Here is a 114,703-nt window from a genome sequence, read left to right on the forward strand (position 1 = left end):
CCTCTGAGAGCCATGACTTGTTCATCTTGGTTCTTTTAGAAACACAGCGAGGGGACTCCAACCACAGTCTCCCTCGTTGCCACTCACTGGGCCACACACACCCCACTTGACTGGCATCGGTTGAGCCCCCTTTTGAAAAAGAAAAAGATGCTTTGCATGAAGCACTCTCAAAAATACGCGTGCCTTTCCCGTCCCCTGGCTGACCCCGGGGAAGAAAAGTCCTCTGAGAGCCATGACTTGTTCATCTTGGTTCTTTTAGAAACACAGCGAGGGGACTCCAACCACAGTCTCCCTCGTTGCCACTCACTGGGCCACACACACCCCACTTGACTGGCATCGGTTGAGCCCCCTTTTGAAAAAGAAAAAGATGCTTTGCATGAAGCACTCTCAAAAATACGCGTGCCTTTCCCGTCCCCTGGCTGACCCCGGGGAAGAAAAGTCCTCTGAGAGCCATGACTTGTTCATCTTGGTTCTTTTAGAAACACAGCGAGGGGACTCCAACCACAGTCTCCCTCGTTGCCACTCACTGGGCCACACACACCCCACTTGACTGGCATCGGTTGAGCCCCCTTTTGAAAAAGAAAAAGATGCTTTGCATGAAGCACTCTCAAAAATACGCGTGCCTTTCCCGTCCCCTGGCTGACCCCGGGGAAGAAAAGTCCTCTGAGAGCCATGACTTGTTCATCTTGGTTCTTTTAGAAACACAGCGAGGGGACTCCAACCACAGTCTCCCTCGTTGCCACTCACTGGGCCACACACACCCCACTTGACTGGCATCGGTTGAGCCCCCTTTTGAAAAAGAAAAAGATGCTTTGCATGAAGCACTCTCAAAAATACGCGTGCCTTTCCCGTCCCCTGGCTGACCCCGGGGAAGAAAAGTCCTCTGAGAGCCATGACTTGTTCATCTTGGTTCTTTTAGAAACACAGCGAGGGGACTCCAACCACAGTCTCCCTCGTTGCCACTCACTGGGCCACACACACCCCACTTGACTGGCATCGGTTGAGCCCCCTTTTGAAAAAGAAAAAGATGCTTTGCATGAAGCACTCTCAAAAATACGCGTGCCTTTCCCGTCCCCTGGCTGACCCCGGGGAAGAAAAGTCCTCTGAGAGCCATGACTTGTTCATCTTGGTTCTTTTAGAAACACAGCGAGGGGACTCCAACCACAGTCTCCCTCGTTGCCACTCACTGGGCCACACACACCCCACTTGACTGGCATCGGTTGAGCCCCCTTTTGAAAAAGAAAAAGATGCTTTGCATGAAGCACTCTCAAAAATACGCGTGCCTTTCCCGTCCCCTGGCTGACCCCGGGGAAGAAAAGTCCTCTGAGAGCCATGACTTGTTCATCTTGGTTCTTTTAGAAACACAGCGAGGGGACTCCAACCACAGTCTCCCTCGTTGCCACTCACTGGGCCACACACACCCCACTTGACTGGCATCGGTTGAGCCCCCTTTTGAAAAAGAAAAAGATGCTTTGCATGAAGCACTCTCAAAAATACGCGTGCCTTTCCCGTCCCCTGGCTGACCCCGGGGAAGAAAAGTCCTCTGAGAGCCATGACTTGTTCATCTTGGTTCTTTTAGAAACACAGCGAGGGGACTCCAACCACAGTCTCCCTCGTTGCCACTCACTGGGCCACACACACCCCACTTGACTGGCATCGGTTGAGCCCCCTTTTGAAAAAGAAAAAGATGCTTTGCATGAAGCACTCTCAAAAATACGCGTGCCTTTCCCGTCCCCTGGCTGACCCCGGGGAAGAAAAGTCCTCTGAGAGCCATGACTTGTTCATCTTGGTTCTTTTAGAAACACAGCGAGGGGACTCCAACCACAGTCTCCCTCGTTGCCACTCACTGGGCCACACACACCCCACTTGACTGGCATCGGTTGAGCCCCCTTTTGAAAAAGAAAAAGATGCTTTGCATGAAGCACTCTCAAAAATACGCGTGCCTTTCCCGTCCCCTGGCTGACCCCGGGGAAGAAAAGTCCTCTGAGAGCCATGACTTGTTCATCTTGGTTCTTTTAGAAACACAGCGAGGGGACTCCAACCACAGTCTCCCTCGTTGCCACTCACTGGGCCACACACACCCCACTTGACTGGCATCGGTTGAGCCCCCTTTTGAAAAAGAAAAAGATGCTTTGCATGAAGCACTCTCAAAAATACGCGTGCCTTTCCCGTCCCCTGGCTGACCCCGGGGAAGAAAAGTCCTCTGAGAGCCATGACTTGTTCATCTTGGTTCTTTTAGAAACACAGCGAGGGGACTCCAACCACAGTCTCCCTCGTTGCCACTCACTGGGCCACACACACCCCACTTGACTGGCATCGGTTGAGCCCCCTTTTGAAAAAGAAAAAGATGCTTTGCATGAAGCACTCTCAAAAATACGCGTGCCTTTCCTGTCCCCTGGCTGACCCCGGGGAAGAAAAGTCCTCTGAGAGCCATGACTTGTTCATCTTGGTTCTTTTAGAAACACAGCGAGGGGACTCCAACCACAGTCTCCCTCGTTGCCACTCACTGGGCCACACACACCCCACTTGACTGGCATCGGTTGAGCCCCCTTTTGAAAAAGAAAAAGATGCTTTGCATGAAGCACTCTCAAAAATACGCGTGCCTTTCCCGTCCCCTGGCTGACCCCGGGGAAGAAAAGTCCTCTGAGAGCCATGACTTGTTCATCTTGGTTCTTTTAGAAACACAGCGAGGGGACTCCAACCACAGTCTCCCTCGTTGCCACTCACTGGGCCACACACACCCCACTTGACTGGCATCGGTTGAGCCCCCTTTTGAAAAAGAAAAAGATGCTTTGCATGAAGCACTCTCAAAAATACGCGTGCCTTTCCCGTCCCCTGGCTGACCCCGGGGAAGAAAAGTCCTCTGAGAGCCATGACTTGTTCATCTTGGTTCTTTTAGAAACACAGCGAGGGGACTCCAACCACAGTCTCCCTCGTTGCCACTCACTGGGCCACACACACCCCACTTGACTGGCATCGGTTGAGCCCCCTTTTGAAAAAGAAAAAGATGCTTTGCATGAAGCACTCTCAAAAATACGCGTGCCTTTCCCGTCCCCTGGCTGACCCCGGGGAAGAAAAGTCCTCTGAGAGCCATGACTTGTTCATCTTGGTTCTTTTAGAAACACAGCGAGGGGACTCCAACCACAGTCTCCCTCGTTGCCACTCACTGGGCCACACACACCCCACTTGACTGGCATCGGTTGAGCCCCCTTTTGAAAAAGAAAAAGATGCTTTGCATGAAGCACTCTCAAAAATACGCGTGCCTTTCCCGTCCCCTGGCTGACCTCGGGGAAGAAAAGTCCTCTGAGAGCCATGACTTGTTCATCTTGGTTCTTTTAGAAACACAGCGAGGGGACTCCAACCACAGTCTCCCTCGTTGCCACTCACTGGGCCACACACACCCCCCTTGACTGGCATCGGTTGAGCCCCCTTTTGAAAAAGAAAAAGATGCTTTGCATGAAGCACTCTCAAAAATACGCGTGCCTTTCCCGTCCCCTGGCTGACCCCGGGGAAGAAAAGTCCTCTGAGAGCCATGACTTGTTCATCTTGGTTCTTTTAGAAACACAGCGAGGGGACTCCAACCACAGTCTCCCTCGTTGCCACTCACTGGGCCACACACACCCCACTTGACTGGCATCGGTTGAGCCCCCTTTTGAAAAAGAAAAAGATGCTTTGCATGAAGCACTCTCAAAAATACGCGTGCCTTTCCCGTCCCCTGGCTGACCCCGGGGAAGAAAAGTCCTCTGAGAGCCATGACTTGTTCATCTTGGTTCTTTTAGAAACACAGCGAGGGGACTCCAACCACAGTCTCCCTCGTTGCCACTCACTGGGCCACACACACCCCACTTGACTGGCATCGGTTGAGCCCCCTTTTGAAAAAGAAAAAGATGCTTTGCATGAAGCACTCTCAAAAATACGCGTGCCTTTCCCGTCCCCTGGCTGACCCCGGGGAAGAAAAGTCCTCTGAGAGCCATGACTTGTTCATCTTGGTTCTTTTAGAAACACAGCGAGGGGACTCCAACCACAGTCTCCCTCGTTGCCACTCACTGGGCCACACACACCCCACTTGACTGGCATCGGTTGAGCCCCCTTTTGAAAAAGAAAAAGATGCTTTGCATGAAGCACTCTCAAAAATACGCGTGCCTTTCCCGTCCCCTGGCTGACCCCGGGGAAGAAAAGTCCTCTGAGAGCCATGACTTGTTCATCTTGGTTCTTTTAGAAACACAGCGAGGGGACTCCAACCACAGTCTCCCTCGTTGCCACTCACTGGGCCACACACACCCCACTTGACTGGCATCGGTTGAGCCCCCTTTTGAAAAAGAAAAAGATGCTTTGCATGAAGCACTCTCAAAAATACGCGTGCCTTTCCCGTCCCCTGGCTGACCCCGGGGAAGAAAAGTCCTCTGAGAGCCATGACCATTGAGGAAGGATTCTCCAGTCGTGCTGTATGTGTGTTACCCACCAATACCATCTGTAAATAATACACGAACTGCATGTGACTTGGTTTAAAATTGGCCACAGCAGCCTTTATTACCTATTATTTACATACTAACACAAGGGGGCGCCGTCCAACGGGCGACCCCAACAAATAACAATAGGTAACACAGTAACCAATACAGTAAATATACAACCCTGAGTAGGCCCAGTCCAGGAACCACTTCTCACCCCAGTATCCCTGGCCGCAACACACCGACCCAGAGATGAGGTATTAATCACCTACGGATTAACCCTCCAACTTTGCAGAACCCCGTGCCTGCAACATCCCGGAACCTGGAGCCACCATACCAAGATGGTGTCTCTCTGTCCAGTTACCATTGCCTTCAACCGCCTCTGGACCAGACCTACCCCCCGCTGCTGTGACAAAGAAACAACCCAGACAAAATTCCCCTCGGTATTAAACACAAGGGAGGGTGGGCGGGGATCGTTCCATATCCGGAAGTCAAGAGAGAGGGGGTAAGTCAAAGTCCTTTACTTACACCCCTCAACTGTCCCACCTCTTCCTCCAGGGAACTCCTCCTACCCACCAATCCCTTTTATTCTGCCTTATAAACAAACCATTCCTGTTTCCATTAACCCCATCACTCCTTCCCTTCCCTCTAGTCATGTCGCCCCTCCACCCTATGGGTTCCATGGCTTTCTTGACCATTGAGGAAGGATTCTCCAGTCGTGCTGTATGTGTGTTACCCACCAATACCATCTGTAAATAATACACGAACTGCATGTGACTTGGTTTAAAATTGGCCACAGCAGCCTTTATTACCTATTATTTACATACTAACACAAGGGGGCGCCGTCCAACGGGCGACCCCAACAAATAACAATAGGTAACACAGTAACCAATACAGTAAATATACAACCCTGAGTAGGCCCAGTCCAGGAACCACTTCTCACCCCAGTATCCCTGGCCGCAACACACCGACCCAGAGATGAGGTATTAATCACCTACGGATTAACCCTCCAACTTTGCAGAACCCCGTGCCTGCAACATCCCGGAACCTGGAGCCACCATACCAAGATGGTGTCTCTCTGTCCAGTTACCATTGCCTTCAACCGCCTCTGGACCAGACCTACCCCCCGCCACAGGACAGGGCACGTGACTCCTTACGTGGCCTGGACCCGCCACACACCAAAAGCTTGTACCACACCTCCACGCAATCCCAGCGTCCACAAACAGCACCAAGAACGTTAAGATGCACCCCCATCGCATCACCAAAACCACCAGTTCAGCGCCACCAACTTTAGGCGCCGCCCCCCAATAAAGGCTCGATTGATACTGCCTACCGCACAAGCCACACGCCATTCCAAACCGGTCACACTATCAAAAACTACCCCACGATTAAGCCCGGGTATGTCTTCCACAATGCAACAAACAAACAATTTTTTTTTTTAAAACATTCATAAATAACTTCTCGAGATACCTAATCGCTGCCTCCCACTCACTGGACCAGTACCATCGACCCGTCCAGACCCCACTGGCAAAATTTGGGCGAGCCTCAGACCGTCGAGGCCCCGAGAACCAACGAATGCCCAAATATCCAAATGAGGCACACCCTCACCACAAAACCCAGAGGTTATAAACCCACAGATAACACCAACCTGTTACGCCAACCCATTCCACTCCCAAAAGACTCAAACGCCCCCATTGGCCTTAACCCGATAACAACTGAGGCCAACGTAACACCGAAACAAGAGGACTCCCACCTCCCAATACTTCTCACCACCCCTTTTTTGAGCCCACCGAGGGGCCTCCGTGGAAGCCCAATCCAGAAGGAAGACGACCCGTAGTATTCCGGGCGCCCACCCCCGCCACCTGCAATCCAGTCTGCAGCGCTGCCACAAAATGGTACCTTAACAAACGCGACACAATAATGATCCTGGGCGTCCTCACAACATAAATTCCGCACCCGGGACCGCGTATAACAACACCAACCTTCACCACCCGCCTAATCTGATTCGGTGAGCGACAAAGCCGGCGCTCAACCCACTGCACCACCTCGGACACATCCTCCAACATCCAACCTCCGCTCCTAACCGTAGATGGGCTGACCAACCCCACAATCTCAAAGCCTCCCAAAAGGCTAACACAAACCGTTTTGGACAAGGGAAACAAAACCTGCTCGTGCTCAGATGAACATAGCCACCACAAACCACTCACCAAACGCTGCCACAAAACAACGGAGACGGACCCTTGTATCCCGCTGCCTCACACCCTTACGACCAAACCCTTCAAGGCCTGCCGCGCACTAAGATCCTGCGAAAACATCTCTCCACATCTAATCCTCAACAAGACAGCCACAGCCGCCACCCTCTGCTCCACTGCTGACGCCGGCCTAGCAGCCTGAAAACCGTTAATCACCACTGCCAACGCCCCCACCAAATACTCCACCGGGCCTTCCTCACACATTGTCCCAAACAACGTTATCCGCGCCACCCACACTTCTGGATATCAGCCCCAAATAACCTCAGTCACTGGGCACCGAGCCGCTCCCCAACACAGCCACACCAGACTCCACAAGCCCTCAGGACACACCGTGCCCACCTTGTCTGTTACGCGGCCTCAACTCCCGAGACCTGCAGAACTGGAAGGAAACAAAGCAGCTGCTATTCCCTTGGCGAACCCCAGTACTGGTTGCGCCACGCATACCAAATTTTTTTTTTTTTTTTTTTTTAAACGCATACAATTGCGAAACCAACTGTCGCAAGTACGCCACCCTTGGCCCCAGGATTAGCAAACCAACTATTAATCGAATTCTCCACCAACTGATAGTCAGAATGACAGCACACCTTCCTCTTGGAAAAACTGCCAACCTCCCCAACCCGACTACTACCACCGATTGGAAGCGCTACCCCACAATGCCCAACCAGAAAACCAACTGGACCCGCTGCATCCGAGTACCGCAGCTACGTTCCATCAGGCACCACCTTACCCAGCCACAATCCGCGGCCACTAAATCGCCGTAAGAAAAAACCTCCTACACCATCAGATCGTCATTGATCTCCTTCGTGACCACACACAAATGATCCGATGGCTGCACCCTTGGCGCAGCCATCGCCAGCCGTCCAGCAGACACGCCCCCCAGCGGCGTAACTCTGCACCTGTGGTTCGACCGCCCCTGCAAAGACTGCACCGCCTGAAACCGCACCGTCTTAGCTGACCTAACTGCCTCTATCGCAGCCCATAGGACCACACCATTACCCACGAATCCTACCTCTCTGACCATAACATCAAACTTTATCCCCCACAAACTGTATCACTGGCGTTGGACCCTCAGTCTTCGCCTGCGCCAACAGGCCCAAAAGAGTATCCACCACCATCTGCAATGAAACAAACAACCTCAACGAATCATCAACCCGCCAACCCGATGTAAAGAGAATCAACCTATAATGAATAAGAGGTGTAAGCTGGGACACACCACGCACAAACCACTCCACAAAGAAATAACCGCCCCCAACGGAACATAAAATGGGACAAAACCCATTAGCCCCCACCGATCAGCATAATAATAACTCCCCTCCCCACCGCAGCACCAGAACTGCTAGCTAGCAGGGTGGACCAGTAACAACCTAAATGCCACCTCCAAATCCACCTTTGCCATCAATGCTCCACGGCTCACCGCCTTTACCAAATCCCACCCTCTGTCCAACGACACATAATAAACCGCCGACAATTCTGGAGCCAAGCAGGCATACACCGATGACTCCTCCAGATAAGATACGTTTTGAACAAGCCGAAATATATACATCTATATACAGCTCATTTCCGGCACTACCCACCAACAGAGAAACCCAATCATGACAAGGAGGGCCCCGAATGGCCCACCCATCCTGCCCAAAGCCACGTCCTGACCCCTCTTTCCACTGACAACCACCAGGTGTCCCCTAGCCCAGCACAAACTTCCAATAAGGAGGCAAAGATCCACCAATATAAATAGAAAGACGCAGAATTACTATGTTCCTTACCACAACCCAACACGTATGCTTAAGACAACCGTCCGCGCCAAATCTGCACCACCCATCATTCTATTCCCCCCAAAAAACCCTCATCGACCGTGTCGCCGGGGTTCCACGCCCCGAACAGCCAACTACCCCCCAAAAGGGGGGGGCTGACTAGGAGCCGCCATCCACTGCAGCCATAAGGATGTGCCCGTATGCTCCTACCGCATACTGGCACGCAACACCTTCCCTTGCTGAAATTACACGGCGTACTGAAGCCAGACTAAACCGCCATATGACCTAAACAAGCCACCCCAAATGGATCCATATAACCGAACCATGCCGAACCAATTACCCAATTCCTTCCCCCGATACCCTTGCCAAAAACGCAAATGCCCGCAGCCACATTGCAAATGTACGAGGGGTGAGCCTCCACCGGCGCTCCCCTCCCTCTACTTATCCTTCCTGGAATCACTTGGCTTAACCTAATCCAGGTGAAACTGTTCCAGGGGGAGCAGCGAAACTATTGCTACACGTTCCCCCATTCAAATCTTATCCCTCACATCCTCCAGCAAGTGAGCCCCCCCCAGCGGGCCTTTGAAGCACCCATAACTCTCACACTTGACCACTGTCAGCCCAATGCACCACCTCATCCCCCTCTTCGCTCCTCACCACTCACTCTGTCACAGCCCTTGCCGCCTCTGCCCGAAAATGCTCCCCTGCCGCCTCATGCGCCCTCACTCTGCCTGCCGCACCTGCGCCTACTAACCACCGATCCCGTCCATGCCGCCGGCGGTGCATGCGCACTCTCCACAACCGTATACACCACTGCAGTAAACCCCATACCTTGTCAAAACACAAACCCACTCGGCGCTGCCGTGTCCGCAGCCGCCCCCCCCCACCAACTGCGCCCCAACCCTGCCGAATCCACGGCCGTCTCACCCGACCGCGACCCGGCGTATCCTGGAATAAAAGTCACGCCATCCAGACGTCTGATTCTTCCGTCGCTGCTTCCTCCTCCTCCTCGCTGGAGCCGACTGCCTCTGGCTCATGTAATGCAGACGCCGCTGAAGCGCTGCCACCACCACGGCCGTCCTCCTGGTACGCCGCGTGGGCACCATCCTCCAAGCTCCATCTTCTGTCCCGCGGCGACAACCCCGGAAACCGTCCCGACCCACGGGCTGCCACCGCGGGCCTCGTCTTCTGGCCCGACCCCCCCCTGCTGCCTGCAAGGACAGGGGGTACCTGTGGCCCGACCCGCTGCCAGCAGACTCCCATCCAGAGCCGCCAGCCTCCTGCCCACCTGGGCCCAGAAGGCATCCGTCCGCCGGGTCCTCGCCCCCCTGGGGGAGACCGCCGCTGCCGGGAGCTGCACGCCTGCTCTGGGTGACCAGGCGGGGACCGCAGGGTCCCCGCCGTCACCCCCACGTACCGACGCCTCCCGGGCATCCGTCGCACCAGGCTCGCCTGCCCTGGTGCCGGACCCCTTGCTGGCTGCAGCCCCCCGGCCACCCCCCCTCCACCCACGGGGGAAGGGGGGGTAACGCTGGCCTCCGTCCTCGCCGGGCGCTCTCCTGGCCAGGAGCCGCCGCATCCAGCCCTCCTGGGCCCCATGAAAGCCTCTGTCCGCTGGGCCCTCCCCCTCCTGGGGGAGACCGCCGCGGCCGGGAGCTGCAACCTGATCTGGGTGACCAAACAGAAACCGCAGGGCCCCTGCCGTCACCCCCACTCACCGACGCCTCCTGGGCACCCGTCGCCCCAGGCCCGCCTGCCCTGGTGCCGGACCCACCACTGGCTGCAGCTCCGCGGCCCCCCCCACCGTCCGCGAGGGGTAAAGCTGGCCTCTGTCACCGCCGGGCGCTCTCCCCGTCCGGGAGCCGCCGCATCCAGCAATCCAGGCCGCGGCTCGGACCGGAAATAGGCCGCAGACAAGCCACGCCCCCCTCCCGGCTGCCGCGGCCCGGACGGAGATTCCTCCCGCGGCCGGAGCAGCAGCTGAGTACTGCCCTGCCCACGTCCTACCGCGGAGGGTCCCCGAAGGGGCTCTCACATCTCCTCCTCGCTCCCCCCGCACACGGCAAGTACCTGAGATATGAGGGAGGGGGGACGCCGCCCGCAGCTGACAGGGGAGCGAGGGGAAAGTGCCAACGGGTTAACCCCCAGCAGCCAAGGCGTGGGACCGCGCTGCCAGGGGCCCGTGCACTGCCATGATGAATCCGCTGGTCCCGGGTAGCAGCCATCCTGTCGCACGTCCGGATCGTTCCATATCCGGAAGTCTGGTGATGTGAGGGGCTGGGGAACCTCCATTATGACGTCCTTGTACAGATCTTTGTGTCCTTCTAAATACTCCCACTCCTCCATGGAGAAATAGAAGGTGACGTCCTGACACCTTATAGGAACCTCTCCAGTCAGATCGTTCCATATCCGGAAGTCAAGAGAGAGGGGGTAAGTCAAAGTCCTTTACTTACACCCCTCAACTGTCCCACCTCTTCCTCCAGGGAACTCCTCCTACCCACCAATCCCTTTTATTCTGCCTTATAAACAAACCATTCCTGTTTCCATTAACCCCATCACTCCTTCCCTTCCCTCTAGTCATGTCGCCCCTCCACCCTATGGGTTCCATGGCTTTCTTGACTTGTTCATCTTGGTTCTTTTAGAAACACAGCGAGGGGACTCCAACCACAGTCTCCCTCGTTGCCACTCACTGGGCCACACACACCCCACTTGACTGGCATCGGTTGAGCCCCCTTTTGAAAAAGAAAAAGATGCTTTGCATGAAGCACTCTCAAAAATACGCGTGCCTTTCCCGTCCCCTGGCTGACCCCGGGGAAGAAAAGTCCTCTGAGAGCCATGACTTGTTCATCTTGGTTCTTTTAGAAACACAGCGAGGGGACTCCAACCACAGTCTCCCTCGTTGCCACTCACTGGGCCACACACACCCCACTTGACTGGCATCGGTTGAGCCCCCTTTTGAAAAAGAAAAAGATGCTTTGCATGAAGCACTCTCAAAAATACGCGTGCCTTTCCCGTCCCCTGGCTGACCCCGGGGAAGAAAAGTCCTCTGAGAGCCATGACTTGTTCATCTTGGTTCTTTTAGAAACACAGCGAGGGGACTCCAACCACAGTCTCCCTCGTTGCCACTCACTGGGCCACACACACCCCACTTGACTGGCATCGGTTGAGCCCCCTTTTGAAAAAGAAAAAGATGCTTTGCATGAAGCACTCTCAAAAATACGCGTGCCTTTCCCGTCCCCTGGCTGACCCCGGGGAAGAAAAGTCCTCTGAGAGCCATGACTTGTTCATCTTGGTTCTTTTAGAAACACAGCGAGGGGACTCCAACCACAGTCTCCCTCGTTGCCACTCACTGGGCCACACACACCCCACTTGACTGGCATCGGTTGAGCCCCCTTTTGAAAAAGAAAAAGATGCTTTGCATGAAGCACTCTCAAAAATACGCGTGCCTTTCCCGTCCCCTGGCTGACCCCGGGGAAGAAAAGTCCTCTGAGAGCCATGACTTGTTCATCTTGGTTCTTTTAGAAACACAGCGAGGGGACTCCAACCACAGTCTCCCTCGTTGCCACTCACTGGGCCACACACACCCCACTTGACTGGCATTGGTTGAGCCCCCTTTTGAAAAAGAAAAAGATGCTTTGCATAAAGCACTCTCAAAAATACGCGTGCCTTTCCCGTCCCCTGGCTGACCCCGGGGAAGAAAAGTCCTCTGAGAGCCATGACTTGTTCATCTTGGTTCTTTTAGAAACACAGCGAGGGGACTCCAACCACAGTCTCCCTCGTTGCCACTCACTGGGCCACACACACCCCACTTGACTGGCATCGGTTGAGCCCCCTTTTGAAAAAGAAAAAGATGCTTTGCATGAAGCACTCTCAAAAATACGCGTGCCTTTCCCGTCCCCTGGCTGACCCCGGGGAAGAAAAGTCCTCTGAGAGCCATGACTTGTTCATCTTGGTTCTTTTAGAAACACAGCGAGGGGACTCCAACCACAGTCTCCCTCGTTGCCACTCACTGGGCCACACACACCCCACTTGACTGGCATCGGTTGAGCCCCCTTTTGAAAAAGAAAAAGATGCTTTGCATGAAGCACTCTCAAAAATACGCGTGCCTTTCCCGTCCCCTGGCTGACCCCGGGGAAGAAAAGTCCTCTGAGAGCCATGACTTGTTCATCTTGGTTCTTTTAGAAACACAGCGAGGGGACTCCAACCACAGTCTCCCTCGTTGCCACTCACTGGGCCACACACACCCCACTTGACTGGCATCGGTTGAGCCCCCTTTTGAAAAAGAAAAAGATGCTTTGCATGAAGCACTCTCAAAAATACGCGTGCCTTTCCCGTCCCCTGGCTGACCCCGGGGAAGAAAAGTCCTCTGAGAGCCATGACTTGTTCATCTTGGTTCTTTTAGAAACACAGCGAGGGGACTCCAACCACAGTCTCCCTCGTTGCCACTCACTGGGCCACACACACCCCACTTGACTGGCATCGGTTGAGCCCCCTTTTGAAAAAGAAAAAGATGCTTTGCATGAAGCACTCTCAAAAATACGCGTGCCTTTCCCGTCCCCTGGCTGACCCCGGGGAAGAAAAGTCCTCTGAGAGCCATGACTTGTTCATCTTGGTTCTTTTAGAAACACAGCGAGGGGACTCCAACCACAGTCTCCCTCGTTGCCACTCACTGGGCCACACACACCCCACTTGACTGGCATCGGTTGAGCCCCCTTTTGAAAAAGAAAAAGATGCTTTGCATGAAGCACTCTCAAAAATACGCGTGCCTTTCCCGTCCCCTGGCTGACCCCGGGGAAGAAAAGTCCTCTGAGAGCCATGACTTGTTCATCTTGGTTCTTTTAGAAACACAGCGAGGGGACTCCAACCACAGTCTCCCTCGTTGCCACTCACTGGGCCACACACACCCCACTTGACTGGCATCGGTTGAGCCCCCTTTTGAAAAAGAAAAAGATGCTTTGCATGAAGCACTCTCAAAAATACGCGTGCCTTTCCTGTCCCCTGGCTGACCCCGGGGAAGAAAAGTCCTCTGAGAGCCATGACTTGTTCATCTTGGTTCTTTTAGAAACACAGCGAGGGGACTCCAACCACAGTCTCCCTCGTTGCCACTCACTGAGCCACACACACCCCACTTGACTGGCATCGGTTGAGCCCCCTTTTGAAAAAGAAAAAGATGCTTTGCATGAAGCACTCTCAAAAATACGCGTGCCTTTCCCGTCCCCTGGCTGACCCCGGGGAAGAAAAGTCCTCTGAGAGCCATGACTTGTTCATCTTGGTTCTTTTAGAAACACAGCGAGGGGACTCCAACCACAGTCTCCCTCGTTGCCACTCACTGGGCCACACACACCCCACTTGACTGGCATCGGTTGAGCCCCCTTTTGAAAAAGAAAAAGATGCTTTGCATGAAGCACTCTCAAAAATACGCGTGCCTTTCCCGTCCCCTGGCTGACCCCGGGGAAGAAAAGTCCTCTGAGAGCCATGACTTGTTCATCTTGGTTCTTTTAGAAACACAGCGAGGGGACTCCAACCACAGTCTCCCTCGTTGCCACTCACTGGGCCACACACACCCCACTTGACTGGCATCGGTTGAGCCCCCTTTTGAAAAAGAAAAAGATGCTTTGCATGAAGCACTCTCAAAAATACGCGTGCCTTTCCCGTCCCCTGGCTGACCCCGGGGAAGAAAAGTCCTCTGAGAGCCATGACTTGTTCATCTTGGTTCTTTTAGAAACACAGCGAGGGGACTCCAACCACAGTCTCCCTCGTTGCCACTCACTGGGCCACACACACCCCACTTGACTGGCATCGGTTGAGCCCCCTTTTGAAAAAGAAAAAGATGCTTTGCATGAAGCACTCTCAAAAATACGCGTGCCTTTCCCGTCCCCTGGCTGACCCCGGGGAAGAAAAGTCCTCTGAGAGCCATGACTTGTTCATCTTGGTTCTTTTAGAAACACAGCGAGGGGACTCCAACCACAGTCTCCCTCGTTGCCACTCACTGGGCCACACACACCCCACTTGACTGGCATCGGTTGAGCCCCCTTTTGAAAAAGAAAAAGATGCTTTGCATGAAGCACTCTCAAAAATACGCGTGCCTTTCCCGTCCCCTGGCTGACCCCGGGGAAGAAAAGTCCTCTGAGAGCCATGACTTGTTCATCTTGGTTCTTTTAGAAACACAGCGAGGGGACTCCAACCACAGTCTCCCTCGTTGCCACTCACTGGGCCACACACACCCCACTTGACTGGCATCGGTTGAGCCCCCTTTTGAAAAAGAAAAAGATGCTTTGCATGAAGCACTCTCAAAAATACGCGTGCCTTTCCCGTCCCCTGGCTGACCCCGGGGAAGAAAAGTCCTCTGAGAGCCATGACTTGTTCATCTTGGTTCTTTTAGAAACACAGCGAGGGGACTCCAACCACAGTCTCCCTCGTTGCCACTCACTGGGCCACACACACCCCACTTGACTGGCATCGGTTGAGCCCCCTTTTGAAAAAGAAAAAGATGCTTTGCATGAAGCACTCTCAAAAATACGCGTGCCTTTCCCGTCCCCTGGCTGACCTCGGGGAAGAAAAGTCCTCTGAGAGCCATGACTTGTTCATCTTGGTTCTTTTAGAAACACAGCGAGGGGACTCCAACCACAGTCTCCCTCGTTGCCACTCACTGGGCCACACACACCCCACTTGACTGGCATCGGTTGAGCCCCCTTTTGAAAAAGAAAAAGATGCTTTGCATGAAGCACTCTCAAAAATACGCGTGCCTTTCCCGTCCCCTGGCTGACCCCGGGGAAGAAAAGTCCTCTGAGAGCCATGACTTGTTCATCTTGGTTCTTTTAGAAACACAGCGAGGGGACTCCAACCACAGTCTCCCTCGTTGCCACTCACTGGGCCACACACACCCCACTTGACTGGCATCGGTTGAGCCCCCTTTTGAAAAAGAAAAAGATGCTTTGCATGAAGCACTCTCAAAAATACGCGTGCCTTTCCCGTCCCCTGGCTGACCCCGGGGAAGAAAAGTCCTCTGAGAGCCATGACTTGTTCATCTTGGTTCTTTTAGAAACACAGCGAGGGGACTCCAACCACAGTCTCCCTCGTTGCCACTCACTGGGCCACACACACCCCACTTGACTGGCATCGGTTGAGCCCCCTTTTGAAAAAGAAAAAGATGCTTTGCATGAAGCACTCTCAAAAATACGCGTGCCTTTCCCGTCCCCTGGCTGACCCCGGGGAAGAAAAGTCCTCTGAGAGCCATGACTTGTTCATCTTGGTTCTTTTAGAAACACAGCGAGGGGACTCCAACCACAGTCTCCCTCGTTGCCACTCACTGGGCCACACACACCCCACTTGACTGGCATCGGTTGAGCCCCCTTTTGAAAAAGAAAAAGATGCTTTGCATGAAGCACTCTCAAAAATACGCGTGCCTTTCCCGTCCCCTGGCTGACCCCGGGGAAGAAAAGTCCTCTGAGAGCCATGACTTGTTCATCTTGGTTCTTTTAGAAACACAGCGAGGGGACTCCAACCACAGTCTCCCTCGTTGCCACTCACTGGGCCACACACACCCCACTTGACTGGCATCGGTTGAGCCCCCTTTTGAAAAAGAAAAAGATGCTTTGCATGAAGCACTCTCAAAAATACGCGTGCCTTTCCCGTCCCCTGGCTGACCCCGGGGAAGAAAAGTCCTCTGAGAGCCATGACTTGTTCATCTTGGTTCTTTTAGAAACACAGCGAGGGGACTCCAACCACAGTCTCCCTCGTTGCCACTCACTGGGCCACACACACCCCACTTGACTGGCATCGGTTGAGCCCCCTTTTGAAAAAGAAAAAGATGCTTTGCATGAAGCACTCTCAAAAATACGCGTGCCTTTCCCGTCCCCTGGCTGACCCCGGGGAAGAAAAGTCCTCTGAGAGCCATGACTTGTTCATCTTGGTTCTTTTAGAAACACAGCGAGGGGACTCCAACCACAGTCTCCCTCGTTGCCACTCACTGGGCCACACACACCCCACTTGACTGGCATCGGTTGAGCCCCCTTTTGAAAAAGAAAAAGATGCTTTGCATGAAGCACTCTCAAAAATACGCGTGCCTTTCCCGTCCCCTGGCTGACCCCGGGGAAGAAAAGTCCTCTGAGAGCCATGACTTGTTCATCTTGGTTCTTTTAGAAACACAGCGAGGGGACTCCAACCACAGTCTCCCTCGTTGCCACTCACTGGGCCACACACACCCCACTTGACTGGCATCGGTTGAGCCCCCTTTTGAAAAAGAAAAAGATGCTTTGCATGAAGCACTCTCAAAAATACGCGTGCCTTTCCCGTCCCCTGGCTGACCCCGGGGAAGAAAAGTCCTCTGAGAGCCATGACTTGTTCATCTTGGTTCTTTTAGAAACACAGCGAGGGGACTCCAACCACAGTCTCCCTCGTTGCCACTCACTGGGCCACACACACCCCACTTGACTGGCATCGGTTGAGCCCCCTTTTGAAAAAGAAAAAGATGCTTTGCATGAAGCACTCTCAAAAATACGCGTGCCTTTCCCGTCCCCTGGCTGACCCCGGGGAAGAAAAGTCCTCTGAGAGCCATGACTTGTTCATCTTGGTTCTTTTAGAAACACAGCGAGGGGACTCCAACCACAGTCTCCCTCGTTGCCACTCACTGGGCCACACACACCCCACTTGACTGGCATCGGTTGAGCCCCCTTTTGAAAAAGAAAAAGATGCTTTGCATGAAGCACTCTCAAAAATACGCGTGCCTTTCCCGTCCCCTGGCTGACCCCGGGGAAGAAAAGTCCTCTGAGAGCCATGACTTGTTCATCTTGGTTCTTTTAGAAACACAGCGAGGGGACTCCAACCACAGTCTCCCTCGTTGCCACTCACTGGGCCACACACACCCCACTTGACTGGCATCGGTTGAGCCCCCTTTTGAAAAAGAAAAAGATGCTTTGCATGAAGCACTCTCAAAAATACGCGTGCCTTTCCCGTCCCCTGGCTGACCCCGGGGAAGAAAAGTCCTCTGAGAGCCATGACTTGTTCATCTTGGTTCTTTTAGAAACACAGCGAGGGGACTCCAACCACAGTCTCCCTCGTTGCCACTCACTGGGCCACACACACCCCACTTGACTGGCATCGGTTGAGCCCCCTTTTGAAAAAGAAAAAGATGCTTTGCATGAAGCACTCTCAAAAATACGCGTGCCTTTCCCGTCCCCTGGCTGACCCCGGGGAAGAAAAGTCCTCTGAGAGCCATGACTTGTTCATCTTGGTTCTTTTAGAAACACAGCGAGGGGACTCCAACCACAGTCTCCCTCGTTGCCACTCACTGGGCCACACACACCCCACTTGACTGGCATCGGTTGAGCCCCCTTTTGAAAAAGAAAAAGATGCTTTGCATGAAGCACTCTCAAAAATACGCGTGCCTTTCCCGTCCCCTGGCTGACCCCGGGAAGAAAAGTCCTCTGAGAGCCATGACTTGTTCATCTTGGTTCTTTTAGAAACACAGCGAGGGGACTCCAACCACAGTCTCCCTCGTTGCCACTCACTGGGCCACACACACCCCACTTGACTGGCATCGGTTGAGCCCCCTTTTGAAAAAGAAAAAGATGCTTTGCATGAAGCACTCTCAAAAATACGCGTGCCTTTCCCGTCCCCTGGCTGACCCCGGGGAAGAAAAGTCCTCTGAGAGCCATGACTTGTTCATCTTGGTTCTTTTAGAAACACAGCGAGGGGACTCCAACCACAGTCTCCCTCGTTGCCACTCACTGGGCCACACACACCCCACTTGACTGGCATCGGTTGAGCCCCCTTTTGAAAAAGAAAAAGATGCTTTGCATGAAGCACTCTCAAAAATACGCGTGCCTTTCCCGTCCCCTGGCTGACCCCGGGGAAGAAAAGTCCTCTGAGAGCCATGACTTGTTCATCTTGGTTCTTTTAGAAACACAGCGAGGGGACTCCAACCACAGTCTCCCTCGTTGCCACTCACTGGGCCACACACACCCCACTTGACTGGCATCGGTTGAGCCCCCTTTTGAAAAAGAAAAAGATGCTTTGCATGAAGCACTCTCAAAAATACGCGTGCCTTTCCCGTCCCCTGGCTGACCCCGGGGAAGAAAAGTCCTCTGAGAGCCATGACTTGTTCATCTTGGTTCTTTTAGAAACACAGCGAGGGGACTCCAACCACAGTCTCCCTCGTTGCCACTCACTGGGCCACACACACCCCACTTGACTGGCATCGGTTGAGCCCCCTTTTGAAAAAGAAAAAGATGCTTTGCATGAAGCACTCTCAAAAATACGCGTGCCTTTCCCGTCCCCTGGCTGACCCCGGGGAAGAAAAGTCCTCTGAGAGCCATGACTTGTTCATCTTGGTTCTTTTAGAAACACAGCGAGGGGACTCCAACCACAGTCTCCCTCGTTGCCACTCACTGGGCCACACACACCCCACTTGACTGGCATCGGTTGAGCCCCCTTTTGAAAAAGAAAAAGATGCTTTGCATGAAGCACTCTCAAAAATACGCGTGCCTTTCCCGTCCCCTGGCTGACCCCGGGGAAGAAAAGTCCTCTGAGAGCCATGACTTGTTCATCTTGGTTCTTTTAGAAACACAGCGAGGGGACTCCAACCACAGTCTCCCTCGTTGCCACTCACTGGGCCACACACACCCCACTTGACTGGCATCGGTTGAGCCCCCTTTTGAAAAAATAAAAGATGCTTTGCATGAAGCACTCTCAAAAATACGCGTGCCTTTCCCGTCCCCTGGCTGACCCCGGGGAAGAAAAGTCCTCTGAGAGCCATGACTTGTTCATCTTGGTTCTTTTAGAAACACAGCGAGGGGACTCCAACCACAGTCTCCCTCGTTGCCACTCACTGGGCCACACACACCCCACTTGACTGGCATCGGTTGAGCCCCCTTTTGAAAAAGAAAAAGATGCTTTGCATGAAGCACTCTCAAAAATACGCGTGCCTTTCCCGTCCCCTGGCTGACCCCGGGGAAGAAAAGTCCTCTGAGAGCCATGACTTGTTCATCTTGGTTCTTTTAGAAACACAGCGAGGGGACTCCAACCACAGTCTCCCTCGTTGCCACTCACTGGGCCACACACACCCCACTTGACTGGCATCGGTTGAGCCCCCTTTTGAAAAAGAAAAAGATGCTTTGCATGAAGCACTCTCAAAAATACGCGTGCCTTTCCCGTCCCCTGGCTGACCCCGGGGAAGAAAAGTCCTCTGAGAGCCATGACTTGTTCATCTTGGTTCTTTTAGAAACACAGCGAGGGGACTCCAACCACAGTCTCCCTCGTTGCCACTCACTGGGCCACACACACCCCACTTGACTGGCATCGGTTGAGCCCCCTTTTGAAAAAGAAAAAGATGCTTTGCATGAAGCACTCTCAAAAATACGCGTGCCTTTCCTGTCCCCTGGCTGACCCCGGGGAAGAAAAGTCCTCTGAGAGCCATGACTTGTTCATCTTGGTTCTTTTAGAAACACAGCGAGGGGACTCCAACCACAGTCTCCCTCGTTGCCACTCACTGGGCCACACACACCCCACTTGACTGGCATCGGTTGAGCCCCCTTTTGAAAAAGAAAAAGATGCTTTGCATGAAGCACTCTCAAAAATACGCGTGCCTTTCCCGTCCCCTGGCTGACCCCGGGGAAGAAAAGTCCTCTGAGAGCCATGACTTGTTCATCTTGGTTCTTTTAGAAACACAGCGAGGGGACTCCAACCACAGTCTCCCTCGTTGCCACTCACTGGGCCACACACACCCCACTTGACTGGCATCGGTTGAGCCCCCTTTTGAAAAAGAAAAAGATGCTTTGCATGAAGCACTCTCAAAAATACGCGTGCCTTTCCCGTCCCCTGGCTGACCCCGGGGAAGAAAAGTCCTCTGAGAGCCATGACTTGTTCATCTTGGTTCTTTTAGAAACACAGCGAGGGGACTCCAACCACAGTCTCCCTCGTTGCCACTCACTGGGCCACACACACCCCACTTGACTGGCATCGGTTGAGCCCCCTTTTGAAAAAGAAAAAGATGCTTTGCATGAAGCACTCTCAAAAATACGCGTGCCTTTCCCGTCCCCTGGCTGACCCCGGGGAAGAAAAGTCCTCTGAGAGCCATGACTTGTTCATCTTGGTTCTTTTAGAAACACAGCGAGGGGACTCCAACCACAGTCTCCCTCGTTGCCACTCACTGGGCCACACACACCCCACTTGACTGGCATCGGTTGAGCCCCCTTTTGAAAAAGAAAAAGATGCTTTGCATGAAGCACTCTCAAAAATACGCGTGCCTTTCCCGTCCCCTGGCTGACCCCGGGGAAGAAAAGTCCTCTGAGAGCCATGACTTGTTCATCTTGGTTCTTTTAGAAACACAGCGAGGGGACTCCAACCACAGTCTCCCTCGTTGCCACTCACTGGGCCACACACACCCCACTTGACTGGCATCGGTTGAGCCCCCTTTTGAAAAAGAAAAAGATGCTTTGCATGAAGCACTCTCAAAAATACGCGTGCCTTTCCCGTCCCCTGGCTGACCCCGGGGAAGAAAAGTCCTCTGAGAGCCATGACTTGTTCATCTTGGTTCTTTTAGAAACACAGCGAGGGGACTCCAACCACAGTCTCCCTCGTTGCCACTCACTGGGCCACACACACCCCACTTGACTGGCATCGGTTGAGCCCCCTTTTGAAAAAGAAAAAGATGCTTTGCATGAAGCACTCTCAAAAATACGCGTGCCTTTCCCGTCCCCTGGCTGACCCCGGGGAAGAAAAGTCCTCTGAGAGCCATGACTTGTTCATCTTGGTTCTTTTAGAAACACAGCGAGGGGACTCCAACCACAGTCTCCCTCGTTGCCACTCACTGGGCCACACACACCCCACTTGACTGGCATCGGTTGAGCCCCCTTTTGAAAAAGAAAAAGATGCTTTGCATGAAGCACTCTCAAAAATACGCGTGCCTTTCCCGTCCCCTGGCTGACCCCGGGGAAGAAAAGTCCTCTGAGAGCCATGACTTGTTCATCTTGGTTCTTTTAGAAACACAGCGAGGGGACTCCAACCACAGTCTCCCTCGTTGCCACTCACTGGGCCACACACACCCCACTTGACTGGCATCGGTTGAGCCCCCTTTTGAAAAAGAAAAAGATGCTTTGCATGAAGCACTCTCAAAAATACGCGTGCCTTTCCCGTCCCCTGGCTGACCCCGGGGAAGAAAAGTCCTCTGAGAGCCATGACTTGTTCATCTTGGTTCTTTTAGAAACACAGCGAGGGGACTCCAACCACAGTCTCCCTCGTTGCCACTCACTGGGCCACACACACCCCACTTGACTGGCATCGGTTGAGCCCCCTTTTGAAAAAGAAAAAGATGCTTTGCATGAAGCACTCTCAAAAATACGCGTGCCTTTCCCGTCCCCTGGCTGACCCCGGGGAAGAAAAGTCCTCTGAGAGCCATGACTTGTTCATCTTGGTTCTTTTAGAAACACAGCGAGGGGACTCCAACCACAGTCTCCCTCGTTGCCACTCACTGGGCCACACACACCCCACTTGACTGGCCTCGGTTGAGCCCCCTTTTGAAAAAGAAAAAGATGCTTTGCATGAAGCACTCTCAAAAATACGCGTGCCTTTCCCGTCCCCTGGCTGACCCCGGGGAAGAAAAGTCCTCTGAGAGCCATGACTTGTTCATCTTGGTTCTTTTAGAAACACAGCGAGGGGACTCCAACCACAGTCTCCCTCGTTGCCACTCACTGGGCCACACACACCCCACTTGACTGGCATCGGTTGAGCCCCCTTTTGAAAAAGAAAAAGATGCTTTGCATGAAGCACTCTCAAAAATACGCGTGCCTTTCCCGTCCCCTGGCTGACCCCGGGGAAGAAAAGTCCTCTGAGAGCCATGACTTGTTCATCTTGGTTCTTTTAGAAACACAGCGAGGGGACTCCAACCACAGTCTCCCTCGTTGCCACTCACTGGGCCACACACACCCCACTTGACTGGCATCGGTTGAGCCCCCTTTTGAAAAAGAAAAAGATGCTTTGCATGAAGCACTCTCAAAAATACGCGTGCCTTTCCCGTCCCCTGGCTGACCCCGGGGAAGAAAAGTCCTCTGAGAGCCATGACTTGTTCATCTTGGTTCTTTTAGAAACACAGCGAGGGGACTCCAACCACAGTCTCCCTCGTTGCCACTCACTGGGCCACACACACCCCACTTGACTGGCATCGGTTGAGCCCCCTTTTGAAAAAGAAAAAGATGCTTTGCATGAAGCACTCTCAAAAATACGCGTGCCTTTCCCGTCCCCTGGCTGACCCCGGGGAAGAAAAGTCCTCTGAGAGCCATGACTTGTTCATCTTGGTTCTTTTAGAAACACAGCGAGGGGACTCCAACCACAGTCTCCCTCGTTGCCACTCACTGGGCCACACACACCCCACTTGACTGGCATCGGTTGAGCCCCCTTTTGAAAAAGAAAAAGATGCTTTGCATGAAGCACTCTCAAAAATACGCGTGCCTTTCCCGTCCCCTGGCTGACCTCGGGGAAGAAAAGTCCTCTGAGAGCCATGACTTGTTCATCTTGGTTCTTTTAGAAACACAGCGAGGGGACTCCAACCACAGTCTCCCTCGTTGCCACTCACTGGGCCACACACACCCCACTTGACTGGCATCGGTTGAGCCCCCTTTTGAAAAAGAAAAAGATGCTTTGCATGAAGCACTCTCAAAAATACGCGTGCCTTTCCCGTCCCCTGGCTGACCCCGGGGAAGAAAAGTCCTCTGAGAGCCATGACTTGTTCATCTTGGTTCTTTTAGAAACACAGCGAGGGGACTCCAACCACAGTCTCCCTCGTTGCCACTCACTGGGCCACACACACCCCACTTGACTGGCATCGGTTGAGCCCCCTTTTGAAAAAGAAAAAGATGCTTTGCATGAAGCACTCTCAAAAATACGCGTGCCTTTCCCGTCCCCTGGCTGACCCCGGGGAAGAAAAGTCCTCTGAGAGCCATGACTTGTTCATCTTGTTCTTTTAGAAACACAGCGAGGGGACTCCAACCACAGTCTCCCTCGTTGCCACTCACTGGGCCACACACACCCCACTTGACTGGCATCGGTTGAGCCCCCTTTTGAAAAAGAAAAAGATGCTTTGCATGAAGCACTCTCAAAAATACGCGTGCCTTTCCCGTCCCCTGGCTGACCCCGGGGAAGAAAAGTCCTCTGAGAGCCATGACTTGTTCATCTTGGTTCTTTTAGAAACACAGCGAGGGGACTCCAACCACAGTCTCCCTCGTTGCCACTCACTGGGCCACACACACCCCACTTGACTGGCATCGGTTGAGCCCCCTTTTGAAAAAGAAAAAGATGCTTTGCATGAAGCACTCTCAAAAATACGCGTGCCTTTCCCGTCCCCTGGCTGACCCCGGGGAAGAAAAGTCCTCTGAGAGCCATGACTTGTTCATCTTGGTTCTTTTAGAAACACAGCGAGGGGACTCCAACCACAGTCTCCCTCGTTGCCACTCACTGGGCCACACACACCCCACTTGACTGGCATCGGTTGAGCCCCCTTTTGAAAAAGAAAAAGATGCTTTGCATGAAGCACTCTCAAAAATACGCGTGCCTTTCCCGTCCCCTGGCTGACCCCGGGGAAGAAAAGTCCTCTGAGAGCCATGACTTGTTCATCTTGGTTCTTTTAGAAACACAGCGAGGGGACTCCAACCACAGTCTCCCTCGTTGCCACTCACTGGGCCACACACACCCCACTTGACTGGCATCGGTTGAGCCCCCTTTTGAAAAAGAAAAAGATGCTTTGCATGAAGCACTCTCAAAAATGCGCGTGCCTTTCCCGTCCCCTGGCTGACCCCGGGGAAGAAAAGTCCTCTGAGAGCCATGACTTGTTCATCTTGGTTCTTTTAGAAACACAGCGAGGGGACTCCAACCACAGTCTCCCTCGTTGCCACTCACTGGGCCACACACACCCCACTTGACTGGCATCGGTTGAGCCCCCTTTTGAAAAAGAAAAAGATGCTTTGCATGAAGCACTCTCAAAAATACGCGTGCCTTTCCCGTCCCCTGGCTGACCCCGGGGAAGAAAAGTCCTCTGAGAGCCATGACTTGTTCATCTTGGTTCTTTTAGAAACACAGCGAGGGGACTCCAACCACAGTCTCCCTTCGTTGCCACTCACTGGGCCACACACACCCCACTTGACTGGCATCGGTTGAGCCCCCTTTTGAAAAAGAAAAAGATGCTTTGCATGAAGCACTCTCAAAAATACGCGTGCCTTTCCCGTCCCCTGGCTGACCCCGGGGAAGAAAAGTCCTCTGAGAGCCATGACTTGTTCATCTTGGTTCTTTTAGAAACACAGCGAGGGGACTCCAACCACAGTCTCCCTCGTTGCCACTCACTGGGCCACACACACCCCACTTGACTGGCATCGGTTGAGCCCCCTTTTGAAAAAGAAAAAGATGCTTTGCATGAAGCACTCTCAAAAATACGCGTGCCTTTCCCGTCCCCTGGCTGACCCCGGGGAAGAAAAGTCCTCTGAGAGCCATGACTTGTTCATCTTGGTTCTTTTAGAAACACAGCGAGGGGACTCCAACCACAGTCTCCCTCGTTGCCACTCACTGGGCCACACACACCCCACTTGACTGGCATCGGTTGAGCCCCCTTTTGAAAAAGAAAAAGATGCTTTGCATGAAGCACTCTCAAAAATACGCGTGCCTTTCCCGTCCCCTGGCTGACCCCGGGGAAGAAAAGTCCTCTGAGAGCCATGACTTGTTCATCTTGGTTCTTTTAGAAACACAGCGAGGGGACTCCAACCACAGTCTCCCTCATTGCCACTCACTGGGCCACACACACCCCACTTGACTGGCATCGGTTGAGCCCCCTTTTGAAAAAGAAAAAGATGCTTTGCATGAAGCACTCTCAAAAATACGCGTGCCTTTCCCGTCCCCTGGCTGACCCCGGGGAAGAAAAGTCCTCTGAGAGCCATGACTTGTTCATCTTGGTTCTTTTAGAAACACAGCGAGGGGACTCCAACCACAGTCTCCCTCGTTGCCACTCACTGGGCCACACACACCCCACTTGACTGGCATCGGTTGAGCCCCCTTTTGAAAAAGAAAAAGATGCTTTGCATGAAGCACTCTCAAAAATACGCGTGCCTTTCCCGTCCCCTGGCTGACCCCGGGGAAGAAAAGTCCTCTGAGAGCCATGACTTGTTCATCTTGGTTCTTTTAGAAACACAGCGAGGGGACTCCAACCACAGTCTCCCTCGTTGCCACTCACTGGGCCACACACACCCCACTTGACTGGCATCGGTTGAGCCCCCTTTTGAAAAAGAAAAAGATGCTTTGCATGAAGCACTCTCAAAAATACGCGTGCCTTTCCCGTCCCCTGGCTGACCTCGGGGAAGAAAAGTCCTCTGAGAGCCATGACTTGTTCATCTTGGTTCTTTTAGAAACACAGCGAGGGGACTCCAACCACAGTCTCCCTCGTTGCCACTCACTGGGCCACACACACCCCACTTGACTGGCATCGGTTGAGCCCCCTTTTGAAAAAGAAAAAGATGCTTTGCATGAAGCACTCTCAAAAATACGCGTGCCTTTCCCGTCCCCTGGCTGACCCCGGGGAAGAAAAGTCCTCTGAGAGCCATGACTTGTTCATCTTGGTTCTTTTAGAAACACAGCGAGGGGACTCCAACCACAGTCTCCCTCGTTGCCACTCACTGGGCCACACACACCCCACTTGACTGGCATCGGTTGAGCCCCCTTTTGAAAAAGAAAAAGATGCTTTGCATGAAGCACTCTCAAAAATACGCGTGCCTTTCCCGTCCCCTGGCTGACCCCGGGGAAGAAAAGTCCTCTGAGAGCCATGACTTGTTCATCTTGGTTCTTTTAGAAACACAGCGAGGGGACTCCAACCACAGTCTCCCTCGTTGCCACTCACTGGGCCACACACACCCCACTTGACTGGCATCGGTTGAGCCCCCTTTTGAAAAAGAAAAAGATGCTTTGCATGAAGCACTCTCAAAAATACGCGTGCCTTTCCCGTCCCCTGGCTGACCCCGGGGAAGAAAAGTCCTCTGAGAGCCATGACTTGTTCATCTTGGTTCTTTTAGAAACACAGCGAGGGGACTCCAACCACAGTCTCCCTCGTTGCCACTCACTGGGCCACACACACCCCACTTGACTGGCATCGGTTGAGCCCCCTTTTGAAAAAGAAAAAGATGCTTTGCATGAAGCACTCTCAAAAATACGCGTGCCTTTCCCGTCCCCTGGCTGACCCCGGGGAAGAAAAGTCCTCTGAGAGCCATGACTTGTTCATCTTGGTTCTTTTAGAAACACAGCGAGGGGACTCCAACCACAGTCTCCCTCGTTGCCACTCACTGGGCCACACACACCCCACTTGACTGGCATCGGTTGAGCCCCCTTTTGAAAAAGAAAAAGATGCTTTGCATGAAGCACTCTCAAAAATACGCGTGCCTTTCCCGTCCCCTGGCTGACCCCGGGGAAGAAAAGTCCTCTGAGAGCCATGACTTGTTCATCTTGGTTCTTTTAGAAACACAGCGAGGGGACTCCAACCACAGTCTCCCTCGTTGCCACTCACTGGGCCACACACACCCCACTTGACTGGCATCGGTTGAGCCCCCTTTTGAAAAAGAAAAAGATGCTTTGCATGAAGCACTCTCAAAAATACGCGTGCCTTTCCCGTCCCCTGGCTGACCCCGGGGAAGAAAAGTCCTCTGAGAGCCATGACTTGTTCATCTTGGTTCTTTTAGAAACACAGCGAGGGGACTCCAACCACAGTCTCCCTCGTTGCCACTCACTGGGCCACACACACCCCACTTGACTGGCATCGGTTGAGCCCCCTTTTGAAAAAGAAAAAGATGCTTTGCATGAAGCACTCTCAAAAATACGCGTGCCTTTCCCGTCCCCTGGCTGACCCCGGGGAAGAAAAGTCCTCTGAGAGCCATGACTTGTTCATCTTGGTTCTTTTAGAAACACAGCGAGGGGACTCCAACCACAGTCTCCCTCGTTGCCACTCACTGGGCCACACACACCCCACTTGACTGGCATCGGTTGAGCCCCCTTTTGAAAAAGAAAAAGATGCTTTGCATGAAGCACTCTCAAAAATACGCGTGCCTTTCCCGTCCCCTGGCTGACCCCGGGGAAGAAAAGTCCTCTGAGAGCCATGACTTGTTCATCTTGGTTCTTTTAGAAACACAGCGAGGGGACTCCAACCACAGTCTCCCTCGTTGCCACTCACTGGGCCACACACACCCCACTTGACTGGCATCGGTTGAGCCCCCTTTTGAAAAAGAAAAAGATGCTTTGCATGAAGCACTCTCAAAAATACGCGTGCCTTTCCCGTCCCCTGGCTGACCCCGGGGAAGAAAAGTCCTCTGAGAGCCATGACTTGTTCATCTTGGTTCTTTTAGAAACACAGCGAGGGGACTCCAACCACAGTCTCCCTCGTTGCCACTCACTGGGCCACACACACCCCACTTGACTGGCATCGGTTGAGCCCCCTTTTGAAAAAGAAAAAGATGCTTTGCATGAAGCACTCTCAAAAATACGCGTGCCTTTCCTGTCCCCTGGCTGACCCCGGGGAAGAAAAGTCCTCTGAGAGCCATGACTTGTTCATCTTGGTTCTTTTAGAAACACAGCGAGGGGACTCCAACCACAGTCTCCCTCGTTGCCACTCACTGAGCCACACACACCCCACTTGACTGGCATCGGTTGAGCCCCCTTTTGAAAAAGAAAAAGATGCTTTGCATGAAGCACTCTCAAAAATACGCGTGCCTTTTCCGTCCCCTGGCTGACCCCGGGGAAGAAAAGTCCTCTGAGAGCCATGTCCACATTGTCAGTGGACAGACACGTGTGCTTATCTGCCAGCAGACCCACAGCAGCACTGAAGACAGGTTCCGAGAGAACGCTGGCTGCAGGACACGACAAGATCCCCAAGACATACGTGGCAAGCTCAGGCAATTTATCAAGATTGGAAGCCAAGAATGAGCAGGGCTCAAGTTGCACAATAATGGCATGTTTCCTTGCATATACTCATATATCTGTGTGTCCTCCTCTTTTTCCTTGTCCAGCTCTTTTGTTTTCGCATGAGTATATGTCCTTGTCACTTTCCCATGTGTTGTGAGTTGTTTGTGACCTTTTGGACACCTTTGAGGGTGTTTTCTAGGTGTTTTTCTGTGTTTGTGATTGCCTGCCATTGTTTCCTATGCAGTTCGAGTTCGGTTCGTCGAACGTTCGACGAACCGAACTCGAACGGGAGGTCCGTTCGGCGAACCAACCTCGAGCCGAACCGCGACCGGTTCGCTCATCTCTACTGGAGAGGCTGCTTTATACATGGAGGCCTGTAGAGGCTGCTTTATACATGGAGGTCTGGGGAGGCTGCATTATATATGGAATAGCCAATTTTCTATAACAACCCAAGGGTATGGAAATAAATATAGCAGCAAGGTTGAAAGTACAAAAATCTCCTAGGAGACACTAATACAAACTAAAACTTAACATTTATTAAAGACCTCAATAAAAAGTGAACAGGGTCACCAATAATCGTGATTTGTATTTAAAAGAACAAAATACACATGGCGTATGATCACAGCCTTATGTGAGTCAATAACGGTGTGCGTGATCTATGCACAACACATAGTATCCGACTCAAGCCACTCAAGGATCAATGCCAGTGTATACGGCACAGATTAAATCCATGCAAATAGTAGTCACAACGGACCTACTCCACTCCAAAACATTTAGGAGAAGCCCACTATAAAATGGACCTTGGAGTGTACATGGAACATGAGATCCAAACCTAATACTCATAAGAAACCACCCTTCTCCAACCAGGGGGTCTTACTGTAACAAAGAAGGAAAGGTCTCACCGAATCCAGGCGGGCTTCATTCGTGTAGAAAACCTGCATAAAATATGCTTGTTACATCGGCTTACTCAAAAGAAGAGCAGACAACTTCCGACGCGTTTCATTAAATCTTCAGGGAAGTTATTAATAATCAGGGTTTCCATATTCATAAAGGCAAGTAGTCTCAATGGACACTTATTGCCGGACTGAAAACGAAACCAAAAACACCATAAGTCCACCATTCAAACATATCTTAACACAGAGTACTAAATCCCAGATGGGACACTCACCAAATAATTCTTTTGGATCCTGGTCCTAGATCACACTGAACGTCCATTACCGGACGCAAACTAGAACAATCAGATCCCTGTAAATCCACCGCTCCCCAGATCATCATAGAAGGAAAGTTTGTCCCAAGTGGGAACACTCACCATACACATCCTCCATGTGAATTTCAATTCAAATGTGCCGCGCTCCAAAATCTCGGGCAGCGCCATTATATATCACGCGCACCTGCGCAGTACACCCCATTCAGGCGAGTTACCCACAAACCGGAAACCCCTGATGCTGGAAGCTAGTACGTCATCTCCAAAGGCCGACACATCATCAGACAGTGCTGGTAAACACATCCGGTGATGCTCCTTCCGGAGTTTGGAACGCAAACCGGAACAGCCCATCATATTGATCGTATCCGCGTCCTACTAAAGCTTGCGTTCCATCTATTAAAGTAGCACTAATAAATAGGTACAAGGCCCATTTATAAACATATTGTAGTCCATCCGTAACGGTGTCAAACCTCTTCATATTATAAAAACACCCAAGGAATGCAGTGTTATTATGGCAAACAAGACCCCTCCTCCTAACAGAAACAATATATGCTCAAAAACAATACCAGGAAGAAGGAAACCCCCCTTCCGTCATGTTACACAAACCGAGTATCAAAAAACTGGGCTGAAGGGAGAAAGAATCATAATGGTAGAAAACAATATATATGGAGATGTATTAATGTTAATACCGTATGCTCAAAAAACTCAGGAAGAAAGAAACCCCCTTCCGTCATATTAAACACACAGAGTACCAAAAAACTTGGCTGAATGGAGAAAAAACATATATATACTGGCCGAAAGAGACATGCATCTGAAGATGCATCTCTGTTACTATCATCCCATTTGTACATATTTAATGGGTAAGCATCAAAAAACCACCTGTCAGGAGGACAGACCACCATTCCTCACAAGCATGCAAAAATTATTCTAGATCGTAGGAGTTATAAATAACCTTTTTCCCAAAAGGGGGATAGGAAAGAAAGGAAGGAAGGTCAGCTAAGTGCACACTACAACTAGCCCTCACTCACAAAGCTGTCCCTACCTCTCTGCAGAGGTCGGCACCTTAAAAAACCTCCGCCGGCGGCGCCCCCGCTCATCGTTGGCTGACCCTCCTGGCTACTCCTACCAACTAAAGTGTACCTAAAAGGGGGGTAAAGGAAAGCTGCTCGTTGAGGCCAGCCAGAACCATAGTGCCCAGTGTATAAATCCAAAAGCACTCCTTGCGAAGGATCATCTTATCCCAATTGCCCCCTCTCAAAGGTGGCCTCACTTGATCGATACCCATTACTCTAATACAATTCTCATCTCCTTCATGATAGGCATTAATGTGTCTAGCCAACAGGGTATCATTCCTATTTCTGATATCATTCTTATGTTCTCCAACCCTCTTCCTTAACTCCCTGATGGTCTTTCCTACATATTGCTTGTTACATGGACATGTCACTCTATATATAACCCCTTTGGTTCTGCATGTAATCAGTGACCTGATCTCAAAGGTCCTACTGTTAGATCCACTCTGAAAGGCCTTACCCTCCTCGATGAGGAAACAATTCACACAATTATGACATTTGAAACATCCCTTCACCTTACACATCAGCCATGGTGGCCTGTCCTCCTTGAAAAAACTGTGGACCAATCTGTCCTTTAAAGACCTGGCCTTACGGTACGTTATGGAGGGATGGTCAGGAATGTATTTTCCAACGATCGGATCCATCTTCAGAATTGGCCAGTACTTACAAAGGATATTACGTAAACCCATTGCCCCATTATCATAAGTAGTGACATATCTCAGAGGTTCACCTGGGTTCTCCTTTTTGGGTCTAGGATTCAGGATACTCGTGCAGTCCATCTGACACACTGATTTAAAGGCTCTCCTGACCTCCTTAGCAGGGTAACCTCTCTCCTCCAGCCGCCTCGATAGATCCACTGCCTGTACTCCAAAAGCCTCATCATTGGAGCAAATCCGCCTCATCCTGATAAACTGGCCCTTTGGGATGCCCTTCTTGTGAGACCTGGGGTGCGCACTTTCCCATCTTAACAATGAGTTAGATGACGTCTCTTTTCTATATGTGCTTGTCATAAGCTTCCCCTCAGGTCCCCTCTCGACAAGGACATCCAGAAAGGCCAGCCTACTCTGGTGGATTTCAAAAGTGAACCTAAGGCCCAGATTATTGACATTGAGTGAACCCACAAATTCCTTGAATCCATCCTCACAGCCCTTCCAAATTACAAAAATATCGTCGATAAACCTGACCCACATTACTACATCCTCCGTGTCAAGTTTACCTCCAAATACTACGGTTTCCTCCCACCAGCCCAGGAATAAGTTGGCATACGATGGGGCACAACAACTCCCCATCGCCGTACCCCTGAGCTGGTGGAAGTACTTCCACCCAAAGACGAACACGTTTCTTGTCAAACAAAAGCGAAGGGCTTGAATCACAAAGTCATTGTGTGCAGTGAGATGGCTACCTCTGGTGTTTAAGTAGTACCTTACTGCTTCGATCCCCATATCATGTGGGATCAAGGAGTAGAGTGTCTCAACATCTATACTACACAAGGCCATACCATTCTCGAGGAAGACATCATCAATCTTCCTCAGGAATTCAGTGGTGTCCCCCAAATAGGAATTAAGAGACAGTACAAATGGGCGCAGTATCTTATCAACATAGATACTTAATTTCTCAGTGAGACCCCCAATGCCCGAGACAATGGAGCGTCCCCTCAGAGGGTCGAGACCCTTGTGTATTTTCGGTAAAATATAGAAGGTAGATTGTATAGGAAACAGAGGAAGCAAAAGTCAAACTCGTTTTTATCTATAATCTTACTATTAAATGCCGTTTCGAGAAGGATCTTAAGCTCGGTCCTAAAAGCCGGAACCGGATTGAACATCAGTTTTTCATAACATTGTTCATCGTTCAGGATCTCCAGACAGATATTTTTATATTTCATGGAGTCCATTATTACAATGTTGCCCCCTTTATCAGAGGGCTTGATCGTAACACTAGAATCCTCTTCAAGACTACGTAAACTCTGCATCTCAGTTTTAGTTAGATTATGGTTTCCTGAGTATGATTGAACACCACCACTTATATCCTCTGTCACCATGTTAACGAAAACATCCACTACATCCACCTCTGCACCCTCCGGGGGCATCCTACTGCTGCTGTTCTTTAAAGACGTAAATGGACCCTCCCCTCTGTCATTCGGGTTCTCATCACTGAGGTGGAATAAAAAGCGCACATCCTGCAACAAATCCTCAGGTATGCCTAGTTCACCACAGGTTCTGTCTGACTGCTTCCCAAAAAACTTTTTCCATTTCAACTGTCTGGCAAACAAATGTAAATCTTTTATGGCCATAAATTCATTAAAATCCGTAGTGGGTACAAATGAAAGTCCCTTATTCAATACCGAGAGGTCAACATCACTCAAGACCCTAGAGGACAAATTGATGACCTGCGGCGCCCTGACATTTGTTAAGGATTTACCGGGTTTTTGCTGCGGAGGTAATATTGGTTTTCTAAAAAACCACCTCTCCCTTGGTTCTGTATGGCACCTCTATATCCTGATCTTCCTCTCTCCCTTGATTTTTTATACTGATGTGGGGGTCTATAAACACCACCTCTACCTTCATTATCGGACAATTCAGCATCCGTGGAGGACAACTCAGTCTCACTTTGTTTATGATAATTCCTACCTCCGACATATACATAAGCTTTATTATCCTTGAAGTCCTGTAGATCTCTAATATAGAAGCGATGTTTTTTCTCCTTTAATGTGTACTGGAATTTTTCTATTACCCCTTGCAGTACTAGCTCCTTATTGGGGAAGTCAACTTCACCCGAGAACTTTCTTGCAGTCTCAATATGCTCTTTAAGTGAATCTTCCAATGTATTTAGATTCCTCTTTTCCTCCTCTAGCATCAACCTCATGAGTCTGAGTGAACTGTCGGTGGCTTCCCTCTCCCATTTTGTAGTAAAATCAGTATTCTTGTATCTATGGCCTGGTTGCAAAGTAATCCTAAGATTCCTAGGCACAATTTTATCTTTTAAGTAGCTCTCCAGGGACTGTACCTCCCACCAAGAAATTATCCTCTCTTTATAAACCCTAGTTAGATCCTTAAATGCTCCGTTCATAGTTGGTGTATATTTCTTTAGAACCAAGTTCCTGTCAGAAAAGACGTCTCTCGCCTCACTCGCCCACTGCCTGGTGTCCAGGTCAGAAGAAAGAAAGCCCGCCATTGGATGGACTGGACAGTATTTGCAATAGCCAATTTTCTATAACAACCCAAGGGTATGGAAATAAATATAGCAGCAAGGTTGAAAGTACAAAAATCTCCTAGGAGACACTAATACAAACTAAAACTTAACATTTATTAAAGAACTCAATAAAAAGTGAACAGGGTCACCAATAATCGTGATTTGTATTTAAAAGAACAAAATACACATGGCGTATGATCACAGCCTTATGTGAGTCAATAACGGTGTGCGTGAGCTATGCACAACACATAGTATCCGACTCAAGCCACTCAAGGATCAATGCCAGTGTATACCGCACAGATTAAATCCATGCAAATAGTAGTCACAACGGACCTACTCCACTCCAAAACATTTAGGAGAAGCCCACTATAAAATGGACCTTGGAGTGTACATGGAACATGAGATACAAATCTAATCCTCATAAGAAACCACCCTTCTCCAACCAAGGGGTCTTACTGTAACAAAGAAGGAAAGGTCTCACCGAATCCGAGCGGGCTTCATTCGTGTAGAAAACCTGCATAAAATATGCTTGTTACATCGGCTTACTCAAAAGAAGAGCAGACAACTTCCGACGCGTTTCATTTTCATGCATAATTTTTGCATGCTTGTGAGGAATGGTGGTCTGTCCTCCTGACAGGTGGTTTTTTGATGCTTACCCATTAAATATGTACAAATGGGATGATAGTAACAGAGATGCATCTTCAGATGCATGTCTCTTTCGGCCAGTATATATATGTTTTTTCTCCATTCAGCCAAGTTTTTTGGTACTCTGTGTGTTTAATATGACGGAAGGGGGTTTCTTTCTTCCTGAGTTTTTTGAGCATACGGTATTAACATTAATACATCTCCATATATATTGTTTTCTACCATTATGATTCTTTCTCCCTTCAGCCCAGTTTTTTGATACTCGGTTTGTGTAACATGACGGAAGGGGGGTTTCCTTCTTCCTGGTATTGTTTTTGAGCATATATTGTTTCTGTTAGGAGGAGGGGTCTTGTTCGCCATAATAACACTGCATTCCTTGGGTGTTTTTATAATATGAAGAGGTTTGACACCGTTACGGATGGACTACAATATGTTTATAAATGGGCCTTGTACCTATTTATTAGTGCTACTTTAATAGATGGAACGCAAGCTTTAGTAGGACGCGGATGCGATCAATATGATGGGCTGTTCCGGTTTGCGTTCCAAACTCCGGAAGGAGCATCACCGGATGTGTTTACCAGCACTGTCTGATGATGTGTCGGCCTTTGGAGATGACGTACTAGCTTCCAGCATCAGGGGTTTCCGGTTTGTGGGTAACTCGCCTGAATGGGGTGTACTGCGCAGGTGCGCGTGATATATAATGGCGCTGCCCGAGATTTTGGAGCGCGGCACATTTGAATTGAAATTCACATGGAGGATGTGTATGGTGAGTGTTCCCACTTGGGACAAACTTTCCTTCTATGATGATCTGGGGAGCGGTGGATTTACAGGGATCTGATTGTTCTAGTTTGCGTCCGGTAATGGACGTTCAGTGTGATCTAGGACCAGGATCCAAAAGAATTATTTGGTGAGTGTCCCATCTGGGATTTAGTACTCTGTGTTAAGATATGTTTGAATGGTGGACTTATGGTGTTTTTGGTTTCGTTTTCAGTCCGGCAATAAGTGTCTATTGAGACTACTTGCCTTTATGAATATGGAAACCCTGATTATTAATAACTTCCCTGAAGATTTAATGAAACGCGTCGGAAGTTGTCTGCTCTTCTTTTGAGTAAGCCGATGTAACAAGCATATTTTATGCAGGTTTTCTACACGAATGAAGCCCGCCTGGATTCGGTGAGACCTTTCCTTCTTTGTTACAGTAAGACCCCCTGTTTGGAGAAGGGTGGTTTCTTATGAGTATTAGGTTTGGATCTCATGTTCCATGTACACTCCAAGGTCCATTTTATAGTGGGCTTCTCCTAAATGTTTTGGAGTGGATTAGGTCCGTTGTGACTACTATTTGCATGGATTTAATCTGTGCCGTATACACTGGCATTGATCCTTGAGTGGCTTGAGTCGGATACTATGTGTTGTGCATAGATCACGCACACCGTTATTGACTCACATAAGGCTGTGATCATACGCCATGTGTATTTTGTTCTTTTAAATACAAATCACGATTATTGGTGACCCTGTTCACTTTTTATTGAGGTCTTTAATAAATGTTAAGTTTTAGTTTGTATTAGTGTCTCCTAGGAGATTTTTGTACTTTCAACCTTGCTGCTATATGCATTATATATGGAGGTCTGGGGTGGCTGCATTATTATACATGGAGGCCTGGAGATACTGCATTATACATGGAGGCCTGGAGATACTGCATTATACATGGAGGCCTGAGGAGGCTGGGTGCATTGTTATACATGGAGGCCTGGAGAGGCTGGCTGCTATATTATACATGGAGGCCTGAGGAGGCTGGGTGCATTGTTATACATGGAGATGGTCTGGAGAGACTGGGTGCTATATTATACATGGAGGCCTGAGGAGGCTGGGTGCATTTTTATACATGGAGGCCTGGAGAAGCTGGCTGCTACATTATACATGGAGGCCTGAGGAGGCTGGCTGCATTATTATACATGGAGGCCTGGAGAGGCTGGCTGCATTATTATATATGGAGGTCTGGGAGGGCTGCATAATACAAAATGAAGGACACCTTATACATGGAATATAGGGGTGCCTTATGCATGGAGGAGTATGGGGCTGCATAATGCAATATGAAGTTTTATGGGGTTGCGTTATAATACATATAGGACTATGGGGGCTACATCATAATATATGGAGGAATATGGAGGCTACCTTATACATGGACTATGGGGGTGCATTATAAAACATTGGGGACAATGTGGTGCAGTGTAATATATGGAGAACTATGGGGTGAATTATAATATATGGAAAACTATGAGAAATTCATTATAATAATTGGAGGTCTACTTTATACAAGGAGGACTATAGGGCTGCATTATAATATATGGAGGCCTATGTGGTGCAGTATAATACATGGAGAACTATGGGGTGAAATATAATACATAGAGAACTATGAGAAATTGAAGATAATAATTGAAGGGCTACTTTATACATGGAAGATTATGGGGGTGCATTATAATATATGGAGGACTATGTGGTGCAGTATTATATATTGAGTACTATGGGGTGAATTATAATGCATGGAGAACTATGGGAAATGCATTATAATACATGGAGGACTATGGAAGTGTATTCTAATATATGAAGGGTCATGTGGGACCCTTTATACTATTTGGAAGGCTATGTGGGTGCCATTATTGTATTTGGAGAACTATATACAAGGGGGGACAAAGATACAAGCAGGGGATAGGAACGTTTTGTACTGAGGGAAAAAGGCTCTTTTCCCTCAGCACCCAGCTTTCCCATGCTCTGCTATACATCTTCTCTCAGCACCCAGCTTTCCCATGCTCTGCTATACATCATGTCTCAGCACCCAGCTTTCCCATGCTCTGATATGGGAAAGCTGGGTGCTGAGGGAAAGATGTATAGCAGAGCATGGGGAAGCAGTGTGCCGAGGACAAGATGGATATCAGAAAATAGGAAAGCTGGGTGCTGATAGAGGGATTTCAGATCATGGGAAATCTGGGTGCTGTGGGTAAGAGCCAAGTGTCAGCATCATTATCCTGTACCCCGAGTGTCAGTGTCATTATCCTGTACCCTAAATGTCGATGTACGTGGAGGGGGGGGCCCAGGTCTGAACTTTGCACTGGGGCCCATCAAACTCTAGTTACGCCCCTGACTGATAGGTACCTTGGCCGAGCTCCCGCTCCAGGCCCCGGGCCTATTAAAAGTTCCAAGAATTTCTGCAATGTCTTGTCAGAACTATGGTCCAGACGGATCTCCCTGATGAGAATGTTTTCCCTGTGGGAAGGCTCCTGGACTGTATGTAGTGCATGGATGTGGAACACCGGTGATTACTACCCCCTTACCTGAGATGGATACTGCACCTTAATTGAGATGCAATGCCCTGTGTCGACCAGAGCCTCAGGGACGCCACACATGTACCTGCTAACAACTGTATATATTGTTAATCAGTGTCTTCAGGAAACCTCAGATTATTGTGTATAGCAGAGTGAGTCTTGGAAATTTTGTAGAGAAACGGAAGACTATTCTTCTCAAATGTGGGCAGACTGTGAATGTTATCTTTATAGGGTTTCTCATTTAATGCACCACTTCAGAGGTTTGTGTTTTTTCAGCGCTGGAGTGGTGCTTTAAATATAAGTCTCCTGACCCCTTTAATCTACTTTCCCCCTGGAGTTTTTAATCTTTTTCAGTGCCGATCAGATCCCACTACACCATCTTGATGTCCAGGGCTGGAGAGGAGACAGCAGCTGCAGAACTACAAGGCTCAGCATCCTCCATCCAGGACTGTATGCTGGAGCGAGAGGCAGGGGGAGCAGAACTGCAAGGCTCAGCATACTTCATCCACTAGTGTATGCAGGAGAGCAGACAGCAGCTGTAGAACTACAAGGCTCAGCATACTCCATCCAGGACTGTATGCAGGAGTTTTTTGCCCATCAAAAAAATGACGTGGGCTTCGCCATATTTTTGTATGCTAGCCAGGTACAGCAGGCAGGTACGGCTGCCCCCAACCCCCAGCTACCTATTTGTACCCGGCTAGGAACTAAAAATATAGGGAAGCCATTTTTTAAATTATTTCATGAATTTCATGAAATAATTAAAAAAAAAAATGACATGGGCTTCGCCCCACTTTTGTGTCCAGCCAGGTACAACTAAGCAGCTGGGGATTGGAATCTTCAGCACAGGTTGGCCCGAGCTATCTGGGCCCCTCTGCTGTGAATTGCAGTCTGCAGCCACCCCCGAAAATGGCACTTTCAGAGAAGCGCCGTCATATGGCGCTGTATCCAACTCTTCCAGCTGCCCTGGTGACTGGTGGCTCGCTGGGTAATAATGGGTTAATACTAGCTTTGTTTTACTATCTATTATTAAGCCAGAGATTCTTAATGTCAGGCAAGTTTGACCTGGTCATTAAGAATCTCATATAAAGGGTTAAAAAAAAGACACCACACAGAGAAAAAATACTTTAATAGAAATAAATACACAGACACATTAGAGACTCCATGTTTATTACCCCCTCTCACCCCTTCACGATCCTGGTCTTCTGTCTTCTTTCTCCTTCAACCCATGCAGCTCTGCTACATCAGACAGCACTGCATGGGAGGAAGACGCTGCTGCTCCCGTGCAGTCTAATCACTCAATGAGTGAGCAGAGGCTGCGGGTTGTAAGCGGTGACGTCACCGCTGCCACCGTTGCAATAGCAACCTGACAGGCGGGTTACAAAGGTGATCTCCGATCACGTTATTCCCGGCGCCGCATCTCGTTGGTACACGGAGATGCTCAAATGAGCACCACGTACTGGAGAGATGCACTGACAAGACCTAGCATGATGTCTAGCCATGTGACCAGTCTGTAGCCAATGAGATAATAGACACGTGACTGGTCACATGCTATGACGACGTCACGGAAGGTCCTATAATCAGTGCTGGTTACCGGGAGGGCGCAGCAATGATCGGAAGGAAAAGCGTCAGGAGACAGAGTGCAGGACGCATCGCGGGGACCTGTAAGTGTAATGGCAATGTTTATTAACTGTATTTGTATATGTATAATGTGTTTTTATGTGTTTGTGTTTGCCTCCCATTGTTTTCAAAGGGGTTCGAAGGTGTTCATCGAACGTTCGTCGAACGTTCACCGAACTTACCGGCCGTTCGACGAACCGAACTCGAACACTAGGGGGATGTCTCAACACTAGTGCTAATACTTCATCATTACTGCAGTTGCCCTGCAATAAATAGACCTCTTGGTAAAGTTCAATCACAGATTATGAATGATAGGTGAGGGAGCAGTATAGTTAACACCGGATAAGCATAGTGCAACTGTGTTGCTCAGGGCTACGGGGTACTCAGTCCTGGGTGGTGTATTGCTGGGGAAATGTCACTGGGTGGCCGTTGCTCGTTTCCGTGACCCTGGGTTGCTTTTTAAAAAGGGGTATATCTACAAGGGAGATGAATAAAAGTTTTTGTCGTGACACCACTTCCGGGTTGCGACTAGTTATTGGAGCCGCCTCTGCACAGTTCTCCCTACTGGGGCTGATATTGATGGCAGCCTGTATGTTAGGCCCTCCGCAAGTAGGGCCAGGTTCCAGGGGATGGATGATGTTGTTAGGCAGCTACTCAAGGGGCTGCAGTGTAACTGGTTCCTTTACTCACAGTCTGGTAATAACTGGAATCCCAACTATGGCTGGTTTCAACTGCTGGTCCCCTTCTTCCCAGTGCCAGTTTAGTAACTTGGTGACTTCTTTCCCCTCCACCTTCCTTCAGTTGGTGGGTCCCCGTGGCTTGGAGCATCTGGGGGTCCCGTCTGTAGTCTCTCGATCTCAGTTCATATAAAAGGTAGTGTGAACCCTGTGGAGATGGATTCTCTGGTCCTGTTCCCCGGTTCTCCCATTGCTACAGTGTCCTGAACTTTACGGTCAGTGAAGTCCTGGATGATCCCTTCACTATGCAGATTTTCTCAGGTCTGCCTGGAATGTTTACCTGACATAGGATTCTGTACCCCGTCGGTGCTATGGATCCGTCAGTACTCCACCGTACTCCACTGGCAACCACACGCCTCGTTCCTCAGGTCACCGTTACACTCTCCTGCCAGTGCAGTCACGTCCATCTCCTCTTACTTCACTGACTGACTCTCGACTGTCTGTCCCCTCCCACCTGATTGTGATCTAGTGGACTGGATCGGTGGCCATCCATTGGGTCCTACCCTAGCCTGTCACCGGTGTTTGGAAATGGGGAAAAAAAAAGGGATTGGTTTGAATGTTTTGCTGGTACCAGCACTGGTCTTCCAGGTCCCTGAGGGTAGGCCCTGTATCTTGGTGAGGATGCAGTACCTTGTAGCTCCTGATGGCTTCATGGTCGCTACACAACCACACCACCTGGAATCAGGACCAGTTTTATGAGTATAATTATTGTGTATACCTCTGCTAAGACTATAACTTTCCAATAATATACAGTATTTGTTAACTTCCATGCAGAATAGTAGGGAAACACCTATCATTTATTATTTTTATTTCATATGGAAAACATTTTATCCTTCTATAAGATCCTGAATTAGTGAAATGTTCCCTCTTTAGGACACGCATCTATTAGCCTGTGCAAAGAAAAGCTTCGAAGAGCAACTGATACACTGAGTGATCAAACATATACATTCCATTCACTGTCGGTGTATTGATTTCAAATAACAATATGTAATCCTTAAACGGGATGTCCACTACTAGGAACACTTCTTCAAATTTCACTTGTTTCCCTCAGTTAGATTAAAAGACGTTGTACTCACCTCCCATTATGGCACTGTTCCAGAGCTGTCAGTAATCATGGTTTGGGGCTCACAAGATATCACGCGAGCCACACGTCCTATCACCTCTGGATTCTCTTTCCTCTCCTTTGGAACAAATGAGAAATCATCAGGAAGTGAGTCTCATACGCATCATCACTTCCTGCTAATTAACTCATTTGGTCCGAAGGCGGGAAAGAGAAGTCGATGTTGATTGGACATGGAGCTCCTATGATGTCATGTGAGCCCCAAGCCGCAATTACTGACAGTGCTGAAACTGTGTCAGAACGGGAGGTGAGTACAAGGTCTTTTATTTTAACGGTGGGAATATAGTTTAATCAGAAGGCATTGTCCTAGTAATGGACAACCCCTTTAATTTCCTCAGTAAAGGCACAATTTCACATTGAAAAAAATCACAGTTCCACATGGTAGTAGAGCTCTATTTTGCTAAGAGAAATGTACAGTACAAATGGCGAAGGGGGAATAATGTCTCTTTTTCTTCATTAAGTCCAGTCCATTCCCACTATGTAGATTACTTTCAAATCGTATTAAATCTCTGGAACATAGAAATGTGTTTTGCACATAAAAAATATTAATAATCGTTATTTCAGGACCAGATTTGTAATGTGACAGATTTCATACCATCATATAAGTGATATATTACACTTCACAGGGCCAGGCCTCTACTTTGAAAGGCCAATTGTCTCTTGCAAAGGCTTTTGTCCTCAAATCCGGGACACACAGCAGATTTTCTGAGCTATAGGGGGAATCGATAATCCCGTTGCACGTTTCACTTGAAATTCCTTCATCTCTGGGCAAGGCTGAAAGGTAAATTTTTGCATAAGGCTGGTAAAGAACAGGAACAGCTCCATCTTTGCGAGAGTTTCCCCGACACACACTCTTCTTCCTAGAGTGGGTTATAAGAATATAAGGTAAGTCATCAATATTGGCCAAACCTGGTAATATGAGCCTATTAAATATCTGAAAACATGTTCTGCAATCAGGCTAATGGTAAGTCACATGAGCGTATGACTCGGACAAGTGTAATACGAGAAAGTCTCACATTGCGCTCGGACCAAGGTTATTCAATGAAAAAGTGCAGATGGTCAGCTTTTTTCTTATCCAGATTCTGGATGAGTAAAAAGTCGCAGCATGTTATGATTGTCAGCGAGAGACGTATCATTTGCACCCATGCAAGTCTATGGGTGCGAGTGAAACATTGGACTGTACTCTGATGTCATCCGAGTGGAGTGTGTTAATCGCATCAGCTGACAATGGAGGATATAGGGAGATTAACGCATTCCTCTCCTCTGCAGCCTCCGCCCTCTCCACCGTAGCTGTGATCCGATTGCAGGATCGGATCACAGTTGCATGACACTCAGCTCACGCTGGCAACACAGCGGGGGCAGAGGGTCATCACTATATAACAATCGATGCACACACATCGGATGCCATATGATCGGTTGAATCCATCCTAAGAATGTTATAAGCTTAAAGCCCACAATGAATTCCTTGCCTAAAAGCCTGAATACACGTAATGCTGCCTTTTAAAAGTAGGTTGGAGATTCTTTACAAAAGTTCATTGAAGATTGTCTGGTTTGGAAAATCAATTTTAATACGCTTCTATTAAATTCTGTAAATGAGTTTCCTCATTAAACCAGTGATCTCTGGGCTTAGGTGACTGATCGTTTTATCGTCATCACTTCTAGTCCCAGAAGAATCCATTGAAGCAACAGACTTGGAGCATCAGTGACGTTAGTAGCAGGAATTTCTTTTATATAAATTCTGTCAACTTTTCCACAGATTGGACAACCCCCTTAAGGTATGTGCTCACTAGAGAATAGCGGACCAGGCAAAAATCAAATTTGTGATAATAAAATATTAATTTTTATTCAAATATTTTTTTTAATAATTTTAGAATAACTCCACAGTATAATACCCAGGGACATGGAAGTAAGTCACATTAACATGATAATAATATAAGTATCAAAAATGTGTGATCTCCTAGTTCAATAAATATTTAATATCATACCACAGAAAAACCAATAAATAAATAATTATACCCATCATAAAAGGTGCATAGTAGCATAAAGTACTAGTATAAAGTACAGTAGTATAAAGTACTTTTGTGCTGTGCAAAATTGCTTGTTGGTAAAATCTATTTCAAAGATATAATAATGACACCAATATTGCCAAGTATCCAAGTATCTTTTCGTCCCAAAGCAGAAATGGTGAAACGTATGTTGGGGTGGGGGGACATGGACGTTACGGTCTCTGGTAAGTATCATACTTCTCTGTCATCTCTATATTGTAGTGAATCTGTGGACTAATCAGTATCAGTATCAGCAGCATTTTATATGCGCAGGAGATGAATCAGAGGAACTATAAGTCCCAGAATTGTTATATAGCACTTAGCACTTTAACCCTTTCCAATCATGTTTGCAGTATAATGATAGAATGTGATTCCCATGACATTTAAAATTGCAATAGCCACTGTGAAGGTCCAGGCTATGAATCAATTGTCCATATAATAAGATCATCTGTTTAGTATGATTATTGCTCAGATGCTGATGTGCATACCAGGATGCGCCTTTGGAATGTGTTATTGAAACAAATTATGCAATCTGAACAATGCAAGTATTCATAACACACTGATTTTATTCATAACATGTTGGTTCTCACCGGCTGGGATGGGAAGCTCGAGCTTTATCTCTTTATCTCTTAACCAAGATGAATAAGCCAAAATGTACAATGAACAAAGATGTATTCAGTAGCTGGTTCAAACTAGTTTTAGAAAGCCAGTAGCAGGCTGATGACATACTATATTGACTTTGTCTCTTTGTCGTTTATCTCTAACCAATGAAGGACAATGTTGAACTGAATAACTGTGTGTATTTTATAAAATACGGGTTAGAAGAGCATTGAGCTTCTCCCGGATAGAGACATATCTCTGTGTGGTCATTTTTCCTCATACATACATCTGCGCAGATTTGATTTGGAATCCATCTCTGTGACCCTGAAGACCCCTTAGCGGTCTCCCGCAACACCACCATTATACTCAATTACTGCAGAAGCAAATTCCGAATAATCCACATTTTAGCCAATACAGATTGTTATGAAATTTGAGTAAAATTCTTTTACACTTGAATTTAGTTGCTCATCTCCACTGCACATGACATCTTTTTCAGATGAGTTTGTGCCAGAACACTGCTAATATTATATTATGAGAGAGTACATTACCTACGGAGAAGGGCATAAAGGCAGACTTCTTGATGAACTGTCCGTCTGAATCAAGGAAATGTTCGGGGAAAAAGGATCTAGGCTTCTCAAACTGTGTTCCATCATGTAAAACAGATTCCAAAAGGGGGATGATGTGTGTGCCCTAAGGACCGATATAGTAAAATGGATCATTATTTGAGCTGTTTTCTATTTGCGTTATAGCATGTGTGATGAATGTATCTTGCAAATAAATCCATTATTCAGAGTATTTTTCCAACTCCAAGTAGAATAATTAGTAACGTTTAATGCCCATGATATCAAAACAGTAGAGTTTTTAACATATGGACTAGCAATGTAAAGTAGAGAATTTAATAATACTTGGAGAGTTCCATTTGCAACAATACACCTGCTATGTTCATTTCGAGCAGTTAGACCACTTAATTAGGGTACATCACTAGCATCCACTGATGCTTGAGACATGGTCATCTGTTAGAAACCTTGCTTACAAAAATACCCTCTAGGTATTTGAGAAATGAAGGGGCGAGGAAAAGAAATGTAAGAAGAATTCAGCCTTGAATTGCACAACTTTTGTTTGTTTATTATTACAACCCTTGGGATTGGTACAAAGGGGAGATATCCTCTGAGATATTTATGGAATCTCATTACTGAGCAGTATGCAATAAACATAGGTTGTGGTTCAGCTTTGGAGACCCCTAACCCCATTGACACTCTAGGGTAGGGGGTCAGGAACCTTTTTGGCTGAGAGAGCCATGAACGACAAATATTTTAAAATGTAATTCCGTGAGAGCCATACTCACCAGGGGGGAGCGACGGTGGTGGAGCGGCTCAGAAGGTCCAAAGAGGCAGGGTAGGCAATGCTGCTGGCACAGAAGAGGGGGGTGTTGCAGCTCAAGAGGGTCAGTGTATGGAGGGTCGGCGATACTGCTGTGGGCTCATCGGGTGTCTCCGCGGTGGGAGCCATTGATCTGCCAGTGGGCTGCTTTGAATCTCCCACAGTTGAAGAGATCAACTTCAAGAAAATGGCAGTGGAGGGTGCACAGATCCACGCGATGGACTTCAGTAAAATGACCGCAGAGTCCTACCTGCACATGCCGCATCCGTGGCCGTTTTCTTGAAGTCAATCTTCTCCACTACGGGAGATTCAATGCAGCCCACAGTCCGCCAGCCGATCAATGCTGCTCGCTGCCACAACACCCCATGAGACCGCAGTATTGCCGACCCTGCGCCACCACTGCTGCCCAGGTAAGCCATATGCAGTTTGTAAGACGCACCCCCATTTCCCCCCCAGTTTTGGGAAATAAAGTGGGTCTTACAAACCAGAAAATACGTTGTTTTTTTTAATTAAAGATTTGTCTGCAAGCTAGACACAGCCTTCAAAAAATCCACATCTGGCTCGCGAGCCATAGGTTCCTGACCCCTGCCCTAAGGTAAAAGCTCTATTCTGTATCTTGTACCAAATGGCAGTTACAGAAATGCATAATTCATATGAACTATGATGTACGGTGTAGGAAGACACCATTCTACACACACCTCTTATTCTTAAATTTCCTCTGGAGAGTCGAAGTGATGGTACTCTCAGTCTGTCTATGGAGGTCTCATAATTAGAACATCTAAGACACTTTTTTGCAAATTCTGCAGCTATCGTCCTTTAGAAGATAAACCATAAAAAAATAACTGAAGTCCTAGCAACTAGATGTCTACTTTTTGCCAATATTTCTGTTTCTGCCTGTTGTCAGGTGTAATCTATTTCTAGTAGCAGAGACACTAAGACAGATCACAGGAAAGCCAGGCCTTTGTCTCATTATATGAAGTGGAAGTGCAGCATAGAATCTGTCTTGCATAACACATAGCCTGGCTTTTAGATCAGACAAGCTATTGGAAAAAGAAAAGCATAATGTATGCTGGTAACCCCTTAAAGGAAATCTGTCAGCAGAATTTTGATACAGTACAGACCAAATGTTTGGACACACCTTCTCATTCAAAGAGTTTTCTTTATTTTCTTGACTCTGAAAATTGTAGATTCACATTGAAGGCATCAAAACTATGAATTAACACATGTGGAATGAAATACTTAACAAAAAATAAGGATTGTGAACACAGCCTGGTTTATAGGGTGGAGTGCTCAGTCAGAAAAAAACTCACTGCAACTAAAAATCTCATTTTTTCATATAGCAGTAATGCAGTACCAGAGTTCCCCTATACATTGATGGCATTTAGTGTGCGGCTGTATCCATTTTGTATTTGCTAGGTTTTTTCAGCTGGCACCGATACACACTTGTAGGATGTGCAGGTCAGTCTTTTGAAATAATTGCAGTGAGTTTTTTTCTGACTGAGCACTCCGCCCTATAAACCAGGCTGTGTTCACAATCCTTATACCAGGAGTCCTAGCTGCCCAGACTTGGAGGTTAGTCCAGATAGTGGCATTTCAAGTTAGATTTTTAGTCTAGCTGCCCAGACAAGGATGTTTTTAACCTAGATAGTGGCATTTTAGTTAGGGACCCGGAATATTGAGATTTACCTTGCCGTTTGGTGTCCGGGCTTACATGCATTGGCCAATTCATAAACTAAAAATCTCATTTTTTCATATAGCAGTAATGCAGTACCAGAGTTCCCTTATACATTGATGGCATTTAGTGTGCGGCTGTATCCATTTTGTATTTGCTAGGTTTTTTCAGCTGGCACCTATACACACTTGTAGGATGTGCAAGACTCTATCCAGTGACTCTTGCTGATCCTGGCTTCCGTGCATCTTGGCCCTCTGCAGTTATGCCAGACAGTCCCTGTGTAGGGGTTTGCTCGAGGCGGCATCGCAGGTGAGTCCGGTGAAAGGTGAAGTAGGTCCACTTCCAGGACTATCGTTACAGCTGGTAGACCTCTGTGTAGTATTGACCTGGTCTCTAATCTGAGCTGCTTTTAACCTGCGATTTCTGAGGCTGGTGACTCAGATAAACTTATCCTCTGCAGCAGAGGTGACTCTTGGTCTTCTTTTCCTGGGGCAGTCCTCCTGTGAGCCAGTTTCTTTGTAGCATTTGATGGTTTTTGCCACTGCACTTGTTGACACTATCAAAGTTTTCCCAATTTTTCGGAATGACTGACCTTCATTTCTTAAAGTAATGATGGCCACTCGTTTTTCTTTACTTAGCTGCTTTTTTCTTGCCATAATACAAATTCTAACAGTAAATTCAGTAGGACTATAAGCTGTGTATCCACCAGACTTCTGCACAACACAACTGATGGTCCCAACCCCATTTATAAGGCAAGAAATCCCACTTATTAAACCTGACAAGGCACACCTGTGAAATGAAGACCATTTCCGGTGACTACCTCTTGAAGCTCATCAAGAGAATGCCAAGAGTGTGCAAAGCAGTAATCAAAGCAAAAGGTGGCTTCTTTGAAGAACCTAGATTATAAGACATATTTTCAGTTGTTTCACACTTTTTTGTTAAGTATTTCATTCCACATGTGTTAATTCATAGGTTTGATGCCTTCAATGTGAATCTACAATTTTCAGAGTCATGAAAATAAAGAAAACTCTTTGAATGAGAAGGTGTGTCCAAACTTTTGGTCTGTACAGTATGTAATCTGACAGAAGAATCAGACAGAGAGCCTGATTCTAGTGATGTGTCACTTAGTTTACTGGGTGCAGCAGTTATGTTGGAGTCACAGTTTTCTCTGCTCCAGATCTCAGTTGTTCATCTGAGTATAACCCCACTCATTTCATGCTTTCTTTGTACAATGTACAGTGTCAGAAAGCTGCTGATCAGTGCTTGAGATGTGGTTGGAATAGGTGGCTCGAGTGTTACATGGAGTTTTGCACAAACTTTGCCAACTGTTATGGCAACATTGTGTTCTTTTCAGATTTCAGATTCTGACACTCCGCATGATGTTTTCTCTTGTGTCTGGGATCAACACATAGATTAAAAAGAGCCTGTGGAAGATAGGGCGCAATAGGGTCTTACCAGGTAGGCAGGAGGAGAGGAGGTGAAGAATGTACTCACCTATAGGGTTTGTGAAAGGTCACAACACCAAGAAGATCATTTAATGGTGGAAAAAGCTGCAGCAGGCACATAGGAGCATCAAAGGAGACCAGTTGTCATCGCCGCGCTTTTCACCACTCCACAGACGAAAATTAAATTATCCAAGTCTTTATTGGAGGAGCTAATACAAGTCAATGTGTTTCTGGGGTCACAACCCCCTTCTTCAGGACAAAATAGCACTTACAAGGATAGTGACCCCAGAAACACGTTAACTTGTATTAGCTCCTCCAATAAAGACTTGGATGATTTAATTTTCATCTTTAGAGTGGTGAAAAGTGCGGAGATGATAACTGTTCTCCTTTGATGTTTTTATCTGGGATCAACACAGGCAGACTCGGGCGTCGACCTGGTTTGTGCTGATTCATAGGCAGGCTAGCAAGAGGTAATCTCTTCTGGTCTGCTTGCTCCTTTGATCACATGTTGTGGGGAGACCTATCACAACTGCTCCCTTCCTATTTATGATGGTTGAATCCTTCCACCCATGCCAGTTAGTTTGTCTTTGTTGATCTGTGAGGTGTGGTGTCCCAGACATTCTGGATAAAATTGTGCTTATTGCTTGGTGCAGTTGTGGAGTTTACCCCTGTTGTTTTGTAGCTTCCTTCCTGCTCTTGTTTTTCCTCTTGAATCTCTTATTGTTTTAACCTTTATGTGTGCGTACTACGTGACAACGATTTGGTATTCCCTTGTCTGTCTTCTTCTGTGGTCTTCATCACACTCCTGTTCCGTAATATTTATTACATTTAAATGAAATATTTATTTTCATGATTCAATAGTTATAACCCGCGTAAAAGGGCACAATTTGCACAATCTGGTCCAATATCAAAGCAACAAAATCAACATTACCTACCTTTGGTATATTGTATCCCTGAAAAAAAACATCTGTTGTAGTTTCTCGAGGCAGATTCACTGGTAAAATATTGGCAAGTCTCTGAGTCTCATGGATGACAGCGTTGGTGTAAGGCATATCTTTACGATGGTCAATTCGTGGCACGGCTGATCCAATCACTTTATCAATTTCAGCATGGACGCGCTCTGGTTTTGAAAAGAAATATGATTTTAGCTATATTCACTTGTTTTATTTAATTTCATGAATCACCAAATATTTTGGCAAAAATTTAGTAAGATGACATGGAACTTGACATTCCATTAGTCCAAAAATAAGACACTGTCTTCTACTTTCTTTTGCTCCCCAAAACTCATTAGGGCTTATTTTTGGAGTAGGTCTTATTTTTGGATAAATATGGTTGTGGGGTAAGTTTATCCCTAAAAAAACAGCAAATATCCCCTTCCTAGGAGATTTATACTTACCAGACCTTGAACATCTGCATGGCTCCCAGGTCCTCCCTGTGATCTCCATTGAGCGTTCCTAGCAGGTATGCTGCACGCCGTCCTCCCCTTATTCTGGCCGACACATTCCCATACATCAGATCACACACTCATACACACAGACACTCATACACACATATCAGATATCACACACACCTGATATCACTCACTTATTCACCACATCCAGCGATACAGAATGCCTCTGGCCATAGGGAAAGATATGAGGAAGTCACATATCGCACATCGTGTCAGCAAGCATTCCATCCGTAAGTCCTTCTGCTCCACCACTTTGTGTCTGAGGATCGGTATTGCTGGATGTGGTGAGTGTGTTTGTGATCTGATGTGTGCATGTCTGTGATCATTGCAGGTCCTTGATCATTGCAGGTCCTTCCACTTGGTGTCTGGTGAATGTGATTGCGGGGTGTCTGCTATCTATAATGAAGTGTCCTGCTGTATTCTTTAACTTTTTAGCTGCATGGACACTTCATTATTGAACCGCGACTTGAGCTTATTTTTGGAGTAGGGCTTATATTTAAGCTTTGCTCTGAAAATGCTGAAAATCCCTGTTAAGGCTAAATTTGTGGGGAGGTCTTATTTTTTGAAAACCATGGTATGTATCAATACATTAGGTTATGAAATGATTCACAACACTTTGCTGCAACATGAATAGATCTAAAATTGCCTTCAGAAGATTTTAGGTCTCTTAAAGTGACACTTTCTGGGGATTCTTTTTATTTTCATATTCGGCACATTAGGCCTAAGCCACACGGCGATAAAATCGGTGCGAGTGGAGTGCGATAAAACATCGCATCCCACTCAGACCAATATTAGCCTGTGTGTCAGCGCACATGAGCGATTATTTTCTCACCCTTAATCGGACCGAGAAAACAATCGTGGCATGCTGCGATTGTATCATAGTATCATAGTATCATAGTTTTTAAGGTTGAAGGGAGACTCTAAGGGCGGCTTTGCACGTTGCGATATTGCACGTGCGATGTCGGTGGGGTCAAATCGAAAGTGACGCACATCCGGCGTCGCAGTCGATATCGCAACGTGTAAAACCTTTTTGATACGATGAACGAGCGCAAAAGCGTCGTTATCGTATCATCGCTGCAGCCTCCGACATTTCCATAATGCCGGTGCAGCGACACGTACGATGTTGTTCCTCGCTCCTGCGGCAGCACACATCGCTGTGTATGAAGCTGCAGGAGCGAGGAACTTCAACTTACCTTCCGCCGGCTGCAATGAGAAGGACGGAGGTGGGCGGGATGTTTACATCCTGCTCATCTCCGCCCCTCCGCTCCAATTGGCCGCCTGCCGTGTGACGTCACTGTGACGCCGCACGGCCCGCCCCCTAAGGAAGGAGGCGGGTCGCCGGCCAGAGGGACGTCGCACGGCAGGTATGTGCGTGTAAAGCTGCCCTAGCGATAATAATCGCTACGGCAGCTTTCACTAGATATCAAACGTGCGACGGGGGCGGGACTATCGCTGCAGCATCGGTAACACATTGTTACCGATGTTGCAACGTGCAAAGCCCGCCTAAGTCCATCTAGTTCAACCCGTAGCCTAACATGTTGATCCAGAGGAAGGCAAAAAAAACCCAATGTGGCAAACAAGTTCCAATGGGGAAAAAATTTCCTTCCTGACTCCACATCCGGCAATCAGACTAGTTCCCTGGATCAATACCCTGTCATAAAATCTAATATACATAACTGGTAATATTACATTTTTCAAGAAAGACATCCAGGCTCTGCTTAAATGTTAGTAGTGAATCACTCATTACAACATCATGCGGCAGAGAGTTCCATAGTCTCACTGCTCGTACAGTAAAGAATCCTCGTCTGTGATTATGATTAAACCTTCTTTCCTCAAGACGTAGCGGATGCCCCCGTGTTCCAGTCGCAGGCCTAGGTGTAAAAAGATCTTTGGAAAGGTATCTGTACTGTCCCCTCATATATTTATACATTGTGATTAGATCCCCCCTAAGCCTTCGTTTTTCCAGACTAAATAACCCCAAGTTTAATAACCTGTCTTGGTATTGCAGCCCACCCATTCCTCTAATAATCTTGGTGGCTCTTCTCTGCACCCTCTCCATTTCAGCTATGTCCTTCTTATATATCGGTGACCAGAATTGTACACAGTATTCTAAGTGCGGTCGCACTAGTGACTTGTACAGAGGTAGAACTATATTTTTTTCATGAACACTTATACCTCTTTTAATACATCCCATTATTTTATTAGCCCTGGCAGCAGCTGCCTGACACTGTCCACTAAAGTGAAGTTTACCATCCACCCATACACCCAAGTCTTTTTCTGTGTCTGTTTTACCCAGTGTTCTACAATTAAGTACATAATCATAAATGTTATTTCCTCTACCCAAGTGCATGACCTTACATTTATCTACATTAAACTTCAATTGCCACTTCTCAGCCCAATCCTCCAATTTACATAAATCTCCCTGTAATATAAAATTATCCTCCTCTGTATTGATTACCCTGCAGAGTTTAGTATCATCTGCAAATATTGAAATTCTACTCCGCATGCCCCCAACAAGGTCATTTATAAATATGTTGAAAAGAAGCGGGCCCAATACTGACCCCTGTGGTACCCCACTATGAACTGAGACCCAGTCCGAGTACGTACCATTAATAACCACCCTTTGTTTCCTATCACTGAGACAGTTTTTAACCCAGTTACACATATTTTCCCCTATCCCCATTATTCTCATTTTATGTACCAACCTTTTGTGTGGCACGGTATCAAAAGCTTTTGAAAAGTCCATATACACAACATCCACTGCATTTCCCTGGTCCAGGCTTGAACTTACCTCTTCATAGAAGCTGATCAAATTAGTTTGACAGGATCGATCCCTCATAAACCCATGTTGATACTCTGTCATAAGGTTATTTTTCTTGAGATACTCCAGTATAGCATCTCTCAAGAAACCCTCAAGGATTTTACCAACCGTAGAGGTTAAACTTACCGGCCTATAATTTCCCGGCTCAGTTTTTGTCCCCTTTTTGAATATTGGCACCACATTTGCTATGCGCCAGTCCTGCGGTACTGACCCTGTTATTAAGGAATCTGAGAAGATTAAAAATAATGGTCTATCTATCACAGAACTCAATTCCTGTAGTACTCTGGGGTGTATGCCATCCGGGCCCGGAGATTTGTCAACCTTAGTGATTTCGAGGCGGCGGCGTACTTCCTGCTGGGTTAAGCAGGTAATATTCAAGGGTGAATTTATGGTATCACTGGTCATGTCATCTGCCATGGCATTTTCTTGTATAAAAACCGTAGAAAAAAAGTCTTTCAGCAGGTTGGCTTTACCTTCATCCCCTTCCACCATTTCACCAAGACTATTTTTAAGGGGGCCAACACTATCGCTTTTCAGTTTTTTACTGTTTATGTAGTTAAAGAATATTTTAGGATTATTTTTACTTTCTCTCGCAATGAGTCTCTCTGTCTCAAACTTAGCTAACTTAATTTGCTTTTTACATATTTTATTTAATTTTCTATAATTATATAATGCCTCATCACTACCTACCCTCTTTAATTCTTTTAAGGCTTTCTGTTTTTCTTTTATTGCTTCCCTTACAGCTCTATTTAGCCATAGGGGTTTCCTCCTATTTCTAGCATGTTTGTTCCCATAGGGTATATTTTCTGCACAAGCCCTATTCAGGATGCTCATAAATGTCTCCCATTTGCGTTGTGTACTTTTATTACTTAGTACATCATCCCAGTTTATTGCACTAAGATCATCTCTCAACCGTTCAAAATTTGCTTTCCTGAAGTTTAGTGTCCTTGTAGCCCTACTACTTGTATGTCTACTATACATCTTACTAAAAAATACATGAAAACTTATTATTTTGTGATCACTATACCCCCAACTTGTATATTTGATATGAGGTCTGGCCTATTGGTTAGTACAAGGTCTAGTAGTGCTCCCCCTCTTGTGGGGTCCTGTACCATTTGTGAAAGGTAATTATCTTTCATTGTTATCAAAAATCTATTTCCTTTGCTGGAACTGCAAGTTTCTGTTCCCCAATTTATATCAGGATAGTTAAAGTCCCCCATAATAATTACCTCTCCGAGACTCGCTGCTTTATCAATTTGCTTTATGAGGAGATTCTCTACCTCTTCCATAATATTCGGCGACTTATAACACACGCCTATCAGTATTTTATTATTCATTCTCCCCCCCCTTTATCTCCACCCATAGGGACTCTACATTCTCAGTACCCTCACATATGTTGTCACGCAGGATGGGTTTTAAGGATGATTTTACATATAGACATACACCTCCCCCTCGCTTATTTGTACGGTCATTCCTGAATAGGCTATAACCCTGTAAATTAACAGCCCAGTCATAGCTCTCATCCAGCCATGTCTCTGATATCCCCACTATATCATAATTTTCTTCCAACAATATTAATTCTAATTCCTCCACCTTATTTGTGAGGCTTCGGGCATTAGTGTACATGCACGTTACGTATGACTCTGTACCTGTATTCCTGCTTACTGTATTGACTGTCCTAACCCTTCCCCCCGTACCACCCCCAATTTCATTACTTGTGCCCTGGTCACTATCTGCACTACATTCGCCTTCTATAAAGTGAATACCCTCGCCCCCCATTCCTAGTTTAAACACTCCTCCAACCTTCTAGCCATTTTTTGCCCCAGCAGAGCTGCACCCTCCCCATTAAGATGCAGCCCATCCCTAGCATAGAATCTGTAGCCAACTGAAAAGTCGGCCCAATTCTCCAGGAACCCAAAACCCTCTTTCCTACACCAATTCCTGAGCCACCTGTTAACCTCCCTGATCTCTCTTTGCCTCTCTGGTGTGGCTCGTGGCACAGGTAGTATTTCCGAAAATACCACCTTTGAGGTCCACGCTTTAAGCTTACAACCTAATTCCCTGAAATCATCTTTAAGGACCTTCCACCTACCTCTAACTTTGTAATTTGTGCCAATGTGTACAATGACCGCTGGGTCCTCCCCAGCCCCTCCCAGTAATCTGTCAACCCGATCAGCGATGTGCTGAACTCGAGCGCCAGGAAGACAACACACTGTTCGGTGATCCCTGTCTTTGTGACAGATTGCCCTATCTGTCCCCCTAATAATTGAGTCCCCCACTACCAGTACCTGTCTTGCCTGCCCTGCACTCCTATTCCCCCCCTTACTGGAGCAGACACTCCTCTGGCATTCAGAGGTCATGCCTTGCTGCAGCAATGCTACCCTTGTAATGACATCCCCCTCATCTGCCAAGTTTGCAAACCTATTGGGGTGTGTCAGTTCAGGACTAGCCTTCCTAGCACTTTTCCCTTTACCCCCCTTTCTAACTGTCACCCAGCTACCTACCTCACCGTCCTGCCGCTCACTAGTACGATCCTCCCCCACATCTGACCCAGCAAGCTGCTGCTCAGTGAGCAGCAAACTCCTTTCCATATTGCTAACACATCTCAGAGTTGCCAGCTGTTCATTTAGATCCAGTATCTGGGCTTCCAAACGTGCAACTTGCGCACATCTCGAACAACAGTATGCACCCTCTTGTAATGCGAGATTGTAATGCGAGACTCTTTTCTCTTGCACCTGTGGCGCCCTGGACAAGCCAGGTCGTCACAGAACAACACCAACACACCCCACACTCCCAGTCAGGCACACCTAAGTCAGACAAAAACCCTTGTTGCCTTCCTCCATGGGCTGATGTTCACACCAGGATGTGGGCCAGGCAGTTGGTCCCGCCCACCGAGGAGTTCACAGTCCTGGAGGCGGGAGAAAGAGGGAGTTTAGAGTTGGAGTTTGGAAGTAGCAGTTGAGCAGATAGAAAGTGGTCCGGGTGTGTGGCCCAGACGGAACAGCAAGGTTGGCAGACGGTGGTGACCGTCTGCAGGAGAGGCCTATTGGAGCTAGCCGTAAGGACCGTGGACGGGCGGTGGCCCGGCGGTACCGGACCGGTACGCAAAGAGAAGCCAGCACCATACGGCAGGGGCTTACGGACCCTGTCAAGGCTAGGAGTCGCCGTGAATTTGCCAAATCCATTAGCAAAGGGAACCTCCTGGGTTTCCCAGCAGCCAAGTCCCGACAGAAGGCAACAGTCCAACCGAGAGAGGAAAACACAGTCACCGCCAAGGCTAACGGTCCCAGGGCCAGAGCCTGCGGGCAAAAAGGGCTCCCTCAGCAACCTTCAAGCTGGGGAGCGGGTTACCGGTGGGAACCCATTGGAACCGTCACGTTACACAGGTGCAGGGAAAGGCAGTCACCATCAACCTGTCGGGAGGAGAAACACCGCAGCCGTCTGTGGGACCCGTCCATCCAGCCGTTTGTTTTACCGGAGACTCTGTGTACATCATTGGCTGAGTGAGTACCACCGTGCCGTGCGGCACAACGCTGCCCCCGTGACCCTGCACCTCGCCAGGCCCCGTAAGCCGCCTGCAATCCATCCCTACCCCATCACCGGGCCCCGGGACAACCAACCCCCTACCCATGGAGGGGAGAACTAACACCCAGGCTGCTCCCTGTCATCGCTCCCGGGATCCCCGTCCAGAGCAGCGGTGGTGTCACAACCTCACCACAACCGTGGGTGGCGTCACGGACAATCTGAAATCCCCACAATTAATCCCCACCCTTTTCACTCACGGGCGAGGAACGCCGCTCGAGTCCCCGGGATCCGGCCCACCGCTCGAGCCACCGCCAAGCAGCAGCCGCAGCAGCAGTGGCCGGACCCGAGCAGTGGAAGAGCGCAGCGTCCCCTCCTCTGCCCACGACACACCCATTCAAGTGAATGGGGCAAGAGAAAAATCGCACTGCACTCGCAGTACACCGGTGTTCCGTAAGTGTCGGGCGAGAATCGCAATAGCCGGCTACGGAGGAGAGAGGGAGAGAAATCCCTCCCTCCCCTCCTCAGTGCCGGCCTATCGCACGCAGCTGAGGTCTGCTTGCACAGTCGGACTGCAGTCGCAGGGATACTAGCATGACACTCGGCTCCTGCTGTGCTGCCAGCGTGAGCCGAGTGTCTTGCAAGCATCACACAAGTGCCTCGTGTGGCCTCGGCCTTATTGTGTGACTCTATGGGATATTAGCTACGTAAGTCTACCTAGATCACATGAAGCAATCAACACCATATGAAGTGACATTGTAGGGAAATCCCATCATAACTTAGGTCTCAATTGCTTCCTGTTATTACAGTGTTCACTTTCCAAGCACAACTCTTTTAGCTCCATCCTATCTTTAGATAACTACACATTGGGATGCCAATGCATCTACAAAATCATATATCCAAGGCACCACAGCAATCTCATAATCAAAATCTTAATTACTCAAAAAATATAATTATGGCAATCAATATTTCATTCAAAATAGTGGCCTTTTTGTATTTCGATTTGATAAAGACCATTTTTTGCATTTTATGCTTCATTATGTATTTTGGCTAAAATTTAATGATGCGGTTGCTCTACTCCCTTGGATACTTCTTTTTGTGGCTGCTATTTTTAGGTGGTCCATGTCTTTTAAATCATTCTACATAACCAATCGCTATATTCACAAATGGACTTTAATTGAAAATGCATAGAATCCAGTTGAGCTGCAAAATCTACCAATTGGCATCTTTGGTTTTTTTCTGTTTTTTTAATCTGAGAACCTAAAAGCAGTTGAAATGGACTAGTAAAGTCTATAAAACCCATTCATCACTCCTGTAGGGAAATTCTGAGATATTATGGATGCCTTATTCGACGGTGATTATAGAAAGTGTCTCTCACTCTGGAGGACTTATCCTGTCTCGCATTATACAGATAACCCATGGATATGAATGGTCACTGTGTAATGCTTCAGACGTGACTGGATAGTCCAACCGCCAACTACCTTTTACCGTATTTTTCGGACTATAAGACGCACCGGACCATAAGACGCACCCTGGTTTTAGAGAAGGAAAATAGGAAGATAAAATTTTAAGCAAAAAATGTGGTCATGACACACTGTTATGGGGCGAGGATCTGCTGCTGACACTATTATGGGGGTAATGTTCCCAAATTCTCTACTAAGGTACCCCATCCTGGTAATGATCCTCCTGCCTTGTGTATATATATGTTCCTCATCCTGGTATAGCCCCATCTTGCTATATACTGCCATCCTGGTATGTGCTCCCATCCTGCTATATACACCATCATCCTGCTCATATACACCATCATCCTGCTCATATACCCCCATCATCGTGCTCATATACCCCCATTATCCTGCTCATACTCCCATCATCCTGCTCATATACCCCCATTATCCTGCTCATTTACCCCCATCATCCTGCTCATATACCCTCATCATCCTGCTCATATACCCCCATCATCCTGCTATGTCCTGCATCCTGTGGCACACAAAAAAAAAAAATAAACGTTTACACTCACCTTTCCTCGCTCCACACAGCGTTGCTCCTCCTCCTGTCTGTGCCGGCAGCACTGTGTGGAGCCGGCCATGATCCCTGCAGCATTGCGATGTCTTCCTGTCTGCCGGTGCGACTGTGTGGACACGTGCGCACATCAATGACGTCATCGTTGTGAGCACCGCTAGTTTCCACCCAGCGCGGTCAACAGACAGGAGGACATCGTGGTGCTGCAGGGGAATGGTGAGTACATTGATTCACTGCACCCCGCGCTGATGATGATGTGCTGGGAGCAGTGAATATAGCCGCACATGATCACTCCAGGCTGTAGTTGCCAGGGGTGATCATGCGGGCTGGCTGTTTACTATGTGCGCGTCCCCGCCCATTACTCAGCCCACCTGTAGCGCCGGCTTCAGTGCTGAGAGATGGGCGGGAGGATAGGCGTGCATATGGAATGAGCGGGCCCACGTGGTCACGGCAGGCGCTGCTGCAGCCTGCTCATGCCGCCAATGACCCACTCCACCGCAGCACCCTCATTCCCTGCAGCCCTACATTCAGACCATAAGACGCACCCCCCTCTTTTCCTCAATATTTGGGGAAAAAAAAGTGTTTCTTACGGTCCGAAAAATATGGTAATACCCTTGAACATGAAACAATTGAATGCGTGTGAAATACAAGTCGCTTGCGGTACAGCACAACAGTTTACAAACTTAAGATAAATTTACTCTAACCCCCAACTGGCTATTCCCTTGCCCCAATATAAATACTGTACACATTGGTGGAGGATCCTTACCAAAATTCATCTTGAATGACCAAACAACTTACTAAATGCAAGAACTGCTTAGCGATGAGAATACAAACTTAAATAAATAACACATATATTGTTCAACACAAGCCTCCTCCTGGATGAGCTCAATTATGGCCTAAACTCCGTGATAGACCTTAGCAACACCTAGGCGTAAGTGAGGTCATTGTAGTCCACACAGAATCCTCAATGGTGAAGAATTAGATGATATAGTCATGGAAACGATGATCCCAAACGGTGATTATGCAGTAACTGTGGCCTGACAGGATTACTATGCTTACGTAAATTAGCTACAGACGCTGACTCAATCTTAAATATTTTGGCGTCAAACTGTTATGAGGTGCGAGCACGGTTAACCACTGCGATGGCACAGTGGGCCTTAATTATCTTACCGACCCGGATCTGCTCTGGACAATATGTCTGAAGTACACAGACGGACGAGAGGCCTCTGCAACAGCTGAGCAGTACTGCTGGTAACTATCTCTTGTCTCCTCGACAGCGTCCTATCAATTTCACAACAGCGTCCTTTCAGCAATCTTCTCCCATCTGGTAAGGATTCGGATACGTATAGGGTCAGCTCTGCTGTTACAGCTCTGGTCAAGATGATAAATTTCTACTTGCAAATATTATTGACTCTCTCTCCTGCACGTCATCTGTCTCTCCGTTCAGTAACTGACAACTGGTCCCAAGATGGCTGCCACGGTACTTCCTGTGATGTACATTTCATTTCAGCTTGTAGCTCCGCTCCCATCTCGAGCTATTGCAGTCTTTCATCTGTGCTGAGGAATAGCGGCCTCTTATGGTTGAATAATGACATTTCCGTCTCTTATAAAGCATTATCACATCATTACTGACAACAAGCAGGTGGTAAACTTACATACAATAACTACAATGTTCACATTTACGCAACACAAATATATACGTCTAAACCATACTTGTGAGGTGATATAGGGGTTGCCATGCACATCTTTAACCAGGTACATATTTCTGGCCATGAACAATAGGGGTTGTTTCACCATCTCACAAATATGAGAACCTTCTAACAAATAGTCAGAAAGCCCATTATAAATCACAGAACTTACTCTGAATTTCAGGCTTCTGCACCATAAATGTAATAGCCCATCTTATAGTGGATGATGTGGTATCTGTTCCAGCCATAAACAGTGATGTTAAAACACTCAAAAGATTATTTTCATGGAAATAAGGGGCACTTTGCACACTGCGACATCGCAGGTGCGATGTCGGTGGGGTCAAATTGAAAATGACGCACTTCCGGCATCGCATGCGACATCGCAGTGTGTAAAGGCTGGATGATACGATTAACGAGCGCAAAAGCGTCGTAATCGTATCATCGGTGCAGCGTCGGCGTAATCCATGATTACGCTGACGCGACGGTCCGATGTTGTTCCTCGCTCCTGCGGCAGCACACATCGCTGTGTGTGAAGTCGCAGGAGCGAGGAACGTCTCCTACCGGCCTCACTGCGGCTTCCGTAGGATGTGCGGAAGGAAGGAGGTGGGCAGGATGTTTACATCCTGCTCATCTCCGCCCCTCCGCTCTGATTGGCTGCCTGCCGTGTGACGTCGCAGTGACGCCGCACGACCCGCCCCCTTAACAAGGAGGCGGGTCGCCGGCCACAGGGACGTCGCACGGCAGGTGAGTGTGTGTGTGAAGCTGGCGTAGCGATAACTTTCGCTACGCCAGCTATCACCACATATCGCTGCTGCGACGGGGGCGGGCACTATCGCACTCGGCATCGCAGCATCGGGCTGCGATGTCGTAGTGTGCAAAGCCCGCCTTAGTGCTGGGATCCAATTTTTCCTAAATAGACAAAGAAATGCATGATGTTCACAATATATAAAATATAATGGAGTTCATTTTGGTAACATTACTCAAATTATAGATAAAAACACACATACATACATACATATACATACATACATCTACATTATATATATAAAACACAATGAAGCCTCTCCTGGCTTAAAGGAAAATATAACATCCACATACCGTGGGCTTCCAGTCCAATTAAGTGTCCATAGTGGATTCTCCACACTCTGGCTCCAGCCAGCGAACACAAGTCACTGTGGTTGCTTCCTGCAGCCTCCAGCCCTCTTCAGCCAGGCTGCAGTATTTTTCCCCAGTCATCACCGGGACTGATTTCCAGGAGTCTCTCTTCAGTCTTCACACAGACTGAGATCTCCAGCACACATCCTCCATGTGCAGCACTCTCAGGCTTCCCCCTGTTTCTAAAACTAACAGTCTCTTAAAACCCAACCGGATACACCCACAGGTGGAGGTATGTGATTCTCCAGCTCTGTCCATCACACTGGTCACAGTTTAAAGGGAACCTAACCCTTAATTACAACCCAAGTTCTGTGGAACTACAAGTCCCACAGTCACACCTTCAGTTCAATATCACAGGGGGATCCTTCTCCACTGCGACCATCCACAACATTGGTGGTCGCTACCTCACATATCTCCCCCCTCTGTTCAAACTTGTAGGGTTGAACATTTGATAACCCACAGGGGCCCTGAGACAGGGCATTAGTGTTACCTTGCCCTACAAGTTGAGAGGGCCCTCTCTGAGAAATTTGAGCTTTAGCTCCTGACAGAAAGTCGGTCATTGTCACCAGACTCGTCTCAGTCAACCTCCTTGTCAGGTACGCCCCCCGGTCAGACCTATCTCTCCATGACTGTCTCCAACGGCTAGTGTAGTAGCGAAAGTCTCTTCCAGTCGAAACTACTGTCTGGTCTGACTCTGAGCTATCTAATCCACTAGAAGGGCTACTGTCTGGGCACCTCAGCACTGAGCGGATAGACGATCTGCTATATCTAGACCATCTGCATTCTCTTTTTGCAGATATACTATGGCTTGTTCTGCCATGGCGTCTTCGGTTGTCATCGCTCTGTTGGTGTGTTCTTTCAAGACCATCCTTCGCTGTAGATACATCACTCCCTTCATCCATTCCTTTGGAGTTTAGAGTAGAGGACTTGGACCATTCAGAGTCTATGCTATAGCCCAAAGTGTAGTTAGGTCTTCCATGACCTTGGTTCCTTTCATTAGAGGACCTACTTTCTGTGCCAACTGAAGCAACACCTTTATCAGGTGGGCAACCCTTCTCCTGGCCCCAGCCTGAAAGCGGTCTCCACCTCATACCCACTTGATGGAGTTGTTCTGCAATATTCTGCCTTTTTAGGGTCAACTGCCTTAGTTCTTCCAGGTAACCCAGGCGGTACTCTAGGAGGACTCGTACATTTTCAACACACTCCTTTGTTCCCACAATGACACATGGAACCATACCGACTTCACAGAGTATCTTGGCTTCATTATGAATATTAATTCTTACTCTCGTCACACCGGACTTGTCAACCATTCTCCTGCATGACTCTTCCATTTCTTCCAATCAGCTTCTTAACCAGTTCTCTGGGCACTTGTGTGACCTCCTCCACAAACTCCAACAACTTCCGAGCTGTCTTGACTGCTCCTGCAGTTTTCCCATAGATTCGGAATGTTCCACTGTTTTTTTCCAATTCAATAGCTGTAATACCTGGAACCTTCCTGGCTTGCTGAATGTTACTTCTCAGCGCTCTTATTGCAAGCCCAATTAATGGTTTCTTCACAACCACCACTTCCTGAAACGCTGCGGTGAGCCGCTTCATATGCTCCAATCGTCTGGTGTCTTCTGCCATCCTTCTAGAGATGAGCCACTTCGTGCAAAGACACTGTAGGTGCATGTCACTCAGAACATCCACCCGCTTCTTTGTGACATCACTTACAGAGTACACCACCAACCGACAAGACTCTGGGGCAAAGTACACTTTACAGGCTCCTACTGCCTGCTGAAATCTCTCATGCACCTTCTCACTGGCACAGGCTTCTCTTAAGTCTTTTGGCACATCTATCAGATAATTGAAGACTGGTCTGCTTCCTTTACTTTCAAGGACACTAGACTGTTCCTGAGGTCTCTTGCCTCCTTCTATATTCTTCACCAAAGGCTTCACCTTTTGAGTTACACCCTCCTCGGGCTCAGCCCCAGCCTCAGAGCCTTTGGGTTTCAGGCTCTTAGCTGAGTCAATCTTCTTGTCTGCGGTCTTGGTCTTACCCACTGAGTCAGTCAGGCTCTCAGCTTCTGATGAGACCTCACGTCCAGACCTCACCTCTTCCTCAGAAGCTCTTTCCACTTTTACAGCACCAGCCGTGTCTTGGGACTTCACTGCATTCCCTCCAACTTCCTCTTGGGTCTCTGCAGTGTCACCCTCTGCCCTCGCTTGGGAGTTCACAAGATCGCCTTCTACCAGGGTGTCACACCCTTCACCACAGTACTCTCCTCCTCTTAGAGCTTTGGGGCTGTATTCACTGTTATCCACCCTAGCACTAGATAGTTCACCGGTCTGCTCACTATGACCTTTGTGGATTTTTCTTCCACCAACACTCTCTAGGAGGTCATCTGTTACAGTACTTTCCAGGATTTGATATCCTATAGTGCTTACACTCAACAGACCATCAGCATCACACTGGGAAGTCATAGGGGACACCACCAGTACTTCCTTGGTCGGCTCCTTTTCTGCGTTTTCACCCTGCTGATTTCTGTTGTTACAATGTGTCAGTTCCAGCTCAGACTCATCTTTCTTTGGAATGATTTTGCTGTCCGACTCTACATTAGCGGTTGCTATTGGCAACGTGCCTTTCTCAACCTTCTGTGCACACTCAGATTCTGGAAGGGAATCCACACTTTGGGCAGAAATACACGACACTGTCTCTATCTGGACCATATTGTCAGAGGTTGTAGCTTGCTCCGCCCCTCTGCGCCTCTTGCGCCTTCGGCGACGGGAGGTTTTCCCCTCTTTGCTCATCAGTACGTCACTGTACTCATTTGTCACTTTAGTAAAGTCAGTGTCTTTACTGGAGTCATCGTCAGTCCCCCTGGTGCCCTGGACTAACAAGCCCCCACTTAACCAAGTGTTGAACCCCCTGTCTGGAGCTCTCCCGTTTTTAAAGGTCACACTATCCTTTGTTACTGTAAACGTCATATCCCTAAGGGGGGCACGTCCATTGGTGCCACTATACCTTCGGATTTGCAATGCTCCACCCCTTTTTGTGCCACCATCGTTCTCTGGGATCCCGCCCCCTTTTGGGTAACCACCCCTTTCTGGGACTCCACTACCTTTTGGGGTTTCTGTGGCTTCCTTGCAGTGTCTTTAGACCCCAGTTCACACAGTTCCCCTTTATCTCGCTGGGCACCCTGTGTTCGTACTGGCCCCAGAAGGGAGTTCATCAACTGGTCCACTGCTGCCACATCGGTGCGCACTGACGGCTCCTGCTGTCCACGCACAAGGAACTGGTACAGCTCCTCCATAGCATCCATTTGTGCACCCTCCATGCTGAAACAAGAAAACAAACAGGAGGGGCGCTCCAATGGGTAATACCCGGTGGTTTAAAGAGGGGGGAGGGGGTTAGAGAACCACTAACCTTTCCAGGTTGTACCGCCCGTACAACCAGGATCTCCAGCCTGTGGTGTATCACTGCTCACCAAACAGGGCCCCGCAATTCCGGGTTGGCCTGGAACCTCCAGTCACTGGTCTCTCACCACTGCAGCACAGAACCCCGCAGACCCGCAGATTCACCGCCAGCAGCTGGAGTACGCTGTCCCTGTTCGTGGACCCACCGATCAACCGCCAGCTGCTTGAGTGCGCCAACACGATTTTCGTGGACCCGCCGATCCACTGCAGACAGCTTCGAAGATTGTTTTCGTGGACCCACCAATCCACAGGCAACACTTCCTTGCAGTGTGTAGACAGCAGAAAAAAAAAAAACCTTCGTGGACCCGGCTGATCCACAGGAACAACACCTCTGCAGTTGCTAGACGTGCTGCTTGGATTGCTGCCCGCTATCTAGCACCATATGTGAACATTGCTTACCGCAACCCGGGGGTTTTACTCGCTTGCAGCGGTGCAGGGTAGCTTAGGCATACACAGGCAACACAGTCTCTCTAAAAAATGCAGCAGTTTATTAGTAACCAACATAAACTGCCCTTCCAAAACACAATGAAGCCTCTCCTGGCTTAAAGGAAAATATAACATCCACATACCGTGGGCTTCCTGTCCAATTAAGTGTCCATAGTGGATTCTCCACACTCTGGCTCCAGCCAGCGAACACAAGTCACTGTGGTTGCTTCCTGCAGCCTCCAGCCCTCTCCAGCCAGGCTGCAGTATTTTTCCCCAGTCATCACCGGGACTGTTTTCCAGGAGTCGCTCTTCAGTCTTCACACAGACTGAGATCTCCAGCACACATCCTCCATGTGCAGCACTCTCAGGCTTCCCCCTGTTTCTAAAACTAACAGTCTCTTAAAACCCAACCGGATACACCCACAGGTAGAGGTATGTGATTCTCCAGCTCTGTCAATCACACTGGTCACAGTTTAAAGGGAACCTAACCCTTAATTACAACCCAAGTTCTGTGGAACTACAAGTCCCACAGTCACACCTTCAGTTCAATATCACAGGGGGATCCTTCTCCACTGCGACCATCCACAACATTGGTGGTCGCTACCTCACAATATATATATATATATATATATATAGTATAAAGTATTGGCACCCCTGCAATTCTGTCAGATAATGCTCAGTTTCTTCTTGAAAATGCTTGCAATCAAAAATTCTTTGGTATTATTATCTTCATTTTATTTGTCTTCAAATTTTTGAAAAAAAATAAAAAAAAATGTCATAAACACAAATTGGATATAATTCCCCACCAAACATAAAAAAGGCGGTGGACAAAAGTATTGGCGCTGTTTGAAAAATCATGTGATGCTTCTCTAATTTGTGTAATTAACAGCGCCTGTAACTTACCTGTGGCACCTAACAGGTGCTGGCAATAATAAATCACACTTGCAGCCAGTTCACATGGATTAAAGTTGACTCAACCTCTGTCCTGTGTCCTTGTGTGTACCACATTGAGCATGGAGAAAAGAAAGAAGACCAAAGAACTGTCTGAGGACTTGAGAATCCAAATTGTGAGGAAGCATGAGCAATCTCAAGGCTACAAGTCCATCTCCAAAGACCTGAAACTTCCTGTGACTACGGTGCGCAGTGTCATCAAGAAGTTTACAGCCCATGGCACTGTGGCTAACCTCCCTAGATGTGGAAGGAAAAGAAAAATTGACGAGAGATTTCAACGCAAGATTGTGCGGATGGTGGATAAAGAACCTCGACTAACATCCAAACAAGTTCAAGCTGCCCTGCAGTCCGAGGGTACAACAGTGTCAACCCGTACTATCCGTCAGTGTCTGAATGAAAAGGGACTGTGTGGTAGGATACCCAGGAAGACCCCACTTCTTACCCCAAGCCATAAAAAAGCCAGGCTGGAGTTCGCCAAAACTTACCTGAGAAAGCCTAAAACGTTTTTGAAGAATGTTCTCTGGTCAGATGAGACAAAAGTAGAGCTTTTTGGGAAAAGCCATCAACATAGAGTTTACAGGAAAAAAAAAAAAGAGGAATTCAAAGAAAAGAACACGGTCCCTACAGTCAAACATGGCAGAGGTTCCCTGATGTTTTGGGGTTGCTTTGCTGTCTCTGGCACTGGACTGCTTGACCATGTGCATAACATTATGAAGTCTGAAGACTACCAACAAATTTTGCAGCATAATGTAGTGCCCAGTGGGAGAAAGCTGGGTCTCCCTCAATGGTCATGGGTCTTCCAGCAGGACAATGACCCAAAACACACTTCAAAAAGCACTAAAAAATGGTTTGAGAGAAAGCACTGGAGACTACTAAAGTGGCCAGCAATGAGTCCAGACCTGAACCCCATAGAACACCTGTGGAGAGATCTGAAAATGGCAGTTTGGAGAAGGCCCCCTTCAAATCTCAGGGACCTGGAGCAATTTGCCAAAGAAGAATGGTCTAAAATTCCAAAAGAGCATTGTAAGAAACTCATTGATGGTGACCGGAAGCAGTTGTTTGCAGTATTTTGGCTAAAGGTTGTGCAACCAAGTATTAGGCTAAGGCGGGCTTTGCACACTACGACATCGCAGGTGCGATGTCGGTGGGGTCAAATTGAAAGTGACGCACTTCCGGCATCGCATGCGACATCGTAGTGTGTAAAGGCTCGATGATACGATTAACGAGCGCAAAAGCGTCGTAATCGTATCATCGGTGCAGCGTCGGCGTAATCCATAATTACGCTGACGCGACGGTCCGATGTTGTTCCTCGCTCCTGCGGCAGCACACGTCGCTGTGTGTGAAGTCGCAGGAGCGAGGAACATCTCCTACCGGCGTCACCGCGGCTTCCGTAGGATATACGGAAGGAAGGAGGTGGGCGGGATGTTTACATCCCGCTCATCTCCGCCCCTCCGCTCCTATTGGCCGCCTGCCATGTGACGTCGCAGTGACGCCGCACGACCCGCCCAATTAATAAGGAGGTGGGTCGCCGGCCAGAACGACGGTCGCAGGACAGGTGAGTCCATGTGAAGCTGCCGTAGCGATAATGTTCGCTACGGCAGCTATCACAAGGATATCGCTGCTGCGACGGGGGCGGGGACTATCGCGTGTGACATCGCAGCATCGGCTTGCGATGTTGCAACGTGCAAAGCCCGCCTAAGGGTGCCAATACTTTTGTCTGGCCCATTTTTGGAGTTGTGTGAAATGATTTGATTTTTGTTTCATTCTGTTTTGTGTTTTTTCATTGCAAGCAAAATAAATGAAGATAATAATACCAAAGAATTTGTGACTGCAACCATTTTCAAGAAGAAACTGGGTATTATCTGACAGAATTGCAGGGGTGCTAATACTTTTGGCCAGCACTGTGTGTGTATATATATATATATATATATATATATATATATATATATATATATATATATATATATATATATATATATATATATTAGCGTGTTCCATATTTCCAAAGAGTTAAGATTTCCATGTGACTTTGCTTGAATCCTCGGTCCAACTCATCTAAAAGGTCCATGTTAAAAAAATTTAGCAAAATTGATTCATATTTAGGGGTTGCACACTTTGATCATTTTTATCTGAGAGTACTGAATCCAGATTTTCCGAAGGTTCCAAAATCAGTGGAATTCAGTTGATAAGAAGTCCTATTCTACGATGTTAGATGAAGAAAATCCCATTCAAGGTTTTCTAGAAGAACAACGTGTGAAAATGGTGGACTACCTGCACAATGTCTTGAAAGATGGCAGTCATCCAAGAGAAGATTACAAAGAGCTATTACAACTATCACTTTTATATCTTGGAGGTTGGGTTGAAAACGGTTTCATATTTAGGGTTCCAGGGGCTCTGAATGAAGCAAGGTGGATGGCAAAAGCCAGATATGTACTCAAAATTGTGCTATTCACTAAACAATTGCATATTTCTAATACCGAATTGAAAGGAATAAGAAAAGTAGGACGTTTTGTTTGTCTAATAGATGTCCGCTTTTGGCACGAGGCAGTTGTAAGTCGATGGGCTCCAAAGAATGATTTGGATATGCTACAGCATTTGCAATATTATCCACATAAAGATGTCAGAGAAAGTGCCCTCACAGTGGTAAGAGACACCTTTGGTATCTGTCAGAAACTAGCATAGGATTGGCATTTTTGGATGAACGTATCGGTCAGGCTGAGAAGGATAAGAGGTTTGAAAATTTAAGAATGAAACCTGCAAAGAAAAAGGAACTGAAACGGTTGGAAGGTAAAAACCTAGTATTTGAAGGAAAAGACATCAGCGATTTTGTTACAAGTAAAACAAAGACCTTCTTTGAATTGTTTGGGATTCATGATGTAGAGAATATTGCAGTGATACATTAAGAAGCTCCGTCAATGCTCTTAAAGTGGTGAATGACACTGTGGAAAGGGGCATTGTGTGACGCCCTGGCCTATCAGGTCGTCATAGGGTATTGTGCAACCTGCCCTTCTGCACGGTATCCATATTCTCCTTGGTTATGGATCCCTGTCCTTTGGTGTTGCTAAGATCAGAGCCAGTCAAAACCCTAGGAACACTTTGCACCACACCCACCAGACACACCATTGGGGGGCCTAAAGGGAATAGGGCCACCCACTTGGGGGGTTGGTAAGGGAAGTGAGAAGTGTGAGAAGAGAGAAGGAAAGTGAAGGAGGAAGAGTGTGGAGTGGTGTCTCTCGAAGGGAAAGGTCACCGTTGTGGAGCCAGGCTCCTTGAGACTACTAGGTGGCAGACGTTGGTCTGGGCCTGGTAGGAGCTGGAACCCCAGTCGCAGGGGATCATGTCAAGGGGCCGGATCTGCTGAGGAGGGCAGTCGGCGGGCAGGGGCCAGGGCACGACGGGGTACGTGGATCCTAGGCCGGAAAGTAGCTTCAAGCTTCCTGGTAATTTACCCGACGAGGGTGATGTCTTCAACATTCATCCCTCACCCGCTACAAAATCGGGGTACTAGCACAATGAGGGGATAGGACTTTCCCAAAACACAGTCCAGAAAATCCCAAGCGTGAACCCTGAGAGCAAGCTCACTCCGTTAGCCATACGAGTGAGCGGGACCCGACTAGTTTCACACTACAGGGTCAAAATAGTGAAGAAGGGGCCACTGAAAGATCACAGGCTAACAAGCTAAAAGGGCACGGATCCAAGCGTGCTCCCTCCTTGCTGCAACGGTGCTCAGAACTCTGGTTTACAAGCTGTCGGTGTCAGTATTATTGGACTGAGTGAGTACGCAGAAACCCTTTCCTCTCCCAATGGCACCCCTTCGCTACCATCACCGGGCCCCGGGGCAAACCCCCCTACCCACGGAGGGGTCAAACACCTTGCTGCCATACCACCGCGACCGTGCGCTACCAACAGCAGCGGTGGTAATCCATCTTACCACACACCATGGGTGGCATCACGAACTCCTAACCTCCCTGTACATATCCCCCCTTTTACATTTGGGTGTCCGTGCAGCTCCCCCGCTCCGGAGACCCCTCGAGCCACCGCGGTTCTGGATCCGAGCGGCTCGGCCGCTGGCACGGGGGCGGTACAATTGCTCAGATAAAGATGTTTAATAATTCAAACAGAGATGAACAATAGAAACAGATCTTGCTAAGAGTTGTCAAGTATCATAGAAAAGCCGTCACCAAGCGAACAAAAGAAGGAGTTGCATCTTTCACAGCACATTAGTGTAATTCATTTAATACATATGATACTGCCTATCAATGTTACGTATCAATGGTAAGTTTTTAATTGTTTGAATTTCTAATAAAAAATACTTAACATTGAAATTTGACATTCTAATTTTTACCATACAAAATGAAACACGCTTTTATATAAATAAATATATATATATATATATATATATATATATATATATATAAAATCTCCGTGTCATCCCTCCATTGTTTTTGCTCTCCCCCATTGTCCTTATGTTTCCTCTCCGTGTACTGACCTCAGCTTGCCCTCTGATTTTGCCTGTTTCTCCCCCTATCTTGACGAGACCTCCTGTGCACCAACCCCAGCTTGTGTGATTCCAATCTCTGCATCCTGCTTAGATCTTTGTGTCTTCCCTGACTGCTTCTACTTTGGCGCCACCTTGTATACTATCCACAAACTGCAGCAGAGTCATCATCACGCGTATGTGAGCAAATCTGTTAGCAGGCTGCAGTTCCCAGCACCACCAATTGGTGGCCATATATACACAAATAACATAAACATTTCCCAAAAGAGTATCACAAAGTCATATTTTTATAATCCAGTCATGTCACATCACTCAACTGAAGATACAGTAAGTTGAGCCAAGAACAAAAGTTATCAAGGACACTAGATAAGGCAAGACCCATACCTGCTGTGCTGCCATCATGTGATCATTAAGGTGCAAAAAATATCTAAACAAGGAGTTAAAAAAAAAGATCTTCTAAACAGATCAAACACATATTTATTTCTAAGGCTGATTCTTTACACATTTTTTTTTACCTGTTCCTGTTTAATAAGAAATGCATCAATATATCCGCGCTGGTCATCTTTGTCCAGTGTCTTAAGATGTTCCACAAACTTATCATTGAAAAAAGTGTGCAGCTCCCGAATGTTTTTCATTATTTTTATGTGGACATTTGTGAAGTATTGATATCCTGGTAAAAAATTGTACATCTGCAAAAGGATGAAGATTAGAATATTTAACATGAGAAAATGTGATGACGTACAGTATATATACAGGGTGGGCCATTTATATGGATACACCTAAATAAAATGGGAATGGTTGGTAATATCAACTGAATGGCCACCAAGGTCTCCCGATCTGTCCCTCTTAAGGCTACTTTACACACTGCGATATCATTACCGATATCGCTAGCGTGCGTTCCCGCCCCCATCGGTTGTGTGTCATGGGCAAATCGCTGCCCGTGGTGCACAACATTGTCCGGACCCGTCACACTACTTACCTGCCTAGCGACGTTGCTGTGTCCGGCGATCCACCTCCTTTCTAAGGGGACCGTTCGTTCGGAGTCACAGCAACGTCACTAAGCGGCCGCCCAATAGAAGCGGAGGGGCGGAGATGAGCAGGACGTAACATCCCGCCCACCTTCTTCCTTCCTCATTGCCGGTGGGCGCAGGTAAGGAGAGGTTCCTCGTTCCTGCGGTGTCACACGTAGCGATGTGTGCTGACGCAGGAACGATGAACTACATCGTACACGCTGCAGCAGCGATATTTGAGAATGGACCCCCATGTCACCGATTAGCGATTTTGAATGTTTTCGCAACGATTCAAAATCGCTCATAGGTGTCACACGCAATGACATCGCTAACACAGCCGGATGTGCATCATAAATTCCGTGACCTTAACGACATCGCTTTAGTGATATCGTAGCATGTAAAGCGGCCTTTAGACTTTTATCTTTAGGGTCATCTGAAGGCAATTGTCTATTCTGTGAAGATACAAGATGTGCAGCATCTGAAAGAACGGATACTGGAATTGTAAATAACTAATAAACAAATAAAATTTACATTAAAACTAAGCACACCATTGTTTTTCTTGTGAAATTCTCAATAAGTATGATGTGTTACAAGCCCCTCTTCCCACTGTAAAAAATAAAATTGGATCCAAAATGGCCGACTTCAAAATGGCCGCCATGGTCACCATCCATCAGGAAACGTTTCCCCCTTCAAGCCACAAACAGGAAGTTGATATCACCAACCATTTCCATTTTAATAAGGTGTATCCTTATAAATGGCCCACCCTGTAGTATTCATAGTATCAGAAAAGCTGGTAAAAATATTTAAAATACTTTCCAGATGACTGTCTTCCAGGTCTAGTGGCCAATGGGCAAAATACATCAACCCCTTCAACCCCTTGCGAATTTCCATTTTTTCCTCTTCTTTTAAGGCCATAACTTTTAGATTTTCCCATCCATATAGCCACATGAGGTCTTGATTTTTTTGTCATTTTGAATGACACCATTCATTCTATCATGTGATGCACTGGAAAACTTGAAAAAAATTCCAAGTGCTTTTTACTGATACCATTTTCTGGTAGATACGTTGTTTTGATCGCCTATTACAACGTTGTGGCTGACAAATTGAACTTAATTCTGGTGTTTTTATTTTTTTTTTATTATGCTATTTTTCAAATGGATTAATTTATTTTAGGTTTTGATAGATCAGACGTTTGCAAACATAGTGATACCAAATATGTGTATTTTTTAATTGTTGTGTTTTTTAATGGGTCAAAAGTTGGGTGAATAGAACTTTTATATTTTTTTATTTTTGTTTCAAATTTTTAAAAACTTTTTCATTTTTTTAATTGTATTTAATAGTCCTCTTAGGTGACTTGAAACTGAGATTATCTGATCACTTGTGCTGTACATAGCAATGCATGAGCACTGCAATGTATAGCAGAAATCATGATTTCTTAGCCAAGGTCTGGCGTTCACAGAGGCATCATAATGGCAGTTATGCAGGTTATCAGGAAACTCCTGGCTATGAACTCATTGGCACCCCGCAAACACGACACGGGCATGCCAAGGGATAGGAGGCATGACCTGTCCGCCTGCCAGCATGTGTTAAATTCCATTGTCAGAAATTAATAGTTGTGTTTAATTGGTTAACAGCTGCACTGTAAAGCCTGCTTTACACGTTACGATTAAGCATACGATATCGTTTGCGATCGTAACCGCCCCCATCGTATGTGCGGAACGTTCAATTTGTTGAACGTTTCACACAAACAATTATTTGCCGTCACACGTACTTACCCTTCCATACGACCTTGATGTGGGTGGCGAACATCCACTTCCTGGAGTGGGAGGGACATTCGGCGTCACATCGAAGTCACGCGGCAGCTGGCCAATAGAAGCGGAGGGGCGGAGATGAGCGGGATGTAAACATCCTGCCCACCTCCTTCCTTCCGCATTGCCGGCGGGAGCCGCGGGACGCAGGTAAGATCTGTTCATCGTTCCCGGGGTGTCACACACTGCGATGTGTGCTACCCCGGGTACGATGAACAATCTGACGTTCAATTTTTAGCAATTGAACGACGTGCATGCGATGAACGTTTTAACATTCAATCGCACGTAGCTGTCACACGCTACAATATAACTTACGATGCCGGATGTGCGTCACTTACGATGTGACCCTGCCGACGCATCGTAAGATATATTGTAGCGTGTAAAGCCCGCTTTAAAGGAACACAATAGCTGTTTAAATCAGCCATCATGTGGGGGAATGATGTACGCTTGACGATTGAGCTTACATCAAATGCAAGAACATGACTTTTGAGGTACCAGGAAATCAAGGGTTATGAAGTAGTTAAAGCACCTCTCGAGCATTTTATTTATTTCACAGCTGGAGTGGAGCTTCTAATCTAAAGGTTACGTTACACACAGCGACGTATCTAACGATTTATCTCCGGGGTCATGGATTCCGTGACGCACATCCGGCATCGTTAGCGGCGTCATTGCGTGTGACACCAACGAACGAGCGTTGACCATGGAAAATACTCACCAAATCGTCCATCGTTGACACGTCATTCATTTTCAAAAAATAGTTGATTGTGGAGGACGCAGGTTGTTCATCGTTTCCGAGGCAGCAAACATCATTCCGTGTGACACCTCGGGACCGACGAACTGCAGCTTACCTGCGTCCACCGGAAGAAGGTGGGCGGGATGTTACGTCCCGCTCATCTCCGCCCCTCCACTTCTATTGAGCGGCCGCTGAGTGACGTCGCTGTGACGCCGAACGTACCTCCCCTTTAGGAAGAGGATGTTTGCCACCCACAGCAACGTCGTTTGGAAGGTAAGTACGTGTGACGGGGGTTAACAACTTTGTGCACCATGGGCAACAAATTGCCCTTAACGCACAAACGATGGGGGCGGGTGCGATCGCATATGCGATCGCACGATAAGTCAACGCTTGTGACGGGGCCTTAAGTTCCCTGCACTTAGGCCAGTGTCACACTTGCGAGTGCCTCACAACATGAGTAAGACGTGCTGTTGAAATGCATAGTTTTGAGACGCTGAATATTTCTTAGCTGTATGTCTCCTGAATCTTTTAATTTTTGAATAAAGAAGGAATATTTTATATACCTTGGAGGACCGTGCTGGATTTTTTCATATTTTTTGGATTACCACTATATTGGCTGCCTCACCTTCCGCGCACAGTCCAGGGAACGAGGAGGAAACATACAGCAGTCAGTGAGCTGAATGTTCTTACTCTATTGAATTTATTATAAAATTTCCAGTTTTACTCAAATTAGTTGATGCACAAATGAGTACACCCCATATCAAATACTACTAAATTTAACATTTTGCATTGTCACGGTCAGAATGACGATGATGATGAGACTCAAAGGATCTCTCGATATCCGGCTGCTGTTTCTAATTAAAAATGTCATGTGTGCACACGAGAATGAAAAATAACTGGACAGCAAGTCAGTTACATCTATCTCCATGACTGGCTCTTGACCAAGTGTGTTTTTTATTGTTTGAAAGAAACCCTAGACCGAGCAGTAAGGGGGTGTAAACAAAAGTTTTAGTCCAATCAAGTATCGCAGGGCAGGGCTTCATGACGTAGAGAGATCTACACATCCTCCTTGGATTGGTCAGTCCAGGCTCCAGGAATTTCTTTTGTCCATCTGTCTTGGGTGTAGAACAGGAAATAGCAGCCATCTTCAAGCTATACATATATATATATATATATATATATATATATATATATATATATATATATATATATATATATATATATATATCCTAGTATATACTGAGTCTAAGGAAAATACACTGAATATGCAATATACATATATATATGTTAGTAAGAAACAAAAACATTCACAAATATGTGTTAGTTCACATCTACTGAACTATATAACTGAGTCTATGAAATGGCTGAATTAAGTATTTTTGGATACTCAATTCTTTATCCTCAACAGTCCCCCCTAAAGACTTACTTCTGCCATTTCTGAATTCTAAGGGTACTGTGTTCCCTTAGGAAGAGAGGTAGAAAGATCTGTTGGAAAACCTGCCTAACTGAACGTTGAGGCATGGGCGGAAAGGGGAAAGGGGTTTTCTTCACCGGTTTGAGACCAAGGACTCCTAGGCGAGTCCTCACCCTTTGTAGTTGGACTTTCCAATGTCTCAAGGTTCTCTAAGTCCTCTCTTCTAACTGTTCTGGCAATGCTGGTCTAAGACTGTACAGGGTTTTCCGAAAAGGATAAGTATGAGCAGGACGCTCAGTGCAGCTCTGGTTGATTAACCCTTCTACAATGCGAGGTGTGGATCCATAGATTTTTCTGTGGTTGGATCAGCTCCTCTAGTGTTGACTCATAGCTCTTTCTCGCTTGTCCTTTAGGATCAATCAGTCTCCTGACTGGAGACCATATGCTAATAGCTCTAATTTAAGATCTGGAATTGGAGAATACACCTGATTATCACACTATTCAGTCAATTATATAAAAATATACATGTCTGTGCTAAACCAAAAACATCTTACATAAAAACCTGTTTATTACGAAAAGTAAACAAAACATATACATTTTGTACACGATTTGCCAGTTTCCACTTTTCTATAAAATATACACTTTTTGTAAACACATTTTTCTTTACATACCACCTTCATGTGCTTCTCAACAATAATGTCGTTTTCTGCACTGAAATGCCTCTGACCAAACCTGGAAAGAAATTTACACAACACGCACAGACTTGCATACAACGTGCTCATAATATACATCTATAATCAGTTTGCGGTCTCTAAGAATGGGTAGAGTAGGTGCAGGGTTTTTCTGCGGACCTTTTACAGTTTTTTTCTCACTTCGTTCTAGGCACTTGTCTCACAAGACTGGGTGAGTCTGCCCACCTGGGTACTGAACCCTGGTGTCACCAAAGCACACACTGACAATTGTCTTTCACAGATGTTACCTGGGCCATCATTAAAAAGAGCTCTCATGGCAGAGAAAGCTTACCACCCTTTATCCACAGACCTTCCTCAGTCAGCTGGCTCCCTGCATGTCACACTCCATTCCTTGTTGTATCGCTTGTTCCTGTAGGGATTTAAGAACACAAGGAGTGACAGAAGTCAGTGACGTGACCGGTGTCACCAAGGCATGGTCGGTATTGGTGAAAGACTCTCAACTCTAGGCCCGTTCACTGCTTCTTGGTCAGCTGCACCTGTGCGAGGATCTCCATCCGAATCCATCAGCTCAGATCTAGACTTTCTTTTCGGCATACCTAATTCATTTGACAACAGGAAAAAATCTACAACCTACATACACCTCTAAAGACTCTTACCCACTCCTGTTCTACCCATCAAGAGAGGCATTAATGCATCACTGTCTCCTGTATCAATAGGATTGGAGGGAGTGGTCGAATTTAGACTACCTCATGTGGTGTAAACAGCAGCATATCCAGTGCAGAATCGACCACCATCTGGTTTCATCTATAAAAACAAAAACTAAAAAATATACATTAGATCATTCTTATAACTTTATCTCTGATCATAATACAGTTAGTGGTCATCTATACCTCACATGACTGAGAATACTAAATAAATAAACAAACAAATAAACAAATAAACATATAAGACAAGACCATTTCAGTTAACAGATATACCTCATAGTAATCTAATAAACATAGCCTGTGGGAAAAAGGTCAGCTTCAAAACCTATCTAATATGCCTACTGCACCCTCGAAGAAACTGGAGAATATAATTAATACCTTATTCCCCCCATGTTTAATTGTTTATTTACCAATATGGCAAAATTCAGCGTTTTTATACTGGTATTCCCTAAAAGAAAAGATAAAACAGCAGGTAATAAATTAGCCACATACTAAAACCTAAAATGAACAAACACTGAAAATAACGTATATCTCACAACAATATACATTACTGGGAAATTTTAAAACCTAACGATAAACAACACTGTATCCATAAAGAAAAGAAAAACCTCTCATAGTAGAAATAACTGAGACATGATTAAATGACAGCTGTGACTGGGCGACTAATCTGCAAAAATATATAAATTGTTTAGAAATAATCATAAAAACAGAGAAGGTGATAGTCACAAAATAAAAATATATTGTTCGAATAAGTCGCCATTAAAAAACAAAACACAAACTAATTTGCATATTTCATGAAATCTAATTTTCCCTATTCAGGTATAAACAGTAACTAAAAATGTGAAATCCTGAACTCTAAGGGTTAAACCAAACTTACGTCACTATTGGGGAAAGATACATTCCATCCTTATCTCTTAAAAGTGAGAGAGGAAGAAGAAAAAAAAAACCTCATCCTTTGTTATAACAAAGACGTAGCAGTGAACACATCCATTTCCCATATCTACATTGGATGCATTATACATTTTTCCTAATTCCTTTTTACAAATGGATTTGATACATTTTGACATCAGTATGGGTAAGTCGTTTACAATTTTTGTTTTAAATTAACTAACACAGTACAAAGATATATATATTTACCTTCCTCTATTTTATTTTATGATATAATGCTGCAGGACTTCTAAAATACCAATTGATTTTATGTGAACAGGTATCTTTCCACTCATCAATTCTGTAGAAGTTTTACTTACTTATCTTTGACTTGCATTTATGGGATAGCTAAGTAAACAAATATATTATTTATACTTATTCAAATGTGTTAGTCATTTATAGTCATAGTCATAGTCAGTTAGTCATTTATACCACAGAACACCTCCCACCGGGGGATGGGTGGAGAATCTTAGACAAAGAGCCATTGCGAGGGGTGTGGCTTATGAGGTGTACTGCCATCAGTGGGTGTAGCAAGACGGCTGCCACAGGAAGTTCCAGGCATCTGACTTCCGGGTGCAGCATCCATGTTGTGACTCCCTGGGTGTACTGGGAGTGGCTGGAACTACGTAGTAAACCAGGGATACTTTTAGTGCCTGTAAATTTGCATTCCAGCATACAAAGGAGAGATTTGATTAATACCAGATATGATGACTTCTAAAGGAAAACCATGAGGCACAGCTAGAGAAAAACATTTAGTGATTCTACAAACAGCAACACACAGTGAATAGGGTCTTTGTCCTCCATTATACTCTCACTGGAGATTAATCTGAACTTCAATACATGGGTTGCAGCCCGACATCTAGCGGTAGTCCAACGATTTTACACAACTTTTTGCAATCTTTTATATTTTTTCCATTTTTTTTGTAACTAGGGCGACAGCGTTCTCAGCTCCTACTAAAAACAACATATTTATCTTTTGAACAGAGTATACAGTGCTTAATTGGACTGGCCGTTCCAACGGAGTCCTTTCTCGCCTCGTCCGCGTTTGTAACACGCTGACAGTGACTCGCGTCTAATACGCAGGAGAATCCGCTAACTCCAGCACCCTTAACTTAACTAAAGTGAGTTCCTTTCCCGCCTCGTCTGCCATGCAGACAGTGACATGTGCCTGAACCGTAGGGGAATACGCTAAATCCACTTTAAGTTAACAGAACCCTTCCCGCCTCGTTTATTATCTATCCAACATTCAACATTCAATATTTAATATTTAATATTCAATATTTAATATCTAATATCTAACAAACAGTGGATGTGTTATCCGCAACACAGGGGAATCGCTAGTTCTCATACTTCTGTTCAAAAACAAACAATTTGAAAAGACTGAAAAATGCATGAACCTGTTAATTTCTCTCTAATCCAAACCAAAATAACACTTGTTTTTCTTTCAAATCATTACAACTCTGTTTGCTTTACTATACAAAGGCTGCAGCCATCTCCTGTATGTTACCCCACTGACCCCTCCTTTCTCTTCACTGCAAAGAGCTGCGCTGTTTTGACCACCGGTGTCTGCCTCTTCACTCTTCGACCCCCCTTGCTTCTCAGCTAAAAGACAGCAGGGACGTAGCTATGTAATTCGATCTCTGCTCTTTCTCAAGCAGCCGGTGGGCAATAGCCAACACACACTGACCCCCTTTCTCCTCCACAGAACAAAGACAGCAGCTGCGTCTGTGTGGGCTCTATCAACCCCCCTGCTTTCTAACACACACAAACTTTCCTCTTAGTGGAGAAATGCAGGCAGTGGGTGATTAACTTCCCCCCCTGCTTTCTTTGTCCTCAATAGAAAGACTGTCATGGATGTCCCTGGGCTCTACCAGACCCCCGCAGTCTGCCTCTTCGCTCTCAGTGAAGAAGAAAAAAACTGCAGGCAGTTAACTCTTTGAAAACTAAATCAGAGCGTAGAATCTACAAGCTTGATTAACCATACACAATATACAAATAAACAGCTACTCAAAAAGCCCCCCATTTCTACCTTACTTACAGCTCAGAAATACAGACAGCCGGATACTTTAAAACCTACACCTAGCCCCTATAGAAGCTGGGTCCTAGCTCACCGGCGAGTGACAGTCAAACCGTTAGGTCTCCGGTGCACTACCATTCTCCGGACTAGTGACCACCCCCTTTCGCCAGGTGTCTCTCGATCCACAGATAAAACAGCACACACAATGTATATGATGCTCACCGTGAAACGGAGGGTGATCAAGTCCTCGATACCGAGCAACACCTGGATACTTGTGGAGCAGCCCCCAGACGTCCGGAAAATGGAAGCTCTGACTCACCCTTCTCGGTGGCCCCACACTTGGCGCGCCAACTGTCACGGTCAGAATGACGATGATGATGAGACTCAAAGGATCTCTTGATATCCGGCTGCTGTTTCTAATTAAAAATGTCATGTGTGCACACGAGAATGAAAAATAACTGGACAGCAAGTCAGTTACATCTATCTCCATGACTGGCTCTTGACCAAGTGTGTTTTTTATTGTTTGAAAGAAACTCTAGACCGAGCAGTAAGGGGGTGTAAACAAAAGTTTTAGTCCAATCAAGTATCGCAGGGCAGGGCTTCATGACGTAGAGAGATCTACACATCCTCCTTGGATTGGTCAGTCCAGGCTCCAGAAATTTCTTTTGTCCATCTGTCTTGGGTGTAGAACAGGAAATAGCAGCCATCTTCAAGCTATACATATATATATATATATCCTAGTATATACTGAGTCTAAGGAAAATACACTGAATATGCAATATACATATATACATGTTAGTAAGAAACAAAAACATTCACAAATATGTGTGTTAGTTCACATCTACTGAACTATATAACTGAGTCTATGAAATGGCTGAATTAAGTATTTTTGGATACTCAATTCTTTATCCTCAACAGCATGAACTCCATGATTTTTATGGAAAGCGCCAAGTCTTCTAGGCATGGCATAAATAAGTTGGGGACATTTTGCTGCATTCATATTTGCCTATTTTTCAAAAACAACCTTTTTTTATTACCTGAAGGCTAAATGGGGAGTGGTGACAACTTGTCACTTCAGAAAAGTTGTGACCTCTCCCTACACAAATTGACTATAAATTATCTGCTGCATTCCCTGCTTCTACTTTTATACAGGTTATGATAGTCCTTCCTGATTGCATTTACAATGTGATGCAATAGCTGCAAGCCATTGTGAGGACGTCAGAACAGTAGCATCTTAGGTCATATGAGTCTTCTCTGACTAATGCAATGTTCTGCTTTGTGTAAAAACAGATGGGAATATTGCGTAATTTGTACTCATCAAATTGGAAATTGTTAAAATTCTTGACATTCTACACAAATTTGATATGATTTTAACCAATTAGTTTGTCTCTAAAATAAAGTATTAATAATAGAGGTCTGTATTACATTACCGCAATTGATGAGCTCCCAAGAAGTCTCATATTTTCGTCTATAATTGTCATAACTTTGAACAGATCAGGATCTTCATAGTCAAGTCGATGACCAAGTATAATTGATATAATTATATTTCCGATGGCAAAATGTGTTTTTATAGTTAACTCAGTAGGTTTACCTATACAGTAAAAAAAAAAATCACATAGTCAAAGACATTATGATGTAAAAGGAGATCTTTTCTCAAATTTGTATAATTGCAAAAACAATGCACCCTGTCTAATTTAGTGATGAAAGTTCCAAAATTGGTAGACCTCCAGCTTTCTTCTAGGGGATAGCACTATGAAGGGGAGACTAAGCAGCATGTAAACGTAGGTGAGATAAGTACTGCTCTCTTTTTCCATGATTGATTTATTCTTTATATAGGAAAAATAAAAAAAAGAGGAAAACCTGTCATATCCATCTCCTTAGTGTGAGGTGGATGTGGCTGTTTTTCTGTGTATAGTGCATTAATAACCAAGAAGCTCAGAGCAGCCCTGCCTAAGTACAATAGCTATGTCCTCCTCAAGTAGATGAACCATTTACAAGTAGCTATGTCCTCCTTTAGTGAATGAACCATTACAAGTAGCTATGTCCTCCTTTAGTGAATGAACCATTTACAAGTAGCTATGTCCTCCTTTTGTTGATGAACCATTTACAAGTAGCTATGTCCTCCTCCAGTGCAATAACCTTTTATAGGAAGCAATATCCTCTAGTTGCAGATTAGCCCTTTACAAGCAGATATATCCTCCATCTTGTTATATGGCTAATAAATAAAAATATTATGTATAATGTAAAATTCAGTCTCCTGTCAAGAAACGAATCCTGCCTGATTTGTGTTTTAACCATTCATTGCCAATTTGGAGATTGCATTGTTGTCAAATGTTGTTAAAGCAGGCAGCTATGTCTGAATATGATAGCATTGAATAATGGACTAAAGGGTACTTTACATGCTGCGACATCGCCAGCGATTGCTAGCGATGTTGAGCTCAATAGTACCCGACACTGTCAAATGTGCGACATTTGGTGATCGCTGCCGTAGCAAACATTATCGCTACGGCAGCGTCACACGCACATACCTGTGCAGCGACATCGCTGTGACTGCCAAACAATTCCTACTTTAAGGGGGAGGTGCGTTTGGCGTCACAGCGACGTCACCGCGACGTCACCAAGCGGCCGTCCAATAGAAGCGGATGGGCGGAGATGAGCGGGACGTAACATCCCGCCCACTTCCTTCCTTCCGTATTGCCGGTGGACGCAGGTAAGGAGATGTTTGTCATTCTTGCGGTGTCACACACAGCGATGTGTGCTGCCGCAGGAACGACGAATAACATCGTACCTGCAGTAGCAACGATATTAAGGAAAGGAGCGACGTATCAACGATCACCGTTTTTCGACGATTTTGCGATCGTTGATCGTTGCTCCTTGGTGTCACACGCTAAAATTAACAGATTCTCCCATCCCCATCCAGAAAACATTTTTTTAGAAAGGCCCCTAAACAAAATTTTTACTTGGTTGACCCTCACAGCTAGATTGCCTGAGATCCAACAGTGTTTTGCACAGTATTGTAATATAGGTGGTTTTCCAAGCTCTGCTGCACAGTGCCTGCTGCAGCACAGATAAGGGGGCTTTACACGGTAGCGATATCGCTAGCAATTTGTAGCGATAGCGAGCGTGTAAGTACCCGCCCCCGTCGCACATGCGATTGTTTGTAATCACTGCCGTAGCGAACATTATCGCTACGGCAGCGTCACACATACTTACCTGGTCGGCGTCGGCGCTGTAACTGCCGAACAATCCCTCCTTCAAGGGGGAGGGACGTTCGGCATCACAGCGACGTCACTGCAACGTCACTAAGCGGCCGGCCAATCAAAGTGGAGGGGCGGAGATGAGCAGGACATAACATCCCGCCCACCTCCTTCCTTCCGTATTGTGGCCGGCGGCAGGTAAGGAGACGTTCCTCGCTCCTGCGGTGTCACACATAGCGATGAACCACCTGGATAAACACCCCTTACCAATTTTTGAGTTTGGGATGACCTCTCCACGGTGAACGATTTTCACCATTTTTGAGGTCGCTTAAGGTCGCTGGTCAGTGTCACATGCTGCGATATCGTTAATGACGCCGGATGTGCGTCACTAACAACTTGAGCCCGACGACAAAACATTAGCGATATCGTAGTGTGTAAAGCCCCCTTTATAGTTTTGTGACAGATAAAGCCTGCAATACCTGGTGCTCAGTGACTAATTTTTTTTACTTTTTTTTTCCAAAATTAATTTCACAAACCCGGCTGCAGACTACCAACAAGTTGAAGATTGTTTAAATCGAAGGTAACAGACCCTGGTGAGTAGTGGCAATATGTAGGTTTAACCAAAAATTTAAGGGCCCAGACCCTTTTGAGAAGTGGCAAAAGGTAGATTTTACCAAAAATTAAGGCCACATTTCCTGGTGAGAAGTGGTGAGAGTTGTTTTTTACTAAAAATTAAGGGCACAAACCCTGGTGAGAATTGGTGAGTTAGGGGTACTTTGCATACTGCGACATCGCAGCTGCGATGTCGGTGTGGTCAAATCGAAAGTGACGCACATCCGGTGTCGCTGTTGTTATCATAGTGTGTAAAGCGTTTTTGATACGATTAACGAGCGCAAAAGTGTCGTAATCATATTATCGGTGTAGTGTTCGACATTTTCATAATTGCGCGGCAGCGACGGTACGATATTGTTCCTAGTTCCCCTGAGGCAGCACACATCGCTGTGTGTGAAGCCGAAGGAGTGAGGTACATCTCCTACCTGCGTCACTGCGGCTCACGCTTGCTATGCGGAAGGACGGAGGTGGGCGGGATGTTTCCGTCCCGCTCATCTTCGCCCCTCTGCTTCTGTTGGACGCCTGCCGTGTGACGTCACTGTGACGCCGTACGACAAACACGACACGTTAGCTGAGTACAGGCAGATCTGCCTTTCTGTGATAAACCACCCTACCATGCTGAACACACGTTCAGACAGTACAGCATTTATTGGCTAATGTGTGCCATGCTTCCCAGAGTCAACAATGAACTGTTCTAAGTTTTAGGTGTGTGGACTGGCTTCTCTATATTCCCTCTGTATTGCCCCTGACCTAACTTCCCAACCAACCTGCTAGGCAGATGGTTCCTCCTCCGAAACTTGTCCTCTGGCTGTAAAGTTGAGGATATGGCTACTTTTGGCCCAGAAACCGTACCTTGGAGCCATGTGTGGATGACAGCCCAGATAAATGCAGTTTTTACTGTCCTTCACTCCAACAGTGTCCTATTTCTACAATGTATTTTTTTCCTAACTGCATCTATCACTGTGATTTACTCCAACAGCATACTCTCCTTATTTTAGTGAAGTCAAAATGGCACTGCGACATGTGATCCTGCCTTTATACAAGCCGAGGCACATGGAGCGCCATCAAATCACAGCCAATGGCTCCAGAAGGTTTTCAGAGCATAAAAGCTTGCTGATTGGCTGCTCTTCAACCATTCAACAAGTTTTATTTGGGAGACAAACCCTAACAGAAAGTGAACGTACAGGGAAACGTCTATGTTCGGTATTTAGAATTGGACACATGGTGTTTGGTTTCAGACACCAAGCTTTACAGTCCGGATTCGCTTATTCCACCAAGTCCTTAAAGTATAAGTTTTAGAAATTTTCTTGAAAAAATGAAAAATTGCTGGTACACTTTTAACGCTTCCGAACAAAATAAAAGAACATTTTACAAATGGGGCTGATATAAAGCAGACATGAGGTAAATGCTATTTATTAACTCTTAATTGGGTTAAAGCTGCTTTACACCTTAGAAAAAACACAAAGAACTATATCAAAAAAACACCAAAAAGGAGCCAAGACAAATGATATGTGCACACACAGAATGTGGTGAGCCTTCCTCATAAAGATGGCTGCAGCCGAGGTGCAAGATGCTGATGTCACAGCCACTCAACCTCCACACTAGGGGGGAGGGGCGGCTGCTTAGCATAAGACATGTGTGGAGGTTGAGTGGCTGTGACATCAGCATCTTGCACCTCGGCTGCAGCCATCTTTATGAGGAAGGCTCACCACATTCTGTGTGTGCACATATCATTTGTCTTGGCTCCTTTTTGGTGTTTTTTTGATATAGTTCTTTGTGGTTTTTCTAACTAATTCAGTGTAGGGACTCGCAAGTGTGAGAATCCTTGACGAACGGATTGCGAGCTTACATATTTTGGGCCAAAATATAAACTAATATCTCACTATTTGAGGTATGGCACATTTTATCCATTTTTGCAGGATGTGTGTGGACCTTTTGAATTCAGGTGGTTAAATGGTGAGCCTGTCATGTGTTATGTACTCATAGTGATAACTGACCCGCCTGGACCTGGTGTTGTGCGTCATTTATAGGCCATTATTCAGACACTGTGCGTCTCATGTATCCGTGCGAGATGCACCTATATAGTGCTGTTTAGCCCGCCTGACCTGTGTTTCTGGCGTCATTTAAAGGTCACAGTTCAGACACTGTGCATTTCACTCATTATATGATGGGCTCACAGTGCAAGCCTTATTAGTGTGCATGTCTTATGCTAAGCAGCCGCCCCTCCCCCCTAGTGTGGAGGTTAAGTAGCTGTGACATCAGCATCTTGCACCTCGGCTGCAGCCATCTTTATGAGGAAGGCTCACCACATTCTGTGTGTGCACATATCATTTGTCTTGGCTCCTTTTTGGTGCTTTACACCTTACAATTTCGCATACGATATCGTATGCAATGTGACCCGCCCCCATCGTATGTGTGGCACGTTCAATTTGTTGACCGTGTCGCACAAACGATTATTTCCCGTCACACGTACTTACCCTTCCATACAACCTCGATGTGGGCAGCAAACATCCACTTCCTGGAGTGGGAGCGGCGTTTGGCGTCACAGTGACGTCACGCGGCAGCCGGCCAATAGAAGTGGAGGGGCGGAGATGAGCGGGACGTAAACATCCCGCCCACCTTCTCCCTTTCGCATAGCCAGCCGGGAGCCGCAGGAGGCAGGTAAGATCTGTTCATCGTTCCCGGGGTCTCACACACTGCGATGTGTGGTACCTCGGGAACATTGAATAACCCGACGTGGAATTTTAAGGAAATGAACGACGTGCATGCGATGAACGGTTTTACCTTCAATCGCAATCGCACGTAGCTGTCACACGCTACAACAACACTAACGATGCCGGATGTGCGTCACTTATGACGTGACCCTGCCGACACATCGTTAGATTTGTTGTACTGTGTAAAGCCCGCTTTAAAGGGATAAATACTTCAAAGTTTGAAAATTGCCAATTTTTTTCAAGATTTGTAAAATTTATGATATTTTAATAAATAAGCAGAAAACATGTTGACCTATAATGTGTCACGAATAAACAGTCTTAAAATCACTGGCATATGTTGAAGCATTTGAAACTTATTGCCACAAAAAGTAACACTGGTCAGACGTGAAAGATTTGGCACCGAGGGGTTATATACTGTATCTAAAACATTCCAAACATTTAAAATATTACATATTTTTTGTTTGATTATGTTTATTTTTGAAGATCATAGGAATAAATTGGATTTTTTTCTTTTGCCTCCACACTTGTATTTTTAATAAAAGAATGAAGGGTAGGGATGAGTGAACTCGATCTGTAAAGTTCAAGGTTTGTAGTGGACACGGTATCTCTGGCTCGAACAAAGACTTTTTAAAAAAAGTCGGTGTCCAAGTTCAGAGTTCCAGTACTGCTCAAAAATGTTGTCGAAAGGCAGCATAGCCTATGAACAAGGTTTATTGTATGTGGAAATTGCCTGTACTCTGCTATGAACAAAAAAAATTAAAAAATGGCTAGGAGGCTGCAAAAGGAAGCAAAATGGGGGAAATTGCTCTGCAAACAAATGAGGGTAGGGAATCCATTTTTTAAAAAATGATGTGCCCTCCTGCCTAATTTTGGTAACCAAAACAGCTAAAACAGATAGCTATGGGCTGCAACTTTCAGCCGTCAGCTTTACCTTGGCTGGTTATCAAAAATAGAAGGGATCCCAAGCCTTTTTCTTGTATTTTTTTTTAAATATTTTAAAAAATACCGTGAGGCCCTCACTAATGTATTAACCAGACAAGGTAAAACAGACATCTGGAGGCTGGTATTATCAGGATGGGAAGGTCCCTGGTTATTTGGCCCTTTCCAGCCTAAAAAGAGCAGCCCACAGCCTCCACATAAATTGTACTTCAATTAGGTGCTACTGGCTCTTTGCCCGGCTCTTCCCGATTGCCCGAGTGCGCTGGCAATAAGGGTAATACTTGTGGGTTTGATGTCAGCTGTGAATTGACAGCTGAAATCAAGCCCAGGGGTTACTAATATAGAGGTGTCAATCAGATACCCCTATTAAGTCAACTCACAACTGACATAAACTCCAAAACTATAACGTCAATTGCCACAGCACCAGGTCAATCGGGAAGAGCTGAGCAAAGCACCACAATTGGCCCTTTTAATGGATGTTCCACTTCTGCGTGCTTCTGTTTTTATCCTGGGAGGGGAAAACATGCTGATTTTCATGTGTACTATTGATTTATTAAATAACAATTAAAACAAAAGTTTCACTTTAATGGAAAGCTGAAGAGGAAATGATCATAGTCTTCAAGTGAGCATTGAAATCCCAGCTAAGTAAAGCTTAGCAAATCTAGTGAGGAAATTCATTTAAGGTGCGGATTGAGCAAAATGTCTATTACTTTTACCTTCCAATGATGCCAATTTCCTAGTTAGAAATCCGCATTCCTCAACAATCCGATCCTCAATTGTCCTCTTGCCCATCCCAAAATCTCGCAATTTAGACAGTGTAAATCTTCTCATTGCTTTCCAGTTCTCACCATGAGAAAATGGGATGCCTTTAAAAGGTAAAAAAAATTACAACAGACATTCGACAACAATTTTTCATTCACTGATATATATTTATCTATCTAATATATGGGTAAAATTAAAGTGTTCATGTGTTTGCATTTAACAATTTAGTGGCTGATTCATTAAGGTATTTCTGCTAGAATTCTGGAGTAAAACACCTTAATAATTTGCGATATTTTTGTGCAATTTAGAAGTTGCCCAAAATATTATGGCATGTAACATTTACAGCAATTTTGGTGTAACATGAGCAGGATGAGGCATATCTGCACCAATCCATCAAATTAATTAAAAGTTATTGCATTTTAGTGGCGTATCTTACTGCAGAAAAGAAAGGGTCAGAGCTGAAAAATGAGCAAAGGCCAACATGACATGAGTTGGTCCTTCAGGGAATATAAGGGGAAAGGTAGGGCACAGGGCAAAAAGTGATGGGGGAGGGTCGTTGGAGATCGGGAGGGGGGTATATAAAGGAAAGTGCGGGAAAAGTGACCATTTTGAGGTGCCCCAAGACTGGAGTTTCGCCCACCCACCCTTTTTTGGGGGTTCTTAAAAAGGTTTTACAAAAAAAAGGTGTAAGGGCTACTTTGCACGCTGCGACATCTCAAGCCGATGCTTGCGATGCCGAGCGCGATAGTCCCCGCCCTTGTCGCAGCGGCGATCTCTTGTGATTGCTGGCGTAGCGAATGTGATCGCTATGCCAGCTTCACATGCACTCACCTGCCGTGCGACGTCGCTCTGGCCGGCGACCCGCCTCCTTACTAAGGGGGCGGGTTGTGCGGCGTCATAGCGATGTCACAAGGCAAGCGGCCAATAGCAGCGGAGGGGCGGGGATGAGCAGGATGTAAACATCCCGCCCACCTCCTTCCTCTCATTGCAGCCGGGACGCAGGTAGGAGATGTTCCTCGCTCCTGCAGCTTCACACACAGCGATGTGTCCTGTCGCAGGAACGAGGAACAACATCATACCATCGCTGCACCGGCATTTATGGAAATGTGGGACCATACGCCGATGATACGATAACGATGCTTTTGAGCTCATTAATCGTATCAAAAAGGTTTTACACACTACGACATCGCCAGTGACGCCAGATGTGCATCACTTTCGATTTGACCCCACCGACATCGCACCTGCGATGTCGTAGTGTGCAAAGCCCGCCTAAGAGTTATTTGGTCATGGTTGGGGGGTTGTTTGGGGGTACTTCATGTTACAGTGGCATGGCGGTGGGTGGGGTCTTTGGAGTTGGTAAAGTTGGTGTTGGGGGCAGATTTATATGGATAATTCCCTGAGGTATTGATGATTTGGCACTTAATGGGGCTCTGGATGGGGGTGTGCCCTGAGAGTTGGTAGTTACACATTTTGGACCACTTATTGTAGTATGGTGCCCTCGAGCTGAGGGTTCACGACTGATGGTAAAATAGAGATACCTTGTAATTTGGTGATATGTGCCAGATTTGGTAGCTCCAAGGACTTCCCCCAATTCTGGTTATTTATATTGTTAATGTTAATTTATGTTAATAACATGGCCGCTGTGGCCACATTTATCCAAAGAAGGTGTAATGTAGTTATTTGTATAGTATAATTGGCGAAATGTGGGTTATGGGTAAGTGAACAGAAAAGGAAAACTTATGGAGTGGAGATAATAGGGCCACTCACCGTCATGCACTCCAGTTCTTGATGGCACATGCTAGGCAACAGATGCACCTACTGTAACTTATTAATAGAGATGAGCCACCACCCTAGTGTTCGAGTTTGGTTCGGTTTGTCAAACTTGGGGTGTGTTCGTCGAACACTTTCGAACATCTTCAAACACCGTTGAAAACAATGTCAGGCCAACACAAACACATACAAACATGCACAAGCACGAACGCACACACACATATTATGCTCACCTTACCTTCCGTTCCATCGCCGGCCTCCAGGGACTTGCAGTTTACCGCTACAAGATGTATATCAGGTAACCATCGTGACCGATGCCGGAACGTCCACTGACAGAGCGCTGATATCACAGGCAGGAGCCGCTTGCCTCTGATTAGTCAGTGCACTGCCTTTGAGTAGCATCTGACAGAGGAAGTTCCTCCCTCGTCGCGATGGTTACCCGATACACATCCTGTAGCGGCGAACTACATGTATCGGGTAACCATCGCGACGAAGGAGGAACTTCCTCTGTCAGACGCTGCTCAAAGGCAGCACGCTGGCCAATCAGAGGCAAGCGGCTTCTGCCTTTGACGTCAGCGCTCTGTCAGTGGAAGTTCCGGCATCGGTCACGATGGTTACCCGATACACATCTTGTACCGGCGAACTGCAAGTCCCAGGAGGACAGCGATGGAACGGAAGGTAAGGTGGGCATAATATGTGTGTGTGCGTGTATGTTTGTGTGTGTTTGTGCATGTGTGGATAGTGTAGATATCTTCAGGAAGTGATAATGTTTGGCATTAGAATATTTTTGTCCCGATTCATCAAAGCTTTTAGAGCAGAATTTTGGCATAAAAAGCATTGAAAAGTTGCAAATTTTGGCACAACTTGAGTGTGTCCTAAAATTTTGTGACTTTTAGCAATTTCATGCCATTTTTACCCAGCTTTGACAAAGCGGATTAACGCATGCAAATCACCACTTGACAGATTAATGACGATCGTCAGCATTTGCTATACCACAAAATGTACTACAGCAGGGACTGGAGTGAGATATGTGGCCAGGCGCATGCCACTCATCAGATGCTCCTAATTCATCACCAGGTTTAAGCCAATTAATGAATCAGAAGCCTCGAACTCCACCTTGCCCACCTCACCAAAGCTGGTATGAAAATCTTTGCAATACCAAGTCAAATCTCCTATCTCAGTAATGGGAAAATTGGTGTTCACTAAAAATAGGTTCTACCGATTTCCACTTTGAATTGAGAGTTAAAGAAGCAGATTTCTCATATATCATATATTACAAAGCTTTTTAATTGTTTGAATACTATTGATTTGTGAAATCACCACTCCTCCAGTCCTCTTCTAGATCACATGATCACTGCTTTGCCTGTGCACACAGGGTCTGCTATTTGGGGTGGAGCTACTTCCCTCAATATAAGTCTATGGTACCTTAAAATAAGGAAAGCAAGTTTTGGTTCACATATAAACCCCTATGTTATCCAGGAAGTCTGTTTTCAGGTCACATGACCCAGAAGAGGACCCGAGCAATGCTGGAAAATTGGGAAGATGGCGATCGGTTAGTATTTTAATGCACTGCCATACATTTTGATTCCGGAATAGACATTTTGCCTGGAAACATTTTTTAATTAGTGAGGACAATAACAAAAAGTAAACTTTTATATGATCACATTACCCCAGCCCTGGTTAATTTCTTCAAATATTCGAACATGAGCTCTTTCCGCAAATTCGTCAGCATAATCCACTAGAGCGCTTTTCACGGTCTCATACCCAGACAGCACCACTATTTTTACATTACCCATTTGGAGGCTGTACACGGGGCCATATTTTTTTGCAAGCTGAAATAAATTAAAAATGTTCAAGGGTTTCAATATTCACATTTTTTGGAAATAGAGGAAAAAAAAATGATGTAAAATAGAAAACAAAAAAGACAAAATTTCTATTACAGTATTGTCACTGATTCCATTTATAAAGGGGTTATACAGGACTATATTTTTTGTACTTTTACTATGGGCTTAAAGACTTATAGGAAGGTAGTTTCTAACAGAGGCAACTAAAGGACCCATTACACGCAGCGACGTATCTAACGATATATGACCGGGGTCACGGATTCCGTGACGTACATCCGGCATCGTTAGTGACGTGAGATGTGACAGCAAGGAACGACCGTTAACGATGGAAAATACTCACCAGATCGTCCATCGTTGACACCTTGCTCCTTTTCATAAAATCGTTGATTGTTGATCTCGCAGGTTGTTTGTCGTTCCCGAGGCAGCACACATCGCTACGTGTGACACCTCGGGAACGACAAAATACAGCTTACTTGCGACCGCCGGCAATGAGGAAGGAAGGGGGTGGGCGGGATGTTACGTCCCGCTCATCTCCGCCCCTCCGCTTCTATTGGACGGCCGCTTAGTGATGCCACTGTGACACCAAACGAACTGCCCCCTTAGAAAGGAGACAGTGACGTCGCTAGGCAGGTAAGTACGTGTGATGGCTCCAAACGATTTTGTGTGCCACGGCAGCAATTTGCCCGTGACTCACAAACGACGGGGGCGGGTGCTTTCACCAGCGATATCACTAGCGATATTCCCTGTTAAATCCGTCACTGGCTAAAAACGGTCAATGAATGCATCTGCTTCTAATCCAAATTAGCTGCTCCATGTCAACAGAGGAGCTATCATCTTGAATGCAAAATCAAAGGAGAAAAAGTCCAGCTCAAGATCCTCTGGATAAGGTAAAAATAACTTTTATTAAACCATTAAAAATTGGCAATGTACACGAGCAATAAGGTACTGACTTTATAGGTGGCAGATCAAGAAAGACAGCGCGTTTCGGTGCTCAGTTACCTTCCTCAGGTCTTACTAGCCATGTGTTGAAATCGTACAATTGGCTAGTAAGACCTGATGAAGGCAACTGAGCACCGAAACGTGTTGTCTTTGTTGATCTGCCACTTATAGAGTCAGTACCTTAATGCCCATGTACATTGCCAATATTTAATGGTTTAATAAAAATTATTTTTACCTTATCTAGAGGATCTTGAGCTGGACTTATCCTCCTTTGATTTTGCATTTCTACGTGCGGTGGCTGCCGTGAGTCTCTGCTTAGAACCTGGATCTACAGAAGGAGGTTTATCAGGGCAAACCCTTCAATGGTGAGCCGTTCCATGTGCTTTTCCTTTTTAGGTCATGTTGATTGACAGCCAACTCCCTGCAGTCAATCGGCATGATGTCGACAGTGGAGCACCAGCAAACAAAGGAAGAAAAAACATAGGCAAAAGGGGGACTCAACTCATAAAATAAACATATACATTTTATTGAATAAAGTTTAAAAACAACTAAAACCAAAACCCCATCTTCATGCTTCAATAAAGCTAATATTACACAATAATGTGCAGCAATAAACAGCCAGTAAAGTGACACACAAAATAGCCCTGCAAGGAAAAGCATAAACAACAATGCACAAGATACTTTACTGTGCTGCTTTGAATCGTAGCACAAAAGATAGGTAGGCAAGTATATAATGGGTTAAAACTGGAAAATACATCATGAACAATCAAATTTGTAAGCTGGTCAAAAATGCTAAAAGTCCCTTTAAAAGCCCAAACTTGAATAGACATGTATCATATCTGCATCAGCAGCCATCATGGCATTATGTAAGCAAGAAAAGCGTGAAGGAAAGATCACCCAGCGTCACGCATGTCGCTCAAACAATCTTCATCAGGGGGAATGAAATGTCTTAAACACAAGACAGACATGACATATATATATATATAGTACAGACCTAAAGTTTGGACACACCACCTCATTCAAAGAGGTTTCTTTACTTTCATGACTCAAAAAATTGCAGATTCACATTGAAGGCATCAAAACTATGAATTAAAACATGTGCTATGTAGTACTTAAAAAAGTGTGAAACAGTTGAAGATATGTCTTATATTCTAGGTTCTTCACAGTAGCCACCTTTTGCTTTGATTACTGCTTTGCACACTCTTGGCATTCTCTTGATGAGCTTCAAGAGGTAGTCACCGGAAATGGTTTTCCAACAGTTTTGAAAGAGTTCCCAGAGATGCTTAGCACTTGTTGGCACTTTTGCCTTCACTCTGCGGTCCAGCTCACCCCAAACCATCTCGATTGGGTTCAGGTCTGGTGACTGTGGAGGCCAGGTCATCTTGCGTAGCACCCCATCACTCTCCTTCTTAGTCAAATAACCCTTACACAGCCTGGAGGTGTGTTTGGGGTCATTATTTTGTTGAAAAATAAATGATGGTCCAACTAAACGCAAACCGGATGGAATAGCATGCCGCTGCAAGATGCTGTGGTAGCCATGCTGGTTCAGTATGCCTTCAAGTTTGAATACATCCCCAACAGTGTCACCAGCAAAGGCCCCCCACACCATCACACCTCCTCCTCCATGTTTCACAGTGGGAACCAGCCATGTAGAGTCCATCCATTCACCTTTTCTACAAAGACACGGTGGTTGGATCCAAAGATCTCAAATTTGGACTCATCAGACCAAAGCACAGATTTCCACTGGTCTAATGTCCATTCCTTGTGTTCTTTAGCCCAAACAAGTCTCTTCTGGTTGCTGCCTGTCCTTAGAAGGGGTTTCCTAGCAGCTATTTTACCATGAAGGCCTGCTGCACAAAGTCTCCCCTTAATAGTTGTTCTAGAGATGAGAAGGTGTGTCCAAATTTTTGGTCAGTACTGTATATCTATCTATCTACCTACCTACCTACCTACCTACCTATCTATCTATCTATCTATCTATCTATCTATCGATCTATCTATCTATCTATCTATCTATCTATCTATCTATCTATCTATCTATCTATCTATCTATCTATCTATCTATCTATCTATATATATATATATATATATATAATGTGTGTGTGACGTCCCCAGACTATTCAGGCCATCACAGGATACTGCACGCTCTTTCTCTTTGGTGCGGTATTCAAATCCCTCATGGTTCTGGGTCCCAATCTTGTATTGTTGCCTCCAACAGCAAATCAAATCCTAGATACACCCTGCCCCACACCCACCAGGCACACCAGTGGGTGGCTTAAGCGGAATAGAGTAGCCCACCTAGGGGTCAGGAAGGGGAGGTGAGGAGTGAAGCGTAGCAAAGTGGAGTAGGTGAAGTGAGGAGCTCAGAGGAGGCTGGGAGTATTGGCTCCCAGGAGAAGCTGACTAGGTTGCAGACGGTGGTCTGGACCTAGAGTAGAAGAACCCCCATTTGCAGGGGATTGTGGCGAGGTGCCTGGACCTGTGAAAGAGGATGGTCAGCAGCCTGGTCCTATCACTGGTCCGGGACTGAACGCACGGCGGGGTACACGGACCCTAGGTCGGAGAGAAGCTTCAGGCAACCCGGCAATTAACCTACGGAGAGTGGAGCCTTTATGGACTATTCGCACTAGCTCCAGAATCGGGGCACTAGCTCAACGAGGGTGATAGGGCTTTTCATACAAGCAGCGCACTAAAATCCCAAGCGTGAGCCCTGAGAGCAGGCTCCCACACTTAGCCACAGTGGGGAGCGGGGCCCAGCAAGTTCCAGACTGGGCCACTACGGTGAATTTACACTTTGTGCCAGGAGGCAGGTCACGGATCACCAGGCAGCACTGCAGGGGACGGGATCCGGATGAGCTCCCCTTTGGGAGGCAGCGGCACCCAGAGACTTGGTTTATCCAGTTGTCAGCATCTGCTTATTGGCTGAGTGAGTACCTGAGTGATTTCCCCTTCACGGCACCCAGTAGCACCATCCAGAGTCCTGGGGCCTACCCCTACCCGTGGAGGGCAATGACACCTTGTTGCCTCACTCCATCACCCCGGTCACTCCCAACGGCAGTGGCGGTATTCCCAGTTACCGCACACCACGGGTGGCGTCACAAATTATAACTCCCCTGTAAATATCCCCCCTTTTACTTTAGAGTGTGGCCCTTAAGCCCCCGGGTCCGGAGACCCTCAAGCCACGAACGGACACTACCCATGGATCCGAGCGGTATGACCCGCTGCTGGGGCGGCATATATATATACAAAAATAATTAACACATAAAGCTATACCGGTGTGTGTATATGTGACACCGTGGCAAAACCAGGTAGTCACACATTAGGCCCCCGCTTAACACCATCCCTCACCTAGGTGACATACAGCCGACCTGAAACCCTAGTCACCCCCCCTTAGGGCAAGACAGGCACACCAGTGGGCAGAACCAGGTGGTTAGGGAATGCCCACCTAGGGGCTGAGACAGCCCAGGGTGGGAAAACAAGCGGTTGGAGTTCAAGTTGTAGTTCAAGTTGAGAGAAATGTGGGCTGGAGCTAGGTGTAGCTCCAGTGGAGGAAGTTCAATTTGAACAGTGCCAGGGTCGGAGCCCTGGTACCTTGGCTCGGTGGCAGACAGTGGGCTCCGTCAGCAGGAGACGGGAAGATCGCTCGGCAGATCCGAGGAAGACCGCAGCAGGGTTGGAGCCCGCCGGTACCGACACTGGAGACCCGACCGGAAACCGTGCACAGAGGGGATACTCGGACCCTAAAGCCAGGACCGAAACCAGCGGCCTGGCTAATTAACCGATTGAGGGCAGGATTACAGGTCCTGTCCCAACCAAAGTCCCAAAAGCAGACAACCACCCACAGAGAGGGATAGGGCAACTGCCAGGGCCCATAGATCCCACGGGTCAGCTTCAGCGGGTGCGGCTCCTCAGGCACACAGACAGCCGGGAGCAGACTCCCGTGTTCCATACCGGGAAGTCTAAAACACAACCACACTTAGTGCAGAGGAGAAGACGGCGACCATCAGCCCGGGTGGGGGACCAGAGTACAACCGGCCGCAGCGGCCAGCCACCAGCATCTCGGTTTACCAAAAGACTTGTGTGATTCATTAAATTGTGAGTAACCAAACATCCCCTGGTCCATCCGGGCGTGCAAGCCCCTGCCATTGCCATACCTTGCACAGAGACACTGGGCCCCGGGGGCAACCACCCCTACCCACAGAGGGGTTAACATCCGGCTGCCATTACATCTCCCCTGGGTATCCCACAACAGCAGCAGTGGTGTCCCACTTCACCACACACCGTGGGTGGCGTCACAGACATTTTACAACCAACCCCGTATAAATGTGTCCCCCTTTCATTCGGAGTGTCCGCACGACCCCCGGGTCTGGAGAACCCCTCAAGCCATACCGTAGACCCGGATCCGAGCAGCACCGGCTGCTGGCACGGGGGGCGGCACATATACATGTGATCTCCATGGCGTCCAAGAATAGGGAACACGCAGGTACAATGCACAGCTGAAACTAGGAAGTAAGAAAGAGTAGAGTGCTTGTACTGTGCACGTGTGGCACCCCTGAGGCTTCAGGCGCCACAGAGTACTGCACCTCAGCCAAGGTGTAGTGTTCATCCTGGGTAAGACGGGGTTATTCACCGGCGCACACCACAATTCATACAACACACAGTTAGCTGCCCTCCCACCGGGACTGGGCTAGGGTAGGTGCTGGCGGTGGCCATCAGGAGGTATGGGACCTCCTGCACACTAGTTTGGCAACCCGGGAGGTGGGGCCCAATCATAGGACGTGAGTAGTAACATCACAAAGTAGAGTCGAGCCTGGACCTGCGAATAGGCAACAGCAGACAAGGGGAAGAGGACACGAAAGAACAAGGGACCCGTGGATTGGAGCTAGAGCGGCTTGGCCCGGGTTCTTAGGAAGAAGGGGGATCCGGGGAGTGCTTGCGGGGAGTGCTACAAGTGCCCAAGGCCCGTTCCACTGACCAGGTGCTGGAGTGGAGGGATTACCAATAGAAAGGACACACACAAGGAACACCGCCCTTGACCTTGAACTATCCGGGATCGGCTGGAGCCCACAACAGCGACGCTCCTCACTCCCAAAGGTGGTGACATCTCAGTGAGTAAAGAATGTTGATTGCAATCCATGTGTCGTCCCATCACTGCCGGCGTTGTCGCCTTCACGCCCCACTACCATCAGAGACTACCACTCTCATCATCCCCAGTGCTTGAGCTATTCCTGTGGAGAGCTGTACCATCCGAGCTGCGCTACTATCTACCTCGGAGGATAACTCCCGCAGCGGCGGCTCCTATATTAACCGAAAACCACAGGCGTTGTCACAAATACAAACTCTGCTCCCCTGTAAATATTCCCTTTGTCTATCTTTATTGACACTGCTGGGGTCACGGAACTGGGCCTGGCCACTGTGACATCCCGCCACCTACACCGGCCTAGTGACGAGTAACCCCCCAGACCCCGTGGGCTTGTCACAGGCGCTAATGTACGCTTGCGTATCCAAACTTCTAATCACAGCAGCGACTAGTGTAACAAGTTTTCTATACTGTTTATAATGTGTTTTCCAATTTTAACCCATTATATACTGTACTTGCCTACCTATCTTTTGATTTATGATTCAAAGCAGCACTGTGAAGCATCTTGTGTATTGTTGTTTATGCTTTTCCTTGAAGTGCTATTTTGTGCGTCACTTTACTGGCTGTTTATTGCTGCACATTATTGTGTAATATTTTGCAAGGCACTTTATTGAAGCATGAAGGTGTGGTTTTGGTTTTAGTTGTTTTTAAACTCTTTTTTAAATAAAATTTATATATTTATTTTATGAGTTGAGTGCTCCCTTTTGCCTCTTCTTTTGTTTGCTCCATGGTTTAGTAGGCAATTTGCACCCTCAGTTTATTCATTTGTCATATATAGATGCTGTGCATTCCTGCGTTTTTTTGTTGACAGTGATACAAGATTGACAGAGCAGAGCAGAAGAGATGCCACTGCTCTGTCTATGTGACATCAGTGTCCGCTCTGTGCCGGCAAAGATTGCGGCCGCTCACAGCAGGCAGGTAGTTAGTAACTTCCTGCCTGTTAGTGTGGCGCCCCTGAGGCTTCAGGTGCTATGGGATACTGCACCCGCATTAGGGTGTAGTACTTATCCAGTGTCCGGGGAAGGTCGGTACCGGTTTCCACTCACACTACATACAGTAACACCGGGTTGCCCTCCCCAATTGGGGCAGGGCCAGGGTGGGATCACAGTAGGGGGTCACTACAGCGGTCGGTTTACAGGACGCCACAGCACCAGGGGCTCCCTAGATCCACTGGAACTGGGGACTCAGTTTCAGGGAGAAGCAATCACCAGGGGGGGTCAGGAGAATACAGTGGGAAGAACAGGTTGACCTGGTGAGAGCAGTGAACCAGCTGGTGGCAGAGGCTGGGGGCAACAGCTCAGAACAGATAACACAGCTACCACAGAGGAGAACAGCTACTGACACAGAGCAGAGCAGACATGCCGCGAGCAGCTCTGTGGGCCAAGGCATTCAACACAGTCGCTGGGGAGAAGCAGGCGGCTGCTTCCACAGGACCGGCGCTGTTGGGATACAGAATCCTAGGGCAGATAGACTTCACATTATCTACCAACTCTGCAAGGGTCACGGGGAATGGGTAGAACAGTCACCGGACCTGTCCCACCAACTCTGCAGCTAAATAGCATATAGGATCTGGGGTTGAGGACTGGCCCCATAACGGAACTGTACAGCCCCGTGCTCGGCAGCCAAGCTGCTCGGATCCGGACCTTCAGTGGGTGGCTTGAGGGTCTCCGGACCCGGGGGTCTCGCGGTCACTTCAACTAAAAGGGGGGTTGTGGTTAGGGGACGTAGATATACGGCCGGAGCCGTGTTAAGTTCGTGATGCCACCCAAGGAATGTGGTGAAGGTGGACACCACTGCTGCAGTTACGGGACACCCGGGGGAGATGTTGCGCAGCACGTTGTTAACCCCTCCATGGGCAAAGATAGTGGCCCCGGGACCCGTTGGGGGGTGTTTGGTCTGGCGGTGCAGGGAGATGGGCGACTGGAGGGTGCTGTTGTACTCACTATTAGTAAACACATGAGTCTCTGGTAAACCAAGGTGATGGTGGTCGGTGCCCGCAGCCGGCTGCAGTCTGATCCCCCACCCAGCTGATGGTCTCTGTCTTTTTCCCGCACCTGTGTTGGATGGTGGACTGCCTGTGCTTGCAACTTCAGGAGTCTGCTCCCGGCTTGTGGTTGCCTAAGGAGCCCTTTGCCTGCAGACGCTGGCCCGTGGGATCTCTGAGCCGTGGTGGTGGCTTTTTATCCCCCTCGTTGGCCTGTTGCCTTCAGTTGGGACTTTGGGTGGAACAGGACCTCTAGTCTTGGCCGCAATCAGTTAATTAGCTAGCCCCCAGTAGCTTCTGGACCTAGCTTCAGGGTCTGAGTACCCCCCTTTGTGCTCCAGTTTCTGAGTCGGTTCCCCGGGGCGGTACCGGAGGGCCACTACCCTGTCCCGGTCCACCTCGGTTCCACCGAGCCGTCTTCCCGGCTCCTGCAGACGGAGACCGCCGTCTGCCAGTACACAGCTCCAGCCCACACACCTCTCCATCTTGAACTCTCGACTTGTTCTCTCTTCACTCTTTTCTTTCCTGCCTCAGGCTATCTGAACTCCTTGGTGGGCGTCTTCCAACCGCCTGGTTCCGCCCCCTGGTGTGTCCATCAAGCCCTGAGGGCGGTGACTAGGGTTTTATTGTTTGGCTGTATGTTACCTATGAGGGACAGGTGTAATACGGGGCCCTATTTGTGACTACCTGGCCCGGCCAGGGCGTCACAGAAACGCACTATCAGCATACAGAATGGGACACTCTTACTGACACCGGGACCCCCAAGTGCTCCCCGCCATGGGGGTCTGATTCTTAGTTCATCAAAGGAGGAAAGGGGCTCACAGGCTAACACACACACTGGACTTGACCTATCATGGATCCGGGATCGGTTGGAGCCCATTGTGGCAGAGAACAGTACTCTGGGGCAGCACCTGAACAACCTGTGAGTAAAAAGACCTGGAACCGCAGCCCCTGTCTCTGCCTCTCCTTTAACTGCTGCCATCACTCAGCCCTGCGGCGCCAACGGGGACTACCACCACCCCCATCCTCCATGATCCTCCCAGGGATAATCCCACTCCGCCTGTGGGGAGTGATATTTTCCTGGCTGCACCCAACATCTGCCCCGGTGAGAGACCCTGCAGCGGCGGCCGCATACCTGGCCGCGTACTAGAGGTGGCGTCACGATCATTCTACAAGACTTTTCTAACTTCCAACTACTACTTCCATCCTCCATTCCTGCCTCCCGTCCACCGCCATCCTTCTCTTCCTGTACGCCTTAGGGCAACGGAACCGAGCCAAGCCACCCCGTGACGACGCAGAGGATGTGCACGCCCTGCCCCATGGGGCGCTACATTAGTTCCCAGGCTCATAGTGAAAAAAATATAATAGTCCTGCATATCCCCTTTAACAGGATCTAAGGTTTAATATTCTGTTTGTTGTTATATAGAGTTTTGCTTTTATCCTGTTTTGTATAAACTACTTGATCTATCAGATAGTTCTTTATCAGGATGTGTTTTTACTTGTCAAGGAATAGCACTATGCTAGGTTTCTCAAACCAACAAAAAGTAACAGTGAGAGATGAGAACAGAATATTTGTTACAGTGTCATGTGCATTACTTATGCTTGCCATAAAAAGTGAGTTGCAACTGAACATGGTTTATGCAAATGTACCGTATTTTTCGGATTATAAGACACATTTTTCCTCCCAAAAATTTGGGAGGAAAATGAGGGGTGTGTCTTAAAATCCGAATGTAGCTTACCAGGTGGTGAGAGGAGTCACAGGAGGCAGGGGCTTTGTGCGGTGGCCGTCAGAGCTGCTGTGTGCGGATGAGGCTGATGCAGCTGATGTGATCGGCAGTGGCCGGCGCAGCTGTGGTTGGCGGTGGCCGGTGCAGCTGCTGTGGTCAGCGGCGGCGCTGGCCAGCGAGGTACAAGCCATTCGGACGATGTCAGTTGTAAGAACTTCAAATAATGGCACCAAGAGTCAACACGTGCGCAGATGGAGCTCTTGGCTCGAAAAGCTCAAGAGCTCCATCTGCGCACGTGCTGCCTCCGGGACCTATTTGTTTGAATCACATCTTCAGAATAACCCGTGCTTCGCCGACCCCCTCACAGAACAGACCCAGCATGGAGCAGAGCCTGCAGAAAGCAGAACCAGCATGGGGCAGAGCAGAGCCAGCATTGGACACAGCAGAGCCTTCACGGAGCAGAGCCAGCATGGAGCAAAGCCAGGACAGAACAGAGCAGAGCCAGCACGGAGCAGAGCAGAGCTTGCAGTCCCAGCACAGCGGTAAGACACCACCGAATTATAAAACAGACCCCATATATTTTTATTTTTACTTTTTTTTCCTTACCTTAATTTGGGGTGCGTCTTATAAAATGAAAAAATACGGTACTTTACATCAAACAGTAATGGATCAAAATTGCAAAAAAAGGGCCTTTAATTTTTTTATATTAATATCACTCAAGTAGTAAAAGCAAAATTAAATATTACTAGTGATTAGCGAGCGCTACGATCCTCGGGTGCTCGGTAATTGTAACGATCAGTTAGGTACTCAGATGGCCATGTCTCGAGTACCTGAGTATAATGAAAGTTAATGGGAAACTCAAGCATTTTTCCAGGCAATTTCCTGGAAAAATGCTTGAGTTCCCCATTAATTTCCATAATACTGTCACGGCCGGGCGGTCGGGCAGACCCAGGAGGTGGATCCACTGGACCGAACTCTCTGAGATGGTGGTAGGGAGTCCGGCAGCTGAAGCACTGATGGGCAGTAGAACAGTCCGTGCAAGTGAAGGCAGCGGAGGAGTCCCAGGGACCACGGAGTCACAGAAGGTGGTCTTGGTGACGTAGCTCAGGTTCGGAGGCCGAGGTGATATCAGGCGGGGTCCGGAACCTCTGGAGCAAGATGACGGGTCACCGCAGGGATCCGGGATGGTACGGACTGTCAGATGGCAGACGGACAGCGTGCGGGGATCAGGACACGGCAGACTGGATGGCGAGGCAGGTACGGCTCTACAAAGACAGATAGGTGAGTACAGGCACATAAACACCAAGAGACCTGACTCCTAGCTCAGGGAACACGAAGATCAGGCCCCGCCCCCTTGGACAATGACCCCCTATATACCCTGTACCTGTGCAACCTCATTTCCTGTTAATGGACGCTGGCCCTTTAAGAAAGGGTCAGTGACCGCGCGCGCGCCCTAATGCGCATGCGCGCCGCCCGGGTGCCAGAAGCCAGGGAAGGAGGCTGCGAGGAGGACGCAGGGGAGCCGGCCAGGTCCAGGGAAGCTGTCGGGCGCCGGGATCGGGGGCCCGGAGCCCTGGGACGGACGGAATCCGGTGACTGGGGAGCGGAGAGCGTGGCAGGTGAGCCGGGGAACGGGGGTGAGGACCCGGGGAGCGTGACAGTACCCCCCCCCCCACGCCCCCCTCCCCGCAACCGGGACATGAAGGCACGGATAAGAGGAGTGCCCACGTTCTCCCTGGGCTCCCAAGACCTATCCTCAGGACCATACCCTTCCCAGTCCACCAGGAAGAACTGTCGACCTCGTACGGTCTTCATGGCCACGATATCCCTTACCGCATAGATGTCATCATCGGCAATAGGAGGAGGGGCCGGACTGGCAGCAGCGGAGAAGGGACCAAGGACAACCGGCTTGAGCAGAGAGACGTGGAAGGAGTTGGGTATCCTCATCGTGGCCGGGAGCTGTAGCCTGTAGGATACCTCATTGATCTTGCTGAGGACCTTAAACGGCCCGATGTAGCGAGGACCCAGCTTGTAGGAAGGTATCTTCAATCGGATGTACTGGGAAGCAAGCCAGACCAGGTCACCAGGAGAGAAACACGGAGGATCCAGACGTCTCTTGTCAGCGTGTTTCTTCATCCGCTGGGAAGCGCGCCCAAGGGACGCCTTGACAGAGTCCCAAATGGTAGCAAAGTCACGAACTGCAGTATCAGCAGCCGGGACATCCGATGAAGGGGATATAGGCAATGGGACGGCGGGCTGGAGTCCGTAAACAACATGGAAGGGAGATTCGGAGGATGACTCACTGACGTGGTGGTTATGGGAGAATTCAGCCCAAGGCAGAAGCGAGGACCAGTCGTCGTGATGGGCGTTGACATAGTGACGTAGGTATGAGGTCACGATTTGATTGACCCTCTCCACTTGGCCGTTAGACTGAGGATGGTAAGAAGAAGAAAAGTCCAGAGTCACTCCCAGATGTTTGCATAGAGCCCTCCAGAAGCGGGAGGTGAACTGAGTTCCTCTGTCGGACACTATGTGGGATGGAAAGCCATGCAAGCGGAAGATGTGATGTATATAGGCTTCCGCGAGTTCCTGAGCAGAGGGCAGTCCGGCCATAGGAACGAAGTGGGCCATTTTGGAGAATCGATCAACCACGACCCATATGACTGTGTGCCCGGAGGATAATGGCAAGTCCGTAATAAAGTCCATTGCTATGTGTTGCCACGGGACTGAGGGTATCGGTAAAGGCAGAAGACGGCCATGGGGCAAGTGTTTGGGCGTCTTGTTCCTGGCACAGGAGGAGCAGGCAGAGACAAAAGCAGCGACGTCCGTGCGAAGGGATGGCCACCAGTAATGGCGTACAATCGCACCCCATGTTCTCTTCTGACCAGCATGCCCGGCTGTTTTTGAGGCATGACCCCAGTGTAACACTTTTTGCCTGTCGGTATCGGAGACATAGGTCTTCCCGGGCGGTATCTGGGCTAGGGTGACAGGGGCCACCGGAATGATGTTGCTAGGACAGATGATGGGTTGGGTAGTCTCTTCCTCCTGCTCCATGGGCATGAAAGACCTGGACAAGGCATCAGCGCGTACATTCTTGTCCGCGGGTCGGAAGTGAAGCTGAAAGTCGAACCTGGCAAAGAATAAGGACCACCTGGCTTGCCGTGGGTTCAGTCGCTGAGCGGACCGCAGGTATTCTAGGTTCTTGTGGTCCGTGTAGATGATCACGGGATACACTGCACCTTCCAGGAGGTAGCGCCATTCCTCCAGTGCCAGTTTGACTGCCAAGAGCTCTCGGTCCCCGATGGTATAGTTGCGTTCAGGCGCTGAGAAGCTCTTGGAGAAGAATCCGCAAGTCACCATCTTCCCGGAGGAGGACTTCTGCATGAGCACTGCTCCGGCTCCTGAGGAGGAGGCATCCACCTCCAAGGTGAACTGGCGGTTTAACTCCGGACGGTGAAGTACAGGCGAGGAAGCAAAAGCCCGCTTCAAAGAGCCAAACGCGGCGTCGGCCGCAGGCGACCAGTCCTTTGGATTTGCCTCTTTCTTAGTCAAAGCGGAAAGTGGAGCAGTCAGAGCAGAGAAGTGAGGGACGAATTGGCGGTAGTAGTTGGCGAATCCCAGGAAGCGTTGGATTGCCTTCAGTCCAGAAGGGGGAGGCCAGTTGAGAATGGCGGAGACCTTCTTGGGATCCATCTGCAGTCCAGTCTCAGAGATGATGTACCCCAGAAAGGGGAGAGAAGACTGCTCAAAGACACACTTCTCATACTTTGCGTACAGACGGTTCTCTCTTAGTCGTCGTAGAACCAGCTGTACGTGCTCTCTGTGGGTTGGGAGGTCCGGAGAGAAGACAAGGATGTCATCTAGATATACTACCACACAGGTGTAGAGGAGGTCTCGGAACACGTCGTTCACCAGTTCTTGGAAGACGGCAGGAGCGTTACACAGGCCGAAGGGCATCACGCAGTACTCATAATGTCCATCGCGCGTATTAAACGCGGTCTTCCATTCGTCGCCAGAGCGGATGCGCACCAGATTGTAAGCACCCCGAAGATCCAGCTTGGTGAACAGACGAGCTCCTCTAAGCCGGTCAAACAATTCGGGGATGAGCGGCAGAGGGTACTTGTTCTTAACAGTGATCTGATTCAGACCCCGGTAGTCGATGCAGGGACGTAAATCGCCCTCTTTTTTCTTGACAAAGAAGAAACCTGCTCCAGCAGGAGAGGAGGATCTCCGAATGAATCCCCTAGCCAGGCTCTCTGAGATGTAAGTAGACATAGCCCTTGTTTCGGCTGGAGATAAAGGATATATCCGTCCTCGTGGTGGCGTTGTTCCAGGGAGCAGGTCGATGGCACAATCGTAGGGGCGATGTGGCGGCAGTACCTCGGATTCTTTTTTATCAAAGACATCAGCAAAGGACCAATAAGCCGAGGGCAGCCCCGGTAGGTTCTCAGGAACCGGAGGTCGTCGGATGGGTTGTGTGGATTTTAGGCATCTCTCATGACACGAAGCACCCCAGCGGGTGATTTCGCCAGTGCCCCAGCTGACTGATGGTTCGTGAGTCCGTAACCATGGAAGGCCCAGCAGGATCTGATGGGACATGTGCGGAAGGACGTAGAAGGCGATGTTCTCGGTGTGAAGAGCACCGATGCGCAGTTCAACCGGCCTGGTGGTCCAGGAGATGGTGTCAGAAAGGGGTCTCCCATCCACAGAGGCAATCACCAGGGGCTTGTTGAGTGGGATAACAGGCACCTGGTATTTGTCCACGGTGGCTTGCTGGATGAAATTGCCTGCTGCCCCGGAATCAAGATAGGCCTCAGCCGTGAACCGCGTCTCTCCCGTTGTCACTTGCACGGTCCATGTGACCGGATCAGAGAGAGTCCCAGCACCTAGGGTGGCCTCTCCTACCAACCCTAGGCTTTGGAGTTTCCCGGCCTTTCCGGACAGGAACGGAGGAGGTGTGTGCCCTCACCGCAGTAAAAGCAGAGACCCTTGGCAAGCCGCTCTGCTCTACGTTGTGCAGACTGACGCACTCGGTCAATCTGCATGGGCTCGTGGACGGGACTCCCAGCTGTTGATGACTGAGGTACGGAGGGCTTCTGAGGAGGAGATGAATGCCGTAACGGGCGTCTCTCACGAGATAGCTCTTTGGAGCGCTCCTGAAAACGTATGTCCACACGAGTTGCTAGGGCAATCAGGGCATCTAGGGTGGAGGGCACGTCCCGACCCGCCAACTCATCCTTGATGCGACTCGAGAGTCCCTCCCAGAAGGCGGCTGTTAGGGCCTCATTATTCCACCCGAGTTCTGAAGCCAAAGTGCGAAAACGGATGGCGTATTGGCCCACCGTCAGTGTTCCTTGACGTAGGCGGAGGAGTGATGAAGCAGAGGCAGAAGCGCGTCCCGGCTCGTCAAAGGTGCTGCGGAATGCCTGCAGGAACTGTTGAAGATCCTTGGTCATGGGGTCCTCCTTCTCCCACAAGGGGTTCATCCACGCCAGCGCCTCGCCCTCTAGGTGGGACATTATAAAGGCGACCTTGGCTTGGTCGGAGGCGAACAGATGTGGCAGCTGCGTGAAATGAAGGGAACATTGATTTATGAAGCCCCTGCAGGTCTTGGGATCTCCAGCATAACGAGGAGGTGACGCCAAACGGAGTCGGGAAGCATCTGACGAGGTTGCCACTGGTGCGGGGGCCATGGCTTGCCTGGCGGGGGACCTGGGTGCCGCAGGCGTCAGTGATGCTTGTAATGTGTACAGGCGGGTGTCCACGGAGGTCATGAATTGCAGCATGCGGGTCTGGACTTCATGCTGACGCTGGAGTTCCTCTTGCAGGACCGATAGTGCTGCAGCGGGATCCATGGCCTGATCTTACTGTCACGGCCGGGCGGTCGGGCAGACCCAGGAGGTGGATCCACTGGACCGAACTCTCTGAGATGGTGGTAGGGAGTCCGGCAGCTGAAGCACTGATGGGCAGTAGAACAGTCCGTGCAAGTGAAGGCAGCGGAGGAGTCCCAGGGACCACGGAGTCACAGAAGGTGGTCTTGGTGACGTAGCTCAGGTTCGGAGGCCGAGGTGATATCAGGCGGGGTCCGGAACCTCTGGAGCAAGATGACGGGTCACCGCAGGGATCCGGGATGGTACGGACTGTCAGATGGCAGACGGACAGCCTGCGGGGATCAGGACACGGCAGACTGGATGGCGAGGCAGGTACGGCTCTACAAAGACAGATAGGTGAGTACAGGCACATAAACACCAAGAGACCTGACTCCTAGCTCAGGGAACACGAAGATCAGGCCCCGCCCCCTTGGACAATGACCCCCTATATACCCTGTACCTGTGCAACCTCATTTCCTGTTAATGGACGCTGGCCCTTTAAGAAAGGGTCAGTGACCGCGCGCGCGCCCTAATGCGCATGCGCGCCGCCCGGGTGCCAGAAGCCAGGGAAGGAGGCTGCGAGGAGGACGCAGGGGAGCCGGCCAGGTCCAGGGAAGCTGTCGGGCGCCGGGATCGGGGGCCCGGAGCCCTGGGACGGACGGAATCCGGTGACTGGGGAGCGGAGAGCGTGGCAGGTGAGCCGGGGAACGGGGGTGAGGACCCGGGGAGCGTGACAAATACTCACTACACCAGTCGCGCCCATCCGAATATTCAACTGCTGGTTACGAGTACTGAGCATGCTAGCATTGTAGTGCTCACTTATCACTACTATTAGTATAAATAATACTAATTAAAATATAACAGTAATAATATAGCCACTGCAATAATAGTAACCATACGTTACTGTAGAACTAAAATTAATAGCAATGATACTATTACATGGATTGTCAAAGATGTTTAATCATCAGCCCACATCCACCAGTTTACCTAAGGAAACCTGTCACCAAGTGTTTGATAATTTCATTCCTGCAAGCCCTTTAGGTAGGCCCAAGTAGACATAGAAACTTGGCACTCAAGATCACTGGGAATAGTACCTGGGCTCTTGTATACTGTATTCTGTAATGCTGTATACAGTGAGTCCACCCGTATCCTGTTCACCGCCATTAACTTGAGAATGGCGGCAGCTATAGGCATAGAAGTGGTGTCTAGGTATAGTAAAGTATCCATGAAACCACCTATAACCTCCCCTGGTGGAAAACAACGGAGTTAGCATTTTTATCTCGAAAGCGGAACGAGACAGAGAACAAAAGTGAATTACAAAGTTGTAGGGCATCATCAATTCAATACGAATCGACACCTTGCATACAGAAATGCTATGATTAGAACGTGTAAGGCTATGTGCGCACTAGAAATGTGAAGTTTCTCAAGGAAATTTCTTGAGAAACTTCTGAGAGTGAAAGATTTCTGGACCTCCGGAAAAAATCCGCACCAAATCCGCATGCGGATTTGCCGCGGATTAGCCGCGGAATAGCCGCGAATTTGCCGCGATTTTCCCGCGGGTGGTTCCCTGCTGATTTTGCAGGCTGTACTGCCGAAATCCGCAGGGTACCTGCGGAAAAAAATTGACATGCTCAATTTCTCAAGAAATTTTCTCGAGAAATTCTTCTCAAGGAAATTTCTTGAGAAAAATCCGCACAGTGCGCACAGCTATTTTTTTTTCTCATAGAATTTGCTGGGAAATGTCTGCACAAAGATTGCAGACATTTCTCAAGAAATTTCCGTGGCAAATCCGCGGGTAAATCCGCGGGTAAAACGCACTAGTACGCACAGAGCCTTAAACTCACAAGGCTGCGGATGTGAAGCGATCTCATGGGGACCTTCCTACAAGTCATTGGGTATGGTGGCTGCATGGATTGGCCTCCACACTCACCTGACCTGACTCCATTGGACTTCTTTCTGTGAGGTCACATTAAACAGCAGGTGCATGCGACCCCTCCACCAACATTGCAGGACCTACAACGACGTATCACAGATGCTTGTGCAAGAGTGTCCAGATGTGCATTGCAGCTGACGGTGACCACTTTGAGCATCAAAGTTAAATGAGCACCATATGCGTGACCAGCATTCAATATTTTTGGGGTGTCATGGGTTTCATATCATAGCATTTCTGTATGCAAGGTGTCGATTCGTATTGAATTTATGACGCCCTACAACTTTGTAACAAGAAAAAAGTAGAATGAAAAGCACTCATCGGAATGACAGTGTCAAAAAACGGGACACGTCGGACGACGGCCGTTTTGCGTCTCTATACGACGCTTCTGCGGGTCCAGAAGCGTCGTATAGAGTTGCAAAGCGGCCATCGTCTGACGTGCCCCGCACGGGGGGGGCCATGCCTTCACTTTCTACCAAATGATGGAATATAAGTTTTTTTACACTGGTCTATATTGATTCATATGGTAGACCATTAATCGCTGAGTGCCCAGTATTTCCTTCTCCTACAACTTTGTAATTCATTTTTTTCTCTATGTCGTTCCGTTTTCGAGATAAAAATGCTAACTCCGATCTTTTCCACCAGGTGGTACTATAGGTGGTTTCATTGCATAGCACATGGCTACTTTACTATACCTAGACACCACTTCTATGCCTATAGCTGCCGCTACTCTCAAGTTAATGGCGGTGGACAGGATATGCCTGAATACACTGTATAAGGGCTCACTGGTATTGGCTCATAAGGGAAAAACCTAATGACAGGTTCCCTTTAAAAATTCTGAAATCTCATGCACATTTGCTTATTGTTTTTTTTTGCATATGTGAAGCAGTTTTAATTCTGTACAATGTCAATTATTTCAGTGTTTTTACATCATCAGGCAAAGAACACAACAAAAATGCATAAAAATCACAAGCAAAAACATGGCGAAATCGTGTCTATTTTACGTAGCGTTTTTTCTGCCAAAAGACTTGGTTTTTGGTGTGGAAATGTCAGCTACAAACATGTACCGTGTGCACATACTCAACATTTACTGAAATCAAAATATTATATATACTGTAAAATGCGAGCTCCTGCCACAACCTTTGGGGAACCACCATGATTGTTCCTAGAGAAATACCGTTCTGCATTAAATACACATATAACGCATCACACAAACTTCATAAATTACCTTCATAAAAGTTTCATTAGGTCTCTTGATATTTATCATGTGCAGATTTCCAATCACTGGTAATGTCCAGGGTCCGGGAGGAAAATTTCCAGAAGAAGCATTAGAGGTCCATAATTTAAGACTTTTCAAAATGTGTACAACCAGCAGCATACAGAGGGCATACAGTGTTAATGTGCAGTACGAACAGTCCATTGTGCTCCCAATGTACAGTATGTTGCGGAGTATTCCGTGGATGATCCCGAAGCTCAGAACATAGACTCGTTGATCGTTTTATAGTTTAGTAAAAGAGATGATTCACAAGGCGGGCTAATCATTCTCTACATGGTAAACTTTATTGCTTCCCTTCTTTGCTTTTCAGACTTAGAGATCAACAAAAATCAATCTGACGCCATGCTCTTACAGACTACAGACCCATAATAATATTGTTAGTTATATCACAGAATTATAGAATGGTAGAATTGGAAGGGACCTGAAGGGCCATCAGGTCCAACCCCCTGCAAGTGCAGGTTTTGCTAAATCATCCCAGCCATATGTTTATCCATTTCCTCTTGAAGATTTCTATTGATGGAGAGCTCACTACCTCCCGTGGTAGCCTGTTGCACTCTCTGACTGCCCTCACTACCTCCCGTGGTCACCTGTTCCACTCTCTGACTGCCCTCAATACCTCCTGTGGTCACTTGTCCCACTCTCTGACTGCCCTCACTACCTCCCGTGTTATCCTGTTTCACTCTCTGACTGCTCTCACTTCCTCCCATGGTAGCCTGTTTCACTGACTGCCCTCACTACCTCCCGTGGTATCCTGTTTCACTCTCTGACTGCCCTCACTACCTCTCATGGTAGCTTGTTTCACTCTCTGACTGCCCTCACTTCCTCCCATGGTCGCCTGTTCCACTCTCTGACTGCCCTCACTACCTCCCGTGGTAGCCTGTTCCACTCTCTGACTACCCTCACTACCTCCCGTGGTAGCCTGTCCCACTCTCTGACTGCCCTCACTACCTCCCGTGTTATCCTGTTTCACTCTCTGACTGCTCTCACTTCCTCCCATGGTAGCCTGTTTCACTGACTGCCCTCACTTTCTCCCATGGTAGCCTGTTTCACTGACTGCCCTCACTACCTCCCGTGGTATCCTGTTTCACTCTCTGACTGCCCTCACTACCTCTCATGGTAGCTTGTTTCACTCTCTGACTGCCCTCACTTCCTCCCATGGTCGCCTGTTCCACTCTCTGACTGCCCTCACTTCCTCCCATGGTCGCCTGTTCCATTCTCTGACTGCCCTCACTACCTCCCGTGGTAGCCTGTTCCACTCTCTGTCTGCCCTCACTAACTCTCGTGGTAGCCTGCTCTACTCTCTGACTGCTTTCACTATCAAAGTTTTTCCTAATATCTAATCTGAATCTCCTTCCATTTAGTTTCATCCCATTGCTTCTTGTACTTCCTTGTGTTAATGAGAATAGGGTGGTTCCCTCTGCACTGTGACTTCCTTTCAGATATTTGTAGACAGCTATTAAGTCTCCGCTCAGCCTTCATTTTTGCAAACTAAACATCCCTAGTTCTTTTAGCTGTTCTGCATAGGACATGGTTTGCAGACATTCTACAATCTTGGTTGCTCTGCTCTGGACATGCTCCAATATATCGATGTCTTTCTTGAATTGAAGCCCCAGTATTCCAAGTGTGTTTTGACCAGGGCAGACATTGATCTAGAATCAATGCTTGTCTTGATACATCCCAGAATTTTGTTGCCATTTTTAGCTGCAGCTCTGCACTGTTGGCTCATTTTGAATCTAGGATCTACTGATGTCCATACTAGCTGCATGGTTTGTGTTTGTGATATTGCTGTAAATTATATATGTGTCTATTTGTATGAAAAACTTGTACTCCGGGTCAATAGGGCATTACAACCTCCTGACCAAAGTCACCGGGTCATCTTTGTAAACTCACCCGTTCTCTTTTGATTGATTTCTCCAGGGTATGGAGACATCAGAGCAGATGTTTGTGATATCCTACACATTTGCTTTTAGGTCTGAAGGTCTGAGCACAGAACACCTATTTCATGTGCAGTGAGTTACATTTTTTACTTATGCTCTTTGTACCAATTATTTCAGGTGACTTGTCAGAATAAGCTATCATGGGTATGTACAAGAGGAATAATGCTATTTCTGGTCATTTTAGGACTTTTGTTCCGCTCTGGTAATAATTTTCACTTGTTTCTGAGCTGGTGGGTGAAGACTAGCTGCTATTATATCTCCCATACAAAGCACACTGTTCCTTATCTTTCCTGGATATAATGCTTGATGATGCATTGTTTTTCTGCTACTTTCTTTGTTCTTTGGTGTGTGTGCACCTCAAGCATAATGCCCAATACTGATTCAGCATTAGTGGAATTCATTTATTAATTAACGATAGTATGCTGACACAGTGTATTTAATATAACAAACAGAAATTTCAATTTCTCTCTCCTTGTCTCTATGTAGCACATGTTCAGAAGCTACTCAGGAGCATGAATAAAATTATACTGTAGTAGTGAGCAGTGTGTTTGTGAATCCAGTACATTGGTGAGAAAAAAAACAATTAATAGAAAGCAACAGCACCAGGTGTCACTCTGCTACAGTGGGGAAAAATAAGTATTTGATACACTGCTGATTTTGCACGTTTTCTCACCTACAAAGAATGGAAAGGTCTGTAATTTTTATTATAGGTAACTTCAACTGTAAGACAGAATTAATACATAATTAAGAAAATCCCAATGTATGATTTTTAAGTACCGTAATTAATTTTCATTTTATTGCATGAAATAAGTATTTGATACAATAGAATAACAGAGAATAATATTTGGTACAGAAGCCTATGTATGCAATTAGAGGTAAGACATTTCCGGTAGTTCTTGAACAAGTCTGCACACATTTCAGCAAGGTTTTTGGCCCACTCTTCTATATGGATCTTATCCAAAGCTTTCAGATTTCGGGACTATCACTGGACAACACTGAGTTTCAGCTCCTCCAAAGATTTTCTATTGGTTTCAGGTCTCGAGACTGACTAGGCCACTCTAGGACCTTGAATGGCTTCTTACAGAGACACTCCTTATTTACTCTTGCTGTGTGGCTCACGTAATTGTCATGCTGGAAGAATCAGTCACTACTCATCCTCCATGCTCTTCCTGAGGGAAGAAGATTGTTGGCCAAAATCGAGATACAATACCCCATCCATCCTCCCTTCAATACAATGAATTTGTCCTGTCACCTTTGCAAAAAAGCACCCCCAAGTATGATGTTTCCACCCCCATGCTTCATGGTTGGGAGGATGTTCTTGAGAATGTGGTTACCCTTCTTCTTCCTCGAAACACAGCGAGTAGAGTTGATACCATAAAGTTCTACGTTGGTCTCATTGGACCGCATGCCAATTCTGATCATTAGCAAACTTCAAACAGGACTGGACATGTGCTGGCATAAGCAGTGGGGCTTTGCGTGCCATTCAGGATTTTAATTCATGAAGGCGTAGTGTGCTACTATATCAGTAATCTTTCAGACTGTGGTCTCAGCTTTCTTCAGGTCATTGACCATGTCCTCCCGTTTAGTCCTGGGTAGAGTTGAGCGCGGTTCACGGTTCGAGGTTCTCCAGTTCTAGGCTCGAGTGATTTTTGGGGGCTGTTCGAGATCGAACTAGAACTCGAGCTTTTTGCAAAAGCTCGATAGTTCTAGATACGTTCGAGAACGGTTCTAGCAGCAAAAAGCAGGGCTTTTTACAGCTACAGTGTGCAGGAGCCATCGCTGGCAGCCTGCCAGAAGCTGGTAACCAAGATAAACATCGGGTATCCAACCAAAGCGCTTTGGTTAGTAACCCGATGTTTATCCTAGTTACGTGCAGGAAGCCCACACTTCCCCGCTCAGCTCACTCCACCCCCTCCTGCCCGTGGCATGTACACATACACACACACACACACACACACACACAGACACACACACACATGGTCCCGCTCGGCTTACCTGCGGTGATGAAGTCCCGCCATCCTGACCTCAGCGCTGTCACTGTCCTCCATGGCCGCCGCTTGTCACATCACCTCTCGCTTCCGACCCGAGACTGACTAACGGTGACGTCACGGGCCTCTCGCGATACTTGGTGTGAAGGCGCCGGTCATTGAACTCAGTGACAGGGGCTGTCAGTGTGCTGGAGATCAGCGCAGGTAATGTACCTCGCTGACAGCAGCACTTGTCATGCCCTGCAGTGACCTGGGCTGACCCATTGATGTTAGCTCAGGTCACTGCACTGCTCTCCCAGCCAATGGGGAACATCCTGCTCTTCATTGACTGGGACAGTGTGGATCGTCATGGCAACCCCTTGGATTACACCAGA

The 114,703-nt window shown here is 47.5% G+C and overlaps 1 protein-coding gene across 1 annotated transcript; it reads right to left on the reverse strand.

The window, feature by feature from the left end:
- Nucleotides 1-41,509: 41,509 nt before the first annotated feature.
- On the reverse strand, nucleotides 41,510-110,582 carry LOC142295733 (cytochrome P450 2K4-like). Its single transcript, XM_075338824.1, has 9 exons — nucleotides 110,357-110,582; nucleotides 91,364-91,526; nucleotides 87,879-88,028; nucleotides 81,131-81,291; nucleotides 70,897-71,084; nucleotides 60,082-60,209; nucleotides 49,345-49,529; nucleotides 44,461-44,602; nucleotides 41,510-42,127 (listed from the first exon to the last, which is right to left on the reverse strand). The coding sequence occupies exons 1-9, from the start codon at nucleotides 110,546-110,548 to the stop codon at nucleotides 41,946-41,948; spliced, it is 1,491 nt and encodes a 496-aa protein (XP_075194939.1). The 5' UTR covers nucleotides 110,549-110,582; the 3' UTR covers nucleotides 41,510-41,945.
- Between the last annotated feature and the right edge of the window lie 4,121 nt (nucleotides 110,583-114,703).

Source organism: Anomaloglossus baeobatrachus, chromosome 3, assembly GCF_048569485.1.
Source record: "Anomaloglossus baeobatrachus isolate aAnoBae1 chromosome 3, aAnoBae1.hap1, whole genome shotgun sequence".
Taxonomy (NCBI): Eukaryota; Metazoa; Chordata; class Amphibia; order Anura; family Aromobatidae; genus Anomaloglossus; species Anomaloglossus baeobatrachus.

Excerpts from the sequence above, each read along its gene's own strand:
- LOC142295733 (XM_075338824.1), bottom strand. The coding sequence starts at position 110,548 with ATGGACTGTTCGTACTGCACATTAACACTGTATGCCCTCTGTATGCTG. Across the intron at positions 88,029-91,363 it reads AGAAATTAACCAGGGCTGGG|GCATCCCATTTTCTCATGGT; the intron begins GTAATGTGATCA and ends TACCTTTTAAAG. Across the intron at positions 81,292-87,878 it reads GAAATTGGCATCATTGGAAG|GTAAACCTACTGAGTTAACT; the intron begins GTAAAAGTAATA and ends TTTACTGTATAG.